This window comes from Boleophthalmus pectinirostris, unplaced genomic scaffold, assembly GCF_026225935.1.
Source record: "Boleophthalmus pectinirostris isolate CB_2022bp ecotype Guang Dong unplaced genomic scaffold, ASM2622593v1 HiC_scaffold_14, whole genome shotgun sequence".
NCBI classification, from domain to species: domain Eukaryota; kingdom Metazoa; phylum Chordata; class Actinopteri; order Gobiiformes; family Gobiidae; genus Boleophthalmus; species Boleophthalmus pectinirostris.
Genome location: NW_026571047.1, coordinates 13,023,634 through 13,167,812, shown reverse-complemented (window position 1 = coordinate 13,167,812; position 144,179 = coordinate 13,023,634). Strand labels below are relative to the sequence as shown.

Genomic DNA, 144,179 nt, shown 5'->3' with positions numbered 1-144,179 from the left:
TAAGGCTAGCTTGTGACCGTGAACATGTCACATTTGTAATACAGTCAGCATGCGCTATATAATGCAGCTGCTGGACAATGATACCAAAAAAAAATTTAATAAAATACACAAATACTTGTCTGACATTGAGAGACAACCAACATCTCATTTCAGTCCTTATTTGGTCTCTAATGATGTAACTGTGCTGAATGTTTCTTAATGGCTAATCTCAATGATCACAACAGCAATGCAGGCCAAATGACCCACAAGATTTGCGCCATGGTTCTGTGTGGGAGCAGTGAGAAGGCCAGAGCCATTTCATATCGATGTCATCATCCCATTGAATCAGAACCAACACAATCTCATTATCTGCTCATATACATCGCATGGCATTAGAACAAACCGTTGCATCAATTTCCAAACAGCCCATAGAGAAGCGTTCGTATGTTTCGTATACTTTACAAATATCAATAGATTCTTATCGGCGCGTCTCCCGGGCCACAGATCGTATGTAAAAATGCTTATGGCGTTAGCTAGAAAAGGCAGCTGCATGTCAACTGTCTCTCTGTCCTCCCTCCCAATCAATAACTCATCTCTGTGCGTCGATATTAGCAGCCCCTATGGGACAAAACTGTCCTTCTTTAGGACAAAAGGAGAATAAACAAGATGTGAGGAAGGGCCATGCAACAAATAAAAGATGCATTGACTTTGCCATTGTGTGATGTCATGCGAGAAATTCCTATTTTTTTATGGTTCAAGCGGCTTAATGTACAGTGGATAATGGAGTTAAGTGATTTGGATTGGGCAAATGTCCTTTGAAGATGGATTAAAGAGCAGTGATTATAAAGTTATTAATTTAGAAGCTTCAATAATCATAGAAAATATCATCCAACTGACAAATCAAATGCAATTACATACTTGTGTGTCATAATTACTTTACACTGGACTGCACTCCAATTTACTGCTTATAACCAGTAACCTCTGACTGACAGAACTACCACTGGACATGAGAGCCAAGCTCTGTATGTTATAGTTTTAGTTATAGTTTAGTGTTTTGGTTCTCAGTACAATAAACAAATCAATTATCAAAATCAGAAAGTAGAATGAGCCTAACATGAGTCTATCATTTGGGTTGCCAGTTTCAAAGTTGAAATTCAGTTGGTCTGATAAAAGGATTCTCTTTTATCTGAACAGTCAGTCCGAATGCAGCCTCTGCAGCTCAGAGGGAATTCTGGAGGAGCTGAACTTCAACATGAGGCATGGTCTGTCCATATGCTGAAAATGAGAATGTGTGGTCTATATGTAGGTTAAGGTACTGGCAACCGAGGTTTTTGTAGTGCCTTTTTTCAAGCAGTAGGAGTGCAGGCTACTGTCCCTTTGAGTTTGAAACTTTAACAGTAATCTAGTTCACAGAAACAATAGGTTTTGGTGTTGTTTTAATGATGTGCAGTCCTGAATGAGAAGAACCAGTTTGGATAGTTTTCAGTGAATTACTGTATATTTGTTTACTATTATAGGGGCCAGGGAGGTCATCGATCTTTTTGGTAACAAAGACCACATTTGGGTTAGTAATTCTAGGCCCACATGTAAAAAAATTACAGCCTGGTGATATGAAGGGGTTAGAGCTACTGTGGGCATTTGTTTAGAGTAGACCATCATCTATTCCCTCAGTTCAGTCTTTAACTTGCCTCTTCCAGACCTACCTCGCGTCTCTGGATAAGTAAAAGTTGCCATAAACCCAAAGCACCATTTAGAGCCACAGCATTAACCAGCAAAGTAAAAGATGGTTCCTCTCAGCAGTTATGGCAAATCAATACAGGAGTAAGTGTAATAATCTAATCAGAGGCAGATCGGCTGAGTGCCTAATATGTGTGTGTGTGTGCTGTGTGAGGAGGTGTGTATCCACCGGGGAGTCGTTGGTTACACCGCTGCATCCCATAATTACCAGAGCAGTGTTTGTGCTGCAAACAAACACAAGTGGCATTACATTACATCCCCCAGGTTTACATGGAAACTGGAGAGACTGGGTTCTGTCTCCCACTTCACTGGATATTGTATGAAAGGGTCCATATTACACGATTTTCTGATCTTTTATAATGTTGTTTCCTCATTAGAAACATCTGGAGTTGTGTTTTGTTTCATTTACACATTTTAACACACAAACCCTGCATATCTAGGCTTTTTCTCAAATAGTTCTTCTCTCAAAAAGAAAACACTCTGTTCCACCTTGTGATGTCATGTGGCAATACAGGAAGTGCCCCACCTCATTTTTAAACTCCATTAGTAAGTCTCACTTCATTAAGTATCACTAGAATAATTTGGATGATTTCAGTCCTGGAACTGCCTGTCTCTACTGAAGTAATTTGAAAACTACCTCTACATGACATCACAAGGTGCAACAGAGCATTTGGGGCTTTGGCAATGTAGATAGACTAATAATGCAAGATTACTCAAACATGTGCAAAGGAAACACAACACAACTCCAGATATGTTTTTGATGAAGTAATGGCATTGTAACATGACGTAAAGCATAACATAGGACCTTTAAAGCAGTAATTTTGTGTATTTATGGGACAGTTTTGTGAAATTTTATGTTTTTGTGTTTTGCCTTTACAGAGTCAAAATTTCAACAGCATTTGAACATCAAGAACTTTATAACATAACAGGTCAGTTGTCATGTAGGGAGAAAAAAGCCAAGCTAAGGATCTTTTTTGTCACTGGTTTCAATTTGCCATGTTTGTTTGGCCAAAACTGAAGTGATTGTCTTTTAAGTGCACTATGAACTTATGGAAGATATAATTGATTTGGCAATAATATTACACAGTATGGCATTTAAGTTATCTGTCTCTATGGGGACAAACGTGTTGCCACCAGAACAAGTTACATGTCAGATCTGTGGAGAGGAGATCCTACTCTCAGTTTTTTTCAAGGTATTTATTTAGTATTCACTATACATGTAATATAATAAATGCAAGATAGATGAGTTTAATGCCATACTGCAAAACATTCCTGGTAACATTGTAATATCATGGAGAAAAATCCCGCACACCGTCTTACTTACTAGTGCTGAAACGTTGCGCGGTTTGTCCTAATAAATTTCACAATTTGCAAGTAAGACAGTGTGCGGGATTTTTCTCTATGTTCTTGGGCTGCTCCCGCTCCTCCAACGCACCCATCTCTAGTAACTGATGTGCGAGGCTCTCATTCTAACATTGTAAAAGCAATAATAGACCAGCAGGTAGCAGACCACCCACCAGAAAAGTTACACAGCGCATCTTTAAATGGGGACCTATTTATTTATATTCAACTACTATATAAATAGTTTTCTAGTGGTTACAGCAGCTTCACATATTACACAAAATTTACTCTTGTGAGCTTTAAGCCATGCTATAATGTTCTTTCCTCATCAAAAACATACCTGGAGTTGTGTTATGTTTTATTCACACATATTTGAATCACCCTTATTATTAGTCTGTCTACATCTCCAGAGCTCAAAATGCTCTGTTCCACCATGTAGAGGTACCTTTAGTTTAACAGAGATTGACAATTCCAGGGCTGAAATCATCCAAATCATTCTAGTGAAGGTGAATGGAGTTTAAAAACACAATGGAGCATTTGCTGTATTACCACATGACATCACAAGGCATAATAGAGAGAAGAGTTTGTGCATTAAACAAAAGACAACTTCAGATACATTTGTGATGAGGAGACAACATATCATAGATCATAAAATAGCAAAACTTATACATATTGATAAGGCACGGACATACAGTATATAGATGAATAAATAAAGATTGTTTTCTCACATTACATGGGGTTGGGTAGTCGCTCTTGTGGAAAAAACCCTACCATGTGGAAAGTTAACATGGCAGATCAGTCCACACACACACACACACACACACACACACACACACACACACACACACATATACACTGCAGTGGGCTCTCTCTCACACACACACATGCACACATAGCTGCCACAGAAACAAACAGGGCCCTTTTTCCAGATGACATGCCTTATTGGTCAGGTTGAGTGTTTTATCCCCAGCTGAGGTGAACAACTGTCTGGGGTCAACAAAGTGCTCAGATCGCTATACTCTACATGCAAACCCTTTCTCTGCCTGTCCTCCCTGCCTCTATTATTAATTTTTTGAGTGTGGCTGCAGAATCGAAAGATCTGCTTTGTAACTTGTAATGTAGGAAGAAACCTGCCTTCAATATTAAAGTGAGTGAGTCTGGTTTGGTAATGGTAACAGTGACTAGAGCTTTACAATATGCGTTTTTAGTATGTTGGTGTAGATCGTTTTTAAAGGTCCCATATTACGCAGAAGTGCCTCTTGTATGCTTTGAGCCATGTTATTCTGTTATCTTGTCAAAAACATACCTGGAGTTTCATTCACACATGTTTGAGTCACACTTTATTATTAGTCTGTCTACATCTTCAGTGCTCAAAATGCTCTGTTCCACCTTGTGATGTCATGAAATTAACAGCTACAACAGCAGGATTTGTGTGTTAAAATGTGTGAATGCAAAAAAAAAAACACAACTCCAGATACGTTTTTGATGAGGAAACAACATTATAAAAGATCAGAAAATAGTGTAATATGGACCCTTTCATACAATATCCAGTGAAGTGCGAGGCCTATATATCTAGGAGCTGTGTGAGTGAAACAAAACACAACTCAAGTATGTTTTTGATGAGGAAACGGCATTATAATATAGATCAGAAAATACTGTGATATGGGCCCTTTAAGTGTTTTTTAAAATATTTTTTTATACATGTTTGCTTTGTAACTTGCCACTAACTTGGCATATATACTATTACAGTTAAATGTGCACTATGTAACATTTCTGATGGAGGGCTTATGCCACCTGCTTGTTTCCATGGAAATATGACTGATGATTGCTTTACCTTGAATACTAATATCTCAATGGAGACAAGCAAATGATACCACTGGCAAGTTATAGGTCAGATCTTTGGAGAGTCGAGCCTGCACATATTAAGCGTGCATGCTTTTTAAGGTAAGTTTGAGTACAAAAACTAAAAATACTAGATACAATAAAAGCCATACTGTGGAACATTCCATTCGAAGCAATGATATCTCCAGACTTATTCTCCTTCAGACTGTTACACTTATTTTATTCTGATGTATTCTAGTAAGTGCCAGTATTTTTAAATGTTGATATTTTCGTATTTGCTCTGGACTTCTTCTCTTGAGAATTTACAGTATAAGTCAAAATGGACAAAATATTGGGAGGTTTTTCAGTTGAATACTGTACTGTTTACTTTAAGCCTTCCCCAAGTCTCTATCTACATGGTGAAATCTGTGTTTTAGAAGTTCCAGAATAGAGACACTGTAGCTGTAATGATCCCAGGGAAGGCTAAATATAGTTTAAAACAAAAGTATACAGTAAGGGAAAGCCCGCTGAGATCGGCAGTATAAGCCCCACCAACACAGCCATGTAATAAGAATCTTTAAACAAAGGAGACATTTGTAATTCATAAAGACACTGTTGTGCTTTTATCCATCCAACTGGGTCACTGGATTCTCTTTCTGGCATTTTCCTCAACTCACTGGCTCCTATGCTCCAGGCCTGCGCATGCTTTTAAATGAACATTAAAGGAACCATGATCCACTGCTGCAGCTCACATTTACTGTATACTGCACTCTACAAGTTTGACAAGGATCTCAAACTTTGAAAAAAAAAGAAGTAAATTCATTCCTCACTCACAATTGCGGGAGTACTGGAAACAGCAGTTTAATCAAGCATTAAAAATATCATCAAGACAAAGATTAGATAAAGCCATTTTGGAATTAGTGGAATTAAAAGTAAAGGATGAAAGGAGGTATATTAGTTATCGGCTAGCTAATTAGCCTGTTAGCCTTTAAACTCTACCGGGTTTGAGTAAAGTCAATAGAGAAAATCAATGTGAAATGTACCACCCATCGGTGGATGTTATGGGAGGGAAGGGGGGGGCTTTTGAAATGGAATGGGCATGATCAATAATAATAATAATAATATGCGAGCAGCCTGTGTCACTCACATAGAAGTTGCTAAATTAAATAGTTCTGCTGTACAATTAGCCATTTCAAAACATATTAAGCACTTGAGCCGTCCATGTTAACAGAATGCAAATATTCAAGTACAAACTAACTTCTTCTGTGGTTTGTGACAATCTTTTGATGCCCAGAAATTTAATAAAAATTAAATATAGTGGTTTAGTGTAGTAAGTAAATATATTTTTCTTGATCCAAACTGGGTCACAGTGCCCTCCTTATGGCATTTCCAACTCTGCCTCTTATGCAGCTGGTCCCAGCAGCATCCCTGTCAAACGCGTGTGTTTTTCACCCTAAACTGAGAGAAAATATAAAAAAATCTTTTCACATTTGTCATGTGTGCAGCCCTCAGCCTGACACCTCGCCCTCATAGTGAGTGTATGAGGCGAGCTCCCCACAGGCCTGCAGTCTGTCTCTGGGTCCACGGGAGTGCAGGGGGATTCCCTGGAGGAGCACAGGCAGCTGGGAGCTTATTGAATTTGAAGGGAAGGATAGCACATAGCGGGCACAGCATCTCCACAAACCACTGCAGCTTAAATCCAAGATGCATGGCTGATATTTTCCAAAGAGCCCATATTTTTCTTTCAACATAATGTCTACAGGCAATCCTCTTGAGGCCACTGCATCTGTCTCCATCACCTTAAAAAATGCACCTTTGTTTAAGAGTCACCCAAACGTATTTGCATTTTCCGCTTTCATCTCCACGGCGCATGTTAATGTTATTCTTTTTCTGCCGCATTCACACGCTTTCGCACTTTTCCCTCACCCCCTGCTGCACTAAGCAATTCTGCTCCCAAATTTAGACAAATGCTGCAGAATGGAAAAAAAAAAAAAATCACAAATCTACTTGACGCATTCAACATATGTTTGTGCTTACTGTTAAGCCAAGCTGCTAAACACTGATATTTATAATCGAGCTGAAAATTATACGCTCAAAATGGAGTACATTAGTTTTAAGATCTGGAGTAATGGCTTTAGTGTGTGGCCCTTTAAGATATTGTCCAAGATGTCTCATGGGACTGAGATCTCAAGAGACCTAATTACGAAACTAATTCAATACAAAATAGACTGTTAAGCATATATGTATTATCACTGTATGCAAAACAATACATATGTATTTAAGGTGGAGTTTTGTGTGTGTATCCAATAAATGAAATGAATTTAGAAATAATGAAAAAAAATTAAAATATCAAAAACATTACAAAATTTTTAAAATTTTATACATTTAGGCATTTTAGCCAAGGGGATAAACCAATTTCTACATGCAATTTAGACAGTTAAAATTACATTTTGGTGTTTGAGATTTGTATGTAATGGGTGAAATCATTTTTGGTGCTGTAGCAGTACTAGTAGCACTTGTAGTAGCAGTCATAAGAATGTAATAATGAAATAATGTACATTTTACTGTAAATTTCACTAATAGGCTACCTAATTTAATCTAATTTAATTCAATTTCATTTGTAGTAGTATTTTAAATATATGAATCCAAGTCAACAAATCCAGTGTGTGACCAAATCTTGTTTGCTAGCCATGTGCTCCAAACAGCCCCATTATTTGGTATTTCTCATGCATTAACAGACTTCATGTATGTGGATTTGTTGAGTTAATGTCTGCACATTTCTGAACTTCATAATTACTCCTCTCATATCATGCATAGAGCTAGCTGCAATGAAATTATAACATTCGGTGCTTACATGTGAGCTGCATATTGCACTGGAAGGTCGATTTAGTTGAAGTTTAGAACCATCAGCTTGTTTTCATTATGCATTAGCCACTTCAGCTAAAGAATTTGTTCACACTGCAAGTCATTGCATAGCAAACCAGTTCTGATGTAAACTGCAGTACTGCAGTCAAACATTTATATAACATGATCATTTTACATGTTAGTTTAACATGTGGAATTTGAATACTGTTGTGCATTTTAAGAACATGCAACTTCAAATTTAGATGTTATTTCTGAAATGTAATATTTCGTGAACAAAATGTGTGACCTGGCATAAAATGCTTTCATATGGCATTCTATTAATTATTATTTTAGTTTAAAGGTGCACTGTGTAACTTTTCTGGTGGAGGGGTCCATCAAATGCTTTCTCCATGGAGATGTTATTACTTTGTCTGGAATGTTTCACAGTATGGCTTTAAGCCTTTCTATTTTTATGGAGACCAACCCAGACCAAGTTACCAGTCAGATCTGAGGAAAGGCAACCCCACTCACTGTCAGAATGCCTGTTTTTCTAGGCATTTTAAAACTATAAAACCACCTGTAATTTAATAAATGTAAGGTAGAGCGGGTACTGTGGAACATTCCAGGGTGAGCAATGACATATCCAAAGAAACAAGCTGGTGATGCTTTCCTCACCAGAAAAGTTACACAATGCATATTTAAGAACAATGCACAAACACTCCTTACAAGAGCCCCCAACGCCATAAATCAGTTTGAACCGGTAACATACTTTTCTCCAACATTTGAACCTGAATAAACAGGTTTGAAAACTAAATTTAATGAAAAATGACAATGGATAAGATCACATACCCAAATACAACCAATTTGAAAATGACATACAAAAACAAATGACTTTTCATTCTCATTCATGTTTAACACTGTGTCCATCTTAAGATATTTCAATAGTTTGCCTAACAGGCTATACTTTAAAAGACCAAAACACATTTTTGTACATCTTAATCTCATGATGTTAGCTAAATGTTAACTCAGTCTTTAGCCAAGCAGCCACATTTTCCCCCCAGTTTGTGTAAAAGTACATTTGCTCATATGCTAATGTATGCTAGCATTGCAACACGTTAGCTACAGTGATCATGGCTTTTTCTTGTACTGCATATGTGCAACCTCTTATGTGAGTAATGATGACACCTTCCTGAGGCTTGAAAAGAACATTTTGTCGCTTACATCGACTACACAGGTACAAGTCTACAGCTAATATGCAGAAGTAGTGCACATTCACACGGCACACAAGGAGGTACTGTATCTTGTATTCTCTTTGAAATCTGACTACGAAGCACCAAATGTAGCACATCAAGGGGGCAGCCATATGTTGTGTCGTTAGCATTCATTTATATTCTATTTGTGTCCCAATAGGGCTACTGTTGAACCCTACCTACCAAATATGTCTACTATGGGAGCAAAGATTTGAATCAAGATTTGAAAGAAGGGCTAGAAATTGGGAAACAGGTTCTTAAGCGTTATCCGTAACTCATTGGAGACCCAGGTTAACAAATGAAATTGTATTGTAGATTTAGTATAGGGGACTTTTCTCATTTTTCTTTGTTAACCTCTGCAGCTGTGCTATCTGCTTAGCTCTCTCTCATGTGGTATAATCGTCATTACTGTTTTTGTCATTTAAGGGAGAAGCACAAGTCCAAAATAGATCCAGGACTGATGGAGGACTGAGCTAACACAGCAAAAGCCATCCACAGCTGCTATCCGAGATGACCTCACTAATAATACTACCTTCAGGTACAATTACATATGAAATGACTGGTTTCAAGCTTCTGCTCAATTGCAACAAACATTAGCCTGCTGTCTGCTATAAATAGCAATAAGCCTACATGATAAACTAACATGGGAATGTGGCCAATTGCCTATAAGCTTTTCCACAAAATACTCATCTGGTCACACAAGTCGTATAGCATCAGGATTTCTTTAAAAGGAAAGTGACTCAAATGTCTGGACATGTTAAGCAGATGGCATTTATCATTAACACAATGACTAATGGCTGCAAAGCTCAACCACAAACCATATATTCAAATACCAAAGCCTGCATAATGTCCTGCTCTTTACAGATGTTACCCACATTGTGTGTGGTTGCCATTATTGACCCGCCACAACCCAATATATGATTGATTTATTTCACACGTAATGATACATGGCTAGACAACTGTACACATTATATCAAACTAACAAAAATAAAGTAGTACATAGTCGAAACGCAAGAAGCTTAAATGGCATTTAACATATGAAAGTTACACTGTAAAAATGTGGATCTTACAATTGTCATACAACCAGATATTATTATTATTAATATACTGTACATTTCTGTCCAATCATCCAGATGAGAGTTTAATCCCTTCTTGAATGCTGCTGCAGATAGATGTCTAGTCATCCTTATGACAGCATTTTATGGCATGTTTATGGTAACCATGAGCAAGGAGGTTGTATCAAATTCCTCTCTAAAAGCAAATATCTGGCTACTGCGCTAATTCAAATAACACACTGTCAACACTTTATTTGACCCAGACAGGTCGGTGCATCAGAGCACATCTCCATGTTTGTCAAACACTGTTTTACCATGTTTTGATGCTGGCATCAGTATCAGAATTGTCAATTCAATACCAAATAGCTGGCTTTTACAAAATACATAATACACTTTCAGAACACAAAAGTTTGTAATGATTATTACTGAAGCAACAGACAAAAGTTTGTCAAACAGAGATCTGCAATTACTGTTCTATAACCTAAATGGACTTCATGTCACAAAGCCAATTCAAGATTCACAATGAGTGTTGCAATTGAGCCCTTATGTTTCTGAGTAGTAGCCAAACTGAAAACACGTATCATAACCAACTTCCTCCATTGCCACCCTGATTATTAACAAAGAAACAAAGTCGACCAGCTCATACATCCACCCCAAAATATCTCTGCATTGGAGTCTGCAATGATACATTTTTAAATGAAAATATATTTATATAATTTGTGGATTTTTCACAGTAGTTTGTACTGCACTGTACCTTTTTGTCCGTCTGTATATGCCTACATAATTGTCACCTTGAAGGAGTCTTTTGAGTCACTTGAGTGTGGCTTGAGTTTTGTGAAGAAAAACGTCACTTGAATTTAGTTTTATAATACTGTCTCCATCAGAGTGGTAAGTGCTGTGCATGTCTTTCATCTCTGCTGGCCAACCACAATGTTGAGACTGATTCCTCTAAAAGGCTAGTTTTTTTTCTATGAGCTTTTAGAAATTGCAAAAAACATTTGCTTTGGCACAGATTTACATAGTAGAATTTCTTTCTTTCAATGGCCATGATCGTTACTACAACACAAGTGGCCCATTGTAGTCCAATCCTTGGCTCAGTACACTGTCACAAATAGTCTATGAGTTTGTATTGCCGCTCCAGTCTTTCCTCGTTCCAGGTTAATGTCAATGCACTAGTGTCTTATGGTTAGTGCATAAACCATATCAATCTCCTCTCTGTGTCTGTGACTCTTTCCTGTCCCTTTCCCTTCCTCTGTTTTTAAATCTGAGTTTCCTGGACATTCTCTTTTGAGTTTCCCTTAAATAGAAGAGGCTCCATTTGAGGATTCTGGCTCTGGCCCATAAAACCTTTGATTGATCCGTGAAGGCCCATAGTGGGCATGGGTAGAGACATGGGCAGAGGAGGCGACATAGAACTGGTGTTGGTGCCATTTCCTGATGTTGTGAGGAGATTAGAGGTGGAGATGGGGACAGAGGTGCAAGAGATTGGCATGTCCAGACATGGAGGGTTCTTGCTACTGAGTGTACCTCCAGATCCTATTCCTTCTCCAATACTAAGACCCATCACATTGTTGTTGAAATGATGGGTCTTGTAATAATGGTTGAGGGTATCCGTTCGACCAATACTGGGAATGTTAACAATTTCGGGATGATGTATCCTTAGGGTTCCCTCTCCACTGGTGCCAGAATTCATAGTAGATCCACCAGAGATCCCACTACCTGCTCCTGCTCCAAGCTCATCCTCCACATTGACAATCTCAATTGCTCTGGCAGGGCCGTGATGCTTATGTAACTGATGCTGCTTTCTGAGTTTATAGAAAACCACCAACATTACAGCTGCCATAAAGGTAATAGCCACAAAACAGCCAATGATGATCTTGGTAGTTTTCATGACATCATCTAGACCAGGAATATTTGTCACATCGATAATAGACACGGTAACGGCATCATTAATGGCTCCAGGAGCCAGTGAGGACAGAGAGGAGAAAGAGGGGGATATTGTGATGCCAGAACGACCATCTAACACCCCTCCATTAATAGTTGGAACTGGGAATTCAATGATAGTCTCATTAATATCCTGTCTGGCTTGCTCATGTGTGTCAACTTTGTCTACAGTTTCTACAGTTACAGTGGTGAAATAGCTGTAGCTGTTGTTTGGGTCTGTGGCAGTAACATTGAGAACTGCACTTGCGGTGGTGTTTCCGGCAGAGTTGGTTACCATGCATGTGTACTGTCCAGTGTCCTGCACAGTCACATTTGTGAAGTTGAGAGTACCATCATGTAGCACAGAAATCCTTACTCTGTATGAACCATGTGTCATCAGGGTCCCGTTTGGAGTGAACCAATTGACAGAAGTCATGGAAGTCCCAGTGCGACACTTTAGCTCTGCAGCCATACCCTCTGTGACATTAAGGTCAGTAGGTGGCTCCACAATCACTGGGGCATAGCAGGTGAAGTGGCTCTGGTCTAGTTCCCCAATGTACTTGCCTTTGAGACCTGGAGGAGCATGGCAGCGTGCGCAACAAGTAGTGTTACTTGGAACTGTCTCCTTCAGCCACCAACTGAGCCACAGAACATCACAATTGCACACCCAAGGGTTGTGGTTCAGATGTACTCTTTCCAACTGGTGCAAAGGAGTGAAGAGGTCATGGGGCAAAGAATGTAGGGAATTATGGGACAGGTTAAGCTCCTCCAAGTTTTTGAGGTCATCAAAAGCATTGCGCTCAATTACTGACACCCTGGAGTGCATTAACCACAGCTTGCGAAGTGACACCAAGCCCTGAAAGGATCCAGGTCGGACAATTCCTAGTTGGTTTCCTGATAACTCTAGCTCCTCTAGTTTTACTAGTGGAGTTAGATTTGGGATATCCTTTAAGCCACACATTCCCAGGTTCAAAAAACGCAAGTTGACCAGGCCCTCAAAGGCTGCCTCTGAAATGAAACCCAACTTCCGCAGTTCTCCCAGGTCAAGACGCCGTAACGAGGGGACACGGTGAAAGGCAAATGCCGGCAGTGTCTCGATAGGGTTGTTTCGGAGCCATAGTTCTCGTAGCTTGCTAAGGTACTCAAAGGCTAATGATGGTACCACGGTGAGACGGTTGTCAAAAAGCTCCAGCGTGTTGAGGTTGGGAAGGCCATTGAAAGCTCCCACCTCAATTTCTCGAATGTGGTTCTTCGAGAGCTGCAGGATTTCCAAATGCCTCAGATGTTTAAATGTGTCTGATTTGATCACCTAGTGGGAAACAAGAACAGAGAGGTGTGATGTGGCATTTTAATTGCAGGAAGACAATTGCAGTAAATGTGTATTCTCTTACCTGGATGGTGTTTTCTTGTAAATTGAGGTATCTTGTTTTGTCTGAAATACTGTCTGGAACTTGGTCTAAACCCTTCCGGGTACAGATGACACGGCTCGCCTGATTGGAGCAGGTACATAGGCTGGGACAGGCGGGTGCTGCCTCTGTCAACTGAGGTCCATGGTTGTGAAGCCACAACAGAAGGTGGACCAACCAAAGGAGGGGGGAAGGGGTGCAGGGGCTGGTCACCATGACAACACGCATGGCAACTGAGTCATGACCCGCCCCTTAGCTGTGATGTTGATAAGTCACCTCCAAACAGGGAGATTAAATGCTTGTCTTGATGTTCATATTTCACTTTCAGATTCTGTTAATGCCTTTAAGCACTGCTTTAAAAAGTAGAGTAAGCGGGTATAGCGTTGTATTAAACACTGTTTGCCATTAAAAAATACTTATTTTAGTTGGCTCATGCTTGTTAGACTTTAAAAGCCAAGTGCTGATTTCAAAATGCTATTTTTTAAAAGCATCTTTTTTTTTTATCTCATCACAACTGCTGGTATGGAAATCAAAGTGTGGAGAGGTTGTCCTGTGTTTGCAGTGTTGCCTTTGAAGGGTCTCTTGCAGATCACTGTAGAAGAAGAGAAAAGAGAGAAACAAAAAGCAGGTCAAACAAGTGCACAGTGCAATAGCTTTACGATGTTGGCCTTACACACTTTTGCTAGTATTCCCAAGACAAAATTTACATTTCAAAATATCCAAGCGCCCCAGCACCAAAAAGGTGACAACAGTACTACTACTGTATTATAAGAGGACTAAACTTACACTGTATAGTGACTTATCTGCCTTTTCCTGAGTTCAACATGTGGGTCATGGTCTGAAATGGCTACAGAACTTAGAAGTTGCAGCCTATACTGCAGTCATGGATTATCATTATAAACCTAGTCTGTATGTATGTCTCAGTCGCTATCTCCAGATTCAGCTAGGATGCAATTGCAGCTCTCTGTGGGATTTGGACTCGAGTTTAAAGCAGAAATTCATCAATTCCATCATATAACAGCAGCACAACATTACAAATAAGATAACAAATGATGCACACATGCAGCAGTGTAGCTATTAAGATATGAAAGAATGATTATTGACTGCTGAATATTTACTGCAATACACATTCTGTGTGCAATCAATGTGTAACAGACACTAACCCCCCACTACTTAAGTTGATGAACCAAACATGAAAATGATACAGACTTTTGAGCAGGAGCAAAGATCTGGTGCAAAACTGCTTACATGATTTATACAGTCATTAAATGCATATTACTGATAAATAGCATAGGGCTGCACTTTGGTTAAGGGGACACATCTAGCTGCAGAAATAGTTGCATCATGAGATTCACAAAGTTTAAAATTGCTGTTCGTCTTGTGATAAGATCAAAGAGATTTTATTTTCCCAAGAATGGTGTGCACAAGGCTATGACGTTTGCAGTCAAAGCCTACATTGTCTGCCGTATGAAAATACCAGCATCTTTGTTACTTGTCACGTTGGATAACCGTGTTGATAGCACATCCTTCATATTCATATGTTTATGACGAGGTGAGGAGAGTGTTTTTTTTTCTCGAAAAGGTTTCATGCCAGTTCTTAACATCTCCTCTCCTATGCAGCGACGATGCATGCGCTCCTAGAAACACGGTTGCTGTGGCAACCTGCTCACTCACCATCTTGTGTTTTTACTGTCCACTGCCCTATTCCACATTACTGTGTTTAGCCAAGCACTTGCTGTTAAATATATCCTCACATTCTGAGCTCAAGTCAATGTAAATGTATTTATTTATTTAATTTAGTTTTTCTCAAATCAGGCAATATAGATATAATACCCTTTTTATTTAACAGGGCAGATGCATTTATCCAAGCATAAAATTGTTTCAAATGGAAAGACAACAGATATTGCACAGGGGAAAGCTAATGTGCTATGAATCTTAATATCTACAAGGTCTGAGGATTAGGTCAGTATCTGTCTTTATTAAAAACAGATCACTCAGATAACTTTTTAAAGCACCTATTAAGAATGCTCATACCGGAATGTTGGCTAAAAATAGACTTTTTCAGATGCTCTGCACATCCCACAGGCTTTTTCTCACACAAACATACAAGGCCTGATTCCAACTGCCAAAAGTAATAATACACTGTCCATCTTTAATCATCCATCCAATAAAAGTGAAGAAACAACTCTTCATTTGAGTGCACAATGTCACCGTGTTTGTCGCTATGATCTGCTAATGAATCATGACTAAATGTAACAAAACATCATTACTAACCAGATGGGACTGCTCATAGCCTAGTAAAAGCAGTCAATATGAATCATATCCCCCTAATTCACTCTGCCACCATTTTGCAACCACCCAGGGGTCATGATGTGCCTTATTGTTTATGTAAATGAAAAATACATGTTGTTTATGTCTGTTCACTCCCCACTCTTATGATTTCATTACAGAAGAAGCTGGTTTCACACGGGCCTGCCTTGGGTAACTATAGTAACAGTTGGAGGAGAAGGCCTTTAGACTTTACATGGATCTAGAGCCTGTTGCCTTGACCACGCATCATCAACTTCTCTATGAAAATAGGTTACTTAATATAGACTATATTTACATAAAAGTTCTTACATACTGTCTGTATAACAATATATCTGACTGAGCGTTTTATTCGAATGGCTTAATATACAATATACACACTTAATACCAGTCTTTTTGGTTCAAAGGAATTTCACTTTTTCATTTACCTTTTTTCATGTCAAGACGCAGATTGCAGCCATGTAGGTATCGATTATTCGATCAGGCCCGAGAGTGCGCTCAGTCGTGAAAAGACAAATTAGCTGCAAGCTGCTGACCAATTGCTACAAACTGAGCACATCATCGTCTGACTGTATCAACGACACGGCCATTAATGTTTATGAAGAAGCAGAAATGTCATGTTTTAAAGTCACGCACACGTGGAGATTACGTGCGTCTTTGCCATATAGGCTACTCAATATAACGTCCACGAGGCCCCATTAGAGCAGTGCATTAGGCTTGAGTACAGAGCCACACAGGTGCAGCTGCAGGGCCCACATCACACTGTAACTATGACAACGGCAGATTGATGCAGGACGTGGGAATCAAGCCTCATCGCCATCACGGCACATACACCAACATTTGGAAAACGCATGACATTTGCTTCACAAGTAAAAGCTGGCCGCTCTATCCCGTGCAGACCCTTTTAACGTGCTCTTACATCGCCCCTAGCCTCATATCTCCTAATTCAACAGAATGGCCTTATTCATCTATGCAGCTGCGCTCACTACGGCGCACCTTCTCAATTGAAATTCTGAATAGGCCTAATTCTGCACATGCTGCATCACAAAATGGCTTGCATCCATTCTCCGTGTCTCGTCTCTTACTCTTCAACACGACTGCACCCACACAGACAACGCATGACAACACGTATTTTTCACCACACTGACCCCTGTATTCTTACGATACTTATATATAAAATCTGTGCCATCCCTGATGCAGATTGGTAACAGATGCGATAATTGCCCTGGTCAGTTCCCATGAAACGTACCTTAGAGAGAGGATGCCGTACAGCGCCCGTTTATCCGTATCCTTCGACCTTTCCGTGTGTCTCCTTTTCAGTCGTTTTACCCCTCAACTCGCTCCGCTCGTCTCCACGGCTCTGTGAGCTGACTCTTGTTCTCCGCAGCGCCAACGCAACGCGGGGGGCTCCACGGATCCACAGACGGCTGCTTTAGAAAACGCAATTCATCCAGACGCAAAAAATATGGGTGAAAAATAGTGGATAAGCAGTAGAGTGTCAATTAACGACGAGGTCTGTCCGGGGTGAGTGCATCCATGCGTCTTATCATTCCTTTTGGTGAAGAGGCAGCGAACGCGACGGCGCCCGCTGGGCAGAGCACTGTGCGTACAGCAGAAGCGGCGCGTTACGCACTTTACGTATGTGCTTCCGTGAATGGCACTAGAGGAAAAGAGGGATACATGAAGGAGTGTGATGTACCTGCGGATGATTAAAGCGATTACAAACGCCAAATACAGCATGATGCTATCGGGACGGTTATACAATGACAGCCGTGTCTTTGGCATCTTTATGACTCAGCACAGCACATATGAAATCATGTAAGATTAACAAACAAAATTTTGTGTTCTGACAGTTTCACTGTTGCTGTAGTGATCTGAAATTGGGCCTACATTGCACTCTGGACTCAGGTTATTAGAGTTACATTAGGAGAAAATTGCTTTTTGGTTTGAATGCTATTGAAATCGTTTTCTGATGATGATAAACTTTAATATAAATTAACATAGAGGCCTAAACAAAAACATGACACGCAGAACAGAACTAGAACAGTTGTCATCAAGCATCTAGATAATTTTGGCACAGTTCAGTGTCAGGGAAATATATTTTCAGGTTAACAAACTTTAACATTAATAAATACAACACCAAACAATTATTTTGTGTACATTTATTTAGCCGAAATACCTAAACACATAGGCTAGTTTATAATTGTTTGTGTCCACATAACTTTGTTTATAGGGCTTTTGCAATTGTTGAATAAAGAATATGGCAGAACATTCCCATATATCCAGCAGTAATTTAACCCTGCATAATACATGTCAGTTTTATGTTCAAATACAGATGTCAGAGAGAATCACTGGGAAATAGATCCTGTTTCAACAACATGGGCACAATATAGGTCCATAATAAAAACTGCATGAATCTGATGACAATATTATTTCCCCCCTCAGTTTGTACACTACACTTGTAATCTCCTTGAACACTAGCGCTTGTCCACTAGCTCCTCTCCTCGTCACCCTATGTACTTGGTGCCTGTTTTAATCAGCTGATGAAGGAGGTGAGGACGTTATTAGCCCATAAAGAGGCTCGAGCGGGTAAACAGATGCCAGTTATCCTCCTCGTATCGATCTCTGTCATGTGTGCGCCCACATGCATTAACACACCTATAGCACAATGCACAATCACCAGCCACTGTTAACCCTTTAGCAACCTGTCCTCCACCTCTTACAGTGCGCAGGAAAGGTCAAAGGACAAACAAAGGCAAAGTTGGTCTTCCTGCTGGATATACACACCACCTAACCCCTCCCTCCCTCTCTCCCCGAGCGTGGATGCTGTAGTGAGCATTGTTCACCACCACTAGTTTTTTTTTTTTTTAAAGCTGCACAGCAATGAGGTCTCTGTGCCTTTTTGCCTCTCCTTCTCTCCCTCTCTCCTCCTCCCCCCTCCTCCGTGGCTCTATCTCTCCCTGTCCCTCTATTAAATTTCCAGTCACACAGTGGTGCAGAGGATATGCCTTCTTTGCCTCCTATCCTCCTTCCTTCACTCCTTCTGGCCCGTGCTACGGCTGCATCCTCTCCGCCGACTTGTCCGTTGTCCAAGTCTATACCTTTTCGCAGTGCATCCTCTCCCCTCACCATTAAAAAGACTCACACCTTTCTTCTCTCCCTCTCTCTCCTTTCCACTCTGTCCTCGCTGTGTCATTGCACATTGGATCTGATATTCCCTTATGTGTGTGTGTGTGTGTGTGTGTGTGTGCGCGTGCATGTGTGTGTATGTGCAAGCAACCTTGAGCCCTTGTGCGTTAGAGTGGAGTGACAGAAAGAGAGGCAAGCGCTCGTGTCCAGTAAATGAACAAATACACACTCGTGGCTGTGTGGCTCGTGTCATCAGTACAGTTAAAGGCATTCACCACTAATCCAGAAAGGGTCCAGGCAGCAGGAGAGGAGAGCGCGGCGCGGCAGTAATAGTAAAATCAGTGGATGGTGGAGCAGGAGGATGGGGAGGAGGGGGAAGGATTTGGCAGCGACAGGGCCGTGCCAAGACATATGTGGCATGCTGATAGTGCCGGTGAGGTGCGGCTCACACTGAGAAGAGGCACCGGAGGGGAGCTGATACCCATCCATCACTTTGGTCCATCCATCGTTTTGGGGGTAACACTATAGGGCCTCAGCAACCAGAGAGTGGGACAGGAGTGATTACGGAATACTTCGAGTTGCTCAGTTATAGGTCAAAGTATAGTGTTGCCGTGGGGATAGGGCTAGGGAGCATGACAACTGGATTGAAATGACAATTTGAGTTGGTGCAATTATCAAATTGTAAAGGACAAATTGCAAACAACACAATATCTTGTTCAGAAATGCGTGGAAATCTTATTAGCAGTGGAAGACGCACTCAGTTTTGTTACTTCAGTTAAAGTATTGCTACTTAATACTTAATACTCAAGACTAAAATTATGTTATTACTAAATGTAGTAGTATTAAAGTATTTAAGATTTTTAGGTCTTGTAAGGCTTCAAATTACAGAATATACAGATACGTGCTCTCAATGTAAAAATTATCCACTTTAAGATGTACTTAAGTAAAGTACAGATACTTATGTTTTTTTTACTTAAGGACAGTACTTTACTATTTTTACATTCCAACACAGATACTTCAAATGTGAATTCTCCTTGAGTTGTACACAATTTCATATTGGACAGAATCCTCCTTTTTAAACATAATAACATGTCTGCAAATGTACACATGTTATTGCAAAATATCAATCTCAATATTTTTTCCAAGATTGTGCAGTCCTATGTGCACATTTTAGAGCAGTTCTGTGTGTGATATTGTCAGGAATTCTTGTATCATAAACATAAAACTAAAAATTGCCTTTACAACAGTCCAACCCATTCATTTTCTTAGTGAGTGGGCTTTAACCCCCTCAAGCAATATGTCCATTCAAGCATGAAATAGCTGAAAGTGATCCTAACAATCAATATCACTAGGCCAGTAGTTATGTAATGCTCCAGCTCTTTGACTGTTTGCACACATTTCAACAACAAAATCACAAATTGTTGCTTTTATCAGGTAGATTTCAATAGTTTTAAACAGCCTATTACAAGGGCCTACCAATATGTGTTGTCTTTCATTGATAATACACCGAGTTTACAATTGAGGCTTTGTTTTTGTTGGAGTTTTTATAGAAGTAAAGTACAGATTAGGGCTGACTTTTAGTCTTAAAGGTAAAGGTTTTCAGTCTGTGACCATTGCAAGTCAGGCCTAATTCCTAAGAGTGAGTCTGCACTTAAAATGATTGTTATTTGTGTTTTTATTACTTACAATAGACTAACAAGGACTGAACCAGGACTAAACAAGGCCCAAACCGGGTCTAAACCAGGACTAAACCAGGAATGACTCAGGACTAAATTAAGACCAAGACTAAAGCAGGAATAATCCAGGACTAAACAAGGGCTAAACCAGGTCTAAACCAGGACTAATAATACCTAGATTTGTGATATCCATGAAGTTTGAGCTTGATAATTCATTTGGACCGCCCTGAGCATCCAATCAGGACCACGAACAAAGCAATATTTTGACGTTTATTTTTAGACATGAGATGTGAAAAAAGTTGGCCGGCTCCTCATGGCCATCTGTGCAAGGGTATAAGAGAGACACCAGAGAGTCTCCAGTTATTCATGGTGACATCCCTATGTGTGTTATAGACAGACACGGAGCAGGGGAGAAAATAGAGAGAAAAATCATAGTGTCACAGTATCTTAGCAACTGCCTCCATCTCCTTGGAGACAAGAACTGACATCATTTCCTGTCTGCGAGGACTCACTTTGGGTGCGTGTGGTTTTGTGTTGGGGGCATGTGCAGATGTGGAGCTGCAGTGTGTCACAGATGAAGACAGGATGTTTTCAATGTCACTCACTTTTGGGCAGAGATTTCACAGGAGACGAGCTGGGCCGTGGAGTCTGGGTTGGCTAGTTACTGTTGCAGAGCACTTGAGCAGGGACTTGTTGCTTAATGTCTCCAAGAAATATCATTTTTGTTTCAACCCCAACATGTTCTCACCAGTCAGCCAAATGTGTTTCCAAAGAAAGATGGACACACGCCTAATTAGTTGTTTTGACATTCTTGTAGTATTCTGATTTTGTAAAGTTGAAAATGGACATGTTCAAGTAGAATACACATTTACCATGGTTTCTCTTATTTTGCTGCTATAACAGCCATTTTGAGGACCTTGAAATTTGAATTTATCAAATGTTGTGGTGTTTAATTATGAGTCTGGGGAAATATACAAATGTGGGCTACTTTTTTTTTTTTTTTTTTTTTTTTTGTCGTTGTTGTTGCTGATTTGGATTTACATTTGGTCATTGAATTATATGACACACCAAGAATATGAACCCAGCCAGAAGGGGTCAGTCAAGACATAAATCATGGACTTATTGCTCAAAAACTGGATGCAACTGTTGATGGTCCGTTTGGATTAGGAATTTTCTTAATCAAATAATATTTTTTTCTGACTCTGGCTATACAAATATTTTTTTTTATATATCCAAATATAAATATGATGAAATAGAGAGGCATGGATAGTTATTCCTGTTGTATTCTGGGTTTCTCTTGAGTTACGGGACTGAGATTACACTATTTTCTGATCTGTGTTATAATGGAGTTGTATTTTGTTGCATTCACACTTTTAGCACACACACCCTGCATATTTAGGCTGTGTTCTTTTCTCAAACATTTTGTTCCACCTTCTGATGTCATGTGCTAATACAGGAAGTGCTCCACTATGCTTTTAAATTCTATACACCTTCACTAGAATCATTTGGACAATTTCAGATAATTGCCAATCTCTACAGAACTAAAGGTAAAAGGTATCTTAACTTGAAAATTACCGCTTCATGACATCACAATGTGGAACAGGGCATTTTGAGTTTTGAAGACCGCATAATAATGTAGGATTACTGAAAAATGTGTGGATGAAACAAAACACAAGTCCAGCGATGTATTGGTTCTGGTGGTACACTGCAGACTTCTTCATTTGTCTGGAATGTTCCAGAGTAAGGAATTAAACCTATCTATCTCACATTTAATTCAACAGGTGTTAGGATGACCAGTGTCACCTTTCCCCAGATCTGGCCTGTAATTTGACCTGTTTGTCTCCATGGAAATTAAGTTTGATGACATACTGTGCAACATTCCAGGCAAAGGAATAACTTGTCCATACAGACAAGTAGGTGGCAGACCCCCCTTCCTCCCTTTGGATATTAAAAGTAATAATTATATCTTTCCACCTCACTGTCTCTTTCTAAAAATATTACTCAAAAATACTACTTTGTTTCTTGATACTTTGCAGTGACATCACGCTGGGGGTGTTCTGCATGCATCTCTAGTGGCGGAATGTTGAGCAGTTACCACAGCCAAAAAAGTTTTAAGAAAAAATACAGAATTTATTTAACAACACATTTTCAGGAGCACGTGATCAGTACGAGGGTTCATGGTGAGAAAAGGTAACAGCTTGCGACTGTAATTTACGTGTGAGATTTGTTTAGCAGCACAAATCAGATCACCTGTTGTAGCTCCAAGTAGGTCAGCTTTTTAAGGTCGAATTGGTTTAAAATAAAGCTCAGATTAAAGTCTAACTTGAGTAATAGAGCTTCAGACAGAGCAGTGCTTTCCGTTAGCTCCACAGCACCTGGGAACATTGATGACATCAGCTGCAAAGTATCGACAACCTCATCGCATACCCCGTTTGTGTAGGACAGTGTAATGCAACAACCACCACTATAAATGCAAGACCTAGTGTGTTATGAATCAAATGTCATCTTCAGCTGCCATCTTGTGAGCAGTGGAGTGAAGTGCATCCAGCCTGAATAACACTTCAAACATTGTAGTATTAGAAATGCAGTTTAGTAGAAGTATTGTGTCTGATTCAACGTGCTGGTGTGTGCTTCTCTACTCCTGAAAACAATACATGAAATATTACTATGGCAGATAATAATAATTTTGTATCTAAACCAGGCGTGTTTCTATTTACTGGTCTGGGTCAGCTGTTCGGTAAAGGTGTTTAAAGGTAATATAGTGTAAGATAGTGTTTTGGTAAATGCACTGTGCTCAGAATACTGGTAGAAAAAACACAGCGGAGATTGATGACGCCATTAGAGAACAACGCAACGCCACATTTACTGCATCTTAACTCTATACATCCAAGAAAAAAGGAAGAAGAGTCTTGCCAGAAAGCAGTTTTTTTTTTTTTTGAAGGCCTTTCGAGAATACCAAGAATTTATTGAAGTACATTCTGTGCCATACAATATTAAATCTATACAAACTCTTAACAGTGCAAGAGGTTATAGGGTCACTGTATGGCAAACATGTAGTCAATACTGGACCATTAAGAAGGATATAGGTCAGTGTTCATAAATCAAAATGGCAACTGACTGTGTTTAAAAGTGCTGTGCCTGATTTTGTTATTTCAAAAACATGAAAAACAAAATGAGTTTAATTGAAAAGGTTTGCAGTGGCCTTATCAGAAAATAAAACCCTTTACAATTATATCTAGACATCAAGTAACATATTTTGACTTGATTGACTTGATTTTGACTCTGCTTATACATCTATACATTATTACTAAAAAGAAATCTGGTACAGGGATTTTTAAAGGTCCTATATTACACAGAATTTACTCTTATGAGCTTTAAAGGTGTATTGTGTAAATTTTCTGCTGCATCAAATTCTTTTCTCCATGGAGATGTTATTGCTTATCTGGATTGTTTCACAGTATGGTGTTAAAATTTCTATCTTCATGGAGACAAAACCAGAACATGTTACAGGTCAGATCTGTGGAGAGGTGACCTCATTTACAGTTAGAAAACAGAAACAGAAAACTATAAATATTAGAAAGACTCCCGCACTCTTGTCTAACTTGCAAAAACTCTTTCAGTTGTTGCTTTTGACGAGCATTACACATGTCCGTTCCAACATATTTGGCCTCAGAAATACAATGGGTGAAGCAACCTCTTTATCTTAAGATATAAAACTATAAAATGTATTAAATGTAAGGTAGAGCTGTTTAATGTCATAATGTGGGATATTTTAAACAGAGCAATGAATATATCCATAGAAACAAGCAGATGACAGATCATCCTCCACCAGAAAAGTGACACAATGCACCTTTCAGACATGTTTAGACTTAGACTTTGACAAACTTTATGGATCTACAAGGAAAATTACCTAATATAATAACAAAGAGTAAAAAAATGTAATAGAATAATTATATCGTGATATCGTATCATCAAAGTTCTCACAGTAATATCGTGGACCATCACAATATATCGAATTACAAGTCTCTTTGCTTAAGTTAAGAGTTATGGTGCGGCAATAGCTAAAAAAGGACAGAGGGAACTACATAGACCTGATCCTTTGCTCCATTTCAGTGCAGACTACATGAAGAAATAATACTTCTAAGCACTTTTAAGTCTTAGTTCTTTGGATTAAGCCTTGTCAAGCCATTTTAAGAGGAGTAAGTACCATATTAACAGGTTTTGTTAGCCTCAACAAAATATTGCAATAAATATCGTACCATGAGATGTATATCGTGAAAATATCGTACTGAGAGATTTGGATATTATTACATCCCTAATCGTGAGCCCCACCCCATCATATCGTGAGCTTTGCCCTGAAATCACAACAAATATTGTACCATGAGGTTCATTTGTATTTTGAAATGTTTTTGAAGCAGAAACTAAAGTACATGTCTAAGCAACACAACAAAGTCAAAGTGCATATGACAGGTTTTGACATTTCTCTAATTTCTACTTAATTTAATGGGATAATACCTGTTGTAAATATAAATGATCATTTTACACCAATCAAGAAGTGATTTGTGATGACAAGTTGAAAAACTGATGACATCACAGGGAGAATTATATCCAAAATTTGGGCACAATTTATACTTAAAAAAACACATTTTTCTGATACTTTACATGTGATTTCCAATTTTCTTACAAATGTGTTGGTCAAATAATAATCTCTGTGTTCATTACAGAAGTTTTGGCCTAGTCTGCTCCATGGTTGCTAGGTAACGGCTATGAAATTCCGTAGTGAAATTCATGATTTTCAACCAGGAAACCTAAAAATGCCCAAACTGGGAAAGAAAGCGTAAATGTTTAGTAAAATCTTAAATAGAATGATCTTAATGAATTAATAAAATGTGTGGTCCAACTATATCCAGTGAAATGGTCCCATCCCAACATAGCCAATGTAAGATAATACTGTACAGAGAATGAACATTGGACACTGTTGCAACCTTGAATAAAACTCATACTCTTCCAGTGCCGTCAAAGCCCTCTTGGATCTTCATTGCACAGCACATTTACCAGATTTACTTTTGAAGCCCATCTGCAACAAGAGAAGAGTCAAACTGAAGCTTTATTTAACCAGCCCCAAGCAAAAGGGGAACACATAACCTTTTTTCCACTTCAGAAATCCTTAGGAAATGTAAATTAAATGTATTTAGTTTCTATGGAGGTAAATTTGCGATGCATGGTTCTATCAAAAGTGAACATTTAGAGGAAGATTGGACTTATTAGCCAAGTTTTAAGTTGACTGGCTTTGGTCCAGTGCAAATATCACTACGACCTACCACCTAACCAACTACTACCTAAGGTCCAACTAAATTGAAAAGATTTTCCAGTTAAACAATTTTCATTCATTCATTCTTTGTAGAAAAAAGTTATTTTTTTTATTGCACAGACCTATATACAGTACATAAAAGATTTTATCATTTTGACTGAATCTCATTGTGACATTTTTGGTATTAGAAAACACTGTTGATCAGTTTGTATGAAGGCACCTGTACTTTGCTGTGTCTGTATCAGGGCGTGAATGGCTGGATGTGCTGTAGACCTTTATAACTATTATAAAGATTGATTGAATGCTCTTACCCGTTCCTGGAGAGTCTTGATAGCCTTCTTGTTGCACAGGCACCTGAGGAGGCCCTTGGTCTCATGGAAGAGGAAGTGCACCACCGGGACACTCTCTTCTCCGTTGTCTTGGCTGTACTCTGTTTTGGGTGGCACCACATATTCCGGGTTGTGTGTGTGATGCATTGCTACCAGGATGAGTTTAGGCAACTTTGCAGCTTCTTTAAACAGAAGTAAATAGTTACATTATAAAAAGTAAATAGTAATAACAAGAAATGGCAAATGATCACTCTGTACTACTATATATATATATATGTGTGTGTGTGTGTATATGTATATGTGTGTGTGTGTATATATATATATATATATATATATATATATACACATATATATACACATATATATATATACACACACACACACACACACACATATATATATATATATATATATATATATATATATATATATACACACACACACACACACACACACACACATAAACATAAACATAAAGAGAGAGAGACTAACAATAACAGCATAATAATATGCGTCACTGTACCACAGGGGACAACATACTTGAATGCAGTTTTACACAGGAAGTCAATGTTTTCTATTATTTAATCGTTTTCGGTCAATACAACAACAACAAGATATCTTCGTATTTTATATTTTTATCTAAATATAAAAAAGCATATGTCTAAAACACGTGTACGTGGACAGGTTAGTTGTATTTACCTTTCTTTTTCACTTCGTCCAAAGCAGCTGAAATGTCCGAGTCGAAACGACTCACGATCGGGCAGAAGATTAGCACTACTTGGCTCTTATCGATGCTGTCCATTTCCTTTGCACCTTTTTTCTTAAGTTTTTGCAAGATTCTTTTATGGCTATCTTTTGTATTTCCAGACACGAAAGGGTAGAACTTCTTCAATTTCCTCTTCTTTTCTGTAATCATAATTAGACACAATAATAGGCTCTGCCTATAGTGTTCACGTAGTAAAAACACAGATTAACGTCAAACATATTACCTCGTTTTTTAACACTCGAATCCTCTATTTTGTTTCTCGACCGTGGCATTGTGTGGCAGGAAGTGAAATATACGCTAGAGGAGTGCTTTTACTTTCACTTGAGCACAACTTATATGCACTGTAGCGGCAGTACTAGAAAGTCACCAGCAGATGGAGGTAGTCATGCATTGTGTACTGCTTAGTAGTTCTGGCGTTATTATGTTTTATTTTATGTCAGTATATTGGTTTAAGCATTAGGTTTATCAAGTTATAAATACAGGCATATTTTGTGCAGGTAGAATCATTAGAACTCTCAATTAATTGGCCTTTCTCACTACATAAGCAAGCCTTGAAATTGGTGGAAACATTAATTTCCCCTGAATTTCGATACTAAGGAATATTTTTTGATACCACAGTGATAATGTAACAATTTTTTAGACCGTATAAGGTCATTTTTAATACTAAATGATAGCGCTGTGATTTATTTTACCATTTGGTGTTCTAGTGGTTCCGATAAAGATTGTTCAAAAACCTTTCGGGAATGGTAAAATTTTGTGTGTTTAAATGATATGTTTTGTATCAGTAGGCCTACTTGCTCAAAGGAGTATTTACTTTTCATACTAGTTTTTGTATTGATTAGTACCTGATTTTTTACTTTTTGACAACTGTAGGCCCTTCAGTGCATGTCACTGTGCAGTGAACTTGACTTCACTTTCTAACTGTGAGTAGCAGGGTCAGCTCACCACTTCTCCATACTATAGACTGCATGTAAAATCTATATGAGATACATCTATAGAGAACTGTCCCATGGGAGAGTGCAGTGGTGGTGCAGTGCAGAGTTAGTGCTGCTCAGAATACAGATTGCCAAAAGTTCCATTGGTGCTTTACACAAACACACTACACATTTCATACCGAGATTGCCGTAAACCTTGTGAAACTGTTGAGTGGACATAGGAGTGTTTATGAGTTCATTCATTCATTTGTGGTAAACTACCTCACAATACGTTGTTTTCTTGTATTACAAACTGCTTTAATAGTCCTATAGTACAACATGGATTCTTGTGAGCGTTAAGCCATGTTATAATGTAGCGCACTCCTCAAAAACATACTTGGAGTTGTGCTTTGTTTCATTCATATATGTTTGAGTAACCCTTTAAAATCATCCCTCCAAACCTCAAAGTGCTCCATACCACCCTGTGATTTAATGAAGTGGTAGTTTTCAAGTTAACAGCTACATTTAATCTTTTGTTTAGTAGAAATAGAAAATTCCAGGGCTGAAATCATTCAAATTATTTTAATGAAGGTGTATGGATTTTAAAAAACACAGTGGAGCACTTCCTGTATTACCAGATGTGTTTTCAGAGAGAGAAGACTTACCCTAAATATGCAGGATTTGTGTGTTCAGGGTATGTTTTTGGTGAGGAAACAACATAAGCATAGATCAGAAAACAGTGTAATATGGGTCCTGTAAAGGTGCAATATGTAGGCTAATTCCTCTGATGGTGATGTCTGTAAAAGTGCCTTGAAAAATATAAATTCTTATTATGAACTGACTCACTTAAATGATCCTGACCTTTAATTTGATCTGGTGTTACCTCCTTGTGCCCATATGAGCTAAGTTCAGTTTAAAGCAATGCTATGGAACATTCTTGACACAGAAATAACATCTCCATAGCAACAGGAGGTGACAGGCCCTGCACCAAAATAGTTATACAGTGTATCTTTAAGCTCCATCTTGTTTGAAAGGACGCTCCAAAGTCAGCACCCGCACTAAAAAGTTGCCTTACACAGAGCTATAACCCCATAAACCACGCTGTATAGAAACTCGTGTATAAAATGAGTTGTGTTTGATAAATCTCCCGTGCTGTATGTGTATTTAGAGATAAGTGCTTGCTGTTGCTTTTCTGTTATGTTCATCACTCTTTTTCTCCAGGAAAAGCTGAACAAGACGCCTGGTATTTGCCCCATAAATTGCGAGTGCAGTTTCCTCGCAGTATCTCCTATGGTACACATACAAGCCTTACACTGAGCGAAGATGATTATAACATTTAATCACTGGCCCTATCGGCGCACAGGCCAGCCTTCTCCCCCCCTCCTCCTCGATTTGATTTACCCGCCCTCTTCCTGGCTGAAAATCTCATCCAGCAGACGGATTGCTACACTACGGGCCACTATAAATCATTCTTTAATCACAGGGTGGTGAGATTGGGCGCTGGCACCCCTGGGAGCAAGCCGTGTGACACCCCAACTCCTCCCCTGCGCGTCCACCAAAAGGAGAGTTTTGATTCCTTTTCCTGTTTCACACCTTAGGCTTGTCTGCATGTGTATCAGTCACCGTGGAAACTAAGAGGGATGACCCAGGCGTGCGTACGGGGCCCACGCCCATGATTACTGTACCTGGGGGAGGAGAGGAGCCATGCAGGAGATATCCCACGACAGATGGGTGCTCTAAGGTGCAGTGTGGGGCAGTGGCGAGCTTAGCAACAGGCGCTAAATTCTACTCAGTAAATACTCGCAATAAAGCTTTAGGAGTAAAACAGAGGACACAAGGAAGTGCTGACAAATACTGATATTGTATTCAGCTGGTGTTTTGTAAGATAAAAATAAGTACAGACTGCACTGAACCCAAGAACCTCTTAGCTCAGCCTGGGAATTTAACTATTTTTGAATAGTTTTACTTTCTATGGAGTAATAATATGTACTACTTCAGTATTCATGGGCAGTTCCATGTGTTGAAACTGTATTATTATATCTTTCAAACATACTCAAGCTCCTCATAAAAAAATTACAGAACATCTGGAAAATTTAACTCCTAAAAATCTCGTTACAATATGTTTTCCAATTCAGCTCAGCAGGTAAGAATTAATGCAGCAGTTAGTTAGGTTTATATAACTCAACAATTTAGAATGAATTATCAGTCTTTTCATGGTATTTGTGAGTTCTCAAACTCACCCACTGAGGATTTTCACTGTAAGGACAGTTGGGTGGGTGGACCAATCACAGAATAGCATTGAGGTTTGCATCGAGGCTATGGGCCCAAGTGAACCAAAACAAACATGGCGACACTGACAGATGTACTTCAGCCTATTCAATACGGACTATTTTTTTGTGACAAATGTGCAGAAGGTAAGAGCTTTGTGCATTTGTGGACAGGGGAGATGTCTGTGCTTTTCTCTCAACAAAACAAAAGTTAGATTTTTCGGCTTGTTGCGCTGTTGTAACGTTTCGACCAATCAGATTCAAACAATCATTATGACGTTGATTGCTTTTAGCAAGAACATCTCAGATTGATAATATGTAGAACTCTGTTCAGAGTGCTACACATATCAATCAGACATGAGCCAGGTTAGTAAAAATATATTGCAATATTTTAGTAAAGCTCTAGTTCCACCCAATATCAATGCAAAAACCGAAAGACTGATATTTTTTTTGTTATGTCTTTAAAACACATAGTAAATAAGTAAGGAAAACAGCAAACTGACCCATTATGGAACACATTCTTCAAATAACTATAGAAGTATGACCCTGACTAAATCAAATAACAGATAACAGAATACCCCTGAACTGACATCCAGTCCAGCCAAGTTCTGCTGGTACAAACCACACAGAATACCAATATCCCTGTTTCACAACTTATATTCCATTTTAGTTGCTATAGCAATATACAGCTTACACTGGAACCCACCGTCGTGAGTCATCTCATTAACTTATTAACTCCATTCATCAACTGAACCTTCACATTTTGGTACAGAAACTTCTTCCATTCAGGCCAGGGTTAAATCAGTTATCTATCCATTGGTTTCAGAGGGATGAAAAATGTGCACTGTTGTCATGTCAATGAACATTTTTTTTTTTAGCTTTTACCACACTTACGTCATATGCTTCATTTTCTGCTTTTTGTCATTCAAATAATATTTTATTTGAAATTATTGATGCTACATCATCTGTCCTATATTTTCATCATTTTAAAGGTAAAACAATGAATGATTTGGGGCCAGCATTACCAGCATGTTGTATTTGGTGTCATAGAAAGTGCACAGGAGGAGGTGATGATTTGCCACAGCTCTCTTAGGTTCATGTTTCTTGTTCTGCTGTGAAGAGAGCTGGAGTCAGAGAGATGAGAGCAGAACACGGTTTAAATAATAAATGTCCTCAGATGTGTTTAATGTCTGTGTTCCCACTAACTGGCTTTTCATGATGGCACTATATCCAGGGAGGAAGTTCACAGGATTTAAAGGGCCATGGTGTACTAATGGTGTATTTTGAATATCTAGAGAAATATCTCCATATCTTACATTACATTCAGTGTATTTATAACATTGTATAGTTCATTCATTCATTAGGGAAGGACAACATTTGGAGATGGAGTAAAGGGTTTGGTCAGGTTCTTGAGACAATGGTTTTGTCAATAGTGAGTTTGGACAGTGATCTACAGTTGGGATCGGGTCAAGTCATGATGTTTCAATATTTTGCATTGCATCTGCCAAGATTGTTGCAGTAAGTTTGATAGAAATGTTTGGAATTAAATGCAATTTTCTTCAGTAGTAACCAAGGTATTCCCAATAGCAGAAGTGTAATTGGATAGAAGCTTATTTTTTCAGACAGTTATTCATGAGTTTGAGAGTGATGACAATCTAACAGCATTACCATAGCAATTATCAGTTCAATTATTTTATCTTTTGAAGGGTGTAAAGTCCTCAAAGGTTGCCTATAAGTTAAACACAATGTTCTTAAATCTGGATAAAACTCTTCATCATATTTCATTCAACAAAACTGACTAAAATCGCAACTCTCCCTGTTAATGTAGGAGAATCTCGTCCACACTTTGTACCTTATGGGCCGCGTGACGTCACTTCACTGTACGCTTTTGCTTTGGCTCAGTGCGCTCCGAGCTGACAGTCCGCTCAAGTTTCCAGAGCGCGAGTTCCGAGCGCGCTCCGAGACGATGCTCTCCAGCGCGTGCGAGGAGGATGACACCGCCGGAGCGCGCTGGGTCCGGAGAAGTGGCTGAAAAGCGAGGAAAGTTGTTCTTCTTTAATACCTATTTTAGAAGAGCACCGAGATTCTGTGGGATGGACAGGTAGACGCTGAGAACCATGCGTGTTAAGACATGGCATGGGCGCTCCTCTTCGCTCGACTCGTCCCCTCCTCGCACCGGCTCACAAGGACGTCCCTGTGCTTCCTTTCGATCTTCTTCACGTACGCGTGCTATTGCGTCTTGTTTCCCGCGGAGAGCTTCATGCAGAAGTCGGCTGAACCCACTCCGGGCTGTGTGCGCCACCAGCACAAGAGACCAAGGAACGTGGAAGCGCATCCAGTGCGTCTCCATACGGCCACACGGGACACTCCTAGTCCTCCTCTGAGTAGTATGAAGTTTGGGAACAAAAAGTTACCCAAAGCGATCATCGTGGGGGTGAAGAAAGGAGGGACCAGAGCGGTGCTGGAGTTTATCAGGATTCACCCGGACGTGCGCGCAGCCGGGACGGAGACGCACTTCTTTGACAGGAACTATGATAGAGGACTCGAGTGGTACAGGTGAGAGCGGCACCACTTTCACTATTATTGACTTTATAAATGATTCCTCTGTACACGGAGGAGCGCTGGTGGAATTTTGCTATGGCTAGAGGCTAGTTTAGCAGTTTTTGGCTATAAGTTATAATGCCATATAGACTACCAAATATCAATATAGACATGAACATTTTGTGTTATTCTTATATGTAAGTACAAATAGGATAATGGTTTGAATAAAAGCTTGTATTCACTGTACAAATTACTGTTACTCCAATCCATCGTGATGAAAGGGTTTGGTGCATATGATATGAGACACATTGATTCACTCAACCGCCTATATAACCATGATATACTTTATTTATATAATATACACAAATTATTTACACTTGCAAATCAATAGTATATTCTCTACACAGTTACTGGAGCCTATTCACCTTTGAAGTGATGCATAGGTCCAGAAATAATATTGCATAGTCTAGAGTGAGAAGAAACACCCATAGATGCATATGTTTAATGTCATACCATAGAACATTCCAGCCAAAGCAATAACATCTCCATGGAGACAAGTAGGTAGCGGACCCTCCACCAGAAAAGTTGCGCAGTGCACCTTTAACTCCTATCTTGACTTAAAATCAGAGGTCCATACGTTCAATGCAGGTTGCAGGGACGTCAATGAACTTCATTACACAAACATGATTCAGTCACTGGAGTTTTGTTCACTTAAATATTCACAACTAATGGGCAAGGTAATTTAAATATGTGAAATTAAACTCATCCTTTGCCAACTACATGTACCATTCAAAATAATTACAGTGGCTTTCAAATGATGTGAACAGAAAAAATATTGTTGAACTGGAGGAGAAGTGTAGGCTTTTGGACCACTGCTGTTTAGCACAATTACATAACAGAGCCGTCCAAGCTCACACTCCATTTTGTGTCATAATTAACATATTTTGATGAAACTTTGGCTTGGACATTACCCAGAGCGTTACTCATTTTATGTTTGGTGCATGTTTTTCCTGATAGCCGCTGCTTTGATCACGACTGTGTTTGCTAATGTACTTAATGAAAAGAGGATAGATGGATTCAGAGTAGAGTTATCTGAGGAGCTGACAAACCACTGTCTCTCCCCCGCTGGGCTGTCTGATTCACACGCACACCCCCCATGAGCCCGCTGCAGGACCACCATCTTCTCATATACTCTCCGAATGGCTTTCTCAGCTTCATATTTTCTCATATTGAGTCCCGAGTTCTGTTGATATTGGCCGACCAACGGAAGTGCCTTTTTATGTCGAGCAATTCATCACATTTCTGAGTGAAATCAGATTTGGAAGCCCTCAGGAGGCAAGGGAGAAGAGTGTTGAGGGACTCACAGCTGCCAGGCCCCATGGCGGCTGTTGTTGTTTACAGTTCGGCTTGTATTTTGAAACTAATTATGTGGTGTACTGGTAAGATCTGAATGATAAAAATGTGTGCCAAATTCATGTTAATGAACTGTCCATGGATTTGATTTGGAAGTATAAAAGAATGTTCATTTGTTCAAATAAATAGATAGAAATGCTACTGCGGTGACAGAAAAGTTGCACAGTGAACCTTTAACTCATATCTTAGAATGTTTGTCCCCATATGGAAGGCAGGTTCACATAAGTTGAGTGTGTGTACCGATATTAGCCCCCACAATGTGATAAATACTTGCCTACCTACCTACTGCACAGATGCACTTGCCCACACTTGACCTTAATAAGATGTTTTGGTCTATTGTCTGCAGGAAAACCCAGAGAATATGTGCCACTGTTTAATACACTGCAGCACAATACATAGCATTATACTACAGTAGGCCCTAGTACACCGCAGTACACCGCAGTACACCACAGTACTCTCTAGTATCAGTAATGACAGGGTGCATGCATCGCCCTAATTGGCCTCTTCAGCCTGGGCCTTTTATCAGTTTGAGTGAGAGGTGTGAGGCCGGGCCTATTAACCTCAGTGAGTGTCAGCTGTCAGAGCGCCCACTAAAGGTCAGGTACCACTACTGCCTCCTCAACACGCTCTAGAAATATTTACCTCTCTGCTCCATCATAAACCTGTCAGCAATGTCCCCAAAACACCTCAATTAGTGTCACTGTCAAGATGCAACAACAACTGAAGAAGAAAAAAGGAAATCAGGTGTTTGTGTAGTCCTAGTTTCAGTGCAGCATTCTCAAATTAGAGTAAAACACAATATAAAAGAGCTGTGTTTTCTAAATCTGCATGATGCCCTTGATTTTGGTAGAGAATGAAATAAGGCAACACGTCATTCAGTTGTGACCCTCTTCTAAATTGGTTTTGTCAACATTTAAAGTTATTTCTGTGGTGGGGCTGGTCCGGTGTCACTGCAGACCACAGTGGCCTACTTTCACACTCACTGTTTGTATTGGTGGTGATTTATTACCCTGATCCGAGCAGGAGCTGTCTCACACTAGTCTCCTGTGACACCGGACCACTACCTGCTCCTCCTATTATCATTTACATCCTGAGAGCTGGGACTCAGACACTGTTGTATAAACTCACCCGTGTAATCCTGTCCTATATAGGACTGTATTTTTAAAGAGCAAATGCAAGGACATGAAGTGCGCTGAATCCATTGAACTTTCAGGTAATTGAAGCAGCTCAGTGAGACAGAAACATGTGTGAGAATATCTGTCTGTGTCTCCACAGGAGTCTGATGCCACGCACACTGGACTCTCAGATCACCATGGAGAAGACGCCCAGTTACTTTGTGACCAAAGACACTCCTCAGAGGATCTGCACCATGTCCCGGGACACGCGACTCATCGTGGTGGTGAGGGACCCAGTCACTCGTGCAATATCGGACTACACACAGACTTTGAGCAAAACACCAGACCTGCCCAGCTTCCAGGAGCTGGCCTTTAGGAATCAGACCCTGGGAATTGTGAACACTTCTTGGAACGCCATCCGCATCGGCCTGTATGCGCTGCACCTGGACAACTGGCTGCGCTTCTTCCCTCTGGCTCAGATCCATTTTGTGAGCGGAGAGCGTCTTATCACAGACCCAGCAGGAGAACTGGCTCGGGTACAGGACTTCCTGGGTCTGAAGCGTATTGTGACTGACAAACACTTTTACTTTAATCGCACCAAAGGCTTCCCCTGCCTGAAGAAGCCAGAGAGCAGCGGCTCCCCACGCTGCCTGGGCAAGTCTAAGGGCCGAACACACGTCCAGATCGACAGGGACGCCATCGAGCAGCTACGAGACTTCTACAGACCCTATAACATACGCTTTTATGAAATGGTGGGCCACGACTTTAAGTGGGAGTAGGGTTTTTAAAAGGGAGATCAAGGGTGAATGCAGATGGACAGAAAGCCACTTCTCAGCACTTTTCAGCTGTTATTATTTGTGAACACAAACACAGGAAACCGGTCAGTGACGGTCAGCATCAGCAGCTGCTGTGTGGTAAATAGAGCCATGAGTCCAGCCTGAGCCTCTTCATATTTCTCTCTTCTGTATGTTTCTGCTGACAGGAGGCTCTATTTGCTGACTGGTTTCTGTATAAAAAGGGAGTTTTGCAGGGACTAGTGGGATTAGTTCATCTTAAAAACCTGCTGCACTAATCAAGGCAAGGCTTGAAAGCAAGACCTTGGAAAATGTCAGTGAAGTCTGAGGGGAGAGCAGAGTTAAGCTGCACACTGTGCTGCTGCTGCTGCTGCTGGGGCCATCTTAAATGCAAAGCCATACTGATGATGAACTGAGAATATCACTTCTATAGATCCACATCATTCTCAAAGCATGATGCACTTCTGTGGGCACTCGCAGAGCTCTTCATTCTACAGCCCAACGCTTGTTAACTACTGCCATTAAACAAACAGAAGCACAATTAACTACTTGGTCTTGGCTTATTTTGTTCTGTCTTGGAGTTTTAGTTTGGAAATCATTCAAAGTGAAAAAGTACTGTAACTCTGAAATCACTTCAAATCAAATCTCATAGTGAACATGTAATAGCTCTTTTTCAATTCAGTGGCAGCAACACATGTTTTAAGGTTATAAAATTAGCATTACAGAAGATTCGTCAAGTGCATCTTTGGTCTTTTGTTTACTCTGTAAGTGTTTGAGGTGTCTCCATCATTTTTTGAATTTTATCTTAAATTTACCAGCTTCCAACAAACATACCAAAAACATTGCACAGTGTAAAGCTTTGTTCATCATAATGTGTGTGCCATTTCATTAGGATTTTTGGATTTGGATCTGTTTTTCTCCAGTCAAAACATCCCGCTTTGAGCTTGTATTGCCTTGTGTGGGGCGTGTTGTGTGCTGGAGCTGCTGGCTGTAGGAGGATGAGTGGATGTAGGTGTGAGGAATTTCAATCACACATTCAAAGACAAAGGAGGGAACAGCGCTCCGTGGCAGGTTATCAAACACATTGTGGGACTACTGGGTCACATGATTGCAGTCAGAACTTTGGCATTTGGAAGCAAGCGCTGAATGCTAAAGCAGCAACGTCGTCTGTGTCTGCTTCACTTTATACAGTCCTACAAATGAACAGGTACAAAGTGTTGGGAAACTATTTATACACTGCATTGTGTTGTCTAGACATGTGCTACATGACTTTAACTAAGCATAAAAGTTTAGTATGTGTTGCTGCCCAGTAAAACAAAATCTAACTTTAAGCCAAAAGAATTTGAAATGTATCTGTTTTAGTAAATATAAAATGTATTTGCACTCATCTTGGCCCTGCCCTGGTTTGCCTCCATGTTTGTGGTGCAGATTCGGTTAGTCTACAATAGTAGTTACCACTGCCGAGTGACGTGTGAATGAAGCTGTAAACTGAGTCTTGAAAGTGGCTTTAGTGATGATTTGAGGTTTGGGTGTGTTTGTTTCAGTTTTTGTTCAGTATTGAATATGGTTTAAAGTTATACAAGTTAGAAAAACTCTTAATTATTTGATGCTCATTGTGCTTCAGAACAGGCCTTGAGCTGGATATCACTTGATTGCACTAAAGCTTTGCACACAACCTATTGGCCTTAACTCTATTATATATTTAAAGCCGTATGTTTGTCTCAGTTGAATTGTGCACACTCCAATGGGCCATAATGGCTACTATATATTTACAGTTGTTCAGTAGAAGTGCTTAGCCCACACTCACGCTTATACACAGTAACTACATAAATCAATATCAGCACATTTAGCTTTGCATAAACACAAGTGTAAACAAATAAAGTTAGGGCTGAGTGAGTTCAGCAGAGTTCACCAAAACACCCTGAATCAGCACTTTCACGTCTTCACCAATAACACAGTGTAACGGCTGACCCGAGGGAGCGCCTTTTTACTCCATCACTTCATTAATAACCGTAGTCAGATGTAGGACACGCTTCTCTGTCTGATCTGCATACCTCTCATGTCTATACTTTTATCTACCTTACCATCTGATGCTGCCCGACTGACACCAGAATGCAGAAGGAGGAAGTGAAAAATAACTAGACACATTTACTCACGTCACTTAATCTCGTAGTTAAATATCTTTTGGAGGAAATGATCTTTTACAGTCATTTTTTATTGTCTCAGTGGAACATGGACTGGAATATGCTTGCGTTAGTAGCAGGGGAAATTATCTTGCTTACTAAATAAGCTTTTGTAGCCTTTTTTACACTGATCATAACAGCTACAACCAAATAAAAGAAGTAAATATTGGTTACTTCCCTTCAAAAATGTACTATTTAGCACTGTAAAAAGAATACTTGTGGGGAAATAATAACTTTGACTCATGTAGCTATTTTAGATTTCCACTCCTTTTTTTGCACACCCACCCTAATAGAAAAAGTAGCTTGTTGCAGTAGGCCATGCAACCAATTGTAGTAGGCTCCTTCTTCCATTTGTTTCACAGGTCTGAAACTTTCGCCTCATTTCTGTCATCATTTGGGCTATAAATGGCCACATTGTTTAAGCCGTCTCCTCTCAGCTCAGACGTCTCCTCTTCCTCTTCCTCCCCGTAGCCTCGTTTCACTCTCCTCTTTCTTGTTCATTAAACCGCTGTGACCTCGGGGTGGGGGGCTACACCGGCACCTCTCCGCGCCCCTGCTTGTCATCTCGCTGTGCCCGCTCTTCCTTATTGGGCAAAATGCACACACACACACATACACACACTGCATACAGGTGAGGTGCAAGCGTCTCTCGGTAGCTCGTACGTCGTGGTGAGAGGCAGCTTGTCGGCGGCCGGTACACATGGGTCCTAATTAGTCGGCGGGGCTGGAGAAGAGGATCCCCCAGTACAGAGCCCCAGCCAGTCTGATTAGAATCCAGCTACTGAACGGCCCTCAGGAGACGCCTTCCAGGTCAAATCTCTCCTCTCCTTTTCCCGCGCTATACAACAGTTACTTGGCTTTTTTCCCCCAAATATGAAGAATTCTCAAAGGAGTATGCAAATCACCAAACCCGCGTGTTTCCATGCACACTGGGTGACCTATTTGCACTGCAGCTTGTTAGGCTTAATTGGTATTTGTTAAACTATCTGGGTATTTCATGTTTCAGCAGTTGTACAGGTGCAGGGCGTGATTATGTACTTTTACTCAAGTCAATAATTTACAAAACAACAGTATTTATTACATTTTAAGAACACAGAGCAAGTAACGTGGTATTGGTGCAAATTAGTTCAGACTACTTAAAATTATGAGTAATAACAACAACACAATAGATTGAGTTTAGTTACTCAATAAACTTAAGTAAATCAAAATAATTAAGTTTTCTTATTAATATGTTACCGAACTGGAATTTTATCGCTGGTGTCAACTGAGCTTTAATTTAACACAATTAAATTTTTAAATAAATCAATCAATAAATAAAAAAGTTAGCTAGCATTAGTCAAACTTTTTTTTTTTTTTAGTTAGACACTCTCATCTTTTTGTTGAAAATCAAACACCTAAACAGGACCTTGAAGATCTGTTGTTTTTTTTTGTTTTTTGTTTTTTTGTTTGTTTGTTTTGAGTTTTTTTTTTTGAGTTTTCAGACAGGTAACTACTGAACATTCAACCATAAAGATACATGACAAGATACACCCCACCCCCCCAGCAGATTTTTAAGTATCAATATGGGCCATGTATGTAAGACTCTGGTAATACTAAGGAACTGCACAAAAGTACAACTTGAGTAATATTTTCGCAGCACCTTTAACTGAAATTTTGAAGTAAATTCAAAGCTATTTTACAGAAGTGCATTTACGCTCATGCTACTGGATGCTTAGCGGAGATAACCTCACGAGACCTCAGCCCACAAGCTACACGACAACTGCAGTGTGAATATTGCTCCCATTTGTCCTCCACGTCATTGGAGAGACAGATTTGTGTCATTTAGTGAGTATTGATTTTCCCCCCTGCTTAAAGAGCTGAAAAGGCCAAATCGGAAGCAACTAGTCATCTTTTAAAGTCTTGGCACAAAATGAACTTTTACAAGAAATGAAAAATCCTAGAACATTTGATATAACTTTATGTTTTAACACTTATTCTCTTGCTGTAGGGTCCAGCGACTTTGGCTTGAAGCAGTTAAAGGTCCCAGAGTTGTGTTTTGTTTCAGTCACACATATCTCCAAAGCTCAAAATGCTCTGTTCCACCTTGTGATGTCATGAAGTGGTAGTTTTCAAGTTACAGTTTAGATTTGATACTGTAGGGCAGGATTGTCTCAAATTCATAGAGGGCCAAAATTAAAAACTGGGAGTAAGTCGTGTGTCAAACTAAATATTTATTGAAAAATGCCATCTGCATGTTTTCTTTTCTTTTGAAATATGAAATGTTAAACCTTTTCTTATTAAAATTAATGTGTAATAATAGTTTTCCTTAAACAGTGAATCCAGAACAAGCATAATATAAAATAACAACAAAATTTTAAATAATGTCTACAGCCTATCTGTAGCTGGCTGGTCAGCTCTAATATATATTTGATATGATCTCACGGGCCAAATATAAATATATCACAGGCCAAATTTGGCCCCCGGCCCGAGTTTAACTTGTCTGCTGTAGGGATTGGCAATTACAGGTCTGAATTATCCAAATGATTCTAGTTAAGGTGAACGGAGTTTTAAAACACAGTGGAGCACTTCCTGTATTGGTAAATGACATCACAAGGTGGAAGTGGTGTTAGTGTTTTCTGTCTGAGAAGACAGTTACATGTGTGAATGAAACAAAACATAATTCCAGGTCTGTTTTTGATGAGAAAAACACACTGTAACACACATTGTAAAATAGTGCAATATATATGGGCCATTTAACAGTGACATAACAGAACAGATGAGTAACCAGCTCTACTTAATATTTTGATGAGGGGGATGGGCATCAGGGGAGAATTTACTTTAAAGACAGGCCCACAACTTAACTAAAATTTAAGTACGCTAGTGCAGTCAAGTTACCATGAAGCTGGCTACAAAATGGTGATGACTCAAGATGGTGCACTAAATCTAGCTAGCAGATGTTATGGAAATGCCAGCCAGACATTTAGTTTTAGAGAGCTAGTGAGTAGACTCGGGGTGCCAAAATGAAGCTTATGATGTAAGAATTCCTTCTCATTTGTAGAGCATTTGGGGATTTTATTAAAAAGGAGAGCAATATAGATGAGGTGCATCGATCCAGCTTTTTGAGTTCTGATACTGATTCCGATACTATAGTATTAAGCACCTAGCCTGATTCATCAGCCAGTTTCACTTCGTAGAAACTGTCTGACCTTGCAGCATTAGAATTTGTTCGCTCGATGGCAGACAGGTACTTTTTTTCATTTAACCAATCGCTGCTATTTGGTCGTGATGTATGTAATGCGCTGCTAATGGGGCAAACTGGTATATTAAGCTTTTCCCAAATCCCCTTGATAAAATTCACCAAACATTTTCTTTGTTCTGGCTTTAAATCCTTGATCTCGGAAATCCTTGCCAACACAGAATGTATGGCTCTTCACTGATTGGCTGGTGCCCGGATTCGCACTTCCGGGGTTTTTGTGAACTGTCTAGTGTATTTAATTCTTGACCTAGTTGCTGGAGAGAAATGAAATTGAGCGGAGGCACTAGGTGGTGCCAGCCTGGCTATTAAGCATCTGCTGATACCCAATATTGACAGACACCAGTGCAGAGACTGAAAGCATCATTTATTTCCTTTAAACAAAAATAGAATAATATAGACTAGAACAGAAAAAGACAAAGCTAATCTAAATGTGTTATGGAACTATCCCTCCAGTAACCACAAAAGTGTTTTGTGTAAATAACATTGTGAGAGTTTCAGAGCAGACTGTACATCCAGTAAATAGTCTGATCACATCAATTTATGTCCAACCAGGATATCAACTCATAGTCATTGAGGTTCATTTGGAACCTCATTGGTCTTTTTTCAGACCAAGAGTTTGTTTTCATAAATGACAGTTTGGACTGCTCACTAGCGGTCTTCCTCAGAGTGGTCACGTGATGTTGCTGTGACGTGTCTGGTCAGCTGATTTATACAGGTTTTGGCGCTGTCTTCCTACCAGTGGAGGCAGGATGACAGCGCCTTCTGCAGTCCGACATCCTCAGGTCAGTATCCTAGGTGTGTGAGAGTAAAAAAGGTCCCTCATCCCAGCCTATAGGTCACTGGTAAACAGCACCAAAACCTATATAAACCAGCAGACCAGACACGTCACAGCAACATCACGTGACCACTCTGAGGAAGAGTGCTAGTGAACAGTCCAAACTGTCAGGTATGAAAACAAACTCTTGGTCTGAAAAAAGAAACTAATAACAAAAGATATCAGCTCAACCAATGTTTGGAAGCTGATATCTGATTCAGGAATTTTTTTTCAATATCGGCACATTACATTACATATACATTACCAGTGTTGGATTGGTGCATCTCTAAATATAGGCAAGGGGGTATAGAAGTGGCATCCTTGAAAGTGTGCAGTGACTAAACCCCTAGGCCACACATATGGCTCTTGCTATAGTAAAATATATATATACTCGAGTTGCATTCAAAACTTATTACACGTATCACTTTGGTGTGCTACTTTTGCCCTTGTCCAACTCTATTTTACAGTGTATCACGTATCAATATTTCAAAGCACGAGCCCATTTAATCTTCTTTAAAAAGCCATTTATTTTGAGGTTTGAATCAATAGCTCATGATTCAATTATTTGCACTACATTTTTTATGACCTACCATGTTCATAAGTATTTCTCATTCCATCCAGCCCAGCGGAGGTGAGACACAGACTTCATCTACTCTATCTGACATAATGCGTCAGAACTGCTCAGAGCACAACTTTACCGGGGAAAGGTGTTGACGACGCACATTCCCCAAAGACCCCAGAAAGTTTTCCACTTGTGTGAGTACATGGAGTCCTTTTGCACAACCTGCTCGATCTGCCCAAATATTCTCTTATTTCCCTGAGAGCAGCCGTGCCTTTGCATTAACAACATTATTCACTGATGCTGCTGAGGGGCTCTGCAGTCCTGTGCATACAGTCATGAATGTCACATTATTATTCACATCATTATGTAACATGGGACTAATGCACCAACTAATGTGTGTTTTAATGTGAGACAAATGCCAAGGAAGGGTTTGAATATGGGAGAGCTGAAGTTTGTAATCAGTTTTGTAGTGAGGGGTTTGGGCAAGTCAGTGTGGTTGAGTAGTTAAAAGTCCTAAATGACAAAATGGACTCTTCTGAGCGTTAAGCCATGTTAGAGTTTAAAGCCTCCTCAAAAGCATACCTGGAGTTGTGTTTTGTTTTATTCACACATGTTTGAGAAACCCTGATGTCTGCATCTCCAAAGCTCAAAATGCTCTGTTCCACCTTGTGATATCATGAAGCAGTAGTTCTGAAATTAACAGCCACCTTTTACCTTTTGTTCAGCAGAGATTGGCAATTCCAGCGCGGAAATTATTTTAAAAAAAGTTTAAGAACACAGTGGAGCACTTCCTGTATTACCATATGACATCAAGGTGGAACAGAGTGTTTTTTGGTTTGAGAGAAAACACAGATGATCAGACAGATCAACAGGATTTTCATAGTACTTTTTGTGCAGTACAAATCAAACGTTAAAGATGAAATGTGTTATCTAATTGGAATTTAATAGTTTGATTCATTTACACTAACAACTGTTTAAAACTGCGGGGCCTGGCAACAAAAGATTTCATAGTAAACTACTGACTCCAGTCACCACTCCTTAAAAGTTACTAGCATCTTCCTCAAACCAAATTAGCTTGATTAAAACTATTTAACTTAGTATTGATCCAAACAAGATTACTTTCATTCGTTATTAGCCCATACATTTTGTACAATTTGTGACTGTTTACATTTGCAGTCTTTTCTTGCTTGTCCCCACCTTGAAATGTGTTGCAACAATAACAACACCAAATTTACTGTATGTTCTAATGCAATCTAACCTTATGTTGTGAGAATTTTGGACAAACAGTATATCAAACTCATATAAGTGTAGATTTGGCGTGTAGTAGTTTCACATAAGGATTGGCGTGGCAAGGCAAGGCAAGGCAAGTTTATTTGTACAGCACAATTCGTACACAAAGTAATTCAAAGTGCTTTACATAATAAGAAATACATTAAAATCATAATAAAAACAAATCAAAACATAAATAATCATGAAGATTAAAATTAAAAAAGAGAGACATAAATTGGAGAGAAGAGTGCGGGATGAAAACCTTTCAGTTATATGCACAGTTAAACAGAAATGTTTTGAGCCTGGATTTAAACAGCGTCACAGAAGAGTCTGTCTCACATGTTCAGGAAGACTGTTCCAGGTTTTAGCTGCATGAACCTGAAACGCTGACTCCCCTTGTTTAGTCCTGACTCTGGGCACCAGCAGGCATGTACAGAATTATGAAAACTCCCTTTCATGACATCACAAGGTGCATTTTGAGCTTTTCAGATGTAGACAGACTAATAATAAAAGGTTACTCAACATTTATGAATGAGACAAAACACAACTCCATGTGTGTTTTTGAGGAGGCTTAAAGCTCACAAGAGTCGATTTCATGTAATATAGGACCTGTAATGCCGTACTGTGGCAAAGCAAACTTGAACTTCCTATCAGAAAAGTTACACAGTGCATCTTTAAGTGACAGCAAACTCCATCCAAACAAGATTACTTTTTTCTTTTTTAACCAACATGCAAAGTCAAGAACAAAAGGTAGGACATGCAGATATACAATCATGACAAAGACAATAATACATTACAGTTACATTACACCTACATATACATATATACACATAGTAATACATTCACACATGCATATACACATTACATATATGTATATATGTGTGTGCATATATACATACACACACTCACACACATGCACACACACATATACCTACACAGAAGTACATATACATATATTTTGGACTTTTTGTGACTGTTTACATTTCCAGTTTTTTCTTGCTTGTCTCCACCCCGTGTTGCAACAATAAAAACACAAATTTATGATAATTTGTTCTAATGCAGTCTAATTATGATATGAGTATTTTGGGCCAGCACTTTACTGCATTTCTAGACCAGTATATCAAACTCATGTAAGGCAAATACTAGTATTTGCTGAATGGAGGCAGGTTCACATAAGGATTGGAGTATACAGAATGGGTCTGGGAGGAGACAGTCGCTGACACTGCAGAGCCTCACAGCTCCTCTCTCCTCTTCCCTCTTCCCTCTCTCCTCTCTCCTCTCCTCTCTCCTTCGTCCTAATGTTTCAGAATAGTTTAAGCCGAGGAGTCGACAGGATGTCCCAGAGCTCGGCGGCCAAATTAAAATGAAGTGCTGACAACTGTGGCACGCTCGCAAAGTCTCCTCTGCACAAGGCACAGACCACTGGGAATACAAGAGCAATTAAGGGCTTTATGTTTCAATGTATTTTTGGTCGGTTTATTTATTTGTCAAATTATTTTGGCAATATATGACGCCTAATACGGTTGAGGAACATTGCGAGTAAAGTCTCATTGTATAAAAATGTACTGTAGCCCAAGAGGGTGCTGTTATGTCTATAAGAAAGTGAATTGGAAAAAAAACAAAAAACATTGAAACATATTGTGTACTATACCTAAATGCTCTCTAAGTGTTTATGTTACTACTGCAGTACATTCTTAAAAAGGGGGTATTGTACATTTATGGTGAATGAACTTCTAACACATAACATATTTAGATCACCTTTTATTGTTCTGAAAATACTATATTCATCAAAAACACCACATTAAGTCCCCCTTCAGAGCACTATTATAACACAATCAGCGTGCATCCTGCTAATGAAACTACTGCATCAGGTTTGTCAAGTTAAAGTCTACAGTTTCGCTTCATGTTTTTGTATATTTTTGTAGAATTGTCATGTGGGAGCATGGGTGATGTAGGCTTGTGGGTTGAGCATTGGGCAGAATCTTACAGCTAAACATAAGGAGGGTTCAAATAGAGCCCAGGAGAGATCACTAAATCACTGAAATATGCTCGGATGGTATCTGAATCTTCTTTAGGCATGTTTTTGATGAGGGAACAACACAGAACATAAGTAAGTAAGTAAGTAAGTTTAAAAAAGTAACATAAGTAAGTGTCATTGTAGTAAACAGATGTATAATTACAAAAGAAACACAGGTGCACACAATCCCAATCATAGAATTCACTTGTATATTTATAAAGTGCATTTGTGTCATTTTTAAACCTGTCTGGTGGAGGGTACTTTCGTGTCTCCATGGCAATTACTTTGAATATCAATTTCATACTGAGAAACATTCAAGGCAGTGTATGAGACATGCACCACCAGTCCAAATTCATGGTCATATTTGTGGGTTTCAAGATATTTTTGTTATGTTATAAAAACTCTGTATTTGAAAAAAAATGCAAGATATGTTTGTGCTATTTTCTGATCTCTGTTATAATGTTGTTTTCTCATCACAAACATCCCGGAGTTGTGGTATGTTTCTTTCACACAAGCGCTGCATATTTAGGCTGAGTTCTTCTCTCTAACACATTGTTTCCCAAAGACTGGGTCATGACCCTCAAGTGGGTCCCAAGAGATTTTTTTGGATCACCTTGTCACGACCTGCGTATAGGTCAACAATCTGCAGTCTATTTTTTTCCAGTATTGGTGGTTCAATTTAGCCAGGCTGGCACCACCTAGTGCCTCTGTTCAATTAAATTTTTCTCCAGCGACTACGTCAGGAATCTGAATACACTAGACAGTTTACAAAAATCCCAGAAATGTGAGTTTGGACACCAGCGAATCAGCAAAAAGCCATACATTCTGTGTTGGCAACAATTCCCAAGATCAAGGATTTAAAGACAGAATAAAGAGAATGTTTGGTGAATTTTATCAAGGGGAAAGACGTAATTGCCCTATTCCTGTGAGATTTGGGAAAAGCTTAATAAACCAGTTAGCCCCATTCGTGGCGCATTACATACGTCATGACCAAATAGCAGCGATTGGTTAAATGAAAAAAAATACCCGCCTACCATCGAACTAATTCAAAAGCTGCGAGGTCAAAAGGTTTCCACAAAGTGAAACCAGCTGATGAATCAGGCTAGGTTCAATTGAATGTTGAAAAGAAATGGGCTACATTTAAATTAATGTCCAAATAGACAACTTATGGATCCTTTTATTGCTGGTTCAATTTCTGTTTTTCATTGTTTAAAACTTGAGTAATACTAATTGTTCAGAGAGACATGATCATTCAGTCAACAATAAAATATCCTCATTAATGTTCAATAATGGTCAAATCCACCTTTATTTTGTGATTCACGAATAATGTCTATTGATTTGGGTCATGAAAGTTTGTGACTTTTAAAATATGGGTCCCGAGAAACACTTTGGGAAACACTCTAACTCTAACAGAAACACTCTGTCCACCTTGTTGTAATACAGGAAGAGCTCCACTGTGTTTTTAAACTCCATACACATCACTAGAATAGAATAGAAATGGTCAATCTCTACTAAACGAAATATAAAAAGTAGAAAGACTAAGAATAAAAAAATACATGTGTGACTGAAACAAAACACAACTCCAGGTATATTTTTGAGGAGGTAACAGCATTATAACATACCTTAAAGCTCAAGAGTCAATCCCTTGAAATATAGGACCTTTAATGCCATACTGCGGCACATTCTAGGCAGTACAAACTTAAAGAGCAGATGGCAAACTCCCCCTTACACAGTGCACCTTTAAGTGACAGCGAAATCCATCCAAAATGTCTGACTCACAGTTTATACGACTAATCCAATGTGACGAGAACTTCCACCCTTTCAGCCTGTAACATCCTTCTATAACTTTTAAATACTGCAGACCGTGTACTTTCTCTCCGAGCGCCCTGTTCTATCCGGGCTCTCCTCTCTCCTCTCCTCTTCACTCTCTCTTTCCCTCTATCCACTCATCAGGCAGAGGAGCGAGAGAGGTGTCAACTCTTGGACACGCAGGCTTCAAACCAGCATGTCTGCCACCACGCTTCCTCTCACTTCTTCGTGGATGATTGACGGAGGGCTCCATGTTGCTTTTTGCAGCCAGGTGGTGGTTGGCAGGCTGCGGGCTCCATACCACCAGATTGCTGCATCAGCCCAAGTGCGAGGGCCATAGTGTTTTTCTGGTATAAATGTGTCTGGACTAACATCACAGGAATATGTATTTAAAAAAAAAAAAAAAAAACCTGCTTCAGACGTCAATCACCGGTCCAAAATGTCTCTCCTAAGCTTGTTGTTGGCAGGAATATCGTAGCGGGTATCATTAGCGGCTTGGGAGGTACAAAAAAAAAAAAAAAATTGAAAAATGTTTTGCTTTGATGTTGTGTTAGCTTCATGGAGGCAAATAACACACTTTGATATTTCATAGGCTCCTCTTCGCGTGCAGTCACAAAAAAACATCCGCCAGAGTCAGCCCGGAGTTTGGAAAAATGGTGGGCAAATTTTGGGCAGCATCGGAGTGTGTGAATGAATGAATAAATAAATAAATACACAAACAAACAAATGAATAGTACAAACGATTCCATTAGTTATACAAATACTCGCATGCTGTCTACCGTGTAAAGGTTTTGAGGGTCCAAATGAAAACTGAAAGTTGCGCTATGTTACTTTTTGGTTGGGTGTCCATCACCTGCTTGTTTTTATGGAAATGGTATCACTCTGCCTGGAATGTTCCACAGTATGACATTAAACATCTCTACCTTGCATTTATTCAATTACAGGTGGTTCCATAGCTCAAAAAAACAACAACAAAAAAAACAAAACAAAAAACAGACATTCTTACTGTGAGCAGGACTGCCTCTCCACAGATCTGACCTGTAACTCAGTCTGGTTTGGTCTGCATGATGATAGAAATGTTTAATGTCATACTCTGAAACATTACAGACAAAGCAATAATATGTCTGTGGAGAAAAGCTTTTGACAGATCCTCCATCAGAAAAGGAGTAGAATTCGTTCGCTCGACGGTAGGTGGTTACTTTTTAAAATTTAACCAGTTGCTGTCATTTGGTCTTGATGTATGTAATGCGTCACTAACGGGGCTAACTGGTATATTAAGCTTTTCCCAAATCCTGTAGGAAGAAGGGCAATAACGCCTTTCCCTTTGATAAAATTCACCAAACATTCTCTTTTTTCTGGCTTTAAATCCTCAATCTCGGGAATCGTTGCCAACACAGAATGTCTGCTCGCAACTCGCACTTCCAAGGTTCTTGCAAACTGTCTAGTGTATTCAGATTCCTGACCTAGTCACTGGAGAAAAATGAAATTGAGCGGAGGCACTAGGTGGCACCAGCCTGGCTATTAAAGTACAGCATCAGATCACCAAGAGTTTAATTGGTTCATTTAATTTTCTTTTGAGTGGAGGGTCAGTAACCCACTTGTCTCCATGGAGATGTTCTAGTTTTGCATGGAACCTTCTTCAGTATGGCATTGAAATTGTTGATCTTCAGGGAGACTAGTCACAAAGCCCACTAAGATGAATTACAGATCAGATCTGTGGGGAGGTGGTCACGCTCACAGCAGAATGCATATTTTGCTGTTTTATTACAGAAATAAAAACACATGTTTTTTAAAAAAGATTTCAGAATGTAAGATTATGTCCAATGCCATACTGTGGAACATTGCAGGCAAAGCAATAACATTTCCATGGAGACCAGCGGGAGCAGAGACACCACTAGCAAACCCCAAAAAAACTGCATTGCATAATCCAAGTGAAAATACAGCCCCAAATAAATGAAAATGAAAATAAAACCATTATAAATCAGCATTATTGAAGTATTGGTGTGTGTAATGTTTTATTTCCACTGCTGTTATGAGCACCTTGGAGGAGTATATTTTCATTATTTCTTATTGGTTTCCTGGATGCAGTGAGTGAATGTGCATCCTGTTTGGTTTTGCCAAGAAAGATAAATTAGTGTTTGGATCAACATAAAAGGTAATGTATTCATAAAAGGCGTGATGAGTGCAGCTGTCTCCAGCATCTGACACCCAATCTGAGAGGCTCGGAGCGGGGAGAGCGCCGACCAGCCTCCTGCCTCATTTACATCCTCAGAACAAACCATTTTCTATTCCAACACACAAGCGCACCATTTGTTTGTTCAGATTATGTCCAAATCAAATACACATTTCATAGTCAAGTTTCTTAATTGGCTTACAGTGAGATACAGTAGAGTACAGTACAGTCGTACACCTATGCATAAACATGTGTATCCATTTAATGTGCTGGTTTGTGCGTGTCCGAGTGTGATGCTGTGCTCGTGTGTGAGATGTTTGCCAAAGATGGAAGACGAGATGCTGGTCTGCTGAGGAACAGTCAAGCACATCAAATAGCTGCACACTGAGTCAGAGTGAAATATATTCATCTGTCTGTGTTTGATCAACTTCATTTGAACTTTTTACAATTGATTTGTGTTGCTATTAATGTTCGGTACACAGGAATGGCTTTGTTCAAGTAGAATATCTCCTAGTTGATTCTTTTGTGAAAATAGTTGTTGTTGTTTTTTTTAGATAAATTTGAACATTGCAGTTTGAATGAACTGAACTGCATGGTCCAGTGCCTGATATTACACTTCTCCAATACTATGAAGCTGTGAGACTGGTTAATGTTGAATGAGTTCAGACAGGTGTGATTGACAGGTGGATTAGCCAATCAGAGACACATATGGTCTATGGCTTCTTAAAAGGAAAAAAATATCACAAGGGACTGAAAAATGTTGCAGGTTTCAAAAAAAGCACCATACTTTTAATCTGAGGTGGGAGAAATTGAATTGGCTTTAAATGATAATGAGTTTTTAGTTTTACATGTGTCACTAAAATGAACAAATCTGATTGTATACCCATGCTTGAGCCTGGCCTGAGACGAGATGGAGGAAGTGGGGACCAGACTGATGACCTTCTGTTTAAAAGATACAGAGACATTTCATTCTGGAGTTGCCAGACAAATGTTTCATGTCTTCACATCCCCAGTGGTAAGTTTCAGCTTCATAACTGACTTTACAGAGGACTACTGAGAGAAGATGACTGAGTGTGAAATGCCCAGTGTGAAATGCTCAGTAATATCCCACTAGCCTTACTGTCATGAGAATAACATAGAGGCCTTAAAGTTTAATGAACTTAGGAGCAAATTCTGTGAGATCTAGACCAGCGTTCATTCTCTATGGTCATTTTAAAGGCTTTAATGTACCCACAGAATTGGAAAGAGCCTAGCAAGGACTCTCTAACTTTATGGCCTTTGTATTATGCACAGAAATCACCAAATCAATATTTTTACAAATTCTATTTACAAATTCTTCCGGAGTCCACTGGTTTCCATCAGGCTTTCTCCAGTCCTTAATAGTGTTTATGCTGACTCTAAATGTTCAATATCCTTTGCTAATAGCAGTGTGAATGGCCGTAAACACACACACAGTGAAATATATCTGAGTATGCAGGCTGCATGGTTAAACCTTGTGAGGTATCAGGTATTTAAAAATGCAGGTTCATAATAAATATTTCACTGATGACAACATCAATTTTAGATGGTGACATTGGAGCAGTCCTAATGTGCCTCATGTCCTGTTTCGAAGGCCCATTAGCTGCATGTTGGAGCAGAAAAGTTTTTGGCTTGAGAATTCTTGATTTGAAATGATTTTGTATTAAAATATCTACATCTGTACAAATGAATACAAAATAATAATACAAACTCATGCACAATGAGACATGTAGGAGCTATGGAAAATACTCTCATTCAGCCAACTTAAAAAGCACAGTCCCAGTTTAACCTGATGTGCTCAGTAAGTCCACCTCAAATTGCTGAGTTAAACCAACTAAATAACATACTAGTTTGTATCACTAGTTGGGGGTCAATACTAAGATATTCTCTAATCTGTGTTATAATGTTGTTTCCTCATCAAAAACAGACCTGGAGTTGTGTTTTGTTTCATTCGCACATGTTTAATACACAAACCTGTATATTTATATACAGGCTGAATTCTTCTCTCAAACAGAAAACACTCCAGCTTGTGATGTCATGTGGTATAGGAAATGCTCCACTGTGTCTTTAAAATCCACACACCTTCACTAGAATCATCTTGATGATTTAGATTAGATTAGAAATACTTTATTATCTTGAAGGAAATTCATTTCAGGCAGCACAATACATAAATGCATACTAATAACATAATAACAATAACATCAATTCGGTTACAGTAGAACATCAGCAGGAGCTTCTGGCAAATATTGAAGGACTTCAGCCTTCTGACAAAGTACAGCCTGCTCTGTTCCTTTGTGTAGAGAAGGTCTGTATTCTTAGACCAGTCTAGACTGTGGTCAAGATGTAAGCCCAAATACATTTAACTCTCTGCAGCCTCAACAGTGTCTTCCTCAAGAGCCACAGGTTGCAGCTGTGGCCTGTCACTCCTAAAGTCCATCACCATCTTTGCAGTTCTTCAGTTCTTGCAGTTCAGTTTCTTTGCAGTGTTAGCCCTGCACCACACCACAAAGTCCTCAATAAGCAGCCTGTACTACCCTTCATCACCGTTCTTTATACACCCAATAAAGGCTATGTTGTCTGAGTACTGCATGTGACACAGCTCTGAGTTGTAGATAACGTCCAACGTGTATAGTGTAAACAGAACTGGTGACTGCACAGCTCCAGTGTTGCAGACAGCAGTGTCAGAGGTGCTGTCCCTCAGTTGGACATATTCCCAGTGAGGTCATCTGTAATCCAGCTAATCAGAGAAGAATCCAATCCCATCTTCATTAGTTTGTTTTAGAGCAGAAGAGGTTAGATGGTGTTAAATGTGTTGGAAAAGTCAAAAAAGGTCATCCTCACAGCACAGCTGCCTTTGTCAAGATGAGAGAGGGACTTATGGAGCAGGTAGGGCACAGAGTCATCCACTCCCACATCCTCCTGATGAGCAAACTGCAGAGGGTTGAGGGCATGGACAGTCTGGGGTTTGAGCTGGTGGTGGAGCACCCGTCACTCCATTGTCTTCATCACATGTGACGTCTGGGTGACTGGCCTGTTGTCATTCAGCTCCTTGGGTTTTTGGGGACAGGGACAATATGACTCATGTTAAATATATACTGCAAAGGCTCCCCCAGCTCAGCAGCACAAACCTTCAGGAGTCTTCAGACCTGGCACTGGCCATCTCTACTGAAAAAAGATAAAAGGACATCACAAGGTGAAACAGAGCACTTTGAGCTTTGGAGATGTAGACAGACTAATAATGCAGGGTTACTCAAACGTGTGGATGAAACAAAACACAGCTCCAAGTATGACTTTGAGGAGATAACAACATTCTGACATGGCTTAAAGCTCACAAGAGTCAGTTTTGGATAATATAAGACCTTTAAATATACTGATTCATGTATTCTTATCCATGTATGTTCATGTGAGCTATGGTGTATTGGATAATATAAACATTCAGAATAGACAAAACCAACTAGGTTTAACTCTGTATTTAGTAAAAGGTTATATTTAGTTTTTTGAATCATCTTTAGTAACTCTTCTTGAATACATTTCCCTAGCACATGCAGTGTTTCTGTATTAGCCCGTTCTATTTCTGACAGATCTTGATATACGACATGCCACAATCACTACTTCCAACTGTTATTCTTTCCTTTCTTTCAGCCAATCACGAATCGGCAAAGTCACTTACAATTTAGTTGGGCATTAGGAGCGAGGCCTAAGAGCACCGGGTTTTCTCAAATGTCAATGAGCGAATTAATGAACGTGTAAGCAGTTTCTAAAGTTGAGAAAATTAATTCTTGTATTTAAATGTCTGACTTTGGCTAAGACATGCTAACGAGGAACACTGATTCATAGTTCACTGAAAGTCCAAACACAACAGTGCAATCTCATATGCTAACATTGTTTTTTCTTTGCTCGCTCGGGGTTATGTAATTCCACTTGCTAACTCCCCACATGACACAGACTCCATGTATATTGCATTGGCTAAGAGCTGGTCCTTCCCTCTCTGCACTCAAGGCTCTCCGGATTTCTCATCTCCAATTAAAGAGGAACTAAAGTACTGCATCACTGGACGAGGTAGGACAGAAATAATTGACGTGCTCACTATTGCTGCAAGTAGTGAATAATTGAATTTGTTGGGCACAGGAAGCCCTCTCATGTCACGGCTGTATTTAGTGACAATCTTTGTGATATGTAGACGATGACATATAGGGGGAAAAGAAGAGTATTCTGGGCACATTTTCAGTTTAATTGCACTTTCTCCACTCGGTGTGCTGATAGCTCCTACTATTTCAAATGAGGAGTTGGACAGTAGTCAGACGTGTGGGCTTTGATGTTGGGTTTCCACATAAAAAACGCCTGTTGCTTTAGAATGGGAACATGATTTCATATGATACTTCATCAGAACTTAGTCATATAATTAAAACTGTACCTTTTAGTGTAAAAATGGATCAACTCATACATGACTATAATGCCAAATGTAAAAGTGTATAAAAAAACACTCAGTGACTTCCAATTACGTTACATTACAATTGCATTTAAAAGTCATTAAACTGACTGAACTTTAAGCCATGTTTTCCTTCATTCACACATGTTTGAGTAACTCTTATTAGTCTACATCTTCAAAGCTCAAAATGCTCCATTCCACCTTGTGATGTCATGAAGCGGTAGTTTACAAGTTAACAGCCACCTTTTATTTTTTGTTCAGTACAGATTGTCACTACCAGGGCTGAAATTATCCAAATGATTCTAGTGAAGGTGTATGGAGTTTAAAAACACAGTGAAGCACTTCCTGTATCACCACGTGACATCACAAGTTGGAACAGAGTATTTTTAGTTTGAAAGAAGAACTCAGGGTATGCAGAAGATACCGTTATACATCCCCTTTAACTCACTGTATAAAGTGCACCATGTAACTTTTCTAGTGCTGTTCACCACATGCTTGTCGTCATGGAGATGTTTTTGCTTTGCCTGGAATGTTCCACAGTATGGCATTAAACTTATCAATAGCATCTGTGTAATTATGGGTGTTTTAGAGCTAAAAAATAAAATAAAATAAAATAAAATAAAAACCTTGGGGGGAAAAAATGCACTCTTGCCATGAGTGTGGTCGCCTTTCCGCAGATATGACCTGTAACTTGACCTGTGAGTTCACCACCTGTTTGTCTCACGTGCAGATAGAAGTTTAATGCCATACTGTAGCACATCCTAGGCAAAGCAATAACATCACCCTGGAGACAAGAGGGTTGGGTATTCTTCCAGAAAAGTTACAGAGTATTCCTTTATTGAGGAAAACCAAATATACTTTTTGAGACATGTGAACATTTTCAAATCATGCTGCTATATTGTAAATCTTGGGAAACAAAGGTTATTTATTTTATTTGAAACTGCTTTTAAATCTTGAATGTTTCGAATGTTTCAGAGAAGCCAGGCACGATAAAATTACCTAAAACACTTTTCACTTTTGCAATAAATAGACTGTGGTGTGGTTCAGATCTATAAATAACTGCATCTGATTTGTATTCAGTTGTGGATGATCTGAAAGACAGTTTTTTTCTCTGCAATGTCAGTCTCTGCAGCTAAATACAGTACTACTCATGAAGCTACGAGCAGTGTACACATGACCCTGAGTTTCATGTAAGATGTGAGCACAGGAAATATATAACTCATGTAAAAATATTCTTTTACAAACTGCAAATTATGAGTCTGTATGGGACTGTACCTGTATTGTACTTTTAGATGAGTTGATATTGAACTACAGATTTGTCATTTTCACTTACACTACTAAAATAGAGTATAGATCACACATATTCATATTCACACATTCTTCACAGCTCTGAAACAGCCATGAAAAGTTATAGTCTTACTGTATATTGTTTGACTTGGATGCCTATGGATGTGTTATAAAAACATTTTCTTAAGAAGGGTCCATTTTACGCTGTTTTCTGACCTACTATCCATCCATCCATTTTCTTCTACTTATCCGGGGCCAGGTCACAGGGGCAGCAGTCTGAACAGGGTCTCCCAGACTTCTCTCTCCACACACACTTCCTCCAGCTCTTCCGGGGGGATCCTGAGGTGTTCCCAAGCAGCTGAGAGACACTCCAACGTGTCCTAGGTCTTCGCCGGGACCTCCTCCTGGTGGGACTTCCCGGAACACCTCTCCAGGGAGGCGTCCAGGAGGCATCCAGAACAGATGACCGAGCCACCTCAGCTGGCTTCTCACGACGAGGAGGAGCAGCGGCTCTACTCCAAGCTCTTCCCATGTTACTGAGCTCCTCACCCTATCTCTAAGGGAGCGCCCAGCCACCCTGCGGAGGAAACTGATCTACTAGTATACCTTATAATGTTGTTTCCTTATCACAAACTTACCCAGAGTTGTGTTTTGTTTTATTCACACATGTTTAACACACAAACCCTGCATATTCAGGTTGAGTTCTTGTCTCAAACTGAAAACACTCTGTTCCACCTTGCGATGTCATGTGGTAATACAGGAAGTGTTCCACTGTGTTTTTAAATTTCATATATCTTCACTAGAATCATTTGGATGATTTCAGCCCTAGAAATGCCCATCTCTACTGAACTAAAGGTAAAACACTTCATGACACTGCAAAGTGGAAAGCATTTTGAGCTAATAATAAAAGATTACTTTAACATGTGTGAATGAAACAAAACACAACTTCAGGTAAGTTTTTGAGGCAGTAACAACATTATATATCACCTCAAAATACCCTATATGGGTTAATTACTTAACTAAAGCATGTCAGTCTCACCTTTGGCTGGTGTCATTTTGAGATGAAATCCATTTTGAACAGCTATTTTAACTGGAATAACTTAAACAGTGTTAATAAAAGATATCAGCAATTAAATGTGTAGTGTTTTTTGAGTTTTTATTTATTAATTTTTTTTTTTACTTGATGCAGGAAAGAAGTTATATCAAGCAAGTTGATATACAGGCTTGTACATGGCTATGGCTCCTTTAGTTTTTCTGGTTTTGTTGTATGTTTATTGTATGGTAATATATACATTGCCACTGGAAATGTCAGTATATGAATATGAGTAATGGGACATTGTCCCAATTGTACAACCTCAAGCCCAAAGGAAAGGATTTTTTTTTCTTTTCTTTTTCAGCCAGATGCCGCAACAGTAAAGGTACATGACTATTTTCCAGTGGTGGAATGCAACTAAGTAAAAGTAGCAAAGTACAGTAGTAGTTTTAGAGATCTGTATTTTACTGAAATACATTTTAAAGTGGATACTTTTTACTTTTATTTCACTACATTTTAGAGCAGGTCTGAAAAGTATTTTTTTATGATTGTTCGAGACCTGGTGAAAAGGCTTGGGGGTCATTTTCAACACATTCATAATCTGAGACACAAAAATATATCAACATATAAATAAAAGCAGTTACATAAAATAATTGATCCAAATGTTTCTGTTGAACAAAATTCAGCACAAATCTTCATCAAAACCACTACGTTTCAAGCTTCATTAGACCCCAAAATGCTTTTATTTGTTACTCTTTAAGTACATTTTCTTTAATATTTTCTATTTGATTAGATTTTTTCATGTGATACTTTTGAGTATTTTTGTGATCTGGTATCTGTACTTTTACTTTTTTACTTCTTCCACCACTATTTTCTGCATCAAAGTAAAGAAAGATCATGTTTTGTCCATCCAAACACTTTGACTGGCCACTGAACTTGTCGTACCTGCTACAACAATAATGCAGCGGTGAAAGGCCTGTCTACAGTTACAAACTCCATTCTTCAAATTCAATCAGCCACAAACCATACAATGAAACGTGCGTGTTCTTTTACGCAGGGAGCAGAGACCGACATTAAGGCTGAACCAGCTCGGGGAGAAACCGCGGCTGCACTGATCAATACTATTAAATTGCTTCTCTATGATGCATGAAGCAAATTAATGTGCAGAAGGCAAACATGTCCTGGGAGTCGGGTTAGCGAGCTGCGGCGCGCTGGGCACTAAAACGTGACGGACTTCGGGAGTTAAACCCAGATAAAAGGAGCTGTATTCTGCTTGAGCTCTGCTAATGATGTTCTCTTGGAGGTGATACAATTGGCAAATGAATATTGATCTGCACACGAGACTGGCCTGGCTCTTACACACTAATCCTGCGCGTGTTCTAATTACACTGATAATTGCACATGAATCCAACAACAACGCGGGCTTCATTCCACCGCTGCGCACAGACCTACATGCGTGCAGAAAGCGTGCGTAAAGCTTTTTTTTTTTTTTTTTTTTTTTTTTTATTTCATCACCTCTGTGGCTGCGAAAGGTGAGAAGCGAGAGAGCGTAATCCTCAACTGCTATACAAAATTACAAGAAAAGAAAGACAAAGAGGCCGCATTAAGTCCTAATATGGGCAGCCTTGGGCCAAACTAATAAAGGCCCAATTGAATCAGCTCTAAATAAATGATGGCGCTGTAGTTTAATAACACATCATCTCTCTTAGTGACAGCATTGAGCCTGACGCCACGATACGTCTTCATAAGCGTGAAGGACGTTTCACAGGGACACACGGTGCGTCTGAGGTGCCCTTATTTGTCCAACTCATTATTTTGTAACCACACAGAGCTGTACGCGAGCACCGGCTCCACCGCGTGGCCAACAAAAGTAAGGCATCCAGAAGGTCACTTTTTAAAAAGGGATTTAATAACATCTTCTTCTGGCATTCCGACACATCTTTCTTACGAAACAGGAATCTGTAAACTGTAAAATCACTATCTCACACAACATAACAAAAACTATTGTCGTGCATTTTTGAAAATAAAAGTCGTATTAAGACATTCTGTAATGTTATTCTAACATCAGTTATCTGCTGTCCCAGTGTTCATTCAGTAATGTAGGCCTAACTGCTGTAGCAACATTCCCCTGTTACAGTACTGTGCAAAGGTCTCAGACAGGTTTGGACAAAAATACATACAAACTCGTATAAAATACAAAATATTTTACAAAATCCAGACAGAGACCTGTGTCAAGTCGCTAATCCAGTAATAGTGATGATCATCCTCAGAACAAGGCTTTTCATTCAGAGGATCCTCTAGTTTAGTGGCAAATGTTCAAAACGTTTTAAAAGACAAAACATAGTTCTGTATTTATCTGAATATTCTTACTTCTCCCCAAACATTTGCACAGTTCTGTAGTAACTCCAGGAAATAGTTCATTTTTGTCTTTTTTTTTTTTTTTTTTTTAAATCACAGTGATATTTGATCTGACTCTTGTGTCTAACCTAAATATAGAAAGAGACACGTAGAAAACATGATAGGAACCACACCAATTAACAATTGACCCTCAAATTATTATTAAAAGTGTCGAGCTGTAAACTGTGGCTCACTTCTGCCAGATCCATAGAAAACACACAGAGGTTTGGGATTAGATGAACAGTTACACACAAAGAAATACAATGGAGCAAACATTCATTTGTGAGTTGATTTACTTTGAGAATGTGAATGAGCAGTACGTATCATTCATACAAAATGTATATTACTTTGAGGAAATGTGCAAACAAAGCTTCTGAACAAAAGATGCCATCACATGCTCTCTGATGCTGGCATTTGTAAAAATATACACATAGAAATATATACACACGTCTACATACTCACTGTGGCCATTAGCAAGGGGCTGCTTGCATAGTTCAGTGCATGCATAAGCCGTCTGTCATGCAACAATATATTTTATGAATGAGGATGTCTCTTCTGAGTACAGTCACTGCTGTGTTGTTGTACTACTGCAAGCTCAACATGTGCACCGCTCAGGTCACATGTGCAGACAGAGGATGGGCGGGGCCACACCATAATGTCCCACATGTATGGTGTCTCAACACTGCAGGCGTGTAGTGGACGTGGACACACTGACAGCATCAGCCATGGCTGGGCTTTTAAATCTACATGTACAATGAGGATAAAAAAACACTACATTATCAAAATGTAGCTTTTATTGTATTTTTTTAGCTAAAATAGAATTAAAATATAAATTTAATTCACATTAGATTACCTAAACAACTTAAATGTATCCTCTGTTATATCCATTCTGCAATGCTGTAATGGATATGATTCTGTAAAAGACTAAACCAAGCTGTCATTGCGTCCACTCTTTGTACAAGCCGTGTGTTTGGCGTAAAGGTCCCAACAGAAGGTGAGTGCATGGTGAGTGTTGTTTCTGTACATAACCCTGTTCATCTGAGAGGGATGGGAGAGGTGTGGCAGTCAGGAGATCCATCTCCCATGTCCCGTGTGGCATGAGCAGAGCAGGGGCTGTGGTGTCTATGAGGCTAACTGATCAGTAAGAAAACAGACACTTAGGAGCGCTCCATATACACGTATACACCAAAGACATGGTCCAATCCTGCACTTCTCTCTCCTGTCTCCTTTATCATTTGGCTGATTAAAAATACTTTAAAGGCTCTTGCACAATGACTACATCAAGGAGCATATGTAAACAGCAGTTTGGGTTAAATAGGCTTAATCATGGTTTACTTGAAATTACATTTTTAGTGCTTAATAAATATTAAAATTTAATATAAATTTATAACCTGCAGTTATACAATTCAGATTAAATACTATGATTATCTGAGGCACTGACGTTGTTGATATAACGCTCTGAAACCTGACAGAGAGCGGTATATAAGGAGATTTTTGGATAATTTCTCTGCATCAGCATGTTAAGAATTGCCAGTAAACTTCATTTGGTAACTCAGTAGTCCTTCTTTCCATCTTGTGCAAAGTCACTTAAACTCACCACCTGCTGAGGTGGCTTTGTCCAGCTATGCTACAGACAGAACAAGGCAATCATTTCAATACATGTGCAGTCCATGCTTATGTACAATACATTAGTATCATTTATATTCCTCAATATATCAATGCAACCCATACAAAGTGCTTTGTTAAAATCCATTCCTGTAGAACTGTTGTGTAAGTGTCTGGTTCAACATGGCAGCTGGTGTTCAGTAACCAACAAGGAGCTACAGATGTTTCACAAGGTCTCATAGAAACACTAGAGCTGCCCAAGAGACCACCCACATGACATTATTTGGACCTCTGGCTATTCTGTGTGGAGTTAATGGGAATCTTCCTGGTCTGCATTGGTTTTTTGCTTGGCTCCTTTTTGTTGTCTTTAGCATTAGCGGAGGCCGTCGTGGTGGACTCAGTCCCAGAGGTTTTGGACTTTGTGGGCGGTAGCGATGGCGGTTTAGCTGCTGTGGAGGTCTTCGCCGTTTCCTTGTCTTTGGCCTGATTGGGTGAAACTTCAGAAGGTTTTTTATTAGCTCCTTGAACATCTTTCCCATCCCCGACTCCATCCTCTTGACTTCCTTTGGTCTCTGCTTTCCCTGTGCGTGTGTCTTTCGGCCTCAGAGCGGATTTGAAAAAGGACAGACCCTTATCCTCTGTCTTACTGTTCCTGCGCGCCCGGGCTGGTGGTGCTGCGCTAGTAGTTGACACCCCCACACTTGACGATCTTAAACTGGTCATGGAGGAACTACTGCTGGAGCTTCTACCCACTCCCCGGTGCTCCACGGTGGGCCTGGTTGGTCTGCCTTCTGCCTTACTTGCAGCTCCAGCCCTGGTTGGTGGCCCAGCATGGCTCACTTTCCTCTCAGAAGCAGTAGATGTCCGAGGAGATTCCCGGCTAGCGCTCCTGTCCGCTGCTTTAGTCCTTGCAGATGACGAGCTTCTCTCTGCTCCAGCTCTGGGTGAAGGCCTACGCTGACCATGAGAACTTGAAGATCCCGGAGAACCGCTTTTCCGCTGTTGGGAATCGGGGTGTAGTGAATCCTGTGACTGCGGAGACCCTCTTTTAGATGGAGTTGCGGTCCTTGAGGAACTGGTCTTAGCCGCTTTGGGCAAAACATCGCTCTTGTCTTTCGGGTTAGAAGGAGACACGGCACTCTTCTGCATTCGGGATGGTGATTTGTCGACGGCGGGCGATGCGGGCGACAGAGAGCTGGAGGATGTTGAGGAGGTAGCCGCGCGTCTTTTTGGACTTCGTTCACTGTCCAGCCCAGGTTTAGCAGAGCTTTTCTTTGCCACATCCTGAGTTGTAGTCCTCTGTTTTGGTTCCTTCACTATTGGTGTGTGGCGTGGGCTGGTGGACTCTGCTGGACTCACCGCATTGTTGTTATCTGCAGTCTGTGTTGAGGTCCTCTGCTCTGCCTGTGCCACAGCTCTGGAGTGGACCTGGTCTATAAGTCTCCTGGCTCCGTGATGGCAGGACAGACGCTCCAGTTTGGGAGATCCGCTGAAGCAGGTGATGTTGTCCGCCACTTCTCCAATCCTCTCCAGGGTGGGGGAGGAGGAGTGGGATTCCAGGGAGAACCGTGAGGGTGAGTTAGAGCGGAGCTGGAGCTTAGCTGAGTGGGACCACGAGGGTTTGGTGCCATTTTCACTGAGCGCTAAAGGGCTCGCGATGGAAGAGCGAGATGAGAAACTCTGCCGCTGCATTCCTCTGACAGCTGGACGACTGGATAGTCCTATATACAAGAAGGTTATGTTACAAACTTGAATCACAAACTTAGTTTAAGATACATAATTTCAGAGTCCAAAAAAGTTAAATACAAATGCAGTCTAGTATCAGATGAAAACTAGTATAGAAACTAGATTTTCATTTCAAGGAAGTACCTTCATTAACAATTTTGGAATGACCATGAGCTTTATCAGAACTCTTTAAAAAAAAAAAAAAATTAAGAAAAAAATGTTTTAAAGTTTTTTTTAGAATTATCATTGTGGTATCACAATCTATATCAAATATCAAGCATATTCATGACAACACTCAGCAGACAGCCAGTAACTTTCCTAATGAATCACTATGGACAATTCACCTAATAATCCTGAATCCTATGAGATATGAATAAATTTAAAGAAAAAACATATTTCTCACCATCGTCTTCACTCCTTTCACCCGCAAACTCAGCAGACTCGGACAGAGAGGCCAGAGAGGTGCGTCTGGAAGAGCCAGAGGAGGCCTGACTCGGAGGACGACTCCCCATCAGCCGACTGATCCAGTGCTCACACAGTGAAGAACTGGTCGACCCTTCATCAAGAGTTCATATAGTTACAAGTTAATATCTACAATTAAAATGACCTGTAATGGATTTCTGAATGTAAACGTGTATGATTACCTCCCACAGAACTGTTGGCTGACCAAGATGGAATAGTGGCCCTCCTTTGATAAAACAAGATGTAGGCAGTCTGTTTGCACACTTCCTCTTCTGATATAGGATGGACATCGCTGTCGTCAAAGCAGTACCACTGCCCATCAATGGAGTTCTTACAGTGAGCTGTTGAACACACACTCTGTATTACTCTGTGTTATGTACATATTCTGTGCATGTGTGTGTCCTGCTCTCACCTGTGTAATGCCCCCCCTGCATGGTGCCGTGGTGGTTACACACAGCGTACAGATCGTACAAGTAGTCCTCTGGGTCACGGCCCATGCCATAAGGTCGTCTCCATGGTGACCAGTGGGATGGCAGGCTCCAGCTGCTCTGGCTCCGCTTGACCATATGGGGCGCCATGTCCATGCCGGTGAGGGGGAACTTGACCATGTTCTGCATCTTGACGCGGCGGTCCTGGTCCTGTCTGAAGCGCTTCAGGTGGAGGATGAGGATGTCCGGGAGAGTCCAGAGGCTCAGCTTGATACTGCCCTGCTGCAGCTGCTTACAGTGAGGGCAGCGCCATGCGTCGTCTGGGGCCAGCTAAAACAACACTCACATGTGTAAATATGACAAATGATCACAGCGCTAATGCTGATAATAATACACACTCCACCTGCTCCTCTTTGGTGTAGAGCTGAAAGCACTGAGCCAGGGAGCACGTCTGAGGCTGCAGGTGTTGCTCCTTCACCTGTCGCACACTTTCAGCATCTGGGATGTACTCGTCCTCTGTTCTCTTAAACAGACTACACAAACAGTTCAACATAACAGAGAGAAAACAAATGATAGATTTTAAAAATAATCCTTTAAATCAGTCACTCACTAGTCTTTTGTCTCTTTGTCCCACTCAACAACTATTTTGACGTGAGGCGGTCCCCCTGGGCCACAAGACTTGAATGCCCTAGAAATCAATAACCAAAACATCATGTTATTGAAGTATTTAGAAACAGTAACAGACCACCACTAGACTTGGGGGCATTGAACATTCTTTTCTTCTGTGTAATCACTGCCCCCTGGTGGTGAGACATTACCTCTCCACTGAAGGATGGATGAGTGGTTGCTCTTCCTGAGGCAAGAGATATGTAATTCCAACCACCCCCACCACACGTAAAGTGAAGGGCCCAACCTGAGAGACAAATACAATGTTATAAATGCTACAATTTGTCATTTATAAATACTGGTTTTATAAGAGACATCTGAAAGAGTATTACCTGAACAATAACTCCGGGCCTCATGAGATGCCTCATCTTTTCTAGGATCTCTTTCTGAAGGGTGTCCCATGTCACTGTTCGCTCCAAGTACAGAATAAATGGATTTCCAAACCTGGAGGAGACCCAAGTGACCTTTGAACTTTGCTCTATCATGTACAGTAAAGCCATATATCGAAGAGGGTACAGACCTGCGTCCCTGCTGCCCAGCACAAGCTCTGTTGCAGACTAGGAGCACGATCTTTTCAGCCTGCCCACTGTTCTTGTTGGGGCTGGGTGGGGGGCTGGGGGGAGGTTCTTGAATCTGCGTGGAGATCCGGTTATTATCTGTACCGTACTTTAGGTTGTTCTGATTGAGATTCGCATGTGGACTCCCTGTTTATCACACAAAACAAAACAAATAAGGATTTTTTTTCTCATTATAGAGCATGAATAAGCATTAGCAATTGTCAGTGCATTTGTGATTGAATAAAGGCTGCTAATGGTGTAATGGGCTTTAAATGGGCTGATTTGAGGGGCAGAAACAGGATGCTGTACCGCCTCTCTTGGAGCGGATCTGGTCTGGTCTGAAGAGCTCTGGGGTCTCGAAGGCAAAGATGGAGTCGCTCTCCTGAATGATCTCCAGGTCATCGTCGTCGTCACAGAAGGAGCGGTGGAAGCCGTCATAGTACATTTCAGTCAGGACGATCTACAACACACACACACTATTACAATGCATCTGGTCCTGGTAAGTGAAGAGGGTTATGCTTTCAAAGATTCTATTACAGTAAATGGGAACTACTGTGAGAATTAAGACCATTTACACAATGTTTTTTACACTGATGCAGGAAACTGTAAAATTAGAGACACAAATATTACACTGTGGCACATTAAAGACATATCTAATATCTAATCTCTGTGATTCATAAAATGTCAGTGCTTGGGTATCATTTAAACCAGGCTCACATCTAGTGTTATTCCATTTCATTAGTTTTGTGGCTATCTATGGGTGTCAGAGTAAAAAATTAGCAGTGTTGGCATAGAAATGAACATTCAAAACTAAATTATTTTGATCTTTCAAATGGTTATATGCTCTTAAAATGTCACATATAAATTAGGAACTTGAAATGTATAAGTTGTTTTCACATGACATTCTGAAATGTTGGAAATTGCTGTTTGACTGACATATTGCAAATGTTTTGTTCTGATTAATGGTTAATATTAGAGACAGACCAATAAATCTGTTGGACCATATATTGGGCCAATATTTATACGTTTTAGTGCATCACCTAACTACTGAGGCTGTCCACATAACAATAACTGTAACAATAAATAACACAAAGTTCAATGATTGCTCTGTCAGTATAAACAACATAAGCAAATTATAAATAATAGTAAACAAGATGGACAAGCTCTCACCTGTTGAGCTGGGATTTTGGTTTCTTGAGCCACCGCCTGCCTGAGCCTGGCCACAGTGCCGGACAGAGGAACGGCCACCCCGACTCTCATGCAGTTGGAACACTTTCCCTGGTACACCACTGTCACATAAAGGGGCCTGCGGTGTCACAAGAAATCACATTAATTGGCTGTTTTTGAGGCTGAAGTTTCAAACATTTCTAATTTTAGCCACTCCTGTCAAATGTGGCCGGGTTTGTTTGTGAAAAGTTGACATGTTTCTTAATGTTGACTTGGGCTGTGAAAATATTGATTATGTTTTGTTGTTGTTGACTGAAAAGTGCGAGGAGAAGGTGGGTGCTTACCGTGTGTGAGGTACTGGGATTGGCAGTGAGATGCAGAGGAAAGGATCAAAGGTGTTGCTCTGTTTCTGGCAGTGAGGGCAAGTCAGAGACGACCTGCGCAGATGAAATGACAGGTGAATAATGAACAGAAGCACAAGTCTCATACAACCGTGAAGTGTAGAATATAGAAAATGTGGCATCTATTTTTGCTTTTAGAGTTATTTTTAGGTGATAGGCTGTTTCTCACATAAATGGACATTCACATGTTTTTATTTTACAGAATCCTTTTATTAATATTGGTCCTGTCTATAAATTCAAAGTGTAAGGATCAGACATGTATTCACTTGGCAGTGTTTATAATATGATTACATTTAGACTATTATTGTTGCTATTCAATCCTTTCTATCAACCTTGTACAATACTATGTCCCTTTGGTGACAATGTTCTGTGTCACAATTATTAGTAGTCTAAAAGTTTTTATTATTATTATTATTATTTTTTTTTTTATGCAGTTATTGTATTTTTTTTTAAACATTTATAAACTGCCAGGGAAATAAAAATTACTTCTGCAGACTTTTTCCAGACTTTATTAAGAGCAAGTTAGACTGAGTTAGTTTTATATGTAGAACTGTGTAAGTTATTGCTTTAAAACTGGAAAGCTGCAATTATTTAGATACAAAGAATGTTTTATTTTTATAGAAAAAAAATCGAAAACTTAAATGAAATTGTTGTACTTGTAGACTGTATGTATAAATGGACATAGCTTATGCGCTAGCCGCCACGTTCCAAACAGGAAGTAAACCTGCTCTACATGATCCTGGTGTTTTTGTTTTGCTATTTCGTCTGTTTAAAAAATCCTATTCATAATATCGAACCTAGCTCCAAATTCGCTCCTGTAACAGAGAGCATGGCGAGCTTCATTTGAGTGGAGCTGAACGCTGTGGGTGACATCAAACTAGCTTAGTCCAGTTCTTTATGGTTGTACCTGTGGTTTCGACCTCTACAATCATGCTCTGAAATTCACTGGATATTTGCATTAGTTTATCAGTCTCTAAATTGTGCTCACTGAACAGAATCCTACTTTTCAACACATGTTTTAAATCATGCAGCCCTAGTTACATATTAAATTGTTGTACTGGCTTATTCAAAGCTTCCTTCGTTCCTAAACACAGTCTAGTTCTCACCTGTATTGTGCCTGAAACAGTTCCTGTACAAAAGATCCAGGTGCTGGTAGTGGAGAGCCTTCTGGAGCACTTTCTTCCTCTACTGGTGGCTACACACACAAACAACACACAGTACAATTAATGGCAATATTATGTTTATGTTTATGAGAGAAAATAATGACAGTGGTGAAGAAAAGAAGATGGAGAGACTGAAGGGTGAAGAGAGAGAAAAAAACCTTGAGAGGTGATTATTAGTTGGCTGAGTGTTCAGTCCTGTATTATTGGTTGAATTATCAGCTTCATTGTATAATAGAGTGTACCTTGATGGGTGGCCTGCTGTCAGGGTGCACGATGTTGTTGAGGTCTTCATGCACACGGTCCAGGAGCCAGAGCAGGAACTCCTGAGCATCGTGCTGAGAGTTCCCTCTGAACTGGAGCGCGCTCTTTGACACCACGTTCTACAAAAACAAATAAAAACCAGTGAAGCCACAACACATTTTACCACAAATTATGACAAATATTACTGCTACTTTTATTGTGACAAGAAACAAAATATAACTGCACAAATATTGTCATTATGCCACAACCTCAAAGGTGCACTATGCCACATTTCTGGTTGAAGGTCCACTACTTGCCTGTCTCCATGTAGATGTTACTGCTTTGCCAAGAATGTTCTACAGTACGGCATTAAAAGCCCCATATTACAATAAAATTGACTCTTGTGAGCTTTAAGTCATATTAGAATGTTGCTACCTGTTTGAGTAGTCTTTTATTATTAGTCTGTCTACATGTCCAAAGCTCAAAATGCTTCCATCTTGTAAAAGCTGTAGTTTTCATGGTAACAGCTACCTTATACCTTTAATTTAGTAGAGACTGAAATTAGCCAAATGATTTTAGTGAAGGTGTATGGAGTGGAGCACTTCCTGTATTGCCACGACATCACAAGATATAGAGTGTTTTCATTTTGAGAGAAGAACACAGCATAAATATTCAGGGTTTATGTGTTAAACTTGTGAATGAAACAAAACACAACTCCAGGAATATTTTGATAAGGAAACAGCATTATAACGTAGATCAGATAATCAATCTATATCCATAGAGACAATCACATTACAGGTCAGATTTGTTGAGAGTTAAGCACACTCAGTTTCCAAGGTATTTTTCATGAATAAAAACACCTGTAATTGAATAAATACAATCTAGAAACATAAATGCCATACCTGGGAACATTAATGAAAAAGTGACAGAAGCAGATGACCACCGGAAAAGTTACATAGTGCATCTCAATTAAACAAAAATTAAAGTTACATCTGTTGTACCATGTAAAACATAGAAATGGAATATTTTCATTTGTTACATTCAAATGAGTTATTGCTGAATCTGAAATTCATATTATTATCCTGTGACATCTATAGTCACAGTTAATTGCAAAATGAGTCAAAACTGACATCCCTACTATTATTGCACTCTCCAGCGTTTTGTCAGCTCCTCCCTCTCATTAAATATTCACAAGCTTTGACCACAGTGGTTAGCATGGGGTCAAAGTTCAAAAACATGCTGACTTGGCTTTTTAAATGGACATCTCACTCTCAAGTGACAATTACACATCTATCCCTCACACATTTGACCATATGACAGAAGAGCCATGTCAAATGTCCCACAAGGTCAGAGACAAGAGGGGACACAGCTCAGTGCTCTGTCCCCACCGCTCTCCTGGGACTGTCCTGCTCATTTTCAAAGCATTAGAAAAGATCACCTCAGCAATTTGGACTTAACCAGGGAAGGGGGGGTGACAGTAAGGAACACATTAGTATTGGTAACAGGGGCAAAGCTGACAGAAGACAGAAGGAGACACTGGAGATGAATATACTCAAAATGCATAGAAAAAAGGTATGGATTTTAATTAGCCTATTCACTATACACATAATAAGACAACAAGCACATTTTACTACATTTCTTATGAATAGTTAGTTATTAGGCCTGAGGGATATTGGCAAAAATGTATACCTCAGTATTAAGATTTAGATAATATGATCCAATCCAAAAGAAATAACATTAATTAAAAGTAAAGAGCAGAATTATCACTGTATAAACCTTATTTGGAAGTTTACAACATCCATTTTTCTTTTTAATCAGCTCTATTTGCATTTTTATATGAGATAAAATATATGCTAGATTTTCAAATTTTGCATATCTAACTGTAAAACATGATTTTTGTTATCTGCAAAAACACAAAAACATCAAAGTCAGTTTTTGTCAGTATTGTAAATATGAAAACAAATTGGGCACTGTTTTAGTTTCTTCTTTATGACTAACCTTGTGCATTATATAAACTGTGTTTTACAGAGGTCCCATACAGAGTGCACAATGGTGCAAAGACTATTCTGAATGTTATTTTCAGTTTAGACTCATTTTGAGGTTGAGTGTTCACATTTGCATAATCATTTGAATAATAATAATCTAGTCCTACATTTGCTGAGGACAACAGCTCAATTTAGCACCACATAAAGCCAAATCTCCTATTACAAGGTTTATCATGTGTTATCAAATAGCAGGTTTTGTGCATAATTTTGTCTGTAATTTTACAATGTTCAAGGCCCCTTTCCAGAATAAAGTAATCTATTATCAATCAGTCACTTTGTTGTGAGGCAGCCAGCGGAGACAGAAATAAATGCACAAAAATAGCAGCACAAAGTCCAAAAATACAAAATGTTTTGTTTAGCTTTCAGTTGAGTTCCTGTCTATTGGTCATGAAGGACTGAATGAAAACATATCAGTCAAGAGATTAGCAGACGGAGAAAATAGTTTTCCCCGTGGTCACAGTGGACACAATGGACAGTGGTTAAACTAGAGAACACAGCCCAAGGCACAAGCAAATGTCCACACTTAGTTTGGGACTTAAGAGGTGTGAAGTGCAGCCTACAAGTATTTTTAACTTCAACACTGAATGCTTGTGGCCATGACCAGCTTTTCACAAACAGATGGCATAAAGGAGGAGGAATAGTGGGACACAAAATGGACATAAGAATAACGTGGAAGCAGGCTCCTATCTTATTTAGACATGAGTTCTTAAGCAATGAGAAGGGAATCTGCACATTCTTCTGCTATATGGGGTTATTACTGTTGTAAGTTGAAGACATAGTATAGGCCAACTGTGTCTCATGTCAAAAAGTGAAGAGTCTGTGTTGTGGGCTACATGTGGGCCATGGTTTATGTTATTTGTTTTTCAGGAGCAAGTTCAATTGTTCAATGAAAAATGTGCACAAAGATGGTGGAACACACCTGAGCATACATCCTACCTTGAAGTCCCTGCTGTGTTGGGGCGTGTACTCAGAGGTCCAGAGCGCGCGGACCAGGCCGGACAGCTGTTTGGTGACCTCCCCTGAATCTGGCTGAGGCGGGCTGCCCCTCTTCTGCACCAGGACCACCCCGTTGGCCTTGGGCTTGTCACTGCTGCTCGCGGTCTCACTGCCGCTGAACTGCTCCAGAGCCAGGTACTCGGCGAACAGCTCAGTGTTACTCAGACACTGGAGGATGGCGTTCATGAAGCAGGTGTTCCCGTGGTTCTTGAGGCCCGCTACTCCTGGTACTTTGTCCCCAAAGAAGGGGAAGCCGCCACAGTCGCTGTCATCGGACGCGGCCGAGCCTCCGGTGGTGGCGGGGATGAGCGCAGACTCCTTGTCCTTGTCGTCCTGCTCGCTCTGCTCATCGGTGCTGAAGTGGGACAGAGTGGACAGAGTCCGGAGCACTCTGTTCATAAAGCTGCCCACGGAGCGCACCGAGCTCCTCCGGAAGAGCTTCTTACTGAAGGACTTCTTCTCTTTGTTACTCACTACTTTCGACATGGTGAGGCAGAGTCACAAGTCAGGTGCCCTTAAAATCAATGTCACTTTTTTAGTTTGACACAAGGCGCGGACATATTTGTCTGTTACACAAAGGATCCCCACAAACGGGGTTCAGCCATGAAGTGCAACGCTGCGTCGGATTGCATAAACAGACGCCTCTACGGGGAGGAGAGGGACCGATGAGAGCGCCGTGAAAACACGGGGCAGCAGCCATCCTCCCCTTCGCACCGAGTCTGCAAGAACATCACTGGTTTTAAAAGCGGAGATGAGGGGAGGCGGCCCAACGGCGGCAAAAACATCAAACTGAGCGCTCACAATTAGCCATTAGAGAGTGACAGGCGGGATTCCTCATCATTTATTAAAGAAACCGCAGCTCCACCCTCTACATTGGACTGACGCCTTTACATTAGATGTGAGCTGATGTTGGGGTTATAGCCTAAGAATGGATGCACCAGATCTTCCTTATGTTTTTACGCAGGGGGTCCATGCCAACGTGTGGAACCCCCCGAGCGGAGCACCACAGCCCGCCGCCGCTCCCTCGCCACGGCCTCACAATGAGCATCTTTCCTCCTACCTCTCTTCATGGCGAACAAGATGTCCTCATCTGCAAAGTTACCCGGACAGCGGCTCGGGCTCGTGCGTCTCACGGCTTTGGAGAAGCGCTGAGCTTTGGGGCACTGAAGGCCGCGGTTCCAGTCTCCATCACACCGTACGGTCTCCTCCAGCACATACTGCAGCCAGGCAGCAGCAGCCACAGGGCGGTAACGGCTGACGTCAGTACCAAACACGGTCCATATTGGAAGAGAGCGCGCAGGTACACACGCGCTCACGTGACCGACGCTTGGTCACTCACGCTTGGTCCATATTGAGACACAAACATGACCCATGCATAATATTAAACCATAATCACAGTAAATCAGTTAAAGCATCTCTCAGTTTATTTTGAACGCCTTTTTTGTATTTTGCAATGAGATGCAAACATGGAACAAACGAGAAATCTAGAAAAGGCAACAGGCTAGAAATTAGATTTTGTCCATTTATTTTCAGTTAGTAAGAAAAAAAAAGATCAATACAATGGGCCCACATTAGAAAATTAATTTTGATATAGTCTAATTGGCAGTGTTTTTCTTTGAATGGCCCAGACACCCTAAGTCCCAGTCTGGATACTTTCCCACATCATGCCAGGTTCCGCTTTAGACCGGGAAGAACTTAGGACCCACAGCACCATCATGGGGCCACAATGGGTTTGAGGATCTACTCTGAATTGCAGATAAAGTGGTCTGTGCGTCCCTCCATAAATAACTGATCTGATTGGCTCATTTATACAACAGTCAACAAAACATTCTTCTCCGGTGTTGAAAATCCTTTCACCTCAGTCACATGATCTCCCAGTGAACCTGCTCGTTTGTGAGTTGCATACAGGACGTGCCAGTTCTGTGGTAAATGCAAACTGTGGTCCTGGTCCTTGGGGCTCAGATGTGAGGGGAGGGGCCACTAGAGGGCATCAGGCACACACACCAGTTTCGGACTGTTTGGTCAACTGAAAGTGATATTGTCATTTGTAGTAATTATACTTTTAAATTATGTATTACACACGTTTTCATTATTTAATGCATGCTTATATATTATACACAGGTCAGAACGACGTATTTGTCTTAATGTAAAGGCAACTACACATTATTAAAGCTACGCAGTTCTGTTTATTAAAATATTTTAAGACCCCAACATATATAAAAGTAACATAGTTGACCCATTATATCCCACACAATATTTTGCATACACATTTTAAGACACTGCATAAAAATAGAAATGAAAAGCTTCTTTCCCTTGTCTTACTTGAGGTGCACATGCTTTATTATTAAAATATAAATTAAGATCAGAACATTAGCATCTACATCTTTATAGATCTTATTTTTGCCCTTATGTTCCCTTTAAGCAGAGAGCACAATCAATCTTCAATTATCATCCAAACATTATAACAAATTAGACATTAAAACATCAACAGTTTTCTAACCACATTCTTAAACACTCAGGAATCACAGATAGTTTCAGAATGGAGTTCATTTTCTGCACTACGTCCTGTCTGTAGGTCAGTAGTCGATTCCTCGGAGAGCTGCGATGGTGGAGCTGAGGCGTCTGGGCAGCAGTTTGGCTGTCTGTCTGTATTCTTCTGGTTTGGCCCTCAACAAAGTCACTATGTGCTGCAGTGTACGCGAAGGCTGCAGTCCCAAAGCGTCCATCACGTTACTCAAATAATCTGTGGATTTAATAACAGTATTTAAAAAAAATATATTCTGGTATTTTGAAATGGCAATATAAAATATTGATTTGTTACCAATATCTGTGGCCAGTTGCTTTGTGGAATGTGCATTGAGTTGGGGTATGAGCAGAATGGCATCACAGTAAGTTTGCATTGTGGCCCGTGCGATAGATCCTAACCAGTAATCAGCAGTGTTATCCAGCTCACCAAAGTCATCACCTGAAAGACCAATAAAGGGTCAATGACTGAAACAAGAAAAACAAACAAATAGCGTATGGACAGTCACCTTGTTCTGGAGGGAAGGGCAACTTCCCCGCATGTAGGGCCATCTCAAGGGCTGGGTCCTCTTGTGTCACAAATGGCTCCAAGTGGAGAGGTAATGACATTAGGTACTGTCCAATCTGCAAGTTATAAAACACAACTTTTGTACTAAGCTTGCAAAGGCAGCAATTTATATGATAATATTTACAAGACAGATTCATTCAGCATTCATTAGTTTTCCTTAAAATCAAATAACAAGGACACAATGGAATAATTCAGACTGGCATACATTTGTTATGTATTCTTGTGGTGAGAGGCTGAACGTTGGCAGATCCTCTGTGTAGCTTTCGCCTAACCCAGGCCCATCCTGGCTCTGCACAAAAAACAAGAAGGAAGTCTGTTATGAAATAAGATCTTACGCTTGACGCTCTCAACCAATTTAAACACCTTGAGTATTCAGGAACTTCCGTTTTGTCAGTGACTATTCAAACTCAGATAACTGTGAAACTCAATCCTCACCTCCATCTTTGAGACGAGGCAGAGCTGGTGTTTGATCTGCAGGAAGACCGAGTCGAAGGCCAGCTGGTTGGCCTGCTGGTTCAGTCTGGTCAGCGCTGCTCTGGGCTCTGCTAAAAGACTGGAGTTACCTGTGCCTTTCTCCTGCAAAACAAAAAGAAAAAAAAAAAAGAATAGAAAGAAGGAGAATAGAATAAAAAGGATATGAGGAACATGTTATAAATTGTATCCTTGTATGGTATAAAAAATTGTGTTGAATTAAATTTTATGTTACTTCTCTTATTCTTGTAAGTGACAACATTGTCTTCTTAAACCCCTTTTTGTAATTACTGGGTTACATGACATATTTGATTATTTCTGAATACCTTCAAATTGTACAGGACCTCCATTAGGCTGTTATATTCAGTCATGTTTCCTCTCTGAAGGTAGTTATACTCCTGCCAAGGATTTTTGGTGGTACTTTTCCTCTCTGTGGAGCTGGCCTCCTGGATACCTGTCAGGCTGCGCGGGCTGTATGACTCTGACAAGTATTTACCAGCAGTGCCTAGGATCCTAGCACATGGATTCATGGTCACGATTTACGCAACTATATTGGAATAAATGGTTCTATGTTGAAATAGCATAATGCCTATGAAGAAGTACAACTTTTACTCACCTGTTTGATAGCTGCTGCTCAAAGGCACCGCACTGTCTTAGCAGCTCTCCACAAGTTGCAATAATCCTGTTGAGGCAATAATGTACCACAATTAATACACATTATAGAGTACAATAAATATTGGAGCTTGTTTGACTAGCCATTCTGTATACAATTTAAACTTGAGACAGTGGACATGTAGAAGACAGTCCAAACCAAGTAGATCCATGCAAAAAACATCTGCTTACCTGACAGAATTTTGAAATGCCGTCCAGTCTTCCTGAAAAGCAGTAGAACTTGGTGCATCCTCAAGTCTGCACTTCTTTCTAATCGACTGTAGCGTTCTTGAGAAGTCAGACACATATCTAAAAGAACCCGGACAAGTATAAGAAATGGCCCTTTTAATTAAGTAAAGTGCTATAGGTAAATAGCAGCAACATTACTTTGTAAAAAGAGCTTTGAGTGCTTTAAGGAGTCCGCACACTGCCAGTCCATCAGTCAGTTTGATGCAGCGGTCTACGGCAGCACTGCACAGGCCAAACAGCTTGCCTACAGAGTGGCTCATCTCCTCAACGCAATCAATAACCTCGCCATGTTCCTAAAAATTTACAGAATTAGATCAACAGAAAAAAAAAAGAATTGGTTATTATAGGGGGGTGAACATACCAGTGGAACTGTGCTGATCTGAATGAGAAGATGATTTTCCTCTAGCTCTCCGTACTGCAGCTGATAGGGTTTGTAAGGGTCGTAGAGGGCACAGACCAACTCATTCACCTTGAGGGGGTTATTGTCACCTGTAGATTAAATACACAATTAGAGTTTTTGTATGTTTTTCACAGGTATAATGAAAGGTTTTGTTTTGCTCGTGTTTTGATTGTACCCAAATGTGGCAGCATGGCGGCCTCCAGACTGTGTCCAAAGTTGGCAGTAGTGAAATGCAGTTCTAATAGTGTTTCAAGGCGCTGGTCTTGTGCAGCTCGCTCCATGGCTGAGCTCAGACAAACAGGGATGGATGGCACCATGGCCCCCAGAGTCTGTATCAGCAACACAGTCACCACCTCATAGGGATTCTTAAAAACCTAAAACAAAAACAAAAAACATGGGTAAGCAAGGTACAAGAGAATTATAGTGAATGCATGTATGGTTGGTGTTTAATTCACTATTAGTTACCTGAATGGTCCACTGAAGTTGAGAATGCCATGTAGAAAGCAATGTATCATAGAACTCAGCCAGTTGTTGGTTTAGACTGAGTTCACTCTGAGAGATGTCCTGCCACATATTCACCAACTGACCCTAAAATATATAATTAAGCTATAAGTTTTATAAATTAGGAGAGCAGTAAAAAAATATGGTTTGTAGTAATTACTTTGTGGCATTTGTAGTAGTATGCAAGAAGCTGTGGCATTCTGTCAATCTCAGTAAATACTTTGACAAAGAGCTTGGCTTGATCTAAGACAGGTAAAATATTGTAACAGTTATTATAGTAATTATGAATTTCATAATCCATAAATGGTGAAGACTCAATGCACCTATAGACATGGAGTTGAAGGTTGCCACTATCTGCGGACTGGCCAGAGCTTCCAGTCTGTTTTTGAGAGCCTCCAAGTGGACACACTTCTCTGAGTAGTCTGGGGTATCCACCAACATGGCCAGGCTGTTTTGCATGCTTGTCAGTTTAGAAGAGATTAGTGCAAAGTCCTGGAAATACAGAAGAATAATTAAAATAAATATTCCTTTATTATGTGTTAACGCATTTCTAATTTTTCAATTTTCTGCATAAGAGAAGATGACAAACCGTTTTCACCTGTGTTTTAAATGTTTCTTCAATGTCTGCACTGAGCGTGGTCCATTTATCTGCCTCTTGTAGTGCATCTGCTGCCAGCTGCATGCGCCCCTTTACTTTGTCTATCTCCACCAACACCTATAAAAATAGCATTCACATTTAGGTTCAACATAAGTGTTTTAGTCCAGTGCACTAAGGTTGTTAGAGTTGGTGGGTTACCTGCATAGACTGTGCAGTGTCTTGCTCACACTTCTTGATGTCCTCTTTGACCAGGACCATCTGCTCTTTGAGGAAGGACGCCTCCTGCTTCAGAGCCTCCACGTCCCGCAGCACTCTGGGCATGTTCTGCACCGCCTGGTTACTGCTCTCTGAAAAACAAGGCAAATATTCTGTGCTGCACTATAACAACAAACTGTAATTGTGGGACTTGTTATGTATATGCAAACAGTCTATAATCTAAACACAATATTACATTTAATTGCGTCGCTATTTGCATTTGTTAAGAACTGACCCTCAATGGCATTGTTGACTTCCTGGATGAACAGCTGGAGTTTCATGACCAGCGTGGCTGCGTGTGTATCCGCTTTCCCCGGAGCGTCCTTCTGCACCACTTTGAAAGCGCCATTCACCCAGTCCTTCACATCAAAGTCATCGTCCAGAAACTTGGAGAAATCCATCTGAGCAGCCTCTTGTCCCCGACACGGGATTCAGAACAGATATTCACCACTAATCTGTCAAAGAGTCATTGCTAACGAAAGCTAGCTTTTGCCAAACAGAGGCTTAGAGACAAATATAAAATATATCGCCCAGGAAAATGAAATGATCATGATCACCAAATACAGCTCCAACAAAGCGACGGCTTCCTCCAGAGTTAACTGTGAACAGGAACAGCATTAAAAGAAGACAATGCAGCTCATTTGATCCAAGGTTTGAGGATGAAACTGACACTTGACAACAACTTCCTGCTTGTGTTCGCTATTTACTGTCCCCGGAAACCTGTCAGTTCATTTAGGTCCTCATAGACTTTGTTTTTGAAGTACATTAAATACTTTGCTAAATTAAACATTTTGATGTTTTCATTAAATCATATCAATACATTATGTTTATTTTAGTTTTAGCGTGTGCAGCAGTTTTAAGCGTGGATCTGCGTACAGTGTTACATATAAATATATCCGTGTTAAAAACAGCGGTAATTATAATGAAGGCATGTATATTTATTTCTCAAATAAAAAAAAAAAAGTATAGCATTGTTTACATTATTAATTTAACCCCCTTCAGTTATAACTTTTTTTTCAATAGTTTATAATAGCATATTTTGAAAATGTAGGCTACTTTGCAAATGTTTATTAATATAAAACATAAACATCAAACAAATCAGTATTTTTGCATTCAGTTATGAATGAAGTGAGGACAATGTACAATATGTTTGTGTATTCTATTATAGTATTCTATTATAATAATTATTATTGGCTGAACCTTTTTATTATAATTTACTCAAACAATTGAACAGGATACATTAGCAACTATATCTAATTAAAGAAAGAAAAACATTGCTCTTATGCAAGGCCAGATCCTATACTAAGCTCCTTTTGGAATCTTTATTCATTTTCATTTGTGAATACTATGCAAACTAGACAGTCAAATAGTGAGTGCAATAAAAGACCATGTAATTATCTTGGCATACTTCACTCTGCACAGCTGTGTGGTGAGGTTCTTTCACTGTACACTAGACCTGAACAGACCAGGGATGGGCATCCTCGATCAGATCAAGGACACCATGTCACAGGCGGTCTTTACTCCGTCCTCTCTCTTATCCGGTCGAGGTGGGCTGCACATGGCTCAGATCTTGATTTCTCTTGTCACTTTTATTGTGTCTGCTCTAAAAGGATCCAGCAGTCACACATATTGGAACTATGCCATGTTCACTTGGTCCTTCTGTCCTCTCATCACCTTGGTCATCACAGTTGTAGAGATGTTTAAACTCCATCTCCTGCTCAAGTTATGTATGGACTGGTCTGATTTCACCACTGGGATGGCCATGACGTCCGCACTCATGACTGTCACTGTGGCTATCACCTATGTCAACTTCTACTTCTGCTTTACTTGCATTCATGGAATAATTGTGAGTATATTTGCTATTTTGAGTGGATTACTTTACTCACTTGAAGTCATAAAAGACAAGTTTATTGACAAGAAAAAGGGCAGTTACTTGGCAGCACTCCCTGGATTCTTCAAAGTGATGGAGGCCTTCGTAAGCTGTATGATTTATGTGTCTCTGAGCGGCTATAGAGACAAGCCAATGGTAATAGTGTGTGTGATACTATACATCATTCCCTTCCCCATCCTCCCTCTCATCATTGCCACCAACATCCTGAAGAAACTTAAGAAATGTCTGCCGTTCAGCCTGGACCGTTTTGTCTTCATCTTCTTGGTCATCTCAGTGTTAGTTTATGTTTTTACAGCTATTGTCTATCCCATTTTCATGTTTAAGGGCAACCCCCGTCCCAGTGACTGTCCTCCCAGCTACTGCATATGGGCTATTCAGTTCATGGTTGCATTTTTCACTTATGTTAATCTCATTCTTTTCACATTGGATCTAATTTTTACACTACTCGGTATCTGTGGATTTAAACGTGAGTGTGAACCTTAAGGTTACCTTTGGAGTGCAATGTAACAATGTCAATATTTATTTTAAATTACATAAAAATAAACATAGTTAAGAAAATGTACATTTGCGTAACAGTCATCTATGGTACAGTAACAGTGCATTTACATATGATAGAGAATGCAAAGTACATTTAAAATACAAAAAGTATGATAAGAACATTAGAGACAATAAATGCAGCAGAATTTAAATAACAGAATTATGACAAATGTAAAATATAATAACACAAGTAAGGAAATATCTAAAGCCCCCAAGCTTTAATCTTCTGGCTCCTCAAACTCCACGGTCTCCAACAGGCCCTGGAAGCAGAAGTAGTGCGAGTTACAGTAGATTGGAGGCCTGTTTGGTGAAGAGCCCACCACTTCAGGTTTGAGAGATGTGAAGGGGTTTGCTCCACTCCCCTTCATGTCCATCTCCAGCTCCTGGAGGATCTGCAGTGAGTAGGTCATCTCTGTCTCACTGTGGACATTTAAACAGAGTTAAAACACAAATACTAATTATCATCACTCTAGGTTTACTATACTACTACACTTACGTGACTGCAGTGAACAGGGCAGGAATCTCATAATCCCTGAGCAGAAGAAGAGTTGGAAGCCATCCTTCATCCAGACCTTGACTGGCATCAAAACCTTTGGAAAGATTATGATATATGTGTGTATAAGAATTTCCATGGAGTCATGAATCATTGTGTGATGTGTGTGTTATGTCCTTACCAGGATTAAAGCCCACCACCAGGTCTGGCTTTGCTGCCTCCTTCTTTTCCACCACATTCTCCCAGAACTCATGATACAGGCCCTTGTATGCACTGATGAAGACCCTGTGCCTAGGTCCAAACGCACGGAGAGGAGGCCTCACCACAGGCCCATTCATGATTTCTGGTCCCACAAGGACCACCTCTATTCCCTGGTGTTCTGAGAACATCTTGCTGAGCTCATCATAGTCTGTCAGTTTGGCTCCCAGGGTCTCAGACTGTCCTGCTCCCACCAGGTGAATTGTGAGAGGCTTTTTATAAGGGTTCAGCCCAAACAGCCGTATTCCCCAGGCGATGGTCATTGGTCGGGACATGAACTCACTGGTAACTCTCCATAAGGACTGCTTAAGGTCTTCATCATCAGGACGGGGTCTGCCAGCATCTATCCACAGCTCCTTCATGTTGTTTCCATTCAGAATGGGCTCCAGGCGTGGGGTCAGGTCACCTTGCATCGCCAGCCAGTCGTCCCAGCCCTTTATCTCTGACTGAGGCTTAGACCATTTTTCTGTGGGGAACGGGAGCTCACCTGATGATGATAAAATAAAAATGTTTATTTAGTTTGAAAACAGTGTAAATGGCAGATTCAGAATTGCTTTGTGTTATCTTCACTTGATGTAGAACTACACATATAGTGATCCATAAATCAAACTGTACCCTTAAACAAAAGCCACTCCACAATTCTGTCGATAGCAGCCAGTCGCAGCTGAGAACAGAGCTTCTTGTGTTTGGGCCAGTCCTCTTTCTGACAGTCTTTACAGCAATAGTACACATTGAGACATCTAGAAGAGCAATAGAGTGTGTCTAAATTGAAGCTATGGGCATATCAGAAATGGGTTATTAACACTACATAAGATTTATGGTTCTACCTGGAACAGCGCTTCATGGACTCAGGTTTGGACAGCTGGCTTGGTCTCTTCTCACAGTGTGCACACACTTTGTAGGATTCCTCCATCCTTTCAAACATCTCCTTCTGAGTCTTGAAGGCCATCGGTTTAGCTTTGGTCTCTGCCATTGTCCTGGAAATAACAAGGATTCATCATTTACTCATTTCAGTTCGGTAACACCTGTAGGTTTTTTGATGTCTCAGAATTAACCAGTATTAGAAATATTAAAAGATTCATCTAAAACTGAACAGAAGAAGTATAATAAACTTTTATTTTGACTAAAATTGTAATCAAATTGTAATCAATGTAAAGTTTCAGACAGGGTGTTGAGCTAGACTGTGTTTGCCTATAGACTCCTTTAGTTCTATAAATAGCAAAGCACAGCTGCTGTAAGAAAGGACAAAGCTATGGGCTCATTGGATAACATTTAACAACAAAAGATAATCTATGTCTACATATGTACATGTATACAGTATACGCACATGTATCCCACTTCAGCGTGACGACAACTATCTCAGAGTAAATCTTCAATGAAAGATGTTGTCCACTTCCTTTAACAACTCAAATAACTGGCTACTGGCTCTACACGTCTGTGGCCATCTTGAGCTTGTCCCACCAAGCAAGTTTCCCACGTCTTTTTTACAAAATGCAAATGCTTGAAATTTAAGCAACAATGAAACTGTTTATTACTTTGAGCTCAAACACAGTGGGTAAAAGTGACTTACTTCTGTGTATCCGTCATTTGAAAAGTGTCTTCATGTGCTGTGGAGTCCCAGCTCCCCCTCTCTCTCTCTGACATGCGAGTGCTGAGTGGGGGCAAAAATACCACCTGTGCTTTTCCTTCTAGAAAACTCTCACAAGACCAGATACTTCCAGAAGACACTTGAGCTACTTGAAGAATGCAGTCTTATATATGAGGAATATGACTGAAAGCACTGGTACTGGCAACCCAGGTTCAGAATTAATGTTGTGACTATAGTTTCCTTTTAACCAGTAAAGCTATACGCTACCAAAAATCAGTAGGGTCTACAATAATAAATAATGCCTTTCAATATGATAAATTATAGAATTAGAATACATTAAATAGTAGTGAGCATACTGGACAGAAATCTCTCTACTGCAGTTTTTATCCAGTAGATGGCAGAGTTCACTGATATCATTGCCCACAGTAGAATATAATAAAAATAAGTTCATTTATTTGTGTTTCATTCTTAACGTATGCACTAGACTTCAAATAATCAGTTATAAATCCAGATTACTGTAAACACATAAAAAATAATAATAATAATAATAAGATTTGGATCTGGTAACATACACGTGGAATTTGGAGCACTGACACAATCGCAACATTCATCTAGAATTTATAAACTTATATTGTCCATTTTTTACTCTGACTGTGGAGGGTTCTTCATGAAGTTTCTGGTTGTGGTTCCTCAAACTCCTTTCGAGGCAGCAGACCTTGGAAGCGGATGTAGTGGGAGCTGCAGTAGACCGGCTTTGTGTTTGGAGAAGCCTGGACCTGCTCGGGTTTCTGAGAACTAAAAGGGTTTGCTCCACTGTCCTGAATGTTCATCTCCAACTCCAGCAGGATCTGCAGGGAGTACTTTAGCTCATTCTCACTGCAGAGGGACAGATACAAAATAGTGTAAACAAAACAACTGTGAAATTATTACATTGTACTCTACAGACATATGTATTATATTAATTTCCCACCACAAGAGGGAGTACAATCACCATGTTGTCAGTGCAAGTCACTGACTGCAAGCAAAATGTACCTGCATTAAGGCAACTGTGCCCATATTAAATGAACAATAGGTAAGGTATGTGACCCAGTTTCCAGCTATGCGTAGGATTGCACGTCATTTTCAGCTCAAATGCAGTTTCCATTATTCATACAAACAATGTAGTGCCCAGACAGATTATATGCACTTGTCGAATTATGACTAATTCGCTACGTTTTTAGAATCATTTCAAATGGTACTAATTCTCTCTTAGAGGCACAGGTTTTAATGAAATTCCTTAGTTGTGTAATATCTCAAAATTGGGTCTTTTTGTATGATTAAAATAAGCTTTCTTTGTGAAGGATGCAGTGAAGTTGTCAGACACCCACTTGAAGACGGTGAACAAAGTCGGGATGTTGTAGTCTCTGAGGAGCAGCAGAGTCGGCAGCCAGCCTTCGATCAGACCCTGGTTGGCATGGAAACCTGTTGTACGAAACAATGCAAAACAAGTCATAATGAGAACTATGTCACTCATGGCTAATGAATTATAGCCCAAACATAGCACAGTGAAGGTCTACAGTAGATAATACGCACCACAAGTCGCCTTTTGAGAAATCAGACGGAGAATAAATTGTTAACAAAGTAGCACTCTTTTAATGTTTTACAGCCAGTAATTAACTAGTCCCCTGAACATCCAGCTTGTGTTGTCTTTGTATTCATCCTAATTAGAAATCTTAAAGGTGCACTATGTAACTTTTTGGTTCGGGTCTGTCACCTTTTTTTTTCTATGGATATGTTACTGCTCTGCTTTGAATGTTCCACAATATGATATTAAATAGATCTGCCTGATATTTATTCAGCTACAGATGGTTTTGTTTCTCAAAAATTCTGACTTTGAGCGGGGTCGCCTCTCCACAGGTCTAACCAGTAACTTGGCCTGGTTTATTCTCCACAATGATAGAAATGTTTAAGGAGATACATTTCGGACAAAGCAATGACATCACCATGCAGAAAAGCCTTGGACAGACCCTTCACTGGAAAAGTTACACAATGCACCTTTAAGTCTTAACTAGATTTTAAAGACATCATCATCTTCCAAAACAGCTGCCACAGTTTTCTTACATTCTTGCACATTAACACGAGCTATCCCAGTGCCACTGCAGCTATATATAAACAGGTTTGGTCCAGTGAAATCCACCTTACTTAAGAGTCCACAGCTTGAAGACAGAGTTGGATTTTTGAAAACAACTGTCACTCAATACATTGTTTTAGACAATGGTGTTGCTGTGACAAGTTACAAATCTATAATCACTGGTCATCACATCGATAAAGCTTAAACGGCACTGAAAGCCTGAAGCACAGAGGGGGTTGTGTCATATTTCATACTTTCAACAAGATGTTCAGGGGAGAAAATTAATTAAAGGGCCCATATTGTGCTATTTTCTAATGTTATGTGTTTTCTCATCACAAACATACCCAGAGTTGTGTTTTGTTTCATTCACACATGTTCTTCTCTGTAACAGAAATCACTCTTTTCTTCCTTGTGATGTCAGGCAAGTAGTATTCCACTGTGTTTGTAAATTCCAAACTCCTTCACTAGAACCATTTGGATAATTTCAGCCCTGGAATTGCCCATCTCTATTGACTAAAGGTCAAATGTAACTTCAAAACTACCACTACATGGCATCACAGGATAAAACTGAGCATTTTGAGCTTTGGAGATGTACAGAGCCTAATAATAAATGGTAACTCAAACATGTGAGTCGATTTTGCATAATATAGGACATTTAATATACCAATAATTACTGAATTATTTATATTTTGTACACTGGATCATGAAGATTTTTTTTTCTTTTTACTTTTACTATGTAGCATACTGATTCAATATATCACATCTACACATAAGACATAAGTTACAACAAAATCATTTCAAGCTAGTTTCAGTGGCATCAAGATGATGGAGTCTATGCACTCTTGAGGATGACAGGTCTCTGTATATGTAGCTCCTAGTCTCTTTTAGAAAACCCAGCGACAATTGAAAAGAGGTTACAAGTACAGTTGGGACAGGGTTAACCCCCTTCACTTTGCAGCTTCTCAGCTCTACAGGGAGGCATGAGTGGGGAGTGAGCTGAGGTACTACTTTAATAAAGACCACAGGGAGAGAGGGCATGTGACTGACGTGTTTGAACATAAACATAATACAATAGTCTATTTTTGGATGTGTTAAAGACAAAGAAGTGAGGTCATTGGTTTTCTGAAAGGTTGGCCAGTGCATGTCTTATTCATTGATACACTGATGAATAACATTTTCTTTCAGTGTATTCTGGTAATACTTTGGGAATATCATGTTTCTAACTAGAACATATATTGGACTGGAAAAAAATTGTCCATAATCCTAATTCCACATTTGAGAATTCAATTTTTGTATATTTCTTCTTTTTTCCAATTACCACCATTTAGCACTTCAAACATGAATTAGTTTGATTAAAAAAAACATAATGATAACCAGTGATGGTGGTTAAAAAAATATTTTCTAAGAGAATACTGAATATGTGCTTTAAAATGTATGTTCTAAAATACTCATGTAAAATTCTGTTACATGAGTACTGTATTATAATACTTACACTCACAGCTGCATTATATTACTGTATAAAATGTGACATAAGATTAAAGCAACTTCAAACAACAAATGTACGTTTCATCAAAATTGCACATAGACACAACACAAGAGCTGTGTTTCCTATTTCTCTTTTACTAATTCTGTGCAGTTTGATACACATTTTAAACTTCAGTCATTCAAGTCTAAAATGTGTATTCAAGTACAGCAAATTATTCCTTTGATTTGAGTCAAGTAACTGTTCCGAATACCACCAAATGTAATTACTCTTTCTCTTTATACATTTTTTTTGTTGACTTCCTAGCACTGATGATAACACAAGTTCTTACCAGGATGAAAGCCCACCACCAGGTCTGGTCTGGCGGCTTCCTGCTTCTCCACCACATCCTCCCAGAACTGATGGTACAGGGCTTTGTACGCACTCATGAAGACTCGCTGCCTGGGCCCGAACGCCCTCAGAGGGGGCCTCATTATGGGCCCATCCACCACCTCGGGCCCCACCATCACCACCTCGATGCCCTGGTGTCCTGGAAACATGCGGCTCAGCTCATCATAATCTGTCAGTTTGGCCCCCATAGTCTCATTGTGGGATGCTCCTATGATGTGAATGGTCAAGGGTTTGGAGTACGGGTCCAAGCTAAATTGCTGCATGGCCATTCCCACAGTGAGAACTCGGGACAGAAATTCACTCTGGATGCGCCATAGGGACTGTCTGAGGTCTGCATCTTCAGGGCGAGGATGGCTGGCGTTCTTCCACAGCGTCTCCATGTTGGGACTGGCCAAGATGGTGTCCAGTCGAGCGCTGAGGTCGCCCTGCATGGAGAGCCAGTCATCCCAAGTCTTCACATCACTCGTGGGTTTAGTCCATTTGTCAGTGGGGAACGGGAGGTTTCCTGTCAAAACCCAAACATAATTATTAAGACTGTGTAAATGTATACACTTTAGAGGTTCAAAACAGTGGATCTGTTGTGATCTCATTTTAAAGTTAGGTATGTATTTAATCTAGTTCTATTTAATAAAAACATTAAACACCAATGGAAATGAGGTCAAATAACACAATAAACATGATTTTTTATATTCTGCAACTTGACAGTGGAAGACATGTATATTTCACTTTATAGTGGGGATCCCTGGGCCGTGCCGTGGTTATTTTTGGGGTCCCATTCAGTTCAGTTTGAGAACTCCTGGATTAAAAAGACTTTCTAATTAAAATTTAAAAATCACTTTGGTATCAAAGAACAACTCTGAAATTAGAATTCGCTTGAGGTTTTGTTTCCACAGCCTCTTAAATATGCCTCATTAACAAGTATGATATTTAAACTTTACCACTTTGATAATTCTTTCATTTCATTACTCACCGAGGAACACGAGCCACTCTACCAGTCGGTCAATGGCCACCAGGCGCAGGGTCTTACACACCTTTTTGTGCAATGGCCAGTTGTTCTTCTGACACTCTTTGGTGCAGTAATACACGTTCAGGCATCTGGGGGACAGAATTGAGTCATGCATTTTAATAAAAGAAGAAAGTATCACACATCACTCAGTCACTCAGTCAGAGCATAACAGTGCTTGACCAGTAGTGGATTTGGTAGATGACATGTGTCTGAGCATAGCACTGCATGAAACAGAAAAGCACAAAAGTAAGTTTAGCCCTCTCCACAGACTGTCAGGTCATCCCTGGGTCAGATCAGCTCACCATTTGGTTTCATCCTTTAACAGCTGTGGATGGGAGTCCACTGCTGAACCAGGAGGAGAAAGCCCTTAACTCTTTCACCTGTCCGTGGCCAAAATACTGGTTGACTGACAGCTCAGTACAAAAACCCGGTCTGTAGATGCTTGGTACACAACATTTTTATTAACTGTTTAAAAGATATTGCAATTTTGTTTAGCTGGAATTACAACAGGGGAGATGTTTACAAGTCTCTCACAAATAAACCTAGACATCCTTGACATAAACATCATTGGTTGAGCAATCAGACCCACAGATTGGCTGGTGTGATTCCAGCTGCCACAGATGAATTCTGTCATTGTGTCCTTGGGCAAGACACTTAACCTACCTCGCCCACAGTGTCTGTGTACATTGGTGTGTGAATGGGTGAATAGTTCCGTGTTGTAAAGTGCTTTGAGTGCCTTGAAGGTGGAAAAGAGCAATATAAATATGTGACCATGACCGTTTACTGACACTTCTCCAGACTGAGGTCAAACATCTCATACAACACAGCACCTCTTCACCTGCCCTGCAAAACCAGCAAATCCATGTGCAATCTTTCTGGACAGACCCCAGAGGAGCTGCAGAGTTCCTGGGACTAACTTAGAAGACAAGGACGAAAGACGGCTTGGGTTACAACAACAACAACAACAACAACAGACTCCTGAAAATGTGCTATTTAAATCAATTTTGTGCTTTTTCTTGAGTTTTCAGACGATCTTAAAACTTTTTTGTCTGTGTTTGCTTTGTCACCATGGTAACTGCATGTAAAACAACCCCAGCATGATGTAACTGCAAAGTATCAATACAAATGAGCAGTCATACCTCCTCCCTTCCATCTATTACTGGACCAGTGGAGAGTCTTTAGAATGCTTTAAACTTGTGACACAGGATGAATTGGGGCCACTTTTAGCCCCCTGATAAAAGCGTTTTGATGGATTAGTACTTAAACACCTCTTTGTGCGCCCGGTGCCGATGTGTTGTCCGACTGAATCTCCTGTTGGATTATGGGTCTGACTGCTGCTGCCAGCTGCTCCTACCCTCTGAGGCCTGTGATTTACATCCAATCATATATCAACGGCTGTCTCTCTCAGGGCACATTCTGGGCATACTTCTAGACATAGAACAAATTTCAAGTAGACCTTTGAACTGACCTGGGCATTTTGTGGTCCATGGGTCACATTGTAAAAATTATTATAGCATACTAATAGTAATTTTTAGTTAACAGTGCACTGTGTAATTTTTTGGTGGAGGGTCTGTCAAATGCTTTATTTCTTTGTCTAGAATGTTTCACAGTATGGCATTAAACCTTTCTATCCTCAAACAAGCAAGTTACAAGTCAGATCTATAGAGAGCCAACCCCACTCACAGCCAGAATGTCTGTTTTTCTAGGAATTTATGAGTTTTAAAACCAGCTGTAATTTAATAAATGTAAAGTAGAGCTGTTTAATGTCATACTGTGAAACATTCCAGGCAGAGCAATGACATTTATATCATAAAAGCAAGCAGGTGACAGACCCTCCACCCGAAAAGCTACACAATTCATCTTTATATATAACATTGGTGAAACTATTTTAGTCTACAAAAATAACACTACTTTGATGATAGCACTAATATCATACTCTTTTCCTCAGTGGCCTTATACTCTTGGTATTATGTATTATTAACCTTACAAAATAATCTTGCAAGAGAAAAACAATGACAATGTTTGATTTTGACCACAGTATGACCAATCATAATAAACAGAGAATGCAATCAATCTGGGGCATTCCTTTGGGTGCATTGCAAGTGTAGTCTTACCATTTGGAATCTGAGAGAGAGCCTTTAGGGACCTCCAAATAAAAGCTAAAAATACACCCTAGTCTACCCTGGTCACAATCTATACTACTGTGTGAAATAGTCTATAAGTGTCGTAACCTTATACGTTGTTAGTCAACAGACATTTGACGGCTGCTGATGATAGCGCGATGACCTTCTAATTTCTCCCTAAAATAATAAGGATTAAAGTGTATCAGTGTTAATGTGGCAACATTTTAAGTGGCTCTGTCAAACAGATCATAGAAGAGTGCCAGCCTATGTAAACCACCAAAGCCATTATGAATACATGGGTACACCGACTCCTGTGTGATGAGTAGCCCATGCTAATTAAACAAAGAAGTAAGCCCCCAGAATTATTGTTTCTGTTCAGGACAAGCACTCATTTATTTTATGGGTTTAATTTATTTATTTATACCTATTTCATGTTTTTCATGTTTAGGTCCTATATTAAACAACATTGTCTCACTTTAAGCCACGTTATAACACTGTTACCTCATCATAAACATACCTCGAGTTGTATCTGAGTTACTTTTTATTATTACTCCAAAGCTCAAAATGCTTTGCTCCACCTTGTGATGTCATGAAGTTACCTTTTGTTTGATTTTGTTTTACCTTTTGTTTAGTAGAAATTGGGAATTCCAGGGCAATCCAAATGATACTAGTGAACGTGTATGAAGTTTAAAAACACAGTGGAGCACTTCCTGTATTATGACACTATGACTTTTTCTGTCTGACAGAACTCAGCCACTGGTTTTGTAAGGTAAGGTTTGCCAATTAAAATGTGTACAAATAAAAAATAAAAAGTAAAAAAAAATGTAAAAAGTGCATTTGGATTTCTGCTAAAATACTTCACATGAGTCTTCAACACCTTCCTCACTTTTCCCTGTTGTGTGAACAGATCATTCTTGCACTCACTTGATGCAGCGTTTGAGGCTCTGGCCCTCGCTCAGATGCTCTGGGAGTGCATTGCAGCCAGTGCAGAACTTAAAGGTCTCCTCCATCTTTTGGAACATCTCTTTATAGTTTCGAAAAGAGATTCCTTTGGGCTTCCCCTCTACAGCTGCCCTAAAAATACAAGAACAGGAAAAATCTTTAAAATGGACAGATTTGGAGAGGCAAAGCTGTATTTCTTTTTTTTTTTCTTTTACCGATATTCCCCATAATCTTTCATGTTGAGTTTGTTGAGGATAACTTTAGAAAGACCAGGAACGTTGGTGTCCATGGAGAAGAAGCCGGACATGTCAGAGAAGACACTGTCTGTGTTTGGAGCGAAAGACTGAGGGAGCGCTGGGATCTGGTCTGCTGCTGCCATGATTTCTACAAAACAATAACACAGCTCTATTATTTATTAGATAAGACATTTATTTAGATATTTGACATCACATGTAGGCCTGAGGTTTTAGTGAAGACGTACAGGGGGACTTACCTGGCCAGCCTAAACCACATGCTGTCAAAATGAACATCATGTAGAAGGGAGTGGCTAGTCAGGCAAGGGAGGGACAAAGAGCACAGGTCATGGCAACTGAGAAGAAGCAGCTCTTAACTACAGTATCAGCCCAAATATTTGGAGCTGACAGACACAAAGAGTGCCAGCAGATTTTTACATCATGACTCCGGAGTGGTTTAAAAAGCTATTCTTGATAAGCACTGGTGCAGCTGCCAAGACACGCACAAATGAAGGATTTTATGAGGCAACACATGTTCATTCACAGTTTTTAACACATGGGAAACACTATATGGCTTTTCAGTAGAGAGGTCATCTGTAATCAAACGAACTTAAGCCTGTATTGGCAAAACATTAGGCCTGCCAGTGTGATAGAAGTTTTAAGTCAATAGTGAATATGTCTGGCCTAAATAAGCAAGTTTTGAACTACTGCAGTTTGAAAAAGAAAAAAATTCTAATAAGTAGGCTATAGCACCCCAGCTCCTCCGCCTTCACTCGTAAGACAGCACTGCACTTTCCACAAGAAACCTTATCACATCTTCAGAAAAATCTTCCTATTTTCTTAGTTTTAACTTTGAAACTCAATATCTCCTTATCTCTGTCCCACGTGACGAAAAGTCTGACGCACAAATTCGTGATTTGCAGCAAAAAAAACCTAAATTGCCCTACCTTTGACTGGAGAGTTTGGAGGTGTGTGCGTCTCCTCTGCGTGCGCGTCCAGAACAGATTGACATCACCTCGTGCTGCTAATGACACCCCCTCATGGTCCACACACACACACGCGCGCGCACACACACACGCGGGCCTATGGGACTGGTGCTGGCGCAGGGTGCTGCCTGCTGCGAGGGGAGGCGGTGTGCGGCCGCCCTGGGGAGACCATCAGCGGAGGGGGCGACCAGGAGAGCGGAGGAACCAGAGCCGAGGCCAATTTTAGAAAAAACAAGACGCTCCTTCAGACGGCTGGTGCAAGGGGGCGTGGTCACGACTAAAGGGTCAGTAGTGGTGCAGTGGTTTTACTGGTTCCCACTTAGCTTTGTCTAATAATACCTCCTAATTCAGGTATTATTAGGTAATCAAATGCAGAAGAAGCCTATACTGTCAATTATGTCATGATGTCCAAAATCCTCCAAAATATTTAAATATATATTTAAATGATTTACTAAAGAGTTTTTCTTATTCAACACAATTTTACTTCCTTTTAAAATCTGAAATTATTCAGTACCCTGTGGTTAGTGCTTCAAACCCCAGAGGGTCATTATACTACTCTTTGAAACACTTAAGAAAAATTGTCCTCAATTTTAATGGAATTAATATTGGATCATTTGTACTGTGCAGCTGAAGGTCACTGACTGAGATCCCGTTTTGACCAAAGACCAGGTACAATGGGGCCTCATGGGACCTGCTGGTCTCACAAACACAAGTAAAATTGTGACTTTGCTGTGTAAAATATGAATTTCCACTGTATCAAAGACAGTTATTTTTGCCTGTCTCCAAGAGTTCTCCTCTCAAAAATAGCATAAATAAAATCTACAGGTAAAAACAATTATTGACATGTTTTGTTTTTGTAAAGAAAATTAAATCCAAGTCTATCTCATGAGTGTGAGTAACTGTCAACAACAGGTCTGAGTCATCACTCACAAGTCCAACTTGAGTCACGACTCAGGAGTCCTGAAATCTGAGGGTGAGAAAATACATGAGCTATTACATATTGACTTTGAGTCTTAATCTTAAGTTGTCACACCTCTCTTAATCAGAAATGAGAAAAAGTAAGTAAATACATAAATAATTACAGAGCAACAGAAGTATATGAGTCAGCATGACTAAGCCCAGATGGTCATTACCAATAACAACAAATGTCGTCTTTAGTTAAAAAATTTATTTGGTCCATTGGAACCTGAGATTGAAAATTAAACATACATTTGTACACATGAAGCCATTTTATCCCCAGACAAAATTATTAAAATATATCACATTCATTGGAGATCCATTTGTTCAGCCAAAGCTGTAATATTCATTGAGCTGCTGAGTTTGTGGTTTATGCTTGAAGTCTGTACAATTTACAAGAAACCAGGCAAAGGAGAGAAAGAGCGTTTCTGTGGAAATGCATTAGTTTGGAAGATGGCGGCAAAAGTAGAAAATACTCTTGTGAAGATGTCAACCGAGCTGGGACTGTTGCAGTTTTCAGTGCAGGTTTCCAATCAACTTTAAGCATTTTATTAAGCATTTAAAATTATTCATAAAACAGACCTACAAATCATTTACAAATAAATTAGTCAGGACAATCACACACACATACGTACAGGGCAATCTGCATTTTAAGTTCTCTTTGGAAAACATTTGTACACATAGCTTCAAGTTTTAAGTTGCCATTATGCTATGGTATACATTTTTACAAAACATAAAAAGTGGTTGTGCGAGGAGAGGGTAGGACTGCACTGAGTGCAGTAACAACGGACCTTAAAAGATCGACTGTAGTCAAATATTAACCATCATTGACAACAAGACGTAGAATCCATGTAATACTCAAGTTTATCCATCCTTTTCCAATAGTAAGACACAAACTTCAAAAGTGCAGTTTTCGTACCATTTTCTGTTCCCTTGTCCTCAGTAAACTATGGACATCTGTGGTGATGACTGAGGGATGAGGGACACAACTGGCCTTAAAAGAAATTCAGCTACTTATGCTTATGTTAAATACGCTACTATATGGTGACAGCATAACGTGTAATACAATGTTCAGACCAGGTGTTCACATGTGACACAACACAAGATGTCTGTGTAAAAAAACAACAAAAAAAAACAACATGTTGTTTAATTCTATTTAGGCCATTACTTATGCCACAGAAGACTGACAGAGAACTGACTCTAAGGACAGTGTAAAACCTATGCCAGATCAACCAAGGGCACACATGGCTGTGGGAACTGCCAAGGAAATGATTATACTAATAGTACATAAGGCAAGACAAAACCAATGGGTGTAGTTAGTTTCTCAGTTTAGAGAATAAATGAGGCATGTGTAAAATTTGAAAGCCTAATAGTTTGTAAATGTATTAGATAATAGTGCAGTAGTGTGTATTGTGTATGTAGCTTCATCCTACGGGAATCACGTGTGAACAACAGGTCTGCACATTCATTTCACTTTAAACTGAAGAAATCTGTCAGGTGTATGTGTTAAAATGAGACAAGCTAAACAGCCTTTTACAAATTTCCCCAGAGCCTTCGCACGACAAATTAGGAGCGTGCGAGTCGGACCAGCGTGTGTTCTCTTGTGGGGAACATAATAATTTGTTGGTATCAAAAAGGAAAAAACAAATCTTTAGAGGAGTGACTGAACATGTCATCACCACAATGCAGAGTGGAAAATCCAGCAAAATCCACCAGTTTTGAATTCAGCTAAATATATCACAGATTTAGTCCTGAGCTAGAAATGATCAAACTAGAATAATGACAATACGTAATGAATAATGGCTTTTCCTATCTTAAATGTACACTTATATGTGAAATGACTGTATACAAAACTGATAAGACTGAAAACAGATAAACAGGACATATATAGTGGTGTTTGGCTCTTTCAGTACCGCATTTGTATTTCAGCTGTCCAATCAGGCGATGGGGATTCCCGAGGGGGCTTGCTGATTGGCTCCTAGGGCTTGGGCCAGGAAAAATGGCTCAGTAGTTACAGCACTCCACCCTGACGTCTGTGAAGCTCATTGAAATCCAATATTTATTCTTCGTACAGCACGTATACAAAATAAGCAGTAGTAGTCTGGACTGGATTATATAGTCCTGGTCACTCCCTCAATTTTTACTCCGAAATGGCACATCCCTAATCCCAGATGGATCTTTTAGGGAGGGTTTAAGAATGCCTATAAGCACGTGAACCCCATACATTCAGTAATACTTGGTGCCTTCCAGTGCTCGGACAGTTAATTGCTTTATAGTTGATTAAGTGTGCGTTTATTTTGTGGGCGGTGGTCATAGCGGTCTTGGGCGATGCAGGCCATCAATATCTGGGGTCAGTTGCGGGCTGTGTGTTGCCTTGGTGGGGGTCCAGTCTCCCAAAGAGGCTTGAGCTGCTTTACGGTGAGCCAAGCGGTGAGTGATGGAAAAACCAGCGTTCCCCTCCAGCTGTGAGAGCACCACCAGCACCTGCCTGCAGAGGGAGACAGAGAGTTAGACCTCGTTTTACTTTTTCCTATATGGCAAACACGGGGTTAACTCCAGACCCCAACAATAAGTGCTTCATCAGTTGTGTAATTTCCTGATGCAATCTGAAGAACAAGAATATGATAGCAGGAAATGGGAAGTCTCATTTACACCTACGATGTCAAAGCAATTATCAGACGCCACTTGACAATTCCATTTGCGATGACCGTGCTGCTAAATAGTCCTTCCTCCAAACAGAAAGGGAAATTGCCAGGGAACATATGAAACTCAGAAAATGACTGCAAAAGGGAATGGTTTTCTATAAAGTATTACACAAATTTGGCTTAATATTATGTCGTGTTATGTAAAAGTTGTAGTAATAAAACATACTAATGCTAATGTAAGAATGGTGTATTCAGTGGGACATGAGTTTAAGATTTACTTATGAAAAAGCAACTAATTATTGCTTTAATAGTCAGCTACTAAGAAGTAGTTGACTAATAAGTGGTACTACATTTTTCTGATTTGGTGACAAACTAAACATATTTATTGTGAATTTGAGACAACACTAGTCCACATAAAGATAAATCTGATAAATTGTTAAAGCTCCACAAATATTGATCATAGAGGAAAAAATACAGCTAAAATAGAGAAAAACTACTTATTAGTCAAACAAGCCAGAGCCAGTTCTTGAGGTGTGTGAATGTGCGTGTTTACCGGTGCAGAGGTGGTACACTGTCGATGGTCTTGAGGCTGCCGCGTGTTGACACCACGTTAAAGCTGTCGGTGCAGTCACATGACACATGGAGGTAGTACTTCGGGTGGCGATTCTCCACCACCACGATAAGCCCCGCCCAGCCGTGGGTCAGGTAGTAGCAGGTCATACCTTCTCGGCCCTGAAAACAGACAAAAGGGGAGAGATTAGTGTGAAATAACATGAAAAGCAAGTACCAGTAGTTACATTCTGGATTAAGAAAATGGATTTGTAGAGTAACTCTTTGGAAGACAGAGAGCAATAAATTTACTTAAATATTTAACATTTTCATCTTTGCCTTTGACACATTACTTTGCTCTTTTATCTGAGTAAATTCTATTTCAATCATCTGATAACATTAGAAATCAGATAATTTTTAGTGTGCTTATAAAAACAGATTAGCATATTTTTAGCCATATGTTTGTGTAGCGGCTGTCATGAGAGTCCCACATGGTCGGCCTCCTACAGTGAGCAGTGAATTCCTGGAGAGCTGAACGCCTGAATCATTTAATAAAGATGAACCCAAAAAAACAGAAACAGTCATCTTCTGAAATCCCAGCCAAAGTGGCAGTATTCTCAACAAGGCGCTGGTTAAGAGAGCCAGCAAATGTGCCTCCAGGAACACGGGTGCCAGTTGCTGTTATATGCATTTACAAGCACATGTACAAAGCTCAAAGTGGATTTTACAGTTTTACAACCCTTTCATATTCAAAAAGATGAGAGCGTTTGCCAGTAAATTGTCTGCTGCTTTAGAACAGTAGTCTGTGTCTCACCTCGTGTCTCTCTCCCTTGTTCTCAGTGAGGAGGATGATAGCATCGGCCAGAGTTGTAGCAGTAGCCTCCACCTGCTCCACCATCACCTGCCGAGAGCTGTAGATGGCCAGGATGTAGCCGGGAAAGTCCTGGCTGGGTCTCCTCACTGCTCCACTAGTGGGACTCGAGACTGCACAGGAGTCAAATGTTTTAAATAATGAGCAAATATGTAAAAGGTAGAAAACAGAAAACAGTAGTCTATGGCTGCAGCTTTTTGTGCATTTTAAGATTAGTAAAATGACATGTAAACAAATGTAGGTGTGATTTTTGAGATGTTTTTTGTGATTGCAATTAAATTTGCAATATGCGTTTAAAAGTATGATTCTGTTCAGAGAGTACACTATAAACAACTTCAGAGTATTCAGATCTGAGAGAAGGCTGAAATCTGACCAGAGAAACTAATACAAGAATCCCATGCATTTAATAACAAGTTTTAAGTCCATTCTACAAGATTTTCAATAAAATATTTAGCAACATTTATTATTTATTATCTAAATAACTGCAGTCTTTGCTATTTGACAATTGCAGCACCTAGATTCAATTATAATTAATTGTGCAGCCTTAGCAAGTCATTTAAATCATTTGAAATGTCCAGAAATCAATGATGATGATCAAATTTGAGTATGCATATTAACTAAGTCACTGACAGATTGAAAATGTAATGGTAGTAGCTCATAATACAAAGCACAGAAAGAGGCAGTAAAGTATGCATCTACATTAAATAGATTATAATATGGAAACGACAAGACGAATGCCATTTACCAGTAATTAAGTTGTAAACTTAATGTTAATAGATGGCCTTGTCATATCTTTTAATGGGAACCACTACATGGGTTGACTGCTAGCATTGTTCTAACAGAGCACGTTTTCGGCAAGGTAGCTGTTGTTGAAATGACAGCTCATTTAACTGTAATATTTTACCTCCTGGTTTTATAATCATGTCAAATAAAATTCAAAATGAGCCATAACTCTTCATCATCTGATAAAATATAGTTGTTCTATAAAAACAAGATTAGTAAACATGTCTCTTATTTAAACTGTGTCCTAACGACTTCACTTAATGAGTACATTATTTAAGAGCGGGTGCACGTACTGGGGGTGGAGGGCCCTGCAGAGCCGCTGGCGTTCATCTGCCAGTGGTTAAAGGCACAGCACACCACAGCGTACTCTCCAGGCTCAAGCATCACATCACAGCCCACAAACTTCTTGACGGCCCTCTTACTGTGGGCCAGCAGCCGGCCCAGGGTCAGCTTATTACTGCTGCCGAAGGACGCGCGGAAAACCATGATGCACAGGTCCAGCAGGTGACTGTCGGCTGTGTCTGACCGCCTGGAAGAGAGACCAAATCTGTGTGTTAGACGGAGAAGATACTTTATACTGGGCGCTTTTTAAAAGGGATGGAGAACAAATCAGTGCTGATATGGATAATTGTGGATTTGTTCATATTTGAATGAGAGAAAAAAAACATTCTGGTACATGGGTTATTTCCAATTGGTCAGTGGTGTCTTTTTAAATGAATGAAGTGAATGAAAATGAGAAAAGAACAGCAATTGCTCTAGAAGGTGGCTGTAGGTTTACACAATCTTAAGTAGAGAATTAAAGTATCATTGTTACTAAAATAAACTTTATGGCAATTTCTGTAAATTAAAGTTATAGAAAAGTTTGAGGCAGCACCTAGCCCAACAAAATCATGCCATTTAATTTGGAGTGATTCTAGCTGATTCTAACATAGATTATGTTCCCTTTTGTTTTCTTTTATATATGTGAGTAGTTAGTTAGTGTAGACTGTAGACTGTAGAGATATCCAGGGAACGTCCAATTCAACAATTTCTTTCTCACAGCTTTAATTAGCCAAATGTTCATAAACTGAAAACTACACATTCAAATCCAATTTTAAGCAATTAGCCTTTGGAACCATGGTAACACTTCCCATTATCCCCTTGTCGAAAGGAGATAATGGGAAAGCCTATTTACCTGCTTCCCTCCTGAAAGAGGGCAAACTCCAGCGCGGTCCTTTCCAGCACAGTGAGCGCAGTGACAGTGACCGGTCCACTGGCTTTACTGGGGAAACAGCCCTGCAGCCGCACCTCCTGCCAGTCCGAGTGGATCTTACAGATGTCTACGGAGTCAAAGTACCTACAAGAGCAAGGGGAGGATGTGCATGAGTGTTTGTGTAAGAAGTATATTAAGGGAGCGCTCAAGTGAAACACCAATTTAACGGGCTAATGTCGCAGAGTCATGAGCACGGGTCATCAGTATGCATCACAGGCCACTCCTTAAACGTTAGCATTGCCTCAGAGGGGGCTGCTGTACAAACACCATTTACCTCGCTAACATACAAGACTGCCTTCTTCAAAGACACCACCCAAGGGACTACTTCTTTCATTTACCTTGTTGACTTGTGTGTTTTTTTGCACATTTCTTTTTATGTGACAACTGTTTTACATCTCTTTTGTCATCCAAAAACACAAGAAAATAACTTTACAAAATCCTACATAAATACACTGTGATACATACTTTAAGACAATGAATTTATCATTATTCCTTCTTATTCGAACATTGATAATATGAAATAAATAGCTATTGTTTGGCTAAATGGCTACACTATGTGTATATGTGTATATATATATATATATATATATATATATATATATATATATTTTGTATGTATTTTTCATGTTGTGTACATGTTGTGTTTATTTATTATTACCATTTGTACTGCTCTTTGTGATTATACTGTATATATTATAATGTGTCCAAATATTTTCCCTTCTGGATGAATAAAGTTTGTCTAAGTCGAAGTCTAACACTAGCAACAAGTCTGTCTAAACAAACTACATCAAAGGAAAAGAGGACAGCGATGATGAAACGCTCTTATTGACTATCTTAAAGTAGCTGTCCTGTCCCGGTCAGTGAGAGCACTACATCTCTCATACGCCACAGCGAGCTCCCAGATTATTTGTCTGTCAAGAGAAAACAATAAACAGCCTGCAGACAAATGGGATCTATGTGGAGGGCCGTGTGCATTTCTTTGGATGGAGCGGCTCAGGAGGACAGCCCCAGTGGTCTGCCGGGACTTATTGCGAATCTTATTTAGTGAGACAGGGAGGGCCCGGAATAAATGACCTCCCATTCACTTGTACTGTCTTTAGGCAAACCTGGGACGCTAGAGCCCTGACACACTCCATCAATCACACCAGTGGTCCAGGCTAGAAGTAACACAAGCCTTTATATAGCCTGAACTCAGTAATAAAATTGAACATGCTTTGATAGATACACAAATAATTAATACAAATGCAGACCAATAGCTATAGAATGACACATGAAAGCTTTAGAAATACATGAAAGCGCTGGGGAAATATTAGCTGATAGTTGAGTCTTTGACAAAATGGCAGGATTAATTTTATGCAGCAAAACACATTGTGAGCCAGGACAAGCCCCCGCCTGCCAAATCCCTAGCAACCAGTGCACCAAGCAAGACTGTGTCGACTCTATATAGACAGACAATGTGCTAAACAACAGCTAACGCTCATATGTGGTTTTGTTTAATGAAGGTCATTTACTGTATGCACAGGTGCTATCACTTGAGTCTACTTTAAGCAATACACATAGTTTATAATAAAACAGAATGAACCAGTAAAAGTAATAAAAAGGATTATATAGTGACAAATAATCTATGTAATCCTATATGAATGATGAACAGCTGCTTTACTCAAGATGACCACCAGAGGGCAGAGAGGTTAATGAAAAAATCAGGATGGTCCTCGATAATATCAGACCCAGGCAAAGACTTGTTCTTTATGTTTTGCAAGGTAAAATAAAGGTACGAAAAATAAAGACCAATTCAGTGCATATCATAGGTTTATGACAGAAGTTTCTTACTTGATAAAGTCAGTGTACTCCATCCAGAAGACACCCTCACTGCTGCCATGCGCCATCAGCTCGTGCCTGAGGTGCTGAGGCCAGTCCGTCCACTCGTCTGACCAGTTCCCGTTCCACGAGAAGCGACCCCACGGATTTCTTAACCTCAACAATCTGCCATGAAAAACACAGGTAAAAAAACAGGTTTATTAGTCTGTCTACATCTCCAAAGCTCAAAATGCTCTGTTCTGCAGTCTGTGTATTAGAGTATATTTACTTCACTTATACTAAATCACCATTATCAGAATATGATTAAAATTATTTCTGTTGTTATGATCAGTCAGATTAATTGTTGAGGTCGTAAAATGTACACATAAGCACCTCTCGACCTTTTGAACTTAAAACGATAAAAAATTGTAGTTTGTGAACCTTTAAAAGATAAAACGAGACCAGACTTATTTCTCTTATTTATGACGCTAGATTCCAGTTATAGGAACATCAATCTGCAATAACAGAAGTACACTGTAAAGTTTTCTTTCCAGAAAGGCCGAGGGAATCCGTCACTTCCTTCCAGCAGCTGGTTTATCTCCTCTGGCTGAGAGTGAGGGAGACACCAACCTTATGGCCATAAATTTAACTACTACGTTGTGTGTCTCTTGAACGAATTACACCTGGGATTTATGGCTCCGCTGTGCTTGTCCTTAAAAGGTACGCGCAGAGAAAACTTACGATGCATTCATAATCAAAATAAGCAATAGACTCCGCCCCCTTTAATGTCAACTCAGATTCCAATTTGATGTATAAGTCTATTCAATATCTGATGTGGGGCCGAGGCGAGGCTGAGAGTCAATATTTGAAATGAGTCCGCACTTTTTCACTTTCCTTCCTAGAAGCTGTTTTGACTTCCGGAAAAGGGCCACTATATATTACACTGCAGAGAAATTGAAACGCATTTGTAGGGAAAAGGGGGAGAAAGCAGAAATAACCCAACTTGGTAATAACTACAGTCAGGATATTTTGTGATGCATGCTTCAAGGCTGCTGTGAAATATAACTACAACAATCTTTTTTTTTAAATTAAAACTGAACTACTTACTGACCAATTCAGGCAGCATATGGCTAAATGAATTAAGAGTTGCCAATTTGTATGCTAGACAGAAATGTGTCTGCTAGGAATACACTTAGGCTATGATTAAACGTAATTCATTAGTGAAAAAATGACTAATCTTACTTTTTATAAATCCATGAATTTACACCCTGTACACTGTGTAACATTAAAGGGCCCAAATGACATTATTTTTGACCTATGTTATAATGCCGTTTCCTCAACACAAACAAACCTGGAGCTGTTTTGTTTCATTCACATGTTTAACACACAAACCAAATGCAAATTTAGTTCTTCTCTCAAACAGAACGGTAGTACAGGTAGTGCTTGCAGTGTTTTTGAGGCGACAACTGCATTCGAACATGACTTCAAGCTCACAAGAGTACATTTTGTGTAATATAGAACCTTTAAGGTGCATAATCTGCTATCTGCTTGTGCTTATTTCCATAGACATAGATAAGTTTAATGACACATCAGGCCAAGTTACAGTGTTACATCTGGAGTGTGGTGACCCCTCTCACAGCAAGAATGCATGTTTTTTTAGCAATAATATTTATGTATTGTGTAACATTGCAAACAAAGCAAAAATATCTCCTTAGAGACAAGTAGGTGGCAAACCTCTCATCAGAAAAGTGACACAGTGCATCTTTTAATAGACCTCACTCATCATAAAACTTCAAAACAAGCAATTAGATCCTAAGAGCCGATAAGCCGTTTATGTTCCACTATAATATTGCCTAGTGAATGTCAAAGCGTGTCCAATCTTACGCCGATGCCGTCTTTATAATTCATGTGAGAGCTCTTGCGCAGATGTACGGAGGAGGACAGAGGTAATACGAGGTAGGAGGAGAGGCAGATGATCAGAACGCGGGCTGTAGCAAGTCTTGAATCATTGATGAGCCCAGACACTTGAAAGAGACTGAAAATGACAGGCACCTGTAGCCCTGAACGTCACGCACGTCCAGGATGGAGTAGGCATGGCGTGGCCTCAGACCCAGGGACTCGTAGACCACATCGTCCACCTTCATGTTGCCTCCTCCGCACGAAGCTCCCATCAGAAACCTAAGGACAAAGCAGACACACACGCATATTCAAATGCCTTTGTTTAAATATGCATTGTGCTGTCAAGGCTTCATCTTTTTCTCACAGTCATTTGTTAAAGAGTGTGCGGTTTCTGACAGATGGACCTGCAGTTTGGGCGCACATAATTTGCCCCCTAAGGAACTTGCTGTCTCTGGTGCTTTGATAGTGTGGAATATTCCAGTTCTTATTACTGCAGTGTTTCCTTACGGACATATGGAGGGGGCTGGCCCCCATTACCTTGTTTTTTTGTGTGTGTCTTAGAAGTTTGTCCAAAAGGGATGTTCATTAGCTGCCTTGGATTACACAGTAAACACAAACTCAAATTCTTATTCATTTTCACACTGAAGCTAATTTTACACTAATTTTATCGCTTCTGGTTGATCTCAGAAACAGAAATATTGGTGGGTATAAATGGTACTAAAGGTGCATGGATATCACAACTTCAGAATAATCATTTGACCCTAGTGAATCTGGAAACGATCACTACAGGACCTTTTGTAGAAAAGCATAATTCTTTTTGGCTCAGAGAAAATATTGCTAAAATAACAATTTGTGAAAAATAAATGAAAGCTGTGTGCTGCCTGCATCGTATTGTGAGCCAATATGTATCTATTGGGAACCTGAAAATGTGTGTCAGGGTCTATTGTTCATCAATCCACAACAAAAAAGAGATGGTCTCAAAGTAAAAAATGCGCATATACTCTACATTAATGTAAATAAAGAATGAGGATGAGCAGAAGTTTACTCAAGAAACTAGTTTGACTAGTGGTTTAAATGTGTTTACAGGGCCTTTAATGACAGCTGACAGCCTCACAGTAATTTAGACATGATGGTGCATGTTTTAAGTTAACTTGAAAATGACATAATCCCTATTTAGAAAATAGATTTATTGTAAGGTTACACATTGTTCTTGCATGATGCACACTTGTGTCATGATAAATACTATATCCTCTTTCCAATCATTATATACGAAAACTGAATACAATATAGTCAATATAGAGCTCAATATTGGGGATTTTGTGGGGTCTTTTTTATGTAATAATGCAATAAGATTTGAGCTGTAGATTGTAGTATAACAAACTTCTATGACTAATTGTTATTGGTTCCTTTGGCTATTTATTAGTTGCAGCTCAGGCCTTTGAATGATACTGTATAGTTAAAAATCAGTTCACTAGGATTATCCTGGTTTGTGTCTGTGACATAAAGTAGTTTCAGTATTATCGTTTATTGCAATATTTCTTCATAGCAGTATCATGCTTCAAAATGAGTTACTGTGACAGGTCTATGCACACTATGAAAAAAACAACACATCCCAGACACACCACTATGATAACTGCCCTTTTCTTTCCCCTCTGAAATAACCACACTTCACAAACAGTATCCCTCTCTCACCCCGCCTCCTTGGAGCTGAGCATCTTAGCCCAGATGAGGTCCGTGTCGATGGGCTCTTCTCGGGGGTTGGTGGAGCTGACCTGGAGCATGAGGGAGTCACAGGGTGCTCCAGTCAGAGTGGCCAGCCCCTCGATGGCCCGCCCTGCCTGCAGGGCAAAGTACGACCCATGGAGTTTGGCCAGAGCCTTCTCTATCAGAGCTACCCACAGCTGCTTCCTCTGGGCCTGGGGGAGCGGAGACACACGTCATAGAGATAATGAGACACCTCTGCCTAGAATACCTACAAACATACTACAATATTCGTACAATTTATTTGATTTATTTACTTGCTTACACATTTCTTTTGTTTGTCTTTTTTCAGTGTACCCATAGTCACTATTTACACAGCGTTAAAGGTCCTATATTATGCAAAACTGACTCTTTAGCCAGGTTAGAATGTTGTTACCTCCTCATAAACATACCTAGAGTTGTGTTTTGTTTCATTCACACATGTTTGAGCAATCCTGCATTATTAGTCTATCTGTATCTGCAAAGCTCAAAATGCTCTGTTACTCTGAATTTTAAATAATGTTTATAATCTAATAACAAGGAATTTACACATGGGACCAGATTTGGCCCCTTAAAGGCGGCAGGTCTCCATGAATATAGTGTGTATATAAATTTTTGCCCTCCCCATGTTAGAAATGCCTGCCCATTCACCTCCATCTGACATTAATATATAATAATGAGACAAAAATTTTTGGCTGTCAAATGCAAGTTAAATGCTTTGAAGACCATTTCTGGAGTACACGACTGGATGTTATTATCAGTATGTATTTTATCATTACAACTGATTGTTTCTGAACGCCGAGGAGCTTTATATTTTGTTTTGACAAGCCAGGCTGAGACTATTATCACTCAGAAAATGAAAAACATTCTGGGCCCCTTCCAATTTTGTCCCACAATTTCAGTGGATTTTTGAAAAGATAAAAATACAATAGTAAACAGAGCTCTGCAAAAATATAATGATACAAATAAATAAACAGTGAATGGAATTGTTGTATAGGTCAGATCTGTGGAGAGGCAATCATGCTCACATTAAGAATGTGAATTGTATGTGAATATATGCAAGGGAAGATATGTTTAATGCTATAGTGTTGAAGTTTTTAGGCAACGTAATCCCATAGTTTACCTTTTACTGTACAACCATGCAATTTATTTCTGATAAAAAACACAATTCATAATAAAAGCCAATACGTACTAATTTCTCCCATCCCAGAGCACCACACTAACATAACCTAAATCTGTCCTTTATTTTCTTATGGAACATGGCCTACATTGCTAGTAGATAAACAGATGATGGAGCAGCCGTCTGGGTTGTTATGCTTTGCTTGTTGCACAGTGTAAGACATGATAGCTGATTGCAAGTTGATTAATTACACATCAAGGTACTGCGGTCCTGGAAGACACGCTTGCAATAATAAATTAACACGTGTTTAGATTAATATGATAATGATACAGTGTTGTTATAGACTGATCTACTATCTACTAGCACCATTATTCACACAGACAGGTCCATGTGTTCAGACAGTGCATTTGTATACATGATATCGACGGCGGGGTTAACCTTCAAGTTTATGATCCTATCTTACAAGGAAGGGCAACCATTTAGTTACTGTAAATGATAATGAATTATTGTGGCACTTTTCGCTTGGATTTGCAATTACTAAAATGCATTTATTTGATGGGGACAGTGCATATTTGATGAAAGTACCAGCGACAAAACTATTTGCCATCTGTGCTCCCTAGAGGTAACATAAAAAGACACAGATTAAAACATGAATAAATGATGTGAAATATGTTTTACATTTATTATAAAAAATAATGTCTGGTTTACCATCAAACCTTCATATAAAAATATCAAAGGTTTATAAAAGACTATATAAAAGAAGTGGAATAAGGGAGCGTTCTGTCACTCATAGGGTTCGGCTCCAGTCAAAAGAAGCTCATGAGGCTAGTAGCTATAGGAGTGAATTTGGAGGTGAGTTCCATAGTACGAATAGGAATTTATTCACAGACAAAACATCAAAATACACTAAAAACACCAGGATTATGTAGCACGGGTTAATACGAACATTTTAAGACCAGAATGATCAGGCTTGCAGCAGCAGTTACAGAGAAAGTCCTAATTTTTTAAGGCAAGGTCAAGGGTCCTGAAGGAGCTGGAAGGACAACCATTTTCACTTCCTATTTGGAACATGGCGGCATCTGTTTTGATCCTTTGAGAGATCTTGAAAGTTGATTTTAGACAGCATAAACTCAGGAAGAGCTCCATCTTTCTGTAGAAATATACTACTTGTTCTAACTTTCCTCTTGTCAGTTAACAATTCATTCTGGGGCAGTACCTGAGAGAGAAGGATAGAGTACCTGAGAGAAAAGGAGGTAGCCGTAGTCGTCACAGGGCAGCATGTCGTCCACCAGCACTGTGGTCCAAGTACCGTCCTTACACAGCCGCACCTGGTAGGCCCCCTCTGGACAGATGGTGCGTGTGATCATGACCCTCTCCACCAGCTCCGGACGCTCCGCTAACACTGCCAGTGCACTCAGGAACCTGCAGGGGGCGTTGAGGGAAAGTTACAGGAGAAATCATGTCCAACCAAGAAAAAAATGTATGAAAAAAAACAAAAAACAAAAAGACAAATAGGATAGTAGTAGTCAGTATCAACGGTTGCTGCAATAGTAGTATGTAGTGGTAGTTAGTAATAACAATAGTTGTAGCAATAGTAACGGTTGTAGAAGGAGGTGGAATTAGTGCTTCAGTGCTTTACTAATGAAGTTGTATTTTTGAAGTATGGCTGTGCATGTGTCGCATGCACAGCCATACTTCAAAATTATAATTTGAAACCATAGCTTTACAGTCTTTCATAAATGTGCCTGTACATGTTTCGTTAGAGGTTTTGGTGTAACAAACAAAGGCATTATAAAATAAAACACAAAAATATAGAGATATCACTGTATACCATTTTTATAGAAATTCAGTGCATTTTAATCAAGTTTTTGCAGCTTTTTGATTGTTCCTTTTCATAGACTGTACTTTTTTGCATACTGTCAAAAAGTAGACAGTCCAACAACTACCTGCATATAGAAGTAACAGTACACATTTCAGTACTCCTTCCTGTACGTTGACAATAACATCCAGAGTGATTTAAAGCCTGAGTTGATTGTGAGCACCGTGTGTGGCTCTGTGGACTTCAGTATAAATAAATTCTGACGTGTTGAATTGCAGCAGGTACAGCGAACACCGACTGGCAGAAGCAATCAGAGAGAGACCAGCTACTGACAACCACCCGTCAAACTGCAAATAAGGAATTAGACATACGTTTCAACACAGCAGTTAGCCACGGCTTTGGAACTGTATGCAATTTCTGCTCAGTGAAAATCAATCATGTTTGATAAGGTGCCTTCTGCATAGCTTCTTATTACTGATAATTTAGCCGGCAGCGGACAAACTCACTTGCTTTTTAATTAGTTAATCACATTCCAAAATAAAATATTAAAATGTCTTCAGCTAAAATGAGTCAAGGGACAAAGTAATGACTTCACTTATAATTGGTAACAGCAATTATATAGCATTGTTATGAGTGCAAATGCCAAACGTATCACAGCTTTAAAGGTACACTATGTAACTTTCTCGTGAAAGGTCCTTCATCTGCTTGTTTCCATGCCAATGTTACAGCTTTGTCTGGAATATTTCACAGTATTGCATAACATGTGTCTATCTGGCATTGTATTCGAACTTGGAAACATTCTTATTGTGTGCAAGGTTACCTCTCCATAGATCTGATCTGTAACTTGGCCTGGATATTAGGGGGATAGTACCATATCGAAATATCTATATGTTGTGAAACTAAATGATAGAGCTATAATTTTGTTGCTTGTTTATGCAATACATTTGACATATTCACTGTTCTGATATTTAAAATGGGGGTATTTAATTTTGAGTTTGGGCAAAAAAAAAGAAATGTTGTAGTTAAAATAAATTTGGCTCTTTGAAAATAATGCTATATGTTACGGCCAATATATCAATTATTGCATGTATTGCAACTCAAGAGGCACCCTGTGATTCACTAGCCTGATTCATCAGCCGGTTTCACTTTGTGGAAACCGTCTGACCTTGCAGCATTTGATTTTGTTTGCTCAACGGTAGGTGGGTACTTTTTTAAATTAACCAATCGCTGCTATTTGGTTGTGACGTATGTAATGTGCCAAATCCCATAGGAAGAAGGGCAATAACATCTTTCCCCTTAATAAAATTCACCAAACATTTGGTGAATTTTGTTCCAGCTTTAAGTCCTCGATCTCAGGAATCGTTGCCAACACAGAATGTCTGGCTTTGTCTGCATCCATCTCGACCACTTTGTTTACTGTTGTGCTGTACCACAAAAAGGACCCAGTCATGGCTTCACAGTTCCTCCCTGACTGGCCGGTGCATGGTCTACAACTTATGGGGTTCTTGCAAACTGTCTAGTGTATTCTGATTCCTGACCTAATCGCTGGAGAGAAATTAAACTGAGCGGAGGCACTAGGTGGCGCCAGCATGGCTAGTGAGTAGATACTGTGGAACATAACAGGCAAAAGCTATCCTCATCAGAAGTTACATAGTACACCTTTAAGTCTGCTGTTGGAGCTCTAAGTAAGGTAATTGCCATAACCCACCCTAGGCTCCAAATATATGAAGCAGATACGGAGAAATTCACTGTAAAATACCTTTTATAAGACTACAATATACTTAAATTCAACTGGACTGAATGCGCCCAGCTGTTAATCCTAACAGTGTCAAAAATGCATTACCACTGTTATAATGTGATATAATGTTGGCCTTTGTGTCCAACATGATTCAGAAATTAGGGTGACTAGTGATTTTTTGCAGTCTGCTGGGTTGACTGCTGGTTTATGAGGCCACGGTGCGTTTGAACAGCCAGTGTGCAGGAATTTGGGTTACATCCGTTTTGGAGCGGGGAGGATTTGGCCCGGGGGACGGTTATTTTTGATAAGCTCTATGTGCGAGTGATGAAGTGAGACTTGTATGGGGACAACTTTGGGAGTGACTGTTCATTGTTGTGTTTGTGGAGAAGTAAGACAGTGCCCAGAGGACACACGCCGCAGAACAAGGGCAGAGAGATAAAGAGCATGTCCAAACAAACTCAGCGCTGTGAATAATCTGCAGTCAGGTGTATCGCTACATCTGTCCAACTGCAACCGTGCTCTACTCTCATTTCTCTTAAAGGGCCCTTATTACGCTATTTTCTGATCTATGTTATCATGTTATTTCTTTGTCAAAAACCTTCCTGGAGTTGTTTTGTTGCATTCACACATTTTACACACAAATCTTGCATATTTAGGCTGAGTTCTACTCTCAAACAGAAAACACCTTATTCAACCTTGTGATATCATGTTGTAACACAGGAAATGCTTCACTGTGTTTTTAAACTCCATATATCTTCACTAGAATCAGTTGGATAATTTCAGCTCTGAAACTGCCAATCTCTACTGAACTAAAAATAAAAGGTAGAAAACTATCACTTCATGATAGGGCTGTGTGATATGGAGAAAAAAAGAATCATGATTCCTACCCCATATTGATCTCGATTTTCGATTTGATCTTTTTCCATCATAATAAAAACATAGACATGTGGACTTCGGACATAAAGGGCAGAGTGTCAGAGTCACTACAGTTTTTATTTTATGTTGATAGAATCAATAATTCCAAAGAAATTCATACTTAAAAGTTGGAATGAGTTTGTACAGTATAGTAAACTCAAAGCATGCACACATTACTGTTAGCGGCAGAAACATGTGTGATGTCCATGTGCTAAATGAGGTTTCAATCATAAATGGTGAGAAAATGACCGTTTAATTTCCATAACTTATAAAATGAGAAGCACAAGACGAAAAAAGGTGAGGAGAGGCGGCTGGATCAGAGCGAGGGAGGGAGAGCGGGGGGTTGTTTCAGACGGCAGTGCGCACACAGAGGCAGAGGAAGAGAGACTGGACGTGTAGTTAAATTGTGCAGATTTAAGTCAAAACTTGTGAACATGTGAGGAGACAAAGGGACAGGCTGTGGTTCAGGCTACTTTTTCCTAAACTAGAGATTAAATTCTCGTCACAAGGTAAATTCTGACATCACAAGGTGGAACAGTACATTCTGAGCTTTTTAGATGTGGACAGTGTGAATGAAACAAAACACAACTTCAGGTATGTTTCTAATGAGGTAACAACATTATAACATGGCTTAAAGCTCACAAGAGTCCATTTTGTGTAATATAGGACCTTTAAGGCTGCTTTCCACTGAGTTCATTTCACATTTTATCTCTTTACTCTGTGATGTTCAGATTCTTTGAAGTGCCTCTGTCTCACCATTAACTTGATGTGCTTTTGAAGGAGAAACTAGATCACTGCTTCTCAAACTATGGTGTGTGTATAACTATGGGAGATTCACAGTTTTATCCAAATATCCAAATTTATGATTCACAAATGTTGAAGCTTATTATCTGTTAGGGAATGGCTCCGCAAACTTGCCACTTTAACCTTATTGCTTAGTCCTTTTTACTGACAACAATCACATCATTGGAGTTGATTAGATGCACTTCCTTTTTACCTTTTGTTTATTCATGCTGACAGCAAACATGACAATGTTTGTACCTGGTTTTCTTTTATCTGGATATGCCCAGTAATTACAGAGATGTTAACCATAAAACTGAGCCAAAACAATTACATGTAAATCATTAACATTTTAAGCATGATTTAGTCCAGGTTTTGGTATGATGTCTATGTCATGCTGCTCTTTGTTTGCCGGACCAGCTAGTCCCTTCTACATTCAGATCGAATCCAGAAGGGAACAGAATCAGGTAATGGAGGGGGAAAATCCTCCATCTTAACTTGATGATCTAGCCACAGTTGTTAATTTGTATCACACGTCTCAAATGCGGAAAACATGTCCTCCTGAAAATACTTGTAACATTCAGAACAATATATCTAACTTCTTTTACCCGAGATAAATAACAGTTTGATACTTTAATTCTAATTTTTAATTTTAATTAGATTCTATAAAAATCTGTTTCTCAGTCCTTTATTTAGTTTTTTTCCCCTTTTTACATATAAACCGCTATGTTTCTTTTTGACACAAACAAGGCATCTCTCTGAGTGGTTAATTTGACTGTAAATCAACCCCTTTGGAATCGGGTAGACAGGATATGGCTAGAATTTATCAAATTTTCTAAAAGTGTGTGGTTCTGGCTGGTCAGGTAAGCTCTCATGTGTATTTTCTGTGTAGCAGCCTGTGTATCTGAGACAAATTTCCTTGGGGACATATAAACTACTCTTGAATCTTGAATGATTTAGCTCTGTTGTCAACCTGGTGCAGTCCTGGTGGCACTTGGAAAGCAAAATATTGTGCACAGTTGTATTTGGTGTTGAAAGTTTGAGAGCTGCTGCCTTAGACAAATAAAGATAAGGCAATTTTGGAGGCTCCATAGGGCATAGTGTACCCTATCCCCTACACCCTCTTCGGTGTTTACAACCAACTTCACTGCAAACTTATAATAGATAAACACAGAACACAATTAGGAAGTCATAAAAAATAATTAATGGAAACAATTTACTGGCTCTTGAGGTTGGTTTTCCACTGTAGAGCAAAAAAAACTACATTCACGTCCATTTGAACACGACTGCAAAATTATATGATCACTATATTGCTCAGGAACAAAGAGCCAAAGCTGTATAGAGGCCTCTATATGTAACATGAGTATTTAAGTGCTCACCAGCAGTTTCCCAGCAGGCCTTGCAGGATGTCGGAGGGCCTTGGCGTCCTGAACACTGACCACTTGACGCCGCGGTCTTTGAAGTTGCTGCAGTTGATCTCGTGTGGGCGGAGCCATTTTTTGATCCGCTGCTGGACGCTGTCGCCTTCGGGAAAGCCCACCGAGCGAGGGCCTGGGGGGAAGCTGTCGTCCACGAAATTTACGGTGTTCTGATTGGATGAGGGGGAAAGGGGCGGAGACAGAGAGAAGAGGTTGAGATGTTATTTACGATGCAGTAAATGAATGAAATTAGTTGGAATAAGGCTTAGGCAATTTGACTAAAATAAATATCTGAATATAATTTTTTTGCATTATCTCCTTTATAGTATTCAGCAATTTTATGGCAATTCATGAATGTGCTAAAATGTGGGTCTAAATGTCTCGATTGAGGTTAAAGGACGTATATTACACAAAATAGACTCTAGTGAGCTTTTAGCCATGTAAGAATGTTGCTACCAGGAGTTGTGTTTTGTTTCATTCACACGTTTCAGTAATCACTTTTTATTTGTCTGTCTACGTTTCCAAAGCTCAAAATATTCTGTTGCACATTGTGATGTCATGAATTGTAAGAGTAAGAGAATTTAGCCTAAATATGTAGGGTTTGTGCGTTAAGCATGTGTGAAAGAAAAAATACAACTCCAGGTGTGTTTGTGTGATGAGGAAACAACATTATAACATCGATCAGAAGATAGTGTAACATGAGTGCTTTTAAGTATTCCTCAAAATGTGAGGATTGTAAAATTAACCACAAAAGTTCAGAGACATTGCTCTATACTGCAAGTTCTCTTTGTAGTCTTAATTATAGACAATATAGTTTCTTGTGATATTATAACATTTTTCGATTTATTTCCCACCACTAGTTTATGGGGACAAATGAGGACAGTCAAATCCTTGCTAATTATTCATGTGGCATGGGGAATGACTTGCACTGTTTATCGTGGCTTCACACATGTATCCAGCGGGGGGCCGGAGCACACAGCCTCTGCCTGTACCAGAGACGGGACGCTAACACAAATAGCACATGAAGTGCGTACGCCCTCACTGCACACTCCCTACTGGGCATCAAGCATTTAACACAACAAACCATTCGGAAAGCACTGTGAAACACAACCTCTACTGTATTTGTGTCCTAGACGCATGCGGACATCTAATCTGGACACACTATCTGCCCATCCAAAACTCTGCGGCACATGCACAAGCTATCCCCTTACCGCAGCGGTGTCAGAAGTGGGCTCGGTCAAAGGAGGATTTCTGAAGTGGGTGGAGTCTTGACGTTGCTGGTGGTTATAGTTATATCTCATGGATAATATATTATCTTATATGTTCACTCATGTCATTTGAAAGCAGAAATTTAGGTGTTGATCTCTACCAAATCTCTGCCAGATTCAAGGACACCAAACTTAAGATTTCTGATTGTAAATTGTGATGTTATTGCTTAAATCATTTACAAAAACAGTCAAAATAAAAATACATACAAACATATAACACAAATAAGATTTCCTTACCTGGCTTATAAATCATGAATCATTAGTAAATGAATGATAAGGCTACTTCCTAAAGGTTAACTGTTGGGTTACAATATCAATCATTTCAAATAAATATTAAATATATTTTCAATTACGACTCAAATAATGGTTGATTATGATTTTCTTGTCCAGAGCCATATATATTTGGACCATAACCACATCCGGTCCGTGTACACGGCTCCAATGGATTTACTATGGCGTTATCAAGATGTAACTGAAGTGCACTCGAGGGCATGAGCATCAATACTAAGAAGTGAGGTTCTCTCATTTCAGGGACCTGGAGTAGAGGAGAGTTTGATATGCGGCCGGCTCTGCTCGTGGATATCACTGCGGCCAATTGATTAAACGTCATCCTCCACAATCCAGTTTGGGGCAAAATCATTTCAAAGCTGCTTCCTGTAGTTCAGTGGCTCAAGTGTGACCTATGGACTGGCTTATATTCAGGGCTTAAGTACCTAAATGGATTTACTACAGATGTGGAGAGGAATGGAGCAACTCTAGAGCCTCATATGTTGACAAATATGAGGAAACAAACTAAGCAGGCCACTGGAACTTCAGTGGTAGGCTAATTATTGTCATAAAGCAGGTGTAAAATTCTCAAAGTTTTTAGCAGTCAGCAAACTTAAAAGTCCAAATGAAATGTTAAATATTGATTCAGTGAAAATCTTACATTCCCTCTTCAGTAGTGGCTGACCACAAGCAATAAGCCAGCACAGAGCACATAAAAGTAGTGTAGTGTTCTCTTCTGTAGAGAAAATATGTTCACTATAGCCGCTTCGTCAACACAATTTCTCCCAAAAGACAACACTACACGACTGGTTGCTTTTCTAAGTCATTTCAAGTGGCCTGTTGCAATAACACTACATAAATTGTAACTCATTTCTTTTTCATTGTTCCCTTTTTGTGTAGCTCAATACCTGCTGAAATGTCAGTGTTGTCACATAAAACACATTTTTAAACAGATGTGTGAATAAGTATGTGCAATGTATACAATACAAAAAGAAAATTACTAACAAACCCATGAAGAATTATGCCCAATTTATTTCCAATAATGAGGAACATTTTGTACTAATTATGAATACTTCAAGATGTTAAAGCTTCATCAAGGCCCCATTTGTGAAATATGTGAAGATTTACACTCACGTTTATAGTTGACTGTGCAATTAGTATCTACTACGTTGTGTCTCATACATTAACACAGACATCCCAATAAGCCAATAACAATTAAATGTTTTGGTTATAGTTGACGATATAATGCAGTCGATTTCCACCTCAAAAACTGAAAGTAGTTTTATTTAATTGCATTACATTTATCTTGTTCAAAGTGAGAACAGAGAGCTGTAGCTTGGATGGCGCTTTGAATTTTTGATATCATTTATCAACTAGAAAAGCACTCAGAGAGCGCAGACCTCCGCCAAGGACTACCCCCATTTTTTATATAAATTGCGATAAAATCAGTCTTCTGGATCAGCCTTTGGAATATGAAAGAGGATCCCATTGTCCATTCCTGAGTCAAATTTCATAGGGTTTGGTCAATAATTTAACCGAGATATTGAGAAACAAAATTTTTGGCCCCATTTACCACAATGTTAACTAAAATTTCAAAGTGATCCAGAATCCAGGATTTCTTCTGGATCACCCCCAAAATGAAATCAGTTCTTCCTTTTCACATTTCCAACAAATCTTGAAAATTTCATCAAAATCGGTCCATAACTTTTTGAGTTATGTTGCTAACAGACAAACAAACAAACAAACAAACAGACAAACGCCGGCAAAAACATAACCTCCTTGGCGGAGGTAAAAATATATTACTTGTGCTTGAAGAATTTGCACATGGTGTCAGGATGTAGCAGTGTTGTTGTGATGTGCTACAGTAAGTCCACTTGGGTAAACCTCATCACTGTTGCTTTCTCTGGAGCCTCGCCAACAAACAAACTCCAGCTTCACTCAGCCAATTCAAGTAAGAAAACCTTCTGCTCTCCAACAGTACACACCACTGGCAGCCATACAAGGCCCTTTTCAAAGATGCTAGCCAGTGTATTTGGATAACCACATGCTACGGGCTAACTATTGATCTCCTAAAAGTCTGCTAACAAGGACGTATTGAGCTGGCACTAACAGCGCCACACTTATTAGACCTGCAACAAAGGCATCCAGAGCAGGCTGCCATTCACCATGTGCTACAATTAAACATGCTAAACAAGCCAGAGGAATTAAATAGGAGCTACATTTCAAACATTAAAACACAGTTCAAAATTGTAAAATTTTAGCTGTTCTTCCAAACATGTTACAAAAAGAAAAAAAACATGTTGGAGTGAGAGTACGTAGACATGGTTAAAGGAGAAGGCACCAGGCTATATCCTCTGCTCCTACACCAATCAGAGTGAGATGAAACGTGGAGCCATGAGAAAACACTGTGCATTCAGGTGAAAAAGGGAAGATTTCTTACACCGAGTGCTCTGGGCTAAAAATCACGCCAGTAATATTCACTCCAATCTAAACGCCAATAGGTTTTCATCAGCAAATACCAATTTCAAATCAGCAGATTATAGATTAATATAAATATGGATTTGATTATGGATTTGTCTTTCAAAATAAACACAAATTAAAGCTTTTCTTTAACATTAAAATAGATCAGCATTTATAGGTTCAATTAGTCCAGACTACAGCAGTACATGGTCTGGAATGAACTGCCATTTCTCATAAGTGTAAGAAAATAAAAATAACACTATTAATAACCCCATTTTAAACAGTTTTAATTCAGGACGCGAGTCAAGGGAGGGGAGAGGTTTTTCTGTCTCAATACAATCACAATCAGCACTCTTTAAACCTGTTATATCTGAAATGATAGTTGGTTTAACGACAGTCTCCATGTCCTTCAGGCTGTGTAGAGCTTGTGACATGGGGCTGTAGGCTACACTAACTGTAATAGGCATTCAGTGATACGAGCAGAAGCAGCAGCAGAAACACTTACACTTTACATAGCAGTTTTGCAGCAAAAATAATATACGTGCCTTTCCTATAGTAAATCAGATTGCAAACTGCCCACAAATTGGTTTATATGAGTAGTTTCATCTAACAATTTACTATCAGATTCCTTGAGTTTAACCACCATACACTGCTTTGACCATATTAGAAAGAATCCAGTTTGCATTTTGCTCTGCCCTTAGTGTCCCTGACCCCTAAGAGCTCATGGCCACAGATGATGCACTTCCTGATTACGGGCGCCATAGGGAAGCAAATCATCCCTCCACTCCTGCCTCTGCTGCTAAAAATAGCTCAGTCCTATGTTCACCTTAGTTTCAATGGCTCACATGAGCAGAGCACGGGCACGGTACAGGGAGACAAGTACAAAAAGAGATCATACTCAGAGGGGAACAGATGAAAGTAAGTGAACTTTGAAGAGGAGAACTGAGAATGAGGTCTAACGTTTCAAGCTTTAATTTCAATGTTAAGTTTAGGAAGACACTGTGAGAGGTGAGAGAGATCTTTGATATCTGTACCTCCCACGCACCCAATAGTGAGCTCTGTGACTCTCAAAGAAGCCATTAATAATGCATGGAAAGCTCACTTCATGCTATTGTAAACATAGCATGAGAGGTGCTGGAGAGCTGTAACAAGACGGTCACAGGCACACAAAGTCCAGCCGTGCCCACACTGACTGACCATGAAGAACTTCTATCAGAGCACAGAGTTGGAGATGAGCACCTGTGTGTTTATACATGGCTGAGAGGATGAATCACCCCAGTGAGTCCTCCCCGATGACACGCGGATGACCTTAAAGCCCTCTGATCTTTGAATGTGATTATGTTGTTATGGCAACATACAGAAAGACCCTGATTGCAACGACACAATTAGGTCCCACAATATGTGAAGTGCTGTATGGCCACTTCTATTGAATTGTGGTTCAAAATATGCAATTATAGTTTTTAATAAGTAATAAGCAGGCTTAGAATATTACAAAAGGTACCAGAAGCCAATTACACTGAAGTTCTCCATTTTAATCCTCAGAGACACAAATAAAATAAAACCATTTCTTAAAACAAAAAACTAATAACACATTAAGTATAACTGCCATTTTGTTACTAATACAACTCTTCATTACTCTCTTTTCAAACCTCTGCATGTTGGTTGAAGTTATAATGTGTGCATTGTCAGTGTGTTACTCACCTCTCTGCAGAAGCTGACAATATTCTCCCACAGCTCCTTGGCTTCGCCCTCATCGTTGCGGCGGCGGGCCTCAACATGCATGCTCTCCCTCCTCTTCAGAGGTTTTAGCACCTTGCGCATGGTGAGGTACTGCTGGGGCGTGTGGCACGCGACACAGTTTTTGGCCTTGTTGTCATTGAGCAGAGTACATGCGGGACAGCCCCACTGCCCACCCTTCTCCTGAAGGCTGGAGGAGGCGGAGCTGGAGGAGGGGAAGCCTCGCCCCTGTTTGCGTGTCTTGTGTCCCGAGGATGAAGAGGAGGAGGAAGATGCTGTGCACGAGCACGATGCAGAGGCAGAGCCAGCGGAGTGGCCACAGGCCGGGCAGCAGCGGGACAGGGGAGTCTGCTGCTCCACAAAGCCATGGAGCTTGGAGGAGCCACAGGCAGAGCACTTGGCGGCCCCCGTGGGGTTGCGGAGCGTACACTTGGAGCAGGCCCAGGTGCTGAAGTCTGGGCTGGAGGGGCTGGCAGGAGTGAAGCGCACAGACTCACAGCCCACCAGGTCGATGAGGTCAGCGCCGGCCCGTGACGATCTGCACGACTCACACTTGGAGGAGTTGCCTGTGTTGGACACAGAGCAGTTAGGGCACTTCCAGGTGGAGGAGGATGAGGAAGGAAGGTGGGGGGGCAGTGGGTGGTCCTCTTCCTCTAAAATACTTAGGCGTTTGCTGGGGTACACAGGCTCCTGGGGCTGGGCGTGCTTGGGCTTGGCTGGCCGTTGAGGCCCTGGCTGTGGGGGGACGATGGCCGTGGAGGGGGAGGTGGGACTGGGCGTGTTGGTGCCGGGGTTTGGGGGGCGCCCAGGAGGGGGCACCTCCCTCCGACTGCGTGGCACAGGGTTGTTCTGTAAGGATGAAAAAGAGGAAAAAGAAGGCTGGGATGCTGCATGTGGGGGCTCCTGAGTATCACAGGGCGGGGCGGGGGGAGAGTCATCGGTGAGGTCTATGAGCAGCGGAGGAGCCCCTGCACTGTGGGCTGGGAAACCCAGCACAGGAGTCCGCACCTCAGGCACTACCAGAGCCTCTGGGGGGATTTTGGGTAAGGACAGTTTTCTGGGACCCCCACAGGCTGAACAGGACAGGGCCACGGGGGTGTTGTGAAGAGTGCAGCGAGGACAGGCCCATCCCGAGTGCTGGGCCTCCAGACGCACCACCTCTCCATTACTCTCGGAGCGCCGCAGCACCTCCTCTTTGGCTGGGTGCTGTCCGTGAGGCTCCAGTAGAACTGAAGGGGTGACAGTGGGGGTGGGTGATTCTGAGGGGGCCGATGGAAGGCCGTTGGCAGTGGCAGCGATGGTGGTGGTGGGGGGAGTGTGGGTGGCAGCAGACTGTCCGAAGCCACACACGGAGCAGGCTCCAGAGCCCTGGGGGTTGTTGAGGGTACAGCGGGGACAGGCCCAGCGGTGCTCCTCACTGCTGCTCAGCCTGAGGATCTGGTTCAGGTCGGGTTTTTGGCGCGGGGCTTCACAGATGGAGCAGCGGGGGGCTGCGCCCGCGTTAAGGAAGGTGCAACGTCCACATGACCACTCACTTCCTCGCACCGCCGCTGCCATGGAGCCAGGAGAGTGGGAGTGGCTGTAAAACAAGCACAAATACATCAATATACACCAAACAGGAATTTTTACTCAATATATACTGTCAAAAAACCAAAATGTAATAAATACTTTACTCAGCCACTTTTCTCAAATGGTCTACAATGCATTTTATTATGTTATATGATACAATAAGTGATGTGTTGTCCTGTGCACAGGACGTGTCTTTATAAGAGGAGGTCGTCACGCTACTCAAAAAGCAGTGATGCACGAGGCACGTGCATGTGCTCAATGCAGCAACTAATGTGGCACATTTCACCCAACTTTTGCAGAACAGACTGTATGCTCCTCTGTGATCACACGAGGAATAAACACAAGAGACGGCATTATTGCTCAATTATATAGCCTTTATCAAACAAAGCAGACTACTGCAATGCCCAACCGAGATTTTCAATCTTTAAAAGTATGTTCAAATTAGTTAGTATTAGTTAGTGATTTAAAAATATGCTTATTTTAAATGCTTCAGAATAGAGAAAATAATTAAAATGATTATATATTATTATTAGGGGTGTCAAATTATCGCGTTAATTGCGATTAATTAATTACAGTCATATTTAGCGCGTTATGTTTTTTAATCGCGTTAATCTCATTTTTAATCTCTAACTTTACTGTTTCTGTATGCGAATTGCTTTATTATAAAACCAGTTTTTATGTGTTGTTGGGACAACAACACACACACAAAAAAACACATTTATATATTTTTTTATTTCGGTAATTCCACTCATTGCCGGAAACCCACACAAAACGCGCGCAGTAAGAGCGATGTAAACGTCATGTTAACGTTGGCGCGTCAGTCACACAATGGACGAGGTCGAAGAGCCAGTAGAACAGAGGCAGCAGCGCACAGGTAAAAACACATTCATGTCTTGGAAATTCTTCTCCCGACGTGAAATATAAAAGAAAATAACAAATATAAATCGCCTACAACTTAAATGTTACTGGTGAAAACAACCTGCAAAGGCTCATGATGTCTGCACTACTGTCCTATAGTGACCTGCCACATGAGGGGACACGCACACAAACACACGCAAACACAAACACACACAAGCAAACACACACCTTCATCAACGCGCGGACCACGTTTCCTTCCGTAGACACTGCGCTTACACCGACGTGCTCCTGTGCGCCGCATACGTTTTCTCGCGTATGTTGCGTAAACCGCGCTTCCTCCTGTGCGCCTCTAAACCAGAACTAACACCAAGACTAAAACCGGGACTAACCCAGTCCAGGACTAAACCAGGACTAAACCAGGACTAAACCAGGACTAAAACCAGAACTAAAACCAGAACTAAAACCAGAACTAAAACCAGGACTAAAACAGGACTAACACCAGGACTAAAACCAGGACTAAACCAGAACTAAAACCAGTGTTTTTATATATACATATATATATATATATATATAAATAAAGCATTTCTCTATCAATAATATTTTTAATATGGTTACGGAAAGACTGGACTTTTTATTGTCTTTAAGTAGACAAAAGTTATTATGTTCAGATTTCCTCGTCTTTGCTACTTTACAGCAAACAGTTTCTTATTCATGGAGACTTGGGCTTAACAGCCAATTTCAAGAGATTTGTTAAACAATAAATTACTTTATAAAGTCACTTTTTTTGTTCTATATCAGTCTTTTGATCTGCCACAATAATGTAATAATGAATTTAAATGAAAATACCTCAAATTGAAGGCTTTTCTCAGCAATTTTTAGGTGAGATTAAAATGAGATTAATTAGATTAATTTATTACAGATCATAATTAATTAATCTCTAAATTTTTTTAATCGCATGACAGCACTAATTATTATATAAAAAAAAAACCCAAAAAAAACTGATTGCTAAGCAGTATAGGATAAGAGCAGTAGTATGAATAAATCCTTCGATACCAATCTCAAGGTAGGAATGCATTTCCAGTTCCATAACACAATTCATAAAATGATAATGGCTTTGTTTGCTGGTTATGTTGAGGAAAAAAGGAAAGGTGGTGGTCTGAAGTCTGAAGCAATATTGGTAGTAATATTGGCAGAGGAAACCATTAGACAGTAAAAAAAATAAAAAATCTCCCTCCTGGGGCAAAGAGGCCAGTGGATCTATACAATTGGGTCACATGACCAGCCTGCAAGATTCCACAGAAAACGCAAAATAAGGAGGCGGAAAGACTGACATTTAAAGAAAAAGCATGTCACTTGGGTCCCCTGGTTTGCCGTTGTGTGGGGACTTAAGGTTACGTCACTCTCACTTTGCTAATTTTCATAGCATGGCTCTCATAGAGTGCACAAAGAGAAGGCAGGAGACGAAAACAGTTGGCTTACAGTGGACCAGTGGTGTTGAATATGCCGTGTGCCTGTGGTGACATCAAATAGCCATATTGATTTGAAGCTGCATATTTGGCCTTGCGAGTGGGCGAGGCTCAGCAGGATATCTCTGGAGTGCAGGGATAACCTGGGGGACAGGCATGCTCTGCTGCATGAACAAGAACCATAAATGTCACTGTCATTCAAACTGCTCATGTGTGAACGCATGAGAGGTGGTGAAGAGGAGAGGCCGTGAAAGGCAAAAGCAAAGAAACTGCACTAATGATCATACAGTAAGCAACATTATTACTCTTTGGATTTTGATTCATTTTGAAAAAATGCAACACCCAGAAGGAAAAAAAGTTATTTTCAGCAAATGAGCAGTAAATATAATAATGTTTTGCACTTCTATAAACCAAAATCTTTTATCAGGGTACACTTTAATCAAATTACAATAGAGAATACATAATGCATTATATCATACTACAAATAAAATCTGATTTGTCCATTTCAATTACTTTCAATTATTTTCATGAAATTGTAAATTACAAAAATGCAGTAAAATAAGAACTAAATAATAAAGTAATCCACTTTATATTGTCTAAGCACTGACAGTGACACAAGTTGGAAAATCCAGGACTATTCAAACACACACAAAACACAGCACCACCATTAGAACACAACATAACTCCTATGTCACTTTTGCATAAGCAGTACTTTGAATATATTTACAATGTTATAATGCAGATACAAAGTCTTTCAGAGAGCATTTCTCCTCTGTAGTACTACTTTGCATCCTGGCCAACTCTTCTGCCCTTAGTTCAACTCCATTAAACCTTTTCAAATCAGGCGGATCCTACAGACCCAGGGGAGTCTTTTATAGACACTGTACTCTGGTCTGCAGCTCCTCTCCCTCAGGTGCAAAGAGAAGGACAACATGGAGAGATGCTAATGCTGCTCTTAGGATGCCTGGTGTGCAAGCGCGTGCCTCTGGGTGCACTGATGAATGAAATAGTGTACGTAGTGGCTTTATTTATCTGAAACTTTATTCCGGATGCGTTTTGAGGCTTTGTGGGTGTGCGGGCCAGTAAAAAGATGGAAGTCCTGCTGTTAGTCAGACGCTGTTAGAGCCACATCCATTTTCCGCTGCTAATGTTAGTGCTACAACATAAAGAAGCAGACCCCCACGAGAGAGGGAAACAGGGCTTTTCCAACAATAACAATAGTTCAGCTCCAAAAGCAGGATTTTTGTGAAGGATCACCAGCACTAAAACACTTTAACATATGATTACTGCCTAGCATAAAACATACAAGATTATACAAGGCTTCTTGGTAATAATTGTAATGGCCATCAGTGTTAAAAAATGTGGAATAAGAATAAGCAAAAAAAAAGAATTTACTTGTAGATTCAAAAGTTGAGTTTTATAGTGATTAAAGGGGTTAAAGACAGCCACTGATGGTAACACAATTTTGTGACAATTAAAGACTTTTCTGGTAGGTCATCTGCCACCTGCTCCTCCATGGAGTTACTGCTTACTAAACTGACTAAACTGTTCCATCTTGCATGGTTTACAGCTATCTTAATGCTAATGTAATACCTTAAAAACATTCTTACTGTGAGTGGGGACACTACTCCCCGGATCTGACCTGTCACCTGATGTCTCCATGAAGTTTATGTCATAATGTGGAACATTCTAGGCAAAGCAATGCAAATGTTTATCCAGAAAAGATGCACTACGCACCAAAAAAGTTGCAAGTTTTGCACAAGTACTTCTCACTTCTCTTATATGCTTCATTACAAACAAGGAGACTGTATTAAAATATATCTTCAAAAATACATGAATTCTAATTTCATGTGTAGTACTTCTCTTCTGACTGGCCTACTCTGGTGATACAAATACTGTTAGCACTCTCTTGGTGTCCCTGATCCACCCACTGTGCGCTCACATCACATCACATCAGCTGTATCTCCTCCTGTGCTCTCTAAACAGTCCAAAACCTAAAAAAACACAAACAGCAGTGACGACAACAACAAGAGTCAGCACCTCACGTCTGACGGCAGTGTCTTCCCCGCGGCCATTTCTACACAACTGTCAGGGCCCTTTCATCTGCCTCCGTCGAGCAAAGGGCCCGTGTCAGCCGAGCACACGCCTCGTCACTCTGATCGCTTTGGTTAGAGTACGAACACGACGAGCGGTAATTCATTATGCGCGAGTGAATGTCAACTCTTTTATTGTCACGGATGAGCCTCCAGAAGAGATATTAATATGTTTGTATTGTAAGCATCTTATTATTATATTATTATTTGTGGTTATTAAAGGTACACGATACTATGTATTAAAGCTTAGTGTCGACTGCTGTGGATGCACAATTTGTCATGTTGAAACAAAACTAGTTCATTTTAAACGGTTCGCAGTGGTCCAAAGTTAATCCTCACAAACACATTCCTAATATCCTAATGATTCAAATAGAGTTGTTTAGAATCACTTTTAAACTTATTTTGTTCAATTACATGGGCAAAACATTGGCTACAATCACAATACAGTAGATAAACCTACAACAAATTGTGGTATAGCAACAGTAAAGCTTCAAGTAACGTATTCAGTTTAAGTACCTCCTAATTCACTGCAATTTGACCAAATGCATGTCCCTAAATGAAAAATGTTTGAAGCAACGCGGCAACGCTAATGGAAACTTAACCTTGATAAGAGCAAATGAAAATGTGAAGTATATGGCGTAACTGTACTTTGGCATACTTTAGGTTCTTAAACCATTCAACTGTGTTCCTAAAGACATAATATCTTGCATAATGTTTAAGCAGTTTTGCTTTAGTCAGCATTTAAACCCCATCAAAGGTGAATGGAAATTGCACCATCTCACTAATTTAGCATACTTGTGGCTTTTAAAACCAGCCAGGTATTATGAGATTTATTTTTTCCAGGTGAACAACTTCAGTTTATACCACAAGACTGATTCTGGACAGTGGAAAAAAATAAACACATCAGTCCCATTTAAAAGGGCCTTTATTGCACAATTTTTTTTGTATGTGTAATGTTGTTTCCTCATTAAAACATTCCTGGATTTCTGTTTCATTCACACATGTTTAACACACAAACCCTGCATATTTAGGATCTTGTCTCAAACAGAAAACACTCTGTTTTACCTTGTAATATCAAGTGGAAATACAGAAGATGCTCTACTGTGTTTTTAAACTCATATCTTCACTGGAGTCATTTGGATGATCTAAACTCTGGAATTGGCAATCTCTGGTGAACTAAAGGTAAAAGGTAGCTGCATGTTAATTTGAAAACTGCCACTATATGACATCACAAGTTGGTACAGAACATTTTAAACTTGTTTGAGACTAAGACAGACTAATAATAAAGGACCTCGCAAACAAGTGTGAATGAAACAAAACAAAACTCCAGATTTTGCTGTTTTTGATACATTAACAACATTATAACATGGCTTGAAGTCTACAAGAATCCATTTTGTGTAATATAGGACCTTTAAGACTCTGGGCCAGTATGCTTCAGTTTGAGGGCCTACATATAAAGCCTTCGTCCTTGGCCCCCATGAGCTCCTTCGCTGTCGCAGACCTGGGCACACAGCCAGCAGCTTACAGTGCAGACAGACACAGACGGAGACAGCGGGGGAGACCAGGCTTTAGCTGTAGGAAATGCCGTCTCATCGTGCTGTCCGAAGCACACAAAGTACCTGTTCTTACTCTCAATTCATTTAGGTAAGAGCTCAATGGGCCCTGGACAATTGCGCGCTGCTCGGCTGACTGTAAGACAATCATCAAGACACTTCAGCGGACTATTCTAAGCTCTAAGACTCTCAGGGAAAATAGTGTAGTCATCATGGAGGGAGATAAGAGAATTAAGAGGCATGAGATGTCAGGTAGGAACTGTTCAGAATTTGCAGATGTGGTGTTGTAATTTTCATAGGAAAAAATACTTGTTAATGTAAGAAGAGAAGGAGCTGAACCCCAAAGCAGGCCTGGGTCAAATGATGACCATTATGTATTTGATATAAGGAAGGGTAACATGGACAAAGTGTACCATTAGTAAGTATACTTGATATACCTATGACTACTTAATAATGGCTTTTCATTATACTTATTTATACATCTTGTCTCTTGTCTTTAACAGTAGCAATTAACCACAATCTGAGTCCAAAACATCAGGGCTGAGCATAGGCCTGAGCAGTTAATCAAAATAAATTAATTAATCTGGGTTTTTAATAATCGCGATTTTGAAAAATGCTAAATTGTGTATTATTATGAAACAAGTTTACTCTTAACTTTCTTACTTGCAAAGCAGGTTAATTACCATATTTACGATATCTATACAAATATCTATACAAATAAAAGTTTACAATATCTTAATAATAACATAATGAAAATGTAAAGAGCTTCCCCTGTTTGAAACACCTGCACTCTCTGCTCTCACCTCAATTAAAATCGATTAGAATTTAAAATGTATTTTTTGGTCATATCGGCCAGCCTTACGTGCACGCACAATTCTATCACGACATTTCAAATTTCATACATAAATCACCATCTATCAGTACTAATCTGATATTTCACGTCCTTATATTTGATCAATACATTTCTGAACAACCACCAAACCACTCGTCCAATTTCACACATTTTATGGTAGTTTGTAATTTTGGCTATACGATGAAAGACCATTTAAAAACAATTACTAAGCACCCAGGCAGGGATCCATTCTATAGTCCATAATTACCAAGTCAGTCTTAAAAAACTGGGCATCAAAGTAATTATTCTGTGTTTAAAAAAAGGTAATAACTTCAGTGGAGGTAAAAGTACATTCCACAATGGCACTGCTGATTGTGTGTGCGAGCACAGTTTACAGTCTGGCCTCCCTCCACAAACCAAACTGTGCTGCAGGATGGAGAGAGCCCAGCCTGGCCAGCTTCTTGCTACTTCACCGCGAGACATTTGGCCTTTGTGTGACTGTCATTAGCACTGGCTTTCTAAAGCTGGCTCATATCCCAGAGCCCAATGTGAAAACATGCTACGCGCTTTCACCAACAGGGGCAGGGGAATTCAAAAACATCTCTACAATAAACAAGCTAAGTGCATTTTTATGGCTCCCACTGAGGCATATAGGAAATAGATATTTAAGAAGGAGGGCCTATCCCCATTCTGCTGTAGCTTTCAATTGTGTTAGTATTTGTTGAAATGACTCGGTTATGAAAGCCTGCAATAGCACTGAAGAAAATCGCAGTGCAAAGCTTAATTAGAGGAACATATGTCTATCACACTGTGCCTCTAATGAATAAAGAGTCCACATTTGTATGGGTCGAGACATAAAAGTTCGTCAGCACCTCGGAGAGCTGATGTAACAGATGGCCCGTCATTCACAGCACCGCCAGTGTCACAAAGGGTTTCCATGACACTTTATCTTACAACTAGCAATGCCTGGGCTTGCAAGCAGAAAGGGGTTTAGAAAGCACACTTGTCATACAATTTGCACTGCCAGCCAGACAAATGCTCTCTAAATGAAGCAGGCTACGTGTCCAGGAGCGGTGAGGGGAGTTTGAATATTGAACATGGCCAGCAGGAGTTGCAGGAGAGGTGGATGTGTGCCTTAGCAGGGGGCTCTCCTTCTGAATAATGTACAGGGCTCAAACGGAGGTGGATAAGGCCTAACACAAAACCTTGACGTCTCTTTGAGGAGGGGCTATAGGTGCAGCTCAAGGCCTGAGGAGACTAATCGAAGCAAACATGCTAACAAGACACATAGATAGATAGATACATATGAATGCTTAAAAATACAACTTATTGCTAAAGTATCAGTTATGCTTATTTATGCTTATGTGGATACTGTTCTTGTCATTTCACATTTCAGAAATTAAAATGGCTGTTTTTGGTGGTACTTGTTTTTAGATGAGCAAACAACGTGAATTAAGTTTCTTTCACGAATGGATGTTATCAGTTTTTAAGCAATAGTTCAATTAGCAACACGGCGATAGGGAGAGATGGTAGATATGAACGCAGGACTTTGTGGATGTTTTAATTAAGCTGGTTGAGAAAACTGGATTGCTTAATCAAATTTTAATTTTTATATTGTTTATAACATAAAAAAGCCTATTGTTTCTCAAGAGTTTGAGTGGTACAAGAAGAACTGTTCTCTCATCCACATCCTCCTATACTTACTGAGCCTAGAGTAGGAATGTGAGAAGTAACGAAAATCAGATATTAAACAGATACTAAAATTTGTATCCAAACTAGATCCTCTAGTAGCAAGAATTGATACAAAAAAGTCACATTCACAGGACAGAAGTGAATGAAAATTAACCAGAAATGACTAGCCTTAGATTGATCTTGAGCTGTACTAGCACAAGGAGAAGACCACACAATGAAGTATGAGTTACTATGGACCATACCTGGATGACTGATGGAGTACACAAAATCAAAATTGGTACTGAGTATCATGTCTATTCTTAGTATTGAAATCAAGCTGAAATTTTGCCACTAGCCTAGATTCCACTGTGCTAGCAGTGTATATTGTATAGGAGTCTATATTCTACTAGCAAACTGACAGCACCCTCTGAGTCCACCTCCAGTGTGCATAGTGAGGCCGGTCTGTCCTTGAGCTGATGCATCCTACTTTGTCTCGTACATTTTGCCTTTCCACCGCTGCAGGTAATTTACCCACAGAAACCCACAGTTTATCTGCCATCATGGTATAAAGAGGCTCACCTCCCCAGGGCTGTATGAACGTGTTGATAAATACTGTGTCTGGGGCTGGGGAGCCTGTGTGGGGCTGATAACTGGATGTAGACTCAGCTCGGACAGCTTCCAGATGTCCACCTAAATAAAGTGACGCATTTTATTTACACACCACAGAAAGGCTATAGACGTAAAAATGATGACTTATCAAACATTTAAAGTTACTTAAAGGTCCAATATCACACATAATTGACACTTGTTAGCTTTAAGCCATGTTATAATGTAGTTACCTCGAAAAAATTCCCAGAGTTGTGCTTTGTTTCATTCACACATTTTTGAGCAACTCTTTATTATTAGTCTAGATCTCCAAGGCTCCAAATGCTGTGTTCCACCTTTTGATGTCATGAATGGATAGTTTAAGTTAACAGCTACTTTATGCCTTTAATGCAGTAGAGATATGCAATTCCAGGGCTGAAATTATCCAAATGATTCGAGTGAAGGCATGGAGTTTAAAAAGCACAGCGGCACACTTCCTGTACTGCCACATGACATCACAAGGTATAGGAGAGTGTTTTCTGTTTGAGAGAAACTCAGCCTAAATATGCAGGATTTGCGTGTTAAACATGAATGTAAATGTGTGTGAATGAACCAAAACATAAGTCCAGGTATGTTTTTGATGAGGAAACAACATTATAAAATCACAAAATAGCATAATACGTGCCCTTTATATTCAGAGCATTTGAGGGACCTGTAATAAAACTGTGATAACGCTGAGCACAAATAAAAATATGTTTCTTCATGACTTTTCTTCCTCCACTCAAGCACTGACTGAAGCTGAAGCTGCCAGCTGAGAGGCAGAGAAGAAGTAATTCCAGTTCAATGGAGCACGGCTTGTTATTAAAGATGAGACTTATCAGAGGCGGTGGATCAGACGCCTGTGAAAATGGATAATGAAGGCTGAAACATTCCCGAACATCTGAGCACACTCTCCTGACTCCAACCATCAGCACTTCTGCAAATTCTTCACACACTCCACAGAGCGTCCACAATGCATCGGCGAGCCACTTAAGGCAAGAATGTGGCTGCTCGGCTTACGTTTTACAGCTAAAAAACATGTGTTTATCACTTCATTGTGGGTTAGTGGTGGTTTGCCAAGTCAAAGAAACCTTTTAATTGAAACTGAAGGTAGTAGACTCAACAGAAACTGAAGAGAAAAGATGATGAGTCAGATTATGGTTGAGTGAGGTGTGAGAATAAAGTATGCCAAAAATACTAACTTGGCCTACTTAACGTTGAGGAACAGAGGAGGGCAAAATGCTTTATAAAAAAAAAAAAAAAAAAAAAAAGGAATAACAATTTCTTGAAGCCAGATCACGAATTTGATTACATTATGATTCATATTAACTTCTAAAATGTAATACTTGATTACAATTGGTTAAACTCACCTGTCACTCACTGTATTGCTATGGAAGACAAATTATATCTATAGGGAAGAAGAGTTTTCGTTTGAGCAAAGAGCTACATTCAGGAGAAAATATGAACTTAGTAGGGCTGTAGTTGACATAACAAATTCTTGGTCAACTAAAGACAAGTCCTGCCGACCCATTAGTTGACTAAAATGGGTCTGTGGCAAAAACTCTCAAAACTATGAGGTATGTTTCTGGTATGTATCTGACTAAACTGCACTCACTACAACTGCAGGGGAATTCATGCAAAAACAACCATTTATGCAGAAAAAAAAGGAACTAGGAAACAAGTATTTATATAAAGACAGATTAAACTATTGAGTTTAATCTGCCTTTTAACATATAAATACCGAAAATACCAAATCTCCAGCTAACTCACTGACTAACTTCTCCTTTCTGCTGTTGTCCCATATAAATCCTTATATAAGCCACCTAATACATATTTTGGTCGACTAAGACTCCACTGACCGATTAATCCACTAAGCAATCAAATAAAGACAGAATTTTGATTTGACCAAAATAGCCCATCATCACAAGAATGACATCCCAATTGGATTTTAATCACGCCAAGCTTTATTAAGGCTCCCACTGATTTTGTTTATTATCTGAGAGAACAATCAGATTTCTTTAGCGAGACTACCATTTAAACAGGCCATTCATGAAGACCGAGACAAAACAAATCATGTTTTTAAACTCAAACCACAAAAGACAAAGAGCCCTTTGAACCTCTGTCCTCAGGCCTAAACACTGCTTTGGTACAGCTCAGTGAGTCTGCAGGGAATGGTTTTAAAAAGTCCACTAAATGCTCTTCTCTTGTGAGGATGCACTTGCGGCGATGTCCCTCAGAAACAATGGCGACGTTGTGTGAATGTACAAGAGCCTCTCAGTTTGTCTATGGTCCACAACACTTCTGTACAGCTGCAGTTTTTATGCCAGCACAATCTCAGCATCGTAGCCCCATGACCTAGAATTGTGACCAAAAATGCCCTCAAAATAACATGAGCAAGGGCACAAAATGAAGAAATGCAAAAATGAACAATAATGCCTGACCTCTGCAGTGCCCTTGGTAAAAAATTCACAGGCTGAAACCATTTTTTTGACGGGTGAATGTGTCAGCGGAAAAGACGGCTTCAGACATTTGAATCTTTAAACAGGGGAAACTGTCAGCGTGAGTGGGTGGATCGCTCCGGCCAGAGAGACAGAGTAAAACCTGCAGGATGCTCCACAAACTGTACTGGAGTGATAACATAGGTGCTGCAAAGGGGCATGGGATGAGGGCACAGGACTGCTGACACCAGGAAAGCTGTGAGGGCAAACCTACTTCCTGTTAAACCATGCTGTATATTTAACCTGCAGAAAATGGGCATTCGTAGTAGCGCTGCATGAGTTTGGAGATGTATCTAAAGGCAATTTATCTGACAAGCATTGCGATTTGATATGTGTTTTATGTTTAGATGGTAGGACCCTGTTCAAAGGTCACATTTTAAAGCTACTTGCAACCATGTCGTGTACTGGGCCAAAAGTCCTCTAATTTGACAGATAAAAGTTTAACCAAAAATGTGTTCGTGTAAATTGTGCTCAACTTTTGTATAGAAATTTTTTTAGCATTATATCATCAATATGGAACTCTAAAACAGAAGTCTCCACTTTCTGTAATTTTCAACATATTTCTCAACTTTTCTTCATAAACTGCTTCTTCACTGGTATATAACGGGTCTCACCAACGGATGTAGAAATTAGAGAACTGTCAAAATTTTCATACACACTTCAACATTTGAGAGAAGACTGAATCTGAAACTAATACAAGAATCAAATCCATTTCAGAAGTGTCTGTAGAGGTCTGAACTACAGGGTTAGCAGTTTTTTAGATAAGAAGACAAGATCGCTTTTTGCTTGAACAAGAATATGGTACTTAAATAAATGTATTCTATGTGATTGCCTAGTTGGGACCATTCATATTTTGATTTCATTGTGATTAATTTTGCAGCTCTTATTCATAATGGTGAATAGAGGTAATATTTGAGGATTGAACAACTTTTGACAAGTAATGTGATTGGATTTGTGATTTATGTTTTAATTGTAGTAGGATTAAGTCAACAGCAGTGTTCACAACATGCTGATATGATCATTCAAATTGAGATTTCGATTAGATTTTTCATTTTTCTGCCCCCCAAAAATTATTCATAAAGCAAACTTATAAATGAGAGTTCGGAGACATCCAATCATTATCTTCATCTAGTAAAGACTTGTTTGACGGTTGAGATTTATAGTAGGCTATTATTGCAGTGCATATATTACTGTGCTACAATACAGTCAAATGAATGCAACAATGTAAACAGGATGACACATACATTTTCCCACATCTATAAATGCTTCAACCCTGTTTTTAGAACCGTTTTAAATGAATATTTCAGACATATGGTTGATCCAAACCTAATTATGGATTAAGAAGTGTTTTTGCCCGAGACACAATTTGCACACCCTTTATTTCTCTGTGTGACAGCCAGGTTAGCATGTGTGGTCTTATCCAAGGCCCCACTGAATTAGGTTAGCGAACATATGCTACAGATTTCCATGGCAACAGGAGTGGGAGAATGTGGAATCATGTCAGAGAGGAGCCAACAGCCTGTGTTTTTTCAAATATCAATGCAGTGGCTTCAAAGATGTCCACGTTGTGACAGGCAGCCGTACGCCAGCGCTATTTGGGTGTTCAGAGAGTGTCCTGACGCGGCCCTGTCCTCTCCAGTGGGCACTGAACATGGTGAAATCATTCAGACATTAGCACAGAGCCAGTGATCAGGCCGCTCCAATCCAACTGGACCAGTTTTAATCCAATTAAAGGGAGACCGGCCAGTGGAAGCGCCATCATCCATCATAGTGGAACAGGAGGAAGCAGTGGAAACAGTGGGGTCCCTCTGGGGAGTACACGCTCAGTTTAAGCCCCGCTCTTCAAGTGCAGCCAATACTGTCGAGCCGGAGATCAGATAGAGCTGTATGGGACCAATGCTTTTGGTGTATTAAAATGATAGGCCATCCAAATTCTGATTATATAAGCTCAGAAAAACGGCCAGACAGGTAGGTCATTGAATTTGACTGGAACTGAGGATCTCCATAACGGTGTCTGGGTATTTGTTGCTCTCAGTACCATCTCCTACCCGGCACCTGAAACTTGCCACACACCACAGGATAATTTGCATGATTTAGAACCCCATTTGCTTCCCCCTAATTTTGGGGAAGCGTGATCTAAATTTGTGTCTTTGTATGCTTTTTAAAATCTGCTGCTCTCTTGGTGTGTGGTGTAAGTGCGACCATCACAAAACATCACCACTAATGCACCAGCCAAGGGCAGCCACCAGTCAGGAGCAGACAGAGTGACGGACAGGGAGGCGCAAGAGATAAACTCAGGCAATAGTGAAAAATAATAGGGGATTTTATTACTGACCACTTGTAAAGTTGTAAAGTTATACTGCAGCATCTCATCCATATTATCCATTAGAATGTGTCCTTTGAATAATAGCAACCGGTCCACAAAAGGATATTAGTCCAGTTTGAAGCAAGAGTCGTTCCTCAACACACACAACACAAACAACACTATTTTTTATGTAGTTTATTGCCAAACTTCAGCACAATGAAAGCATTTATCTGAACTACAGCACCATGTTTCACAAATAATAACACAGTTTTGACATCTAAACTCAAAGTGTAATACCCGGGTCTTTTGAACACTTTAGAGTCTCAAAGTGAGTGTTTTTATTCTAAACAGGAAACAGCTGACAGAGGTGCGCTAGCTTTGTTAGCTTGGTTTTTTCATCTTGTGGTGCAAGGTCTCTTCGCTGCAGTCTTTGTGCTTAGAGATTTAAATTGTCATACTATTCTCTTCATGTCTGTGGCCTGTGTTTTGTGATGCACATTTAAAAATGGTACAATACTGAAAAATCCTGTGTGGTGTGTTTAAAAGATAATAATCATAAGATATAAGGCTATGCAAATCATCCCATTTTAACTGATGGAGATCAGTTCATTTCTAACTGTCATATACTTGGCTCTTTTTAATCGAGAGGTCCACAGCCAATCCTCTGTCAGCAAAAACATGTGGTTTGGAGAAGAGTTCAAAGTTTGAAGCATATCTTTGTGTTAAATAATCGTTAAAAGTCTGCGCTGCTTATGTTGAGGAAATTAAAATTAGAAGAGATATTATTAGAAGATTAGAATAGAATCAAAAATTGAGATAATCAATCATTTTGTTCCTCATGTTGTATAAACATTTTTGGCATATTGCCGAGCCCTAAGAGAAACCATGGTTGTCCAAAATTGTTTTCATTCAAAAGCAATTTTCATCAATGCATGGAAAGCATTGTTGCACTGGCTTTCATGTCTACTATAGGTGGGTTAAAACAATAAATGTATATGGCACAGTCTTCGTGTTATTCGAAGATTTGCTGCTTCGTCACAGTGGTCTACAGCTTGCCAAACCCTATAAAGTTTAGCTGTGTGTTTGTGTGGAGAAAGGAGTAGCAGCAGATAAGAGGCCATGCTCTGAGTTCTAATGTACCGCATATTGAAAGCTTTAGCATCACCGGACGGATCAGTGGAGCTGGGTAAAAGGCAGTCTAATGCCTATATGTTTATGGGCATGGGTTTAGAGGCTCAGCTGATGGGTGTGGGGTCAGTTAAGGGGGAGGGGCTTGTTGCTACAGTGATGAACATAGTGTATGGACAAAACAGAGAAGCTGCTAAATAAAACCAGGTAGGCCTAGATGGTGTGACACTGAAAGTAGAAGCCCTGGTGGAGCAGAGGTCAAATAGACAGCATTTTCCACAACTTACAGGTTATGTATGTTGAGATAAATATACAGGAGTGGGAAGAATGTCTAATAACAGTATTAAGTTAGAAACATTTCAGTACTTTTACTTTTACTTAATTACAAAAAGTAAAAATATCAAATATCTATAAATTCAGATACATTTGGTTGATGGGAGTCTTTCTTGGCCAAAGTTTGTATTAGTCAACTAATCATTTGTTTAGGTAATGAGGTATAAGATAATTACTGACTGAGATAGTTAGCTGAAGATTTGTTTTTTTTTGGTATTTATTAATGTAAAAATTAAAAACATGCTCACAAGTTTGAATCCATCTTTATATTGTTTCCTAGTACATTTTTCTGCATAAATGTTTTAGCATTAACTCCTGTGCAGTTGTGGTCTTGTGAGTGCAGTTTTGGGTCCGCCAGTGATGGGCAATAGTACGCTTTTGCTATGGCCCCTTTTTAGATGACCAATTGATCAGTTGACCATTACGTTCACTAGTGAACTGCAGCCCTAGAATTTAGTTATAATTTCCAAATTATAACTAGAAACGTTACTATAAAAATCATCAACATCAACAAAACTGGATTAAGGAGGGGAAACCATAATATCATGGAGTTAAAAGTTCTTTAAAGGCACAATATTTTGTTGTTTGATAACTGGGCTATTTTAATTATTGATTGAGCAATGACCAATTGATAATTATTACTGGAGCTTTACTTACAAATGTACTGTTCAAAAAGCAATGTAGAGTTCTAGTATATTCATTGATTTCCCAACACTGCACCAGCTTTCCCCCTTCAGACATCACCGGAGCTATGGCCTCGTTTTCTCACCTTGTTGAAGGGGCCAAGGATAGGGAGTGTACAGGGAGTACATTCCAGAAACTCAAGGTAAATTATTCATTTTATATATATATATATATATATATATATATATATATATATATATATATATATATATATATATATATATATACATATATATGAATGAATGATTTTATTTATATATATTTTAACAAATCAAACAGTGGACATTGCCATCAATTCAGCAGTATACTGTAATGCTTCTGTGCTTGTATCCACATAGATTTAACGACTGGGCAGATCTATAGTTGACAAATACCACGAGCTAACATCCATGACACTCTTAACTGTTAAACATAGAGCAACAGCAATGAACTACTGACAGTGGAGGGCAGGAATCAAGAAAGATGAAAGGCTGAGGGGAGACTGCTGCTGAATTAATGATGACATCTATTGTGGGGAAATGTGATCAGGCTCTCTGAAAATCAATAACTAACAACCGGACCACACTGCTCTGAGTGACTCAGCAACTCCTCCAATACACTCCGGGCGGCCCATCGCCGGCAAGAGACGTGACCCGAAAAGCAGAGGGAACTACAGGAAACATGTCCCCGTGAGGAAAGCGACAAGTCACTCAGTATCAGCAATGGTGGATTCATACTTTTAAATGCAGCTGATGGCCTCTCCAATGTGTTGACAGTAATTCAGAAAACAGTGACTGGAACAATGGATTACTGCAGCACATGCTTTCTTCCCAAGCACTAACTGAATTGATATTTTTCATCCCGTCGATACTAAGAAACACTGTTTATTTGAATGGCACTAATAGTAGGCTCTGCTTGACACAAACCTGGATGAATTATAGCAGCTGTTGGCTCCATAAAAGCCCAGGCGCATTGGAAAAGTAAAATATAGATCCAGCAGGTATGAAGTAGTTCTTGTTATTATCAGTAGTGCTTTTCAACCAAAGAAGCAGTTTTTCAGCAACAAAACAATAACAAAGCATTTTGAAATTACTATTCAGCAGTTATGGCAATAGGCTTACAGGGGTCAGGTCACTCTAGCTGTCCGAACAATTCATGGAGCACTGCCTAAATAGTCCAAGCACAGATGTACAGTTTGTGCTCAGGGAAACGCAAAGGGGTGGGATTTAAAGGGACAAATCCGGCTTAGGTTCATTTTGGGTGCATCATAGCAATACATGAAAATACAGGCTTTGATAAGATAAGCCCTCAGAGTATCAGTAGATTGGGGACAATGCTGGGAGGAGAGTTGTTGTTCAAACAGAATTCAAGAGTAATGTTTGAAAGAAACAAGCAGTAAGCGGAAGTGTTTGTAAGACTCCGCTCAATACAACAAGTATTTAACTAGAATGCTAATGGAGAATTTAAGTTAGTATCCATGTGATTATTAGGGTTAGTGTTAAATAAGGATTAATTATTATCTGCACATAGGTCTGTTGGTCTGTAGCTTATGTTAAATGTGGTAATGTAACACAGGAACAACTGAGAGCAAATTTGAACATAAATTGCTATAAATCATGTTTCAGAAACGGATTACGTTACCTGAAGGTCCTATATTACACAAAATCGATGCCATGTTAGAATGGCATCATCAAAACCTTCCTGGAGTTATATTTTGCTTCACCCACACATATTTGAGTAATTAGCATTATTAGTCTGTCTACATCTCTAAAGATCAAAATGCTCTGTTCCACCTTGTGATGTCATATGAAGGACTAGTTTTCAAGTTAACAGCTTCATTTCAGTAGAGACGGGATGATTTCAGCCCTGGAACTGCCAAATGATTCTACTGAAGGTGTATAGCACTGACATAGTGGATCGCTTCTTTTATTACCACATGACATCACAAGGTGGAACAGAGTGTTTTCTATTTGAGAGAAGAACTCAGTCTAAATATGCAGTCTTTTAAGTGTTAAACATGCGTGAATTATACAAATCAAAACTCTAGGTATGGTTTTTGATGAGGAAACAACATTATGACATAGATCAGAAAAGCACGTTATATTATATGGACCCTTTAAATAACCCAGTTCATAACAAAGTCATGTAGCAGTGCAAATAGCATTCCCAAGCTAGATCACTTAATGCATTATTAACAGCATTACTAACCACTCTCATAAAGCCGCACTTTGGTTGTCTCTTGTGCAGATAAATATGTATATGTGATGAATAAAACTAGTCAGAAAGGGATTTCCTAGGATGGCATAACTCAAATAGGTGTTGATAGATGCTTTGAGCGAGTTGTGATGTTGTGTGCTTACATATAATGGTGCTTTTAACTGCCCTGTGGACCTCCTGCCATTTACAGTTAAGTCTAAATGCTACTATAAACAGTAACACAACACCTCCGCTCGCCACTGTAGAAGTCAATGTTGCGGGCGCACTCAAGTGAAAGATGACTTGACTCGCGGTTGGATGGTCTGGCTGGCCTCTTACCTGCGCTCGCGATGGGGCAGTGGGGGCTGCTGCTGCCGTGTGATGAAGGTGGTGCCCCAGACCGGACTGCTGTGGCTGTTCCGGAGCCAGCCCATAGGAGGCGACGACGGGTACTGCGTGGTGCTGAAGCCATGGTCCGACTCTGTTTCTCCGGTGAGAGATGAGGCGGAGCTCCCCATCACCACGGCAATAGGAGTTTCACCATGCACTTACAAGGGGAAATGAGAGTCCTTTTTCCCTTAGTGTGCAACTTTCAGTAGAACGTTAACATCCTGCTCAATCCTGCTTCAAATTGGGTTTTATTTAATTTCCTTGAACACCAAAATGTGTATCACTACGCAAAAAAGTTCAGACTGTTCAAGCAAGTACTGGCTCTCAGAATCCAACCCCAACAGCTGGTTTTAGAGGGGTGAAAATGCCAAATTCTCACACTTGTGCGTCTCCCCTCTTGTACAGTCTTTTGTAGCCCCACTCATAATTCCGCCTGCGTTCCTTCTGACAAATCTCCTAGGTCTGTACAGCCTCATGCCGGACTCCTCTCCCCTTTCCAAGCGTTCAGCAGAATCCAGTGAAAAGGTGTTCTGAAAATCTGCATCTCTACTGCAAAAAAAACAACAATCCACCACAGTCAACAAAAAGTCATCACTGTTCCTTGTCGATAGCTCAAATATTTGGGTGGATCTTGTTGTTCCAGCGCATGAGATCACAGTAGTAGTATCCTCCAGTGCATTTCTTGGGAAGGGTGTTGGCAAAACTACAACTATGCTAATATTGAAAGTCTCATCTTTCAGTCGAACAGCTGCTGAGGAGGTTATGGACTAAAACATCCCAGCTGCATTTTCTCCCACAGGATATAACGTTATGTTTGGATCTTTTGAAAGAGAAAGGAATGATTTAAAGTCGAAAGAATTAGCACACAATATGCCAAAACAGGAAAGCTGGAGCAATGCTTGGAAAATATCTCCAAGAAGAATGTTACCTTTACAAGTAGTGGTGCTCTGACAGTGCAAGGACAAGCGGATGACTCCACGTTATGCTGTCTGAGAGGTTCATTTCTAACTAAGCCAGTCTTGCTCATCAACTTGCACTTTTGATTTACGTTGGTCCCGCGGGCTTGCCAATACACGTCTGCGCAAGCAAAGGAGCTGAAGGACACCAACTGATTCCAGTGGGTTTTCCAAACACCAGAGAAGCGCAAATGCGTGCCTTCTCGTCTGCAATGTCAACCAATAAGTCACGTGGCCTCCAGTCTTTGTAGCAACATGAAAAATAACCCGTGTCAACGCATGTGGGCTATGAATTAATTGTAGCCCATACGACGGTGGTCTGGGTCCGTCTCCACGCACCGTTAAGAGGCCACGGTGAACGGGAGAAACGCTGCTGCCAAATGCGTAAAATAGCCACAACAGACGCACACTTGACCTCACATTTTAGCGTTATATTGCCGTATGTAACCGGGTCCGTTACTGCTAGCGTTCACCTTATATCTCCATGGCAAGGCTCGTTGTCTTGCGTAAAGACATCCGTGCTCCGGTCCCGTTGCCGCCTCGATGATGAATTCACATGGAAAATAAAAGTTAGTCTTCCAAATGTCCTTTTGATACCCTGTTTAACATTCTTCCGTTGAATATTTTATGAACGGGTTTAAATCTGTCCTCCCCGGGAGCTTGGGCGCAGTGAACGAGGATGCAATCTCCTCCTCACCGGATTACTGGAGTGTCAGCAAGACGCATGCGCACTGGCGTCGGAGGAAAGGCTGCGTTCAAGAGATTTAAATAAACCTCAATAGAGCCAAAGCTAAAGGTCTCGCTCATTATTGTGAATAACGCCTGGGCAGGGCAGTGCATACTAATGGATGTTACAAATAGACTAGTACAAGACTTTAACAAACTCGAGTTGGATACGTTTACAATAACTTCCCTGAACTGACTACTTAAAATGTATTATTTACAGAAAAAATTACAAACTGTGGAATAATAACTGCTTAAGTGGTAGTAAAGGGTTAACTTTATGACACTGGTGGCTGCAACACTCATCACTGCTCAACTGTCCATGCACATTACTGAGATAAGCCTTCAAACTTCCCCTCTCCCTCTTCTTCCACCTCATATCACTCTTCTGCTCCAACACACGCCCTGTATCTTTGCACTGACTGTTTTCCAGCAAAAATCTGCTTTAAAGACCCGGGCTGAGTCACACAAGCAACTTCTGAGTGCATCTGATGTTACATAAAGCAGCCAGTTAAAACACATTGAAAAGTAAACTCACCAATCTGCATCAATGCGTCCACAGTCATAAGTATAAGGGTGTGTTCCTGTACAGCTCTATGACTGCTTCCTTCACTGAGGCAAAACCAGTTTGCTTACAAAACGTGACTTGTGTGAAATTCCACCGAAGTGTAAAACTGAAATATGACAATTCTTTAGAACTGTATAAAGTAATTATTCGGCTTGTTTGATTTATTTATTTAACAAGTCATCACGCCCTACTTATAGAGATGGATATGTGCTGATTCAAGGTTAAAAAATGGTTTTGGCTTTAAGACATATTAAACCAGGGCAGTCCTGAATAGCGTTTCGATGAGAAGGCTTTTGCCTGATTCAGTTACTGGAATACAGTGATACTATGACGTTATAATTGAGCTTTAAATGTGGCTCAAAGGTTTTCTCAGGCCAATTACAAGGTATTACATTTGTTTCCGCTTGATGTTAGATAAGATAATAGTTTATTATTAGATCTGAAACTTTGCTATGAAACGTCTCCATCACATGAACACAACACAGAAACACACATAGGTGACGGGACATTTTTTACAGAACACAAAAGACCAGCAATTTAGTAAATTCACAAATATAACATTATGAATACAAATTAATTATGTTATATTTGATCAACCAATTAGAAATCAGAAAAGAAACATATTATGCCAAGTTCATGCTTTAATAAATAAATGGATTTGTGTGAGAAAATCTCACTAATTTTTACCTGTATTTTTGGTGCGTGATATAAAAACAAAAATGTTTTTTATCAGGCCAAACTTGGACCAAAACAAACATGCTACAGCTTTTGAAGTTTGCCATAGTTTGGATATGCTACTGTAAAAGCATATAGAACAGTTAACTAGTGTAAACCAGTGCACTACAGTCTTTTGTTAAGAGGCTGCACCTGTCCAACCACCTGTCCCTCTTCCAGGCAGGGCTGAAGACAGCTGCTGTAATAGTCAGTGCTTGGGAGAGGGATCAGTTACAGCACTATTCTCCAGGGACTCCAATGGGGGCAGAGAGGAAAGAAGGATGCGAGTTGATTTCACGGTACATTGTAAGTTGTCATTAGTAAGATAACAGATAATGTCATCACAAGGCAATTGGACACACTTAAAGCATGACATGACCGTATAGAAGCTCATAGGGTTATTTTGTTTAGGCCTTTAAGGTACAAAGTCTCATGAAGTTTCAGTCTGCTCTGCCTGCTCATCAGATGTGCTTGTCTCTATACAACCCTTTCACCTTTATGTTCCATAAAGTACATTATAGGTACATTATAGCCTACTGTCATTAACCACACTGAAAAACCACGCAGAAGACACACTGTCACATAACAGCTCTAACTGTGGAAAACTGTAAGCCCGTGCGCCCCGAAGGCTGGCACGTAATCTATCTGGGGAGCCAACTTTCATTGAGAAAACGAAATGAAGGGGACACAGCGGTATCTTGTAAACAAAGACATTATTGATGCCTATTACAAACGACCAACAAGAAGGGTTATGTCTAAGCACTTTAGTACCAAAAAAGCCTTACCTGCGGTTCAGTAAACGTGTTTTATTCCTGGTTTCCAGCCGATGAGTGTTAACTTTTTACAGCCATCGATGAGGTAAGTTGTTTCCCGGGTTGTGTGTTTGAGGCTCCGTAGCATTTCCAGCCGTCAGACTCAGGCTTTCTGCGATGGTCCCATGTCTGACAGGACAATGACAAAGGCGAATATTCAGTTTCTTTTCAGGTATGACCGAGAATGCTGTTACCGCGTACGTTTACCTCAAACAGCCCAGGAAGGAAGGGGAATCTCCAAGGAGCAAACAGACAGCGTCCGTACGCCACCTGCGTAAGGAAAGCGGGTTTGGTTAACGTACGTAAATCTTACTGCGCAAACTCTGTTCAAGAATTGTAAGTCAAAAAACTCAATTTCCCATGAACATTGCCTTATGAAACACGGATATCCGGGTACACAAGAAGTCACTATCTGACACAACAAGCAAATAAACCATCTGAACCATGAATAATACTTTTTATTTTTTACATTGAAGTAACCCTTCAATCAACACCCAATTATTTATTTGTATTTTAATTTTTTACTACAATTCGATGGCAATCAATTTGTGACGTGTTGCTGCCATCTAGTGGCACTATAGGTCAAATGATAAGATCAGACGTGTGGGAAAATCTGAAGTTCACAAGCATTTCTCTTCAGAATATAGTATGTCTAACCCAGTAGATTACATTTATTAACAGTTGGCTCGAATTCTATGTACCTATATATAGGCCATTTAGCCAATATTCAAAAATAGTTTTATGTCTGTTCGAATTGTCAAATTATGCCTACATGTTGTTGTACAAAAACATACTTGCCTGCACAAAATGCAAAAATAAACAGTTGGCAATCCGATAATACCATAATATCCTTTACATCAAATTTAGTTACAGGTCCTTTATGCGTTTACCACTGATTATGACATGAAAAAGTTTCGCTATGACACAAAAAAACACATGTAAAAAAATGCAATTCCACGAGGACTAAGAATGTTAAACACTCGCAGCGTGGGTCAGAGCTTTATCATAATCATAATACTGGTGTCACTTAGTTCTTTGAACCTTGACTTCAAAGGCTGTGGTCACTCTCTCCTGTGGGCCTCCCTCTGTATCAGAGTGAGGCCCAAGACAGTGCCTCTATAAAACGCTAGTTTTTGTCTTTAATTCAGTTCTGGCATATTATTGAAAATCTAATGCATACTCAAATCATAACACTGTATAGTAACTGGTAATAACACATGACAAATGTAAAATTAAGTGACTGAAAATGTGTGCGTAAAAAGCTGACTTCACGTGTAACTCCATAAATCTTTTATAAAAACTACAGGCTGTCACCTTGATGTTCTATCATAGAGCAGACACACGCAGTAAATCTTTGGGATTATAGTGATTTAGGAGAGGCGGGGCCAAGCATCCTTTGATACAAGCAGCCAGAGGAGTAGAGAATGAATCTGGGCGGAGAAACTTTGTGCCGGACCCTTCGTCCTCCGTGTTTTTGTGCTCCAACGCATGTGGACACAACATTATGTTACGAATCCCGTAACCAACTGACGCTTTCCCGCTTTGTGCGCAGAGTGGAGGGCGGTGGATTACCAGAATAACAACAAGGACACAAAAAGGATACGAAAAAGTTACCCAAATGGAGGTATGTCAACGAATGGTTACTTGTTGTCTTTGCGAAGTTACTGTGCACTTGTTCTGACATCAAACGTTACATTAAAAGACCAGTTAATGGAAAAGGGTAGGCCTATCGGAAAAGTAGCGTAACCAAACTATGGGTTAACTTTGGGTGCGCGTTTAGTTTTCAAAGACCAGGGTCGGTACGTACACACTGTTGTCATGACAATGCTAAGGAAACCCAGCGCGAGGCACGTTGGTCACACAAAAGACACCAGCTCACTTTGTGGTTTTCGTCCCACAATTTTTTTCTTTGAGTAGAAAAAAAGGTTAAAACTTCTACTATAACCCCTAAACCCAGTGACCCAGGTCCTAACATAGAGTATGGTACAACTGTTGTGCCATCCTTGTTCTTTGAAGCCATTTTGGTCAGTGCAGAAAAAGTTTCAGAGATAGTCTTAATCTGGTCAGTGATTTTATAAACTTCTAGGAAGGCATTTATAATACTGTCTTAAGAGTGCCCATATAAAAATTAGGACTCTAACTTGACAATGAATACTAATACTGAGTTCCTAAAGGTGCGTGTAACTTTTCTGTGTAGAGTCCACTACCTGCTTGTCAAATGGAGATGTTAATTCTTTGCTTGGAATGGTCCACAGTGATCTTAACCCTATCTATCCTGTTGTCATTGTCTAATATACCTTGAAAAAATGCATTCTAACTGTGAAAAGGGTACCATCTCCACAGATCTGACTTGGCCTGGTGGCGTCCCCTGCTTGTCTCAATGGAAATGGTTACACTTTATGCCATACTGTGAATCTTTGAACGCAAAGCAATACAACACCATCAAGGAGAAAAGAAACTGGCATACCCTCCACCAGAAAAGTTATATAGTTCAACTTTAAGTAGAAGTAAAGATGATCAACTAAGCAGTTCAATACAGTTGCAAGTACACAATTGATCTAGAAGTCCTAAATTTACTGAAAATACAACAATATTCCTACTACTGTTGTTAACCTCTACTTGGGAATCTTCCTGTACTACTCATTCATGACTATATTACTGCCCTACTATCGCAAAATTCCAACTGCATGTTATTTCTACTTTAGACTACTACAATTTACTGCCATGATGAAACATGTCATATTCTTATTACCCACTTGGCACACTTGTTGAATTATTTTTACCCCTTGAGAAAAAAAAAGTGCCCTAAAAGCAAAACGGAGATGAGATGGTGCATCTCTAGAGGCATTCCAATAAAATTCATGAATTCATACATTCATAACATGGCTTGAAAATGTATAGATGCACTGCCCTTTTATGACTCCCAACCCACATTAAAGGGCCCATATTACTCTATATTCTGATCTATGTTGTGAAGTTGTTTCCTCTTCACAAACATACCTGGAGTTGTGTTTTGTTTCATTCACACATGTTTAACACACAAATCTTCTCCCAAACAGAAAACACTCTTCACTTTCTGATGTCATGTGGTAATACAGGACGTGCTCTACGGTTTTTAAACTCCATACACCTTCACTAGAACCATCTGGATAATTTCAGCCTTGGAATTGCCAGTCTCTACTGACCTAAAGGTAAAATCTAGCTGTTAATTTGAAGACTGAAGACTACCACTTCATGACATCAGAAGGTGGAAAAGAGCATTTTGAGCTTTGGAGATATAGATAGACTCATAAACCAGGATTACTCAAGCATGTGTGAATGAAGCAAAACTCCAGACAAACTCCAGGAATGTTTTTG

At 39.9% G+C, this 144,179-nt stretch overlaps 8 protein-coding genes across 9 annotated transcripts; 2 read left to right on the top strand and 6 right to left on the bottom strand.

Moving 5' to 3' along the window:
• Positions 1 to 10,095: 10,095 nt before the first annotated feature.
• lrrc4bb (leucine rich repeat containing 4Bb) lies at positions 10,096 to 13,917 on the bottom strand. Its single transcript, XM_020924413.2, has 2 exons — positions 13,342 to 13,917; positions 10,096 to 13,259 (listed from the first exon to the last, which is right to left on the bottom strand). The coding sequence occupies exons 1-2, from the start codon at positions 13,582 to 13,584 to the stop codon at positions 11,286 to 11,288; spliced, it is 2,217 nt and encodes a 738-aa protein (XP_020780072.1). The 5' UTR covers positions 13,585 to 13,917; the 3' UTR covers positions 10,096 to 11,285.
• Positions 13,918 to 32,186: 18,269 nt separating this feature from the next.
• Positions 32,187 to 35,903, top strand: LOC110159637 (heparan sulfate glucosamine 3-O-sulfotransferase 2-like). Its single transcript, XM_020924226.2, has 2 exons — positions 32,187 to 32,611; positions 35,285 to 35,903. Exons 1-2 carry the CDS (start codon positions 32,187 to 32,189, stop codon positions 35,901 to 35,903), a joined length of 1,044 nt encoding a protein of 347 aa, XP_020779885.2.
• A 24,120-nt stretch (positions 35,904 to 60,023) lies between these two features.
• LOC110159798 (ubiquitin carboxyl-terminal hydrolase 31-like) lies at positions 60,024 to 71,085 on the bottom strand. Its single transcript, XM_020924408.2, has 15 exons — positions 70,540 to 71,085; positions 67,561 to 67,698; positions 67,262 to 67,350; positions 66,099 to 66,191; positions 65,758 to 65,893; positions 64,897 to 65,047; positions 64,551 to 64,734; positions 64,363 to 64,474; positions 64,183 to 64,277; positions 63,975 to 64,052; positions 63,768 to 63,897; positions 63,349 to 63,694; positions 63,119 to 63,277; positions 62,878 to 63,030; positions 60,024 to 62,470 (listed from the first exon to the last, which is right to left on the bottom strand). The coding sequence occupies exons 1-15, from the start codon at positions 71,083 to 71,085 to the stop codon at positions 61,029 to 61,031; spliced, it is 3,852 nt and encodes a 1,283-aa protein (XP_020780067.1). The 3' UTR covers positions 60,024 to 61,028.
• A 1,677-nt stretch (positions 71,086 to 72,762) lies between these two features.
• On the bottom strand, positions 72,763 to 77,510 carry cog7 (component of oligomeric golgi complex 7). The gene is made up of 17 exons (XM_020924169.2): positions 77,051 to 77,510; positions 76,759 to 76,907; positions 76,561 to 76,677; positions 76,286 to 76,454; positions 76,123 to 76,205; positions 75,927 to 76,049; positions 75,637 to 75,835; positions 75,423 to 75,550; positions 75,200 to 75,354; positions 75,005 to 75,121; positions 74,778 to 74,843; positions 74,488 to 74,674; positions 74,126 to 74,266; positions 73,896 to 73,979; positions 73,632 to 73,746; positions 73,421 to 73,564; positions 72,763 to 73,342 (listed from the first exon to the last, which is right to left on the bottom strand). Exons 1-17 carry the CDS (start codon positions 77,214 to 77,216, stop codon positions 73,176 to 73,178), a joined length of 2,310 nt encoding a protein of 769 aa, XP_020779828.1. The 5' UTR covers positions 77,217 to 77,510; the 3' UTR covers positions 72,763 to 73,175.
• A 776-nt stretch (positions 77,511 to 78,286) lies between these two features.
• LOC110159738 (myeloid-associated differentiation marker-like protein 2) lies at positions 78,287 to 79,189 on the top strand. The gene has a single exon (XM_020924348.2). The coding sequence runs from the start codon at positions 78,287 to 78,289 to the stop codon at positions 79,187 to 79,189; it is 903 nt and encodes a 300-aa protein (XP_020780007.2).
• Positions 79,190 to 79,210: 21 nt separating this feature from the next.
• LOC110159739 (putative protein MSS51 homolog, mitochondrial) lies at positions 79,211 to 81,867 on the bottom strand. 2 transcript variants are annotated; one of them, XM_055150603.1, is made up of 6 exons: positions 81,322 to 81,867; positions 80,822 to 80,971; positions 80,610 to 80,734; positions 79,918 to 80,481; positions 79,740 to 79,833; positions 79,211 to 79,663 (listed from the first exon to the last, which is right to left on the bottom strand). In XM_055150603.1, coding segments are annotated over exons 1-6 (1,137 nt in total). In that variant the 5' UTR covers positions 81,324 to 81,867; the 3' UTR covers positions 79,211 to 79,461. The 2 variants fall into 2 exon arrangements, with proteins under 2 accessions (XP_055006578.1, XP_055006577.1); XM_055150602.1 differs by having other exon boundaries at positions 81,565 to 81,867.
• A 146-nt stretch (positions 81,868 to 82,013) lies between these two features.
• On the bottom strand, positions 82,014 to 90,957 carry LOC110159741 (putative protein MSS51 homolog, mitochondrial). Its single transcript, XM_020924351.2, has 7 exons — positions 90,817 to 90,957; positions 89,852 to 90,020; positions 89,619 to 89,768; positions 86,536 to 86,660; positions 85,507 to 86,070; positions 82,950 to 83,043; positions 82,014 to 82,458 (listed from the first exon to the last, which is right to left on the bottom strand). The coding sequence occupies exons 2-7, from the start codon at positions 90,013 to 90,015 to the stop codon at positions 82,248 to 82,250; spliced, it is 1,308 nt and encodes a 435-aa protein (XP_020780010.1). The 5' UTR covers positions 90,016 to 90,020; positions 90,817 to 90,957; the 3' UTR covers positions 82,014 to 82,247.
• Positions 90,958 to 92,008: 1,051 nt separating this feature from the next.
• On the bottom strand, positions 92,009 to 141,056 carry capn15 (calpain 15). The gene is made up of 12 exons (XM_020924224.2): positions 140,796 to 141,056; positions 116,835 to 118,449; positions 111,100 to 111,308; positions 105,707 to 105,890; positions 103,301 to 103,524; positions 101,762 to 101,887; positions 99,743 to 99,895; positions 97,835 to 97,996; positions 96,954 to 97,189; positions 95,821 to 95,990; positions 95,011 to 95,189; positions 92,009 to 94,300 (listed from the first exon to the last, which is right to left on the bottom strand). Exons 2-12 carry the CDS (start codon positions 118,425 to 118,427, stop codon positions 94,123 to 94,125), a joined length of 3,414 nt encoding a protein of 1,137 aa, XP_020779883.1. The 5' UTR covers positions 118,428 to 118,449; positions 140,796 to 141,056; the 3' UTR covers positions 92,009 to 94,122.
• Between the last annotated feature and the right edge of the window lie 3,123 nt (positions 141,057 to 144,179).

Bases quoted from the DNA above. Each gene is read 5' to 3' on its own strand.
- lrrc4bb (XM_020924413.2), bottom strand. From the start codon at position 13,584: ATGCGTGTTGTCATGGTGACCAGCCCCTGCACCCCTTCCCCCCTCCTT. The intron at 13,260-13,341 runs GTAAGAGAATAC...GTTTCCCACTAG, and splicing joins TACAAGAAAACACCATCCAG to GTGATCAAATCAGACACATT.
- LOC110159738 (XM_020924348.2), top strand. From the start codon at position 78,287: ATGGGCATCCTCGATCAGATCAAGGACACCATGTCACAGGCGGTCTTT.
- LOC110159798 (XM_020924408.2), bottom strand. From the start codon at position 71,085: ATGTCGAAAGTAGTGAGTAACAAAGAGAAGAAGTCCTTCAGTAAGAAG. The intron at 67,699-70,539 runs GTAGGATGTATG...TTGTTTTTGTAG, and splicing joins AACACAGCAGGGACTTCAAG to AACGTGGTGTCAAAGAGCGC. The intron at 64,278-64,362 runs GTAATACTCTTT...TTTGTCTCTCAG, and splicing joins GGCCCGGAGTTATTGTTCAG to GTTGGGCCCTTCACTTTACG.
- LOC110159741 (XM_020924351.2), bottom strand. From the start codon at position 90,015: ATGGCAGCAGCAGACCAGATCCCAGCGCTCCCTCAGTCTTTCGCTCCA. The intron at 89,769-89,851 runs GTAAAAGAAAAA...TTGTATTTTTAG, and splicing joins AAAGATTATGGGGAATATCG to GGCAGCTGTAGAGGGGAAGC. The intron at 86,661-89,618 runs GTGAGTGCAAGA...TCTGTCCCCCAG, and splicing joins AGCCTCAAACGCTGCATCAA to ATGCCTGAACGTGTATTACT.
- LOC110159739 (XM_055150602.1), bottom strand. From the start codon at position 81,638: ATGTCAGAGAGAGAGAGGGGGAGCTGGGACTCCACAGCACATGAAGAC. The intron at 80,482-80,609 runs GTACAGTTTGAT...TATCATCATCAG, and splicing joins GGAGTGGCTTTTGTTTAAGG to GTGAGCTCCCGTTCCCCACA. The intron at 79,664-79,739 runs GTAAGTGTAGTA...AAATGTCCACAG, and splicing joins GCCCTGTTCACTGCAGTCAC to TGAGACAGAGATGACCTACT.
- LOC110159637 (XM_020924226.2), top strand. From the start codon at position 32,187: ATGGCATGGGCGCTCCTCTTCGCTCGACTCGTCCCCTCCTCGCACCGG. The intron at 32,612-35,284 runs GTGAGAGCGGCA...GTGTCTCCACAG, and splicing joins AGAGGACTCGAGTGGTACAG to GAGTCTGATGCCACGCACAC.
- capn15 (XM_020924224.2), bottom strand. From the start codon at position 118,427: ATGGCAGCGGCGGTGCGAGGAAGTGAGTGGTCATGTGGACGTTGCACC. The intron at 97,190-97,834 runs GTAAATAGGCTT...TCTCTCTTCCAG, and splicing joins CTCTTTCAGGAGGGAAGCAG to GCGGTCAGACACAGCCGACA. The intron at 95,991-96,953 runs GTACGTGCACCC...ACTCCTGTGCAG, and splicing joins TGCAGGGCCCTCCACCCCCA to TCTCGAGTCCCACTAGTGGA.
- cog7 (XM_020924169.2), bottom strand. From the start codon at position 77,216: ATGGATTTCTCCAAGTTTCTGGACGATGACTTTGATGTGAAGGACTGG. The intron at 76,455-76,560 runs GTGAAAACGGTT...CTGTATTTCCAG, and splicing joins AAGAAACATTTAAAACACAG to GACTTTGCACTAATCTCTTC. The intron at 74,267-74,487 runs GTATTCAGAAAT...TTTGTTTTGCAG, and splicing joins AGGTCCTGTACAATTTGAAG to GAGAAAGGCACAGGTAACTC.